The following is a 108,312-nucleotide window of genomic DNA, read 5'->3' on the forward strand; positions in this document are numbered from 1 at the left end:
CTACTTGAAGATATCATCAGACCCCAGAGAGAAGAGCTATGTCCACCCAAGAGTGCTCCCTTTATTGGAGGGAGTTATTGCATCCATTGAACTGGACAGGGTTCAACATCCACTGAACCTGGCTATAATTGAAGGTTCTAAACACTTTTTTCAAGTTCAATTTGTTTGGAAAAGAAAAACTGAGCTGCCTCATAGAATACAGAGAAAAAGCTTTCCTTATTATCCCCTTTATCTCTTATAGGAAAAACTAATAAAGGATGTGAATGAACATGCAAACCAAGAAACAACTAGCCCAATGTGCATGGAGGGGGTGAGGAGCATCCACTTTCATCTGTTCAGCAACCTGAAAATCCCACAAGCCAGAGTTAAGAGGGCTTCATTATGCAAATAGCCAGTTATCCACCGCAGTCCCCAGATCTTCCTCTTTTCTGGAGCACAAGGAATGGAATTAAACTCTCCAAGCATTGCTCATAGGATTATGCCTGGGTTTATTGATGGACTTTATGCATTTCCCTACATGTCTTTGAAATCCGACCATGAAATATAGTGATGCTGAAATAGATAAAAGGCTTCAGCTTTTCTTGATGCCTATGTAAGAACTTGGGATTTCCCTTTGCAAAGTCTGTGTAAAAATTAGCTGCTTCCTCCTCCACCCTCCTCCCTCCTCCTCCTCCTCCCTCCTCCCTCCTCCTCCCTCCTCCTCCTCCCTCCTCCCTCCTCCTCCCTCCTCCTCCTCCTCCTCCCTCCTCCTCCCTCCTCCTCCTCCTCCTCTTCCTCCTCCTCCTCTTCCTCCTCCTCCTCCTCCTCCTCCTCCTCCTCCTCCTCCTCCTCCTTCTTCTTCTTCTTCTTCTTCTTCTTCTTCTTCTTCTTCTTCTTCTTCTTCTTCTTCCTCCTTCTCATCCTCCTTCTCCTCCTCCTCCTTCCTCTTCTTGGTGGTGGTAGTAGTGGTCCTGGGATTTGAACTAGGGCCTTGTACTTGACTGACTTACTTGCTCAAAGGCACTCTTATCACTTGAACTTATTTTTGTTATTTTTTTATTTGCTTACTTATTTTTTATTATCTTTAAGTAGTACAAAGGGGTTTCAATTCAATGTTTCGATTTATAAGTACAGTACATCTTAAACAATGACTGGTTTTGGCTCTGTTCTGTCACAGATCATATTCTATCCAGGTAAAATCCACTTATAGACTGAAGAGCACCTCTGAGATTATACAACTGTAGCCAGAGATGTGCAGTCTCTAAGAAAAAGGAAGATTTATTAAAAAAAAATAAGAAAGATAATGTCTGCTGGGTGCAATGGCTCACACCTATAATCCTAGTTACTCAGGAAGCTCAGATCTGAGGATCATGGTTCAAAGCCAGCACAGACACTAAAGTCTGTCTTATCTCCAATTAATCACTGAAGTGGGGCTGTGGCTGGAGGGGTAGCCTTGAGCTGAAGAGCTCAGGGACAACGCCCAGGCCCAGAGTTCAAGGCTCCCAACCGATAATTTTTTTTTTTTAAAGTCAGTATGTTTGTGAATAAAATAATTTTAAAAGTTCAGCATTACTTGGTACAGTCATTTCTTTCCTCACTACCACAGATGACCAAACCCACTCCTGAGCAGCCAGCCCACTGCTGTGGTACTGCACTCACTGGTGTCTAAGAACCAAGGAATAGAAAGTAGGATGCATAGAAAGCACGACGCATAGACCTTCTGCACCATGGTCCTTGTTTTCACTGCGTAGCAGGTGGTTTCACTCACTGAAAGAATCATGTGAGGCCAGCGTGCTTCACAAGTTTATAGTGGGACAGAGACTAGGCCTATAAAACAAGTAATGATATTAGATCTCTTCCCACAGGTCAGCCTGCTCTAAACCACACTCTACTCCCTTCTAACTTCACAATGCTTTCCTTGTAAGGTTAATCCTTCTCTGTTTTCCTCCTAATAATTGGGGGACACTGGGTTTCAACATCTGGAGAGTGCTAACTACTGGAAGCATAGCTAGGAATGAATCCCTTGGAGCTTGCCTGGTATTACCTTACAGTTCAGACTCAACTGGATTGAGAAGAGTACAAGATTAAGATATGACATCTGGTTTGGAAATTTTTTTACTTTCCTAATCCTATTGGGGTGAAGGTGTTTTTACTTATTGTTTGATTCTCCCTTTGTTTTGTAAGTTTAACTTTTATTGAAAGGGGCAGGGAAATCTCTTGCTCAATGGAATACTCCACCGGAAGTGCAGCATTCACACACAACAAAGCAATCTTTTTCCAAATTATATCATCTGAGAATTCAGTTATCACATATTAATTTGTCTCCCATAGAGCAATCTTTTGAATAACCAAAGGAAGTTTTTATTTAGAAAGCAATATATCTACAATGGAAGGTCTTTAGCACCGATCCCTGTATTTCTCTCATGAAGAGCTTCATTTTAGTTTGTTTTTGCACAATCAAGAGTGGAGCCAGGACAAATTATTTCCTACACTTAGCATTTTACAACTTCCTATAACATGAGAACTACTAATGCGAATATGAAGAAAAGATGATTAAAAAGAATATATGCTTTCAGACTCCCATGCAAGAAGTGACAAATATGAGAATTTTTCAAGAGAATAATCAAGCTTGTTTTAACAATATGATTCTTATGTACACACCAGCTTGGAGGTTATTAGCAGACATCAAACTTGATGTCATACTAGAAATCAATAAGCCCCAAACTGAGTACAGGGAGTCATTTCTATAACCCCAGCTACTCTGGAGGCAAACATCACAAGTACCATGATCCTAGACCAGTGCTGATAGTAAGCCTTCCAGACATGGAACCCAGACGTGGGGGTACATATCTGCAGTTTTAGCTATACTGGAGATGTTAAGGAGGAAGCTCTGGGTTTGAGGCTGGCTCCAGGCAAAAGGTGACAGTCTATCTGCAGACTAAGTAATGCAAAATGGGCTCGGCCTATGATTTATGTAGTAGAATCCATGAGTAGTTAGCATCAGGCCTTGAGTTCAAACTCCAGTGTCACACCTCCCCTATATCCTCCCCAAAATAGAGTTAACAAAGTTCCATTGTGTAAATACATGTTTGGATTCATCTGACTACTTAATAATGATGTGGCTAAGCAGATAAAATAAGCACATAGGAAACGATTATAAAATAAAATGGATAAATATAATTGTGACAGTCTGGTGGTTATTATTTATTTAGAATTTTAGGATGTACTGTAACGTAATGTAATAGAAAAACTTAGCCAGTAGATTGGTGGCATTGTTTAACAAATTTACCTCAACAGAAGCAATTCCTTTGTGAGCATTAGGTTGTAAGAGCTGTGACTTGAACTATATCAGAATATTGGACTGGAATTTTAAACACCTTACTCTTGGCTTCCATTCAACCATGTATAGATGCTGTCATTTGAAAGAATAACTGTTTAGATAACATTGTAGGTAAAACTGATATAACTGTTTCAAAAGTGGAGAGAAGAAATTGTTTGCCAAGTTATGCAGTGCTAAGTTACGTGTGAGCTATCCTTGTGTATTCCATTGCTTTTTGTTATCTAGACATGTATTGAGATGGATTCCCATTACTGACAATGGCGATCATCATGTAGGGTCTCAAAAGAATGCCACCCAAAAACATCAAATTCATCCCCAGTGCTCCTATGCTTAATAGTTTTTTGGAGTATTTTTCAATTGTTTCTTTTCCATGTGTTATACGATACCAGAATTCTGGATTTGTTTGGCCCAAGGAAATACTGCTCTTAATACTGAATGTTTATCCTAATACTACCATTGTTGGCCTAACTTAAATGTACTCATGAAATGAAGACAAAAGCCCCAAATCAGCAAATATTTTCAAGGGATTTTTACAGAAGAAAAAATATAAAATGCTCTATTTGAAGTACAAGGAGACAGGGACTGGTGAAAGGAGTGACCGGATCAAGAGGAACTATAGTCTTATACTGCCATGTTGAATTGAAACTCCTTTTACACTAATAAAAGCTAATTAAAATAATGAATAATACACTACAAGAAACTGTGAGCTGTCAGCTTACCTTTACTGAACATTTCCTTTATCAAAGAAGAAAGCAACTACTTCATGTTGTATCTGATTTTTTTAGGGGGGGGGGCCAGTCCTGGGGCTTGAACTCAGGGCCTGGGCACTGTCCCTGAGTTTCTTTTGTTCAAGGCTAGCAATCTACCACTTGAGCCACAGTGCCACTTCTGGATTTTTTTTGTGTATGTGGTATTGAGGAAGCCAGGGCTTTATGCATGTCAGGCAAGCACTCTAATGTCACTTAGCCACATTCCCAGCCCTATTTGATTTTTGTTTTAAGTTGTACTTTTAAGATTCTTCTGTGGGGGCTGGGAGTTTGGCCTAGAGGTTAAAGTGCTTGCCTAGCATGCATGAAGACCCTGGTTCGATTCCTCGGTACCACATACATAGAAAAAAGCCAGAAGTGGTGCTGAGGCTCAAGTGGTAGAGCTCTAGCCTTGAGAAAGTCCAAGGACAGTGCTCAGGCCCTGAGCTCAAGCCCAGGACTGGCAAAAAAAAAAAAAAAAAGATTCTTCTGTGTTGGACTGGGAGTTTGGCCTAGTGGTAGAGTGCTTGCTTAGCATTCAGGAAAAGCCAAGTTCAATTCCTCAGTACAACATACATAGAAAAAGCCAGAAATGGTGCTGTAGAGCTGTAACCTTGAGAAAGCCCAAGGACAGCACTAGGAAAGAAAGATTCTTCTGTATAAACAGACATGTGGTACTGTGCCTGTAATCTCAGCACACAGGGAGGTAAATCAGGAGAACAAATTTGAGGCCATCCTAAGCTATAGTGTCTCAAATAGGAAATATGTTGATTGAAAAATTTTCCAAAGGAACATTAAGGAAAAATATATGTTGGCAGGCCCAAAAGACAAAGGTTGTATGCTTTTTCTCATATGTAGAAGCTAGAATTAATTTATAAATATATAAGTTAACAAGTTGGGTGGTATGCAAATGTACACATGTGTTAACTGAAATATGGTAGACTAAGGGGAAACTCAAATGATAGTAGTTCTTTAGAAAGGATAACTCATAGTTCAACAAAATAAACACCAAGGAAATAGGTACTTGAAAAGGGTGGGGTGGGACTATGGGTAGGGGAGAATACAGTTGTAAAATTCAATGAATGTCTTATAAAATTAAGAAAAGTGAGGGAAGGGGAGGACTGGAATGGGAGAAAATGTTGGATCAATGACACTGATCAAATGCACTGTGTCCATAAGCTGTCTTGTTGAATGGCAACTCCTCTGTACAACTTAAGGTAATAAAAATGTATTAAACTAAAAAATTTTCAATACTACAGTAGCTCCTTTGCCTATCTTTAACATATATATATTGCAATCAGTGTATAAGTATCAAAACTAGTGAATTAATATTTATAAAACACTATCATCTAATCTATAGACTTTATTCGTTTCATCAGTGATCTTAATATCCATTTTGAAAACTTTTTGGTGGATCTGGGGCTAGTATCGGAGACATTTTATCATGCCTTCTTGGTGTCATGTAATCTTAGTTACCTTTTTATCGGTTTTCATGGCATTGTCACTTTCTAAGAATCTTAGTTCTTTCATAGAATGTGTCTTTCCATTTCAGTTGCATGTTTTATCATGATTTGAAATTCAGATTGTATATGCCAACCAATAAGACAAAGGGAGAATGATGGGGTAAAAGTAACTTCAAGCACTAAACTGTTTCTGCCTGTTTTCTTCATTCTTCGTTGTGGAATTACGGGGGGGGGGGGGGGGGGGGGGGGGAGTTGCTTTTGCCTTTGGAGTACAATACCTGCAAATTATAACTGTGCTTATTTTACCCACCTTCTTACACTACAGACTGAACACCTGCTTCACACTATGGGTACAAATTGTGGGGCATGTCACATCAGAGAAATAGAAACCTATGCTATAAAAGGAGGCTTAACTCGTGGCCCAGTGCTCATTCCCTGGTCTTGGGACTGCACCTGGCTGAGATGGTGCCTGTGGCCCGGTTGGAAGGCGTGACAATGGTTTGTAAGGCCACCTCTGGGATCGAACCCTTCCCCCCTCTCAGACAGCACATGCATCCTACTTCCTCAATGAGAGTACTGCCCCCGCCCTGCCCACCTTTGTGCTGATAGGCTCCTGCATCCTATATTAGCTGAATGGACTTCCTCAATAAATGAGCTCCTGCCTCGATGGGTCTCCCTGACATGTCTGATTGTCCTCCAGCGAGGGAGGGCTGGCGGTCAGTTGGCCCTCTCCTTTCTCCGCTGGTCCTGGTGGGGGTGTATTCCCTCTATCCCTCCTGCGGGTCAGGAGGGACCGAGGACTAAAACCTCCTGAGACAAATAGTTTTGGGGTTTTTTTGTCAGTTGTGGGACTTGGTAGGACTGGGATTTGTCTCTGACCATATAGTTTTTAAGATTTCTGACAAAATTTTATTAAACTACCTTCAGAAATTTACAAATTTACACTCCTTCAAGTACTGTATTTATCATCTTTCCCCAAGTACGTAATTATTATAAACAATAAATTGATCTGATGAAAAAAGAGGATATGTAATTGCTTTTCTTTGCACTTTCTTGTGCATCAGCTTGTGCAGTCTTTTTTGTTCATTTCTTATAGTCAATCATTTTTATATATCATATTGAATGTTTTTCTCTTGTCATCTATATGTTCATGAGGTCTTTATTCACTGTGTATATTATTATAGAGTAACATGAAACATTTTTTAAATTTCTTTGCATTTTAATTTTGATAAATATACATTTTAAATGTATGTACAGTTCCTTTTTTGCTGTTGAAACACCTTTCCCAAAGAGAAAGTACTCAACCAGGATGCTTAGATTACTAACACATTCAGTTTTGCATATGTATTTGTCCTGTCCAGCAGGACGTCAACTAGGGGCAAGAACCTAGAGGGAGGAATGAGAGAGACAGGAGACACAAGGAAGGCAGCAAGACAAGAGTTCTGTTCAAGCTGCGAATTTTATTTTTCACACAAGGATTTATATACCTCTTCAGGAGAGGCAAGAGGGGGTAGGGTAAAGGAACTGTTCCAGGAACTGCTTTGGGTCAGGTGGCAGGATGTTTGCTCAAGATAAAAGTCCATATCAACTCAGGCAGGCGTGTGTTGCTAGTAACCTAATCACAAAATGTTTGGCCCTTAGGGCAAGGAACTATGCAAGCACATTCTTATGCTAAGAATTCAGGGAGAGGGAGAATGTTCCTGACATGTATTTCTTTTTATCTTCCATAATATACTGCTCTAGGTTTCCCAACCAGCAAAATGCATCTTTATTTCAATATGTTCTCCCTAAATTCAGGAATTTATAAAAGTAGAATTTTAACCAGTAGGTTTTTTTTTTAAAGTATGATAAACATCCATTTGTGGGGAGAAAATGGATTCCTAATCATACTAATTATAAAAATAAAACTTCTCATGGCAGATGTACATTAAGGAAAGTACTTTTATAAAGAAATGATGAATCTATAGCATGTGCTCTTTTCTCTGTCATATGTCTCTTCTAATAAACTTTTCTATCTTAAAAACAAAACAAACAAAAACAGCTACAGGGCCAGGAGTTTGGCCTAGTGGAAGAGTGGTTGGCTAGCACCCACCCCGGAGTTCAATTCCTCGGTACTACATGCATAGAAAAAGCCAGAAGTGGTGCTGTGGATCAAGTGGTAGAGCTCTAGCCTTGAGAAAGCCCAAGGGCAGTGCTCAGGCCTCTCAATAAACACAAGGCAGATTATCTATCCCGGCACAACTTGATAGTCTTGGACTAATGAGTGAAGATGATTAGGAAAACTTTCACACTATGGTATTTCAAGGCTAATGCCTTTACCTTGAAATACAGAACACGGCCTACAATGAAAACAAAAAAATCTTCCTACTGTTCATACAGGTTTTTTTTTTCCTTTGATGATCCTTACTAGTACTCAAGTGTACCCCAGGGCAGGATCTTTAGATGGATACAATTAAATAATATAGTATAAAATACAGGTTTGTAAATATGTAAGTAAACGATCGCATGAATGAAGCCTGACAGAATACAGTAAAGAAGACAAGGGTGGTCCTCCCGGAAAGCAGGGCAGCAGCGGATATAGTACCCCCGGAAGGCGGGGCGTCAGCGCACATGGTACCCCCCCCCTGGAAGGCGGGGCATCAGTGCACGTGGTTGCCCCCCTGGAAGGCGGGGCATCAGTGCATGTGGTACCCCCTCCAAGGAGGGGTGTCAGCGGACCTGGTCCCCCCAGAAGGCGGGGCGTCAGCAGACCTGGTCCCCCCAGAAGGCGGGGCGTCAGCGGACCTGGTCCCCCCAGAAGGCGGGGCGTCAGCAGACCTGGTACCCCCCAGAAGGCGGGGCGTCAGCGGACCTCGTTCCCCCAGAAGGTGGGGCGTCAGCGGACCTGGTCCCCCCAGAAGGCGGGGCGTCAGCGGACCTGGTCCCCCCAGAAGGCGGGGCGTCAGCGGACCTGGTCCCCCCCAGAAGGCGGGGCGTCAGCAGAGCTGGTCCCCCCAGAAGGCGGGCGTCAGCGCACGTGGTACTCCCGGAAGCACTTGGCGTGCAGCCCCTTCTGGCACTTCTCGCAGCGGGTGTTGGTCTGCGAGTGGCAGAGGGCGCAGCGGGTCCTCTTATCCTGGTGGACGATCCAGTGCCCGATCATGTCGAAGCGGCTCTCGGTCTCCAGCCTCCGGCTGCGCCGGCCCTGGGAGGTGGTGTCGGCGTTGCTCTCCAGGTACACGCAGGCCACGTAGCGGCGGAAGGCCAGCAGGTCGGCGGGCGCGTCCCGGCAGCAGAGGCGGTGCAGCTGCCAGGCGTTGTTGAGGGCGGCGTCGAGGACATACCCGATGAAGCTCGAGTACCACTTGCGCCCGCGGATCTTCACCTTGTACTTGGCCATGTTCTGGTCCAGGCGGCGCACGCCTCCTGCCTTCTCCTGGTAGAGCTTCACCAGGGACGGCTGGTGCACGGGCGGCCGCGCTTGCGCGGGGCCCGCGGGGCGGCGGGCCGGCCGCACCGGCTCAATGCCCACCGCGTTGGAGCAGATGTTGACCACCCCGCCGTCATGCCAACGGCACACGATGATCTCCTCGCCCTCGTCCACTTTGTAGTCGAAGGAGCCCCTCTTCATCTTCCTCAGTTCTTTGGCCTCTTTGAGGGGCCACTGCTCCGTCCGGTACTCACACACAGTGCCTGTGGCCTTCACACCCTTCTTCCTCAGAATGGACATAAGTTTCACACTCGTCAAAACCTTGTCAAAAAAGATGTGATAGGGCTGAAAGCCGCGCTCCTGCAGGGCGTCGGCAAATTTTATTACCATGCTGCCCCCCAGATCCAGGCCGTTGTCTGGCTTGGTGAACAGGGAGCTCTGGGAGGGCTCGAACCACACCAAGTAGCCTCTGCTGGTGGTACCACACCAGATCTTGTAACCCAGCCTGACCGGCTTGGCTGAGGGCAGTGGCTTGGCCAGACGGTGGCCAAAGTACTCACACATAGACTCACCAAAGCTGTAGAACTCTTCTAAGGGGGCATGCTTCTGGAAGTTGCGGTTCATCTGGATGATGAGAGGCCTGACCTTGGCAAACCTGTCACTTTCATCCAGCTCATTGTTATCTGCAAAATGCAGGTAGGAGAAGATGAGCTCAAATCTGTCCCTTCGGATTGCATCTGCTACAAGGCGGTGATGTGAGTCGGGAGAAGTTTCCCAAAACATCCTTCTCCTGGGATAGGAGATGTACCCACTTAAAATCAAAATGCCCAGCACACACTTCAGTTCCTGCACTGTGAGACCCAGGTTGACATTTTTCTGCCAAGCATAACGATTGGTTTCATCAACGATGAAATTAAGTGTTCCTTCATCAAAAAACAATTCAAAAAGGCCCACAGGACTGAGTTCTTGGTTTTTGAGATCCTCAATATGAGGATCCGAGGCTGTCCAGTCACCAAAGTCTGGTCGAATGTCTCTCTTGGCCCAGAAGCGCTGAGGCTCCCCTGCTGCCTCCAGCCTTTTCTTGACTGGCTGCAGCTCCAAGTCATCCACATCCTCCCCGGTGCCAGAGTCCTCAGACACCACAGAGGCATGCAGCATTCTTCCCGGCAGCTGAGTGCCTTGCTGGCTATTGTCGTCACCCGAGTCTTCATCAGTGAAGTCCCCTGCAGCATTGTCGGGTGGTGCAATGAAAATCTCCTTCCTGCTTTGGCCTGATTCCCCCTCCTCCAGAGCATTCAGAACCTCCAGCAGCTTGGTGGGCTTCACCTTCGAGTGGATGCATCCTCTAGCAGTAATCCCTCTGCAAAAGCATGAAACAAGAGTCAGCAAGAAGCAAGCATCTCTGCAGAGACAAAGCTTCTGCAGGAAAGAGGAAACCATTCTCCCCGTAAAGCACTTGTTTCAACAGCTGCACATGTCTGCAGCCATCAGGCAGGTGAACTTCCCAGAAAAATACATAGTTATGCTTCTAAAGGTAAAAGTATTTTATTGGTAATAGGAATGCTAAATAGGCATTATGTGTTTTGCCTGTAGAATAAGGAATCTCTTCTCACGACAATACAGGTACCTCTGTTCTTAAAGACCTGGTAGCTGCCTGACACTCACTGTTGTCCCCCTCAATTCAGTGGTCCTTTTAACTCTGCTACCATCCTTGTCTTCCTATCTCTTCTCACAAGTTTCCCTTACTTCTACATTCTCAAACTCTCCATACAGAAGCTCTTATTTCCCAAATGTAAGAACTGAGAGTACTCAGGCTTCTTGATGACTCCCTTGCTGGCATCTTAGGCACTCTGACTACAATCCAGAACCCATCTAGGAAACAAGAAATCTCTTGTCCTTTGTGTTCTATGAGCACAGGAACAAAATGGATGGTAAAAATCATTCATAATGGGTATTAGCAATTAGCAGGCACTATCCAAACACTGGCAAAAGAAAACTCCCCTCACAACCTGCATAATCTCAATTCTAAGATAACAGATAACAGGTCAACAAACAAGCAGCCGAAGAGGTGGTGATGAGTGCCACCCTGCACTGGAGGCTGAGAATATCACAAAATGGCAGTATTAGGGTCCTATTTGAGAAAGGATGGTAATGGAAGCTCATGAGCTAGCAGGCTTGAAGTTATGGTGTAAGCAGTGATGGTAGGAGACAGAATGTCCCAGGCAGAGAAAGAACCACAGGCATAGGCTAAAGGTACAGTGAGGACAGGAGAGCCAAATAGAGGCAGTGGGACCCCAGCCCAATAGGGCCCAGAGCTCTGGCAGGACTTCTGATGGTGTTCCACTGTCACAGGAAGCCTTAGGGGAGGTGAGTACAAGCCAGTGATGAGTAAGATTCAGACTGAAATATCATTAACTGTTAGGATGGACTTGTGGAGAAAAGGCATGGGTGACCCTGTTGCTGCCCTATGTAACTTCCCAGGTTTGGTGCTAAGGACAGAGGGAGGATGCAGGATTTACCATGGAGACCTGCCATAGATTCTTGAGCTCTGGGGGTTGTATTAGAGAGTCACGTCCTAGATGCTGCTTCCACTACTCCCATGCTAACCTCCAGAGTGCCATACATCGGCACTCTATGTAGGTCAAAAACCATCACACAGGGCCTGAACCAAGAGGACCTGCACTCTCCTTGCCTTAGCTTTACTCAGTCCATATACCTGTCAGGACAAAGCATCTGCCACATTTACTGCCTGAGTGCTTGCTTGATCCAAGACCTTCAAGCACATCCTAGACATGGCTCATCTAACTCTACCCATGGGAAAGCTGGCATGTACCAAGGCGGCTCCAGACACAACTATCTAGTGGCTTCATTTTGAAAAAAATGTGGAAAGCTGAGTCACGTTTTATACCAAGTGCACACACTGGTGCCACATGCCCAATTTATTATACACCCTTCCTTGTTTGCCTCATCTCTTCTCCCCTCTTTTCCCTCCTCTCCCTCCTTTTATCTTTCTGAACATTTAACTGTTCAATAAGGGACTTAAAAATGTCCTTGAGTCAACCTTTCACAAAAAGAGGAGACTTTCCATAAAGGATTTCATCAAACAGTATTCTTACCTTGAGACTGAGGCCATGATGAACTGAGATCAAGTTGTCTTTACTTTGGATCCAAGAATCTGAAAGAAAAGTTTAATGTTTAAATTAAATAATACTAGAATTTTCTTTACCATTTAAAGAGGCAACGTGTGCTAAAGGCTCACCATGACTGAAAAGGAAGTGCATTGGATAGACACAAGAAGTGGAATCTAGCAATTGGCTACTTAGAGGTGAAAAAAGAACAGCTCCTCATCTTATAACTCATGCCATAATGCATTCTCAGTCAGGATGGTTGCTGTCAGAAGTACTGCCATCTGGAGCTAGGTTGAGTCCTTGCTTGGGATTCTGGGCCAGATCTGTGCATTATTGGATATTTAATATTGTCTTTGGCCAGCAAAACAATCATCCTCTCATCCCCTTAAATTAAAATTCTTTTAATCCAGACATTTCCAAGTGTTTCCTACAAAGTCACCTTGACTGACACTGTTCTAGAGCAGTGCTGCTAACAGAGTTCCGTGCCATGATGGAACCCCCCTAGGGGTTCCATCTCCCTTCTCTGGACCTACTGCTCCTCCTCCTGTTCCTCCGCTTCTACCTCCAAATGGCTCCTTGTCACTTTCCTTCAGATAGAGGGGAAGGTGGGAGAGGATCCAGCCCAGCTTCAGCTTAAAGCACAGTTTTGATCCTGAAAATCTGAAGTCAACTGCAATGTAGCTTGACCCCATATCAACTGGAAAGCCAAAAAAAAAAAAAAAAAAAAAAGGCCTGAGGATGAGAATCTAAATCTTAACAACCTTACAATTTGATCTCCTTCGAAAGAAGGAGGACAGATGAATGTCCTTGGTGGCTTTAGCTAAAGGACCGGAGGGCTGCGTCTCCTTGAGTTGTATATGGCATTTGGATTTTCTTGAATTGTGAAGTGCCCATTCCCTGTAATTAACCTAATTATATTCTTGTATGCTTCCTAAGACAGCCAGTTACCTCTTAACTTCAGTAGACAATTAGTTTCCTTATAACAGGTTTCGTTTCCTCCCTCTGCGATTTTCAGCTTCGGACTTCAGGAATCAAGTTCCTCCAGGTAACTACTGAAAAACTAATTTTTGGTGTATATCAAGAGTGGATTTCTGACACTTGGGAAATTAGTGACATTGACATTACAGTGGCTTTAGAATTGCCATAGAATGACATTTTGGAAAAGACAGAAACCTGTCTGTTTTTTTGACTTTAGCTCCCTCATGAGGACAGCAGCATCATTCTCTACATCCATGGCTCCTAGGACCAAAACTTTTTCCATTCGTACTTACCTCTTTAATGTTCCAAATCCCTCTCCCAATAATGCCGATCTCTTGAACACAAGGGACTTTTGTGGACATTCCTGATATAAACTATGGAATTCTATCTGAAGAATATCCTCCATCACCAAATCTAGCTTTGCTTCCAGTGGGACAGAAACTTCAAAGATTTGGACAGTTTCAAGTTTCAAGATAGGAAGATGATCCTCCTCAGATATTCTCAGTACAGCTTGTGACATTGCATGGGTTGATGCCATTGAAGATGTTGGGAGAGTTTTAGCATGAAATTTATCATGTGTTCACTGATAAATCATATAATTTTCTGCTGAAAAAAAAAGAGTGGACGTCTGGATCCTCTATCCTTTGTTCGGAGGAAAATATGAGGTGCCAGCTTTACACCCAAAGCACAGTCTCCTAAATTTAGCTTTAAAAGGTTAAATTAGGACTGGGAGTGTGGCCTAGTAGAGTGCTCGCCTAGCATGCACCAAGCCCTGGATTCGATTCATTGGTACCACATACACAAGAAGGAAAGCACCACAGGAGTGGTGTTGTGACTCAAAGAGGTAGAGCTCTAGCCTTGGAAAAGCCTAAGGAAAGTGCCCAGGCCTGAGTTCAAGCCCCAAGACTGGCAAAAAATAGTTGAAGTAAATCTTAAGAACTGAGATTCTGGTCCCATTGGCAAGTCCACTGTCCCTACTTAAACCACTTATAAATTTGTCCTTTGAGGTTTTTCATAACTAATACTTAAAGAACAAAAAAAATTAAGAGAGGTCAGTTAGAGATACAAGCTAAAAAGAAACAAAAGATAAAATACTGCTTGTAAATAGGAAATTTCTCTCTAAAGTAAACTTCCTCTAGGAATAACCTGAAAAACTTAGCAGAAAGTTGATTCCAGGAATTCAAAGGGAAATGTCGTGAGTGTGGAGCACCAGGGCAATGAGAAACTAAATGTCCCAGGGACATGAATAACATGGACTGCCCTTACTCCAGAGAGACATCCACCTACAAATGACAGTTCCTGGTGTCCAGAGACTACCAGCCTCAAGCACTCCATTCCCATTAGACCCCAGATACCTATCAACAGGCCTAAATGATTAATCTGAATGGTAGCAGAGCCCCACTTTCTCACTTAACTGACTTCCCTGAATTTGTTTCTAAATGAAGTTATGTGGCAGGTTACTAGCTGGTATTAAAACTTGACAAGAGCTTTGAATACAAAAAAAAAAAGGCGGATAAAGTGACTCATGAAATTCCTTTTCTCCCATGTCAGGAACAGAGCAGACGCTGAAGGTTTATTCCTCCATTTTTTTTTCTCTTGTCCAAGCCAACCAACAGTTCCCAAATCACAAGACACACAGGAAAGACTAATTTGGCCAGGAAATAAAAGAAGTCGGTGTGATCTGAGGTCCTACACAAACTGTGGCCCAAGTAATTTGTATCGGCACTTTTTTCACTACCTTATGCAGGCCTATTTTATAAATAAAACAGGTCTACGTGGCTCAGTTTTGGAGACTCAAGAGCAATACATCTGCCCTGGTCTGGCCCTCGTGAGGGCCCTGTCAACTTTTACTACAACCTGAATTGATACCAGTGGTGGGAGCAAATTAGGAAGCCATCATATGACCAGTCAGGAAGGGAGAGAGACTGACAGACTGGTAAACTGAAAGACAGGAGAGTCATGCCTGTTCTATTTTTTTTTTTTTTTTTTTGCCAGTCCTGGGGCTTGATAGAACACAAGCCCTGAGCACTATCCTTGGATTTTTTTTTTCTTAAGGCTAGAACCCTACCATTTGAGCCATGGCACCACTTGTTTTTTTCTATGTATGTAGTACTGAGGAATTGAACCCGGATCTTCGCAAGCACTCTACCACAAGGCCAAACTTCTGGCCCTCATGCCTGTTCTTTTATAAAAAAAAAAACTTCCTTACAAAAACTAACTCATAATCGTGTGCAAACTGTCTTAATCTGTTCCAATAGCAGGGCCATCCAAGGTCTCTACTTGGCCTCACCTCTGAAAAGTCCTAGTAGTTCAACATTACTAAACTATGACTAAGGTTGTAGAAAATGGACCCTGAGGGGACAAATCACATCTGGACCATGCCATTTCAAGATGAAGTAGTTACCCTGGTATCCTAGCTGACAGTGGTTTCTGTCCAGTCTTCTTCAGAATGCCAGTGGGCAGACTCTCTGCACACTCCAGCCTCTCCCAGACAGAGGCCTGCCAGCCTACTAAGTTCCATGAGTCATCTAACCACCAATCCATGAAAACAAACTATATTCCTCAAGTTCTAATTTCAACTCCCCCTTTGTAGCCAGTTCTAACTCTCTGAACACATCATGGAGTCCTTCTCACTCAAGCACACCTCTAGTGAGCCCCTTACTACAGCATCCTCCAAATAGGACAGTATGTTTTTCATTCCTGATATTATTTCTACATCATGTTCTCCCAAATCACTTCATTTCTTAGCTGACCCTTGTGGTTCTGCTTTGAGTAATTTGATCAGACAGAATCAGTGGGTGGCATGCAGTGAGCCCTGGACTTGGTTATGTAGAAAAAGATGGCAATAGAACAAGTAGTTCCTGTTATCAGTAAGCCCACTGGTCATACCTCCTTGTTCCTACCCCAAAGTGGCTTTTGGGAGTAAAATATAGACCCATTAAATGACATGATGGAATTTAACTTCCAGCAGTATAACAGACCGAATACCTTGAACAATCCTGGACAGAATCTAAATGCTAGATAAAATGTGTCACTGACCTAAAAACAAAATAAAAGTCCTTGCTGGGTCAGGAATAAAAATGAATCGGGGAGCCCTGCAGAGTTTCTATGAATGCTGGTGACAACATCCCACTGTCACCCTACTTACTGATCCAAGTACCCTCATGGAAAAACTTGAACTCAAAGTGGCCTCTGTAAGTAGCACCTCTCTAAGTAACAGTAGAGATAAACCATGCCTCTCCAGAAATATCTCAAGACCTCAACCAAGCCCACTAATAACAATTTCATAGAATATAAATTCAGAGTCTAGAAAAAAATGAAGTCATAAAATAAATTAAGGAACAAGCATCATGCGCATGAGTCAGCCAGGAACAATGGACAGCATAATCTAATCCACAGCACATAGATGCTATGCTTGGAAACAGTGTAAAATGTGTATGTCCATATACTGCAGATGAATATGAACAAAAAAAAAACAGAAGAAAAAAGGGTAATCACCATTTTAGAATTAAATATAATAAGGAAAAATCCTAACAGAAAATGATATAAGCAAAAGGAAAAGGAGAGTCTCACCCTCGTAAGGAATCAAGACAAAGCACCTAGAGTGATCTGAACCAACTTTGTAGGAGCTCTGATACTGAAACAGCCAAAGGTTGCGAACGTAGGGGATGTTTTATTTTTCTGCCAAATTGCCTCCAAAACATCAAATTGTTTATAACATCTTTTGAAAACCACACAGACTCTCTGCAGCCACCCAGAAGCGTAAGGGAAGTATCTGTGTTTGTCATGTGCCAAATGATTTCATGAGCTGTTCACAGTTCTGGAAGGCCTGAAAGTTAGGTGCTCCCCACAGCTGGTTTACAGCAACTAAGGAAATTCTGTCAATAAAAATGCACCTTTAAACCACAGGCGAAGATGGATGAGACAGCCATCCCTGCAGTTTTCATAAGTTTGAAACAAAACCTCAGGAAAGATGTGTGGCGCGGACAGGCACAGGAATGTGTAGTGAACAGGAGACGGCCACTAGGAGAAACCAAGAAGCAATGCACTATAGATTTATAGACAAAACAAAGGATGCCAATACTGGGTGCCAGACAAAATAGGAAGAAAGGGAGGTGAATCTCCCCCGGGGGAGAGCTTTAAGGAAAGAGAAGAAAAAAGCTTCAGGCACACAACATGATGTTGTGTAAAAATGGAAATTCTGATAGGGCTGTACCCACTGAGTGAGCAGATGCCCCAGAGAGGCCCCTGCCCTGTTAAGCTGCCCACCGGCATGACGGTGAGCCGTCTTCAGAGAGGTCTTTCCATCAAACACAGCTGCGTTCTGTGCCTCAGGGCCCCAGAGGGCTCATCAGACAACCCGGAGTCAGTGTGGCCCCTGGAAACTGCTGTGAATGCACACAGGTCTATATGGTGGATGAGCGTGCTGCACCGTGGATGAGCGTGCTGCACCGTGAGGAAGCGAGGGCCTGCGCTCTGAAAACAATGAAAAGATGAGTTGTGCAAGTGGCTGACTGGGATAGAGACGGTGCCAGGGATGCTGGATCATTCCCAGCCAGGCCTCACTTCCCTCTTCTGTGCAGACTGCTTTGGTCCCACTACATTTCCTGCGCCTGGAGAGGTCCTGGGGACTCCCCCCATCCCCAGCAGGCACTGGCAGTGCACCCTGGAGCTGGCAGGAGACCCAGGAGGCTCCCATCGTGCCTCGTATTGGGACCATGCACACACCGGTAGGCATTCTTCCCAGACTACAATATAAACCATCTGGTTTGCAGGGCAATGTGGACAGCTGAGTCAAGAGCTGAGGCAGCTCCAGGACAAGGAGACAGGCCACTGAGGATGGTGGTGCCTCTAGGAAGAAAAGCATATGCCCAACAGAAATGTGTAAGAATCACAAGTCTAGGTTGCTGGGACACCATTGGGAGAGGAAGCTCACTGGGGTTGGTCCTGGCGTTAGGGGCCTGACTGGCCAGCGCACACGAACTTGCCGTTCACCAAAGCCTGGAGCACCAGAAGGGGGCAAGCACTGAGGGAGGGGGGAGGCTGCAGGAGACCCATCTGAGACAGAGATGGGGGTAACCAAGAATACCACTGAGCCGCCTTCCTGTGCTGTGGGTACACACACACACACTGTGAACGAACAGCGGCTGAATTCCGCTCTGGATCTCATACCACAAGTGAAAGCAGGCAAGGCAAGCAAGCGGGGAGGCCTATGCCAGGCCTGCAGACCACACTGGCACAGTGTCCTGTCAACCGTTAACCAATCAAATCTAATAATAATCAAATGCCTGCACGGGGCGAGGGAGGGGGTGAGGTCCAGGAGAACCACACAGGAAAGGTTTCTGTACTAGACTTGCGGTCTTCTTTTGTGAAAACACCTCACGACGTAAACTCGTTGTAAAATTTATTTACATCTGTAGATGTAAGAAGTCTAAAATCTAATCGAGTGCAGAACAGCCCAAGAGGTGAGTGGGATAAGGGAGGGTGGGGGACGGGGGTGGGATTGTGAGACCAGAGCGTTCCCCCACACACACCTCCCTCCCATCTCAGGAACAAAATAAAAGGGGGGGAAGAACACAGAGCCCCACTGGAGAACCCCCGGCCCCGCCCCGCCAGCCCCCCTCCCCCCCACGGCCGCAGCGCCTGCCAGCGTCCGCTGGTGTTCAGTGCTCCGAGGCCTGCGGAGAGGGGGACCAGCCCGCCCGCCCGCCGGCCCCGCACACCAACGCCTTAGCAAAACGCAATATCCGGGCCTGCCTCGCCAGCGCCAAGGCCAGAACCTTGCCTGCATCGCAAACAAGAAGACGCCTACCTAGGCTGGCCAGGCCCGGGCCTCGCAGGCTAGCACCAGGCGCCAGGAACTGCGCCGAGTCCGGTCGGCGATAGGCACAGCCGTCGCGGCCGCGCAACATCCGGCATCGCAGCATTCCTCCACCTCGGCCCGCCTCCCACCCTCAGCCGTGCCCCCTAGGCGGGGACTCGTGTGGCCCGCCTTCCTCCCCCTGGCCGCGCCCCTGGGCGGGGACTCGTGCGGCCTGCCGTCCTCTTCTGGCCACGCCCCTAGGCGGGGACTCGTGCGGCCCGCCTCCCATCCTCAGCCATGCCCCCTGGGCGGGGACTCATGTGGCCCGCCTTCCTCCCTGACCACGCCTCTGGGCGGGGACTCGTGCAGCCTGCCTTCCTCCCTGGCCACGCCCCTAGGCGGGGACTCGTGCGGCCCGCCTCCCATCCTCAGCCATGCCCCCTGGGCGGGGACTAGTGCGGCCGCCTTCCTCCCTCTGACCACGCCCCTAAGCGGGGACACGTACGGCCCGCCTTCACGTCTGGCCACGCCCCTGGGCGGGGACTCGCACGCGGCCCTCCGGAGCATAGAGACGTAGAGACCTTCAGGCGGCCTAGAGGGATCGCAGGACCGCCCAAGCCACAGGTCCAGCCCTCGCCCGGACGCACTCGCCCCGCTTCCTGGCGCTTGGGCGCGGACACTCGGTCCTCCTTGGACCGTGCGTCTCATCGTGGGAAGTCGGCAGATGTGAACATCATTCTCCCACGGGCCTGCGTGATCTGGCTCGCGCCCAGGGCCGTGCCCTCGGTCCTGTGTCCTGGAAACCCGGCATCGTGGAAGAGGGCCGGGGTAGCAGCTCGGTTCGCTGAGCGAGCGCTTCGCGTGCCGTGGCTGGACGTGGACGTGGCTGGCCGTGGCTGCCCGTGGACGTGGATGCCCGTGGCTGTGGGGCTGCCCGTGGCTTGTCAAGCGTGTGCTTGGGTAGGGACAAAGCATAGGTTCTCATGAATAAGAAAGAGAAGGAAACATTGATGGAACGAAGGAAGAAAGGTCTTGTCCTCTTGATGTTACATTTTAGCGAGAGAAACAGATGATAAATCAGTAAAAATAAAATATCAGCATGTCAATGTGGAACATACTGTTAGGTCCTGACCCCCCCCCCCAAAAAAAATCCACATTGCCATCAACAGACCCGCAAGGCCCCTTCTTACAAGAAAGAAGCGCCTGTTATTGTGTGAAGTGGCCTACGCAACTTGCAGGGGCTAGAGGTGGATGGGGGGCAGGGACTCTGGAGTGGACTTGTGGACCAGGGACTTCATGGCGGACTAGAAATCCTGGCTGCTGCCTGTGGCAGATAAGGGCTCTGCAGCTGCCCAGACTGCTGGTCACCTTTGGGGGATCTTTCTTTCCTTACTTTTTTTTATTGTCAGGATGATACATAGAGGGGTTACAGGTATATTACTTCTTGAACATTGTTACTCCTTTCCATGTTTTTCTCACAGTTTTCTTCCCCTCACCCCTCCCAAGTTGTAAAGTTCATTTCTAACATATTGTCTTGTGAACTGGTTTGCCCTTTGTCCTTTGTCTCATCTTCTTGCTTTTCCCTTTCCCTTCCCTAATTCAAATAAAGAAATAAACATACATACAATACACCAGGTATCAAAGTGAGATACAGTAACCACAGGGGATAACCCATAAGGGGGAAAGAGGAAAGAAATAACTTCACATAATACATTAAAGACAACAACCACAAAGATAACTCTCTTTTCATATCCTGGAGTTCATTTCCCTTAGCCTCACCATATATGGCCATATGTACATAGCCTTTTAGCTATTGTGATCCTCTGCCAGGAAAATCCTAGACATATACTAATTATTACAAACGAGGCAAACCATCAAGCCTGTTTCTTTGGGTCCGGCTTACTTCACTTAATATGATTTTTTCCAAGTCTTTCTATTTCCTTACAAATGGGGCAATATCATTCTTTTTGATGGCAGTATAGAATTCCATTGTCTGTAAAGCACCACATCTTGATCCATTTGTCTTCTGAGGGGCATCTGGGTTAGTACCATATCTAAGCTATTTACAGGTATCTTGTTGCCTTATGTGGTTGTAACTGCCCTAGTGGAAAGCAATTATTCACTGCCAGCAGAAGGGTGGGCCTTATGCTCTATTTATGGCCTGCACCAGTGGGGCCTAATGATGAACTCTCCAGGAAAAGTGCCTGCCAGGTCCTGGGAAAGGAGCATAGGCTATGGAATGAAGCCTGTTAGACTAAGACATACCATGAAGAAAAATACAGCAGGTGAAATGTAAAAAGAAGCTGATGGACAAGGGGGCAAAAGAAGATTTTGGAATGATTGGATGAATAAAATAGAAGTATAGTATACATGAATGTAAAAACAGCAAAATGACACCCACTAAAAATGCTTTAAAAGGACATAGTTGAAATTGGAACAAGGAGACGAGAAAAAATTATAACAAAGTATATTTTATGTATATTATGTAAATATCGCAACATGACAACTTTGTACAATAAAGTTATGCTAATGCTTTTAGTTATAAAATACAGAAAGTAAAAGGAGGACTGTTAGAACACTGAAGGAATAAAGGAAAAGAGGAATAAAAAAGAATAATAGAACCAGGTGTCAGTGGCTAACACCTATCATCCTATCAAGAAGACTAAGATCTGAGGATCGCTATGGAAGCCAACCTGGAGAGGAAGGTTCCTGAGATTCTTATCTCCAATTAACTACCAGAAAGCTGGAAGTGGCACTGTGGCTCAAAGTGGTAAAGCACTAGCCTTAAGCAGGAACAGTACCCAGGCCCTGAATTCAAGCCCCATGACTGAAAAAAGAAAGAATCATACAAACAAGAAAGAGTAATACAGGGATGAATAATCAAAGCACATTGTATGCAGCTATAAAAATATAGTGAAACCCAAACCCACTACTTTTTACAATTAATAAAATGAAAAGTTGAAAAAAATCCACAGACAGGAGCATTAAAGAAAAAGAAAAGATTGATTAGAGTCCCTTGCAAAAGAGATACAGTGGGCAGTTTTACATTTGCATTCTATTTCTCCAGCTTGACTCCCTTTTATATTCCATTTGGTCCATTTCACATTGTTTGGTTCACTTCCATAATCCCACCTAGCCCTCCTATTTTTCTATCCATTATGTCTCCTTCATTAAGTTCTTTTTCCACAGAAAATAATGTTATGAATCTAGTTTTAAAAACCTTGTTCAGAGAAGGCTTTAGTAAAAAGTATAAACCAAAAGAGATTTAAAAACAAAACATAAAATTCAAGAGAAAAAATAATTGAAGCAGAGAAAATTGCATTTGCAAAAGATTTAAGATAAGAAATATGCTTGGAACCTTGAGGCTTGGCATGGCTGGAGCCAGGTAAACAGGATTCACAGAAATAAGGCTGGAGAGGAGGTGAGTTAAATAAGGTAATGATACCTGATTGTCAATCTATCTATCTATCATCTATCTATCTATCTATCTATCTATCTATCTATCTATCTATCTATCTATCTGTGGTGTGCTTGATGCCTGCTTCTAAGACACATTAGAGGAATCCACCTCTCCCCAAAAAGGAAGAATTTCTCCTGGTTGGCCAGTATAAATCCTGCAGCTGGCATAAACATGGTATTGCATTTGCATAAGAGTCTGTGCTGTGATCTGTATAAACACCCTTGCCACACCCCCTTCTTGCTCACCAGTAGACTGTTCTGATAACTTTTCAAGGCAGCTGGGAGATGCCCTCTTGTGCTGCTCCCTAGTATTGCAACATGAGGTATACGCGCACGCATGCGCGCGTGCGTGCACACACACACACACACACACACACACACACACACACACACACACACACACACGGCATCTCTCAAGTGATCTTTTTCCTGACTACTTTCTTACTCTTTGTCATTAGTGGAATGGGCTGAGCTGGTGACAGGAACAGGGAATAATAGCACAAGCAACAACAGACTACTTCTGGCAGCAAAGGCAGCTGTGGAGATAGCTGTGCCAGAGGCAGCAATGCCCCCTTATGGTGGCAGAAGGTAGCCTGCAGATGTCTGGACATCAGCCAGGGCATGAAAAGCAGAGGCAGCAGAGGAAACAGAAGATGGCAAAAGTAGGGGGAAATGTGAAAAAAAATTAAAGTGATGGAAATACAAGACTGAAAAAAAAAGAATTCTGTGAAGAACCAGAGAAAACAAGTTGCAAGTCTTGGTGGTAGTTCCGGCAAAACACCAACTCTTAATTGCCAAGGGGCTGGACGCTCAAGAGCTGTAAAACTTTCCTGTAGGACTGAGGCTGTCAGCCCTTGGGGCTTATTTTAGAGCTGTAACACAAGCAGGTGCTGCCTGCTGTCGCTATTCTTGCTATTGCTTGAAGCCTAGGATTATAATTGCTGCAAATGGGTTACTGGTGGCTAACCCAGAATGATAAGCCTCCAGTGTGAGAGTTTATGGCCTTAGGTTTCTGCCTTCTAAATCCTGAAGCAGTAGGGTCTGTCTCTAAGGGTCAAGAGCTTAAGACTCTATCTCCCTAGGGCTTGGACAGCCAAGGGATTGGCCCAAATGGGAAAGAATGATTAGGAGTGACACTGATCAAGATGCATTGTACTTGCATGGTACTCACAATCTGACATGTTAAATTGAAACCCCTTTGTACAACTACTTAAAAGCATATATATATATATTAATTTTTAAAAAGGAAATGAAATTGGTGTACCAAAGAGACACTTGCTTATGTTCGTTGTGGTAGTATTCACAGTAGCAAACAAAACAATAAAGTCCATCCAGCAACTGATGAATGTTTTAAGAAAACATGGTATGTTTTACACAATAAAAATCTCTACAACCTTTGAAAGGATGAAATTCTAAGCTGGATGCCAATGGCTCATGCCTATGTTAGTGGCTACTCAGGAGGCTGAGATCTGGTTGACTGAAATTCAGGGTAGAGAAATTTTTAAGACCCCCCACCTCCAAAATAACTGGAAGAATGCCCAGCTAGAGATGGGGCTCAAGTGGTAGAAAGCCAACTGTGAACAAAGAAAAGGAAAGAGGGAGAGAGGGAGTGAGGAAGAGAGGCGAGAGGGAGAGAAGGAAGGAAGGAGGGAGGGAGGGAGGGAGAAAGGAAAAGAAAATTTTCTGTTATCGTGACATGTGAATATAATGGATATTGTGCTAAAATACAGTATGGCACAGAACATGAAGTATCTCGTGACTTCACTTACATATAGAATCTAAGCAAGTTAAACTCATCGAAACAGAGTAGAATGGTGTTTGCCAGGAATTTGGGAAAGACAGTGGAAAGTGTGTTGATGAGCAGGTGTCAGTAAAGACTAAAAACTACAGAGTTCACATTTCAGTTGAATGTGTTCTGATGACTAGAGTTAATGATAATGTATTGTGTACTTGAAAATTGCTAGAGAATATCTTAGTCCACTTTTTCCTGCCTACAAAAACCACACATGGGGAAAGACATGTTTATTTTGGCTCCCAGTTCCAGTTCTAGTTCAGTGCAATCTGAGGATTGCATTTGAAACCATCCCAGGAATAAAAGTTTTGAGAATCTTATCTCCAATTAGCTACCAAAAACCGGAAGTGGAGCTGTGGCTCAAATAGTAGAGTACTAGCCACAAGCAAACAAGTGCCTCGGCCCTCAGTTCAAGCCCCAGGATCAGCACATGGCATGCCATGATAGTGCACACACACACACACACACACACACACACACACACACACACAATCAAATGGAAGACAAACCAAAAGTCCCAAGTAGAACATCTGAAAGAGATGAATTTTGTTAGCACATTTTTTAACTTTTGGAATATGAGTGTGTGTTAAAGTTACACAGCTTAAGTGTGTTGAGGATGTGTGACTTGTACCTACTGTGTTTCAGGTATATATGTGTGCATGCGTTCATGTGGTACACTCGGTGTGTGATATATGAGGCATGTGACTGCAGTTTTGGGAGTTTGAGTGTTTGTGAGTTTCTCATATGGTGTATATGTGTGATGTGTATTGTGTGTGGTATGTGCGATGTTTGTGGTGTGTGGTATGTGAATTGCGTGTGCATAATGTGTAGTGTGTGTAACGTGGGGGATGTCATGTGTGGAATGTGTATGTGGTGTGTGGAATGTTTGAGTACCATGTGCTCTGTGGTGTGAGTGTGAATGGTGTTTTTATAGTATGGACATAATGTGCAGCATGTGCTGTGTGTATTGTCTGATGCCTTGTGGGGCGCATGTGTGTGAGGTGTGTGTGGCATGTGGGTGTGTGTAGTGTGGATGGTGTGATATGTGGTATTTGTCTCTGAGTGGGAATGCTACAGGTGCTTTCCCAGGATGGCTTTTTTTCTGACCTCTCAGCAGGTGAGAAGACACAGGGTGAACTAGTTCTTGAACATAAATCCAGGTCCTCACGAATTGTGTGATGCCGAATTTGAAAAATAAAACATTTTTTTTGTTTTAGGTTTTTGTTTTGCAAGTACTGTGGTTCAAACTCAGGTTCTTGTGCTCACTCTGTTGATACTACCACTTGACTCGTGCTTCTATTCAGGTCTTTTGCTGGTTATATTGGATAGGGAATCTCATGCCTCGGCTGGTTTCAAGCTACCAACCCCCATCTAGATCTCAACCTCCTCAGTAGCTAGGATAACAGGCATGAGCCACCAGCACCATGCTGTTTGTTTTGTTGAGGGGGGTCTTGCTATCTACCTAGATCAGTAACAAATTCTCCCACCATATGGGGGTAGGGAGGAGGGAAATGGGGACCAAGACATGTGAAAGGGTATCAATGTATTGGAATTAATGCACCATCTATCTGGCAAATATCATGTAACCCTTCTATTAATTACAATAAAAATATATGAAAAAAATTCTCCCACCATAGCCTCTCAAGTGGTAGAATTATAGGAAGGCACCATAATGCCTGGCAGATGAATTTATTAGGTTTTCCTGTTGTTTTGTTTGGTTGTTTATTTATTTGGGGTACCAGTCCTGGAGCTTGAACTCAAAGCCTGGACACTGTCCCTTAGTTTGATCAAGTCTAGCATTCTACCACTTGAGCCCCAGCTCCATTTCTGGCCTTTTTAGGTGACTAATTAAAGATAACAGTCTCGTGGACTTTGTAGCCTAGACTGGCTTTGAACTGCAGTCCTCTGATCTCAGCCTCCTGAGTAGCTAAGGTTATAGGCCAGAGCCAGAAGTGCCTGGCACAGTTCATATTGGATCTCAATTTCTTCATCTACACATTGTGACCATAATAATAGTATTTACCCTATAAGATTGTCATCATAGTTAAATAATACTAATATTAAAATGGGAAGCATTTAGAACAATGCTTAGTTTAGCATCATTTATTATCTCATTCTTGCTCTTCCTGTTGTTACCATAAGTCATGATCAAAAATATTTGAGACAGCTGAGAATGTGGACTAGTGATAGAGTAGTTGCCTAGCATGCATGAAGCCTTGGGTTTGATTCCTCAGCACAACATACGCAGAAAAAGCTGGAAATGGTGCTGTGGCTCAAGTGGCAGAGCACTAGCCTTGAGCAAAAGTGCCAAGGACAGTGCCCAGTTCCCAAGTTTAAGCCCCAGAACTGGCACGCACACACACACACACACACACACACACACACACACACGGCACAGAACTGACAAAGTCAATGCCATTGTCTTCTATCTGGCCAACCACGTTTGTTAAGTTCTTCAGAAAGGCCATAACCCAACCCCTACCAAGAGGAAGTCCGTGATGGATAAGACCCTGGCTAGCATGTGAGTAAACAGACCTACTTTCCAGTGCAGAGGCTAGTCCCTCCCTCAAGCAGGGATATGCTACTAGGTGAGCCATATTTGGCACACACTAACCCTCAAACCAAGATTAATATTATCACTAATTGACCAATATCTAGTAACCTTAATATGATATTCTGAGGAAAACACAATATCGCTGTGTGACACTATTCCCCAGATTGCATGTCCTTTCTCTAATAATAATCTAATAGCCAACAAACTCAAAAAGAGGTCATTCAATAAGTAAAGAAATGAGATAAGTGACTCTTAACAAGAGTCCCAGTCAAATCTTTTTAACATTTAGCAAGACATTTAATATTATATATATATATATATATATCAGAAGTTTTCAATGTGCACAAACATGTACGTACTCACTCACACAGCTCAAATTTATTTTTATGGGCCAGGAGTTTGGCCTAGTGGTAGAGTGCTTGCCTAGCATGCACGAAGACCCGGGTTCAATTCCTCGGTACCACATACATAGAAAAAAGCTGGAAGTGGTGCTGTGGCTCAAATGGTAGCGCTCTAGCCTTGAGAAAAGGACAAGGACAGTGTTCAGACTCTGAGTTCAAGCCCCTTGACTGGCAAAAAAAATTTCCAGTCAAAATTTTTTAAATAAAGGAGAAATCATAAATTTTAAAAGCACCAAAAATAAACCAGGTTCCAATGGTTTATGTGCCATAATCCTAGTTATTCAGGATGCTGAGCTCTCAGGATCATGGCCTGGGCAGAAAAGCCTATAAGACTCTTATCTCCTATTAACCACCAAAAAAGCTAGAAGTGGAGCCAAGCTCAAGTGGTAGAGCAAAAGAAACACCAGGATAGTACCCAGGCCATGAATTCAAGCCCAGGACTGGAACACATACACAATTAAAAATTCAAAGAAAGCAGATAAGGCAGTCAGATGCAATGTGGAATCCCGAGTTCACATTTAATTTTAATGACTTAGTTGTATCAATGTTAATTCACTAGGTTGGAAAACCATAGCTATATAAATGTTAATTTCAGAAAGATGCTGAGTGAAGGGCACAGTTTCTACTATTTTTGTAACTTTGCTGCAAGCCTTCAAATCACATTGCGTCCTATAAAAATTCATTAATTTTAATGAATACAAAATAATATAAGGCCAGATATGATGGCTCATGTCTGTAATTCCAGCTACTTGGGAGACTGAGTTCAGGCAGATCATGCCTAAAAGCAACCTCATATATATATATATATTTACTAACTAGCAGGCATTGCTTTTATAACACCTGCATGTAATATAAAGATAATCCATTAAAACGCACAGTGTCATCTTCCGTAATTATGAAGCCTGACTTAACCACTCTCTTGTCTGGATTCCTATTTGTAGCCTACAGTCTCTACCACCTAATTCAGCACCTACTCATGTACCTTTGTCATGACTGACTCACTAATGACTGTCACTCAAGCCTCACCTATTTTAATTGCAAGCTTCCCAATATTAAAGATTGTCTTTTTGATTCTTTTCCTTTTGGAATCAATGTAATGATCAATTACTATACATGGCGAAGTTAAACAATTCTACATGATCTCCTGGCTCCCTTAAATATGTGTTCAGTGGTTAGTCACGTCCTACCCTTAGCTGAAAGTTTTAAATGGCTCTAGCCATTTATGCTCACTTGTTAATCCTAGAAATGGGTAAACTAATGGCACCCAAAAAAATGTCTATATCCTAATTCCCAGAAACTGTGTCTACGTTTCATAATATGACAAATGATAATTAAAGATGTGCAAGGAATGCTGTTGCTTATCAGCAAACCTTACAAGGGGGAAATTATTCTGAAATAGCTGGGTGGAACACATAATCACAGGGTCCTCTTGTGTAGGAGACTGAAGACCAGCTCTGAGTGATAGAGTAGGGTGATGACTCAGCCTGACAGTGGTGCTTTGAAGATGGAAGAAGTAGGAAAGCATGAGCCAAGGAATGCAGAAGGTTGTAAGAAACTGGAAAAAGCCAAGAGATGTGTTGCTGATGCCTCTAGAAGGAAACTGTATCTTGATTTTAGCTTATCCAGTCCATGTTAGACTCCTGACTTATAAACTTGTAAAATGGAAAGAAAATGATGAGGTTTTTGTTTGCATTGATTGATTGATTGATTGATTGATTGTCAGTCATGGGGCTTGAACTCTGGGTGAGGGCGCCGTCCCTGAGCTCAAGGCTAATGTTCTACCACTTGGGCCACAGTGCCACATTTTATAAGTACAATGCATCTTGATCAATATCTCCCTTTCAGAAAATTGCATTTTTTTAAAAAAAACTGGTAATTCGTGTTAATTAGCAATATCAACAATAGAAAAAGGATGTAGTTCTCAAGAGAGATCAGTTTAACCTCCACATCCAGTCTGCATCCACAAACACTCCACCTTAACCCCTGCTCAAATTATTCCTGGGAACAAGTAATCATTAATAATTAATGAGACACCCTCTTTCCTCTTCTTTCCCTTTAAGGAAGGAGTGCTAAGTAATACTTGGTTAAGTGTTATCATTCCCTGTGGATAACACTTAACCAAGTATTACTTAGCACTCATCCTCCATCACCTTCCATCTCCAGATGGTTCTCTACATATTTGATAAGAGAGCAGCCACAGATCAGCTTACATGCCATTCCCTTCCCAAATTTTGTATCCATATATCTGGTTTTCCCTCAATGTGGCAACTCAGTGCAAACTGAAGCAGAGTTTCATTTTAACCCACTACAAATGTAAAGGCCAATTGCATAAACATAGACAGCCTTTGAACTTGCCCTCAATATCCTATTTGGGGTTAGATAGCTTCCTCATAGAGAGGAAGCTTTCATATAGTGGAAGTGTAGTTCACAATAATCTACCTTAAGAAATGTTGCGCAACAATGGTTGTCAAAGCCTTGCTGAACTTTCATTTCACACCAATTTATTTCCTGTCCAAATTGGGGAAGTTAGAGTGATACAGATCTTACAGTGATTGCCGTGAGCCGGCTTTCTTCAAGAAAGGCTACATATTTTTCCAGCATATAAATATAGAATATCAAGCAGTCAATAATGTACAAGTATGAATTATCACAAGCCCTGTCTTTGAATGTATAACCATGAATAGAACTCCTCTTCCCTTTACCACCTAAATGAGCCCTCACCTAGGTACGAATGCTTCCCCTGGGCTGAGGAAGGAAGTTATTGTTGATTTAGCTCTTTACTTTCATTTCTGCAAGTCTGATGGTTTTTAATTCAAATTACACAGACCAACTGTTGAATGAAAAAGGCAGTCATCATGGGAACAATGCTAAGAAGCACTAGCATTCGGGTGTGTGATAGGGATTCAGATATGCTTTCCATTTCCTGAAATGTGTATTTGTAGGGTTAATGAATCTAGAGTGAATCGTGTTGAATGAGACAAGTCAAGACCAAAAGAGCAAAAGGCACATGGTATCCTTAATATGTGGCTATTAGATCCAAACAGCACAAGAGCAATGACTTAATATTTGTGTAACCAATGCTATGGACATGGTATTGGAAAAATAAACACAACTACATAGACATAAAAATTTATGACTCTAAAGACATAATGTTTTATTACATAGATTAATATGCATCTATAACATACAAACCCTTTGCCTAATTTTAATTATGTTCAAAAATCTAAGTGCCAGTGATTGTATATAGAGATTCCCTTCTTGAATACTTGTTTGTTAAACATGTCATTTGAAATATGATGTAAAAATCAATGTTAATAAATTCTTTAAATAAAAAAGCAATGAAAAAAATGCCCAGCCTTGGGGCTGGGAGTTTGGCCTAGTGGTAGAGTGCTTGCCTAGTATGCATAAAGACCTGGGTTCAATTCCTCAGTATCACATACATAGAAAAGTCAGAGGTAGTGCTGTGGCTCAAGTGGTAGAGCTTTAGTCTTGAGAAAGCCCAAGGACAGTGCTCAGACCCTGAGCACTGTCTAAGACTGGCAAAAAAAAAAAATGCCCAGCCTCCCACGATCTCATTTGGGACTCTTGGCCCTTACTGCATTGTGGACAGATGCCTGGGTGGTCCCAGCCGGGCCTTCCAAAAATGAAGCATGTTGGCAGGGGCAAAATGACATTGGCATTCTTCTTAAAGTTTGTAGGAATCCTTTTTAAAAAAAACACTCAGGTGAATCATGTTGAGTAAGACAAGTCAAGACCAAAGGAACAAAAGGCGCATGGTATCCTTAATATGTGGCTATTAGATCCAAACAGTACAAGAGCAAGGACTCAATATTTGCATACCCAATGCTATGGACATGGTAATAGAAATATAAACATAACTATATAGACATAAAAACCTATGACTCTATAGACATAATGTTTTATTTCATAAATTAATATGTTTCTATGACATACAAACCCTTTGCCTAATTTTGATTAAGTACTAAAAACTAAGTGCCAGTGATTGTATATAGACTCCCTTCTTGAACACTTGCTTGTTAAACTTGTCATTTGAAATATGATGTAAAAATCAATGTTAATAAATTCTTTAATAAAAAAACACTGATGTTTAAGCCTATGATAATGAAGGCAAGGCAAAAGACAATGGGGGAGTCAGTTGTCATCGCTTTCTCTGAAGCAGCCCCCCCTCAACCCCCAAAATAACCAGCATCAACATTTCTGCAATTATCTAGCCAGAATTTTCCTGTATATGATACTTACATCTTAACCAAAATTGTTTCATTTGCTACAAGATGACATATTTTTTTGTATGACGCTTAGTAGTTCATTGAGTTTTCTTTGTTAACAAATTTAGTTCGATCATTGGCAGTGACTAAAAAGTAACCTATTAATTCAATTTGCCATGTATTTTTGTAAAAAAAAGTCCTCAATGAATTATTTTTCTATTTTTTACAGGTAGTTCATATAAAAATAATGCTTTTGGGTTTCCCTCATTTGTCATAATCAGTAGAAACCTTGGGCTCTACTAGCAGAGATCTGCAATAAAGCAAAACCTTGATACATAAGGCCATATTTTATGAAGCTAATTGAAAAGACCTCTAGGATATAGAAATATAACTCATATAATGAATGATTGTTGTTCTTAAGGTACTATGTTATCTCTCATCTCTTTTGATGTCCCTTGGTCATCTCATATTGTTACAGTATCTCACTTTGTTACCTGATATATCGGATATATTTGTATTTGGTTATTTGAAATTGGATAGGGAAGGGGGGAAAAACCAAGACGGGGGGAGGTGGAGGGTAGGGTAATGGGGACCAAGACATGTGAAAGGGTATCAGTATGTGTGAATTAATGCACCTTCTAGCTGGCAAATATCATGTAACCCTTTTATTAATTACAATAAAAAATAAATGCAAAAGCAAAAAAATAAAATAAAATAAAATAGTACAAAATAAAAAAAATAATAGTGCTTTTGTGTGCATGTGTATGTGGTGTGTGCATAGAGTTGTTTTGCTTTGCTTCTCTTTATGGCCAGGAAAATTGAGCATTTCCTCATTCATTTCCTTGTCATTTTTACCTCTTCTTCTAAGAAGTCTCTCCTTATCTCCTTTGCCCATTTCATTATTGGTTGTTTGGCTTTGGGAGAGGTTAATTTCTTGAGCTCCTTGTACATTTTGGATATCGAGCCTTCGTTGGATATATTCTGGTAAAGATCTTCTCCCAGTCTGTTGGCTGTAATCCTGTTTCATCTGTTGGATGAAATCCCATTTCCCAATCCTTGCTCTTTCCCAAGCCATTGGAGTGAGTTGTTGCCTATGTTTATTGTGTGTTCTTTAAATATTTTTACTGTTTCCTTATAGTTGTTTCAAAGTTTCAGGTTTTAGATTAAAATAGTCAACCAATTTGGAACTTACTTTGCTTACAGGTATCCAGGAATAATGGGATCAAGTTTCTGGCTGCTACAAATGGATAGCAAGTCTTCCTGGCACCATTTTGTTGAAGAGGATGTTGTTTTCTCCAACATATATTTTGGGTACATTTGTCGAAAATCAAGAGGTTTAATCTGAGTGGGATTATCTGTGCATCTTCTATTCCATTGTCGCATATGTCTATTTTTATGTCAGTGCTATTCTGTTTTTGTTTCTAAGGCTCTAGAGTATAATCTAATACCTTCAGCAGGTACTATATTTTCACCATTATCTTTTTGTTCAAGATTATTTTAGCCATTCTGGTTCTTTTAAGATTACATTTTCTATTTCTATGAAAAATGGCATTGTAACTGTTTTGTGTGCAAGTTCTAGAACTGGAGCTTGAACTCAAGATCTGGTCGCTGGTCCCCCAGATACTTCACTCAAGGCTAATACTTTACCACTGGGGCCACAGCTGCATTTTGGTGGTTAATTGGAGATAAGAGTCTCACAGACTTTCCTGCCTGGGCTGGCTTTGAACCACAATCCTCAGAACTCAGGCTCCTGAGTAGCTACAGTTACAGGTGTAAGTCACTGCCATTAGTATTTTGGTGGGGATTTCATTCAATCCGTAGGTTGCTTTTGGTAGTGTAGCCATTTTCATACTGTTTCTGCTAATGAGTATCAGAAGTGTTTCCATTTTCTAGTGTATTCTCTCTCTTTTTTTTTACCCTAATTGATACCAGTTTACTGGCCGTGTGATGGCGTGTCTGGTAGAGATGTGCTGGTGGTGTGCGTGGTGGAAATGGTAAGATAGATGTCTATGTGATTCGGGTGTGGGGGGGGAGTTGTGTTTGTGGAGAAAGACAGAGTGAGATAGTGTGGGAGTTTTTATGGTGGGGGAGTGTGTGTGGAGGAGGTGGTGTGTGTGGTGCAGATGTATGGATGATGGAAGAATAGATGAGGAGGGAGTTGTGCATGTGTTATGATGACATATAGTAGTGCTATGCCTGTGATAGACGTATGTATGTGGTGGAGGTGTGTGGGATGGGAGTGTGTGTGTGTAGAGTTTGGGGTGTGTTGGTGGTGTGTAGTTAAGGTATGTGTGGTGTTAGTGGTATTTGGTGTGGTGTGGTATGGGGTGTGTGGTAGATTGTAGTGTGTGTGTATGGTGGAGGGGTGGATGTGTTAGTGATATGTGTGGTCAAGTTTGTGTCTGTGATGGAGGCAGGTTGTTGGTGTCACACTGCTATGTCTCCACTTCCCGTGTTACTGCAGGTATGTCTGTCAGTAGCTGTCACTGATTGGGGCTGTGGCCTCATCTTGATCAATTTTTATCTCAGGTACAGTCCCGAATATGTGTCCACCCTTCAGTGCTTTAGCGAGACCAGTTTGATGAGGTCATAAGTCTTACGACTGCCATATGATTATTTTTAAACATGTCAGTCCCTGGTCTCCATCTCCTAACCTCCCCTCTTCTACTTCCTGTATATCTTTATTCAGTTGGAGAGATGTTGGGGGCCCTATAAATGCCCTTGAAACTCCACCCTGGCTCCACCACTCCTTTTGGTCTTTCATCTTTCCCTGCGCCTGAATCCCCTTACCTCTGCATCAACCGCATTGGCTTCCAGCAGACACTGAACGGTCCTGGCATTCACACATGCTGTCCCTGGCCTGGAATAGAAAAACCCATAGTTCTCGCCTCCAAAAGCTTTGCTCAAGAGCTACCTGCCTGGTCACACCACTAAGCCACACACCTGCTTCATTCTCAGCCTTCTCTTGCTTAATATTTTTCCATAGAGCTTATACCTTTACATAGTCTAACCAGTGGAATGGAGTAAAAGGAAATCAATTTCAAAAGAAGCAATGCTAACAAATTAAAAATGTAAATTTCATGTTAAATTAAAGACTAAAGTCACCCAGCAAACCTAAAAGGAGTAGACAGAAAGCAGTCGTGAACATCAGGACAGAAACTAATGAGATGAAAACTTAAAGAACAATAAAAAAGAATCAAGGAAACAAAGCGTTGGTTCTTAGGAAAGATAAACAAGCTGATATACCCTTAACTAAACATACAAACTCTTTGAACTTGTTTTCACTTAAACGCTAAATCCACCAGAGTAGTGATTCTTATGTACTTAGCCCACGACTTTCCTACTGTCTCAGTAGGTTTGGTTCATGGCATGTTCTGGTTTAACTAATGAATTCATGTAGACAGTATGGTTTGGTTCTTTTTCTGTGATAGACTAGATGAGGACATGAATTTTTATCATATTCTTTTCAGCTGTGTTTGCTCTGCATCCCAGTCTGGGATGTGTGCAGCTTCCATTTCGCCATTTTCTGCATTCCCTCTGCCCTCTTTTCTGCCCTTTAGTCACACCCTACTTCCTGAGGCACTTAAGGTAACAGGCAGGACTTGGCATTGGGTAGACAAGTTGCTCAATCAGTCCTTAATTCTAATGAAGACTTGTTGGAGGGAGAAGGAAAGGCCCAGCAATGGCGGTATAGCTTCTTTCCATCCTGATTCTAGCCCACCAAACATCCCATGTGTTCCCTTTGCTGATGAGTCCTCTGAGCTGACCTGCACAAGGCAGCCAAGGCTGGGTGGACCCACTGAGCCCCAGAGCATGGAAGCTGTCTTTCTCATACTGCGGACAAAGTGAGTCAGCATCTCAGCTTTTCCTTCTCCTGCTTCTCTTCCCAGCACCTGCCTGGGCAGGGAGGTTCCAGCCCTCTGCTCCTACTGATGTTATTTCCAGAAAGGGAGATGGTGCTGAGACTGAGACGCCCTCCATGACCATCTTGAGAAATCCAAGGGAGTAAGGTTGCTGGGACCAGCTGTTCCTCCCAACCATGTCTCTGGATATACTTCTCCTCTACGACCTAGCTCCAAAGGAGACTCTGGTACTCGTCTTCTGCAGCTGCTCCTCTCGTTTGGGAAGGAATGGCAACCTGTCCCCATGCCTCACTCGTGATGAAGTTCCAGGCAGTGCAATCTCATTGCTGAAGAGGCTCAAGGACTGTGAAAGAACAGGAGAGTTGACAAATGCAGTGTGTGCCTAGAAAAAGAACGAAAAGCTGTTCAGGGGCCACAGCTTACAACAGGCAGGCAGTGGATGAGGAAAGCCTCGGGCAGGAATTACCCAGGAATTTCTTGCAGGATACATTCAAGGTCAGTAACGCAAGAATGGGGACAGTGGGTAATGCTTTTCCAGGGCCACAGTCTGTCCCACGTAGTCCCATCACCATCTTCAGAAGCACCTGTCACCCCCTCCCCTCAAGGACATCATTATCCCTGAGTCCTTCCTCCCTCCCATCTCACTTCTGAGATCTAAAATCAATAATTTTGCTAACTTACTAGTCCAGAATGGAATACATGGGTTCACCAACAAAGAGAGAAATAAAATGTGAAATGTGTGTACAACGGAATATGATTCAGCTTTGGAAAGGAAGCAAATTTTGTAATATTCTACAACAAGGATGAATGGTGGGTACAGCAAGCTAAGTGAAATGAAAACCATCACAAAAAGCCAGAAGCATATAGGCATGGTCCAAAATAATAAAAAAAATGTTGGCAAAGAGGTGAACAAAAAGGAACCCTTCTGTCCATGGGACTGTAACTTGATACCGCCATTATGGAATTCAACATGGAAGTCCCTTTGAAATTTAAAAAAAAAGTAGAGCTGCCCTCTGGGCCAGCAACCCCTTCTATAGCCAAAGAAGATGGAAATACCTTATCTCTTAAAGATATTAGCACTTGTGTATTCATTATCTACAATAGCTAAGTAAGAAAACAAGCCTAGAGTCTACTAACAGATGAATGGATAAAGAATATATGTAGCCAGACAATCCTAGCTACTCCTGAGACTGATATCTGAGGATCTAAATTCAAAGCCAGCCAGGGCACTAAAGACTATGAGACTCTTATCTCCAATTCATCACTAAAGAAAAAGGGAGGTGAGACTGTGGCTCAAGGAGTAGGGCAGTAGCCTTGAGCTGAAGAGCTCAGGGACAATGCCCAGGCCCAGAGTTTAAGCCCCATGACCTACACACACAAACAAAGCATATATATGTATTTATATTTGCATATGGACATATATCCATGCATTTTGAAATATTATATCTTGCCATTTACTGTAACATGGTAGGCCTCAAAAACGTGCTAAGTATAATAAGTTGGCCAAAGAAAGGAAAATATTGCAATATCTCCCTGATATGCAGAATATTTTAAAGTTTGAAAAACTCAAATGCATGAAGATAGAACATGAACTAATGGTTATTTAAATGGGGATGGGAAGGGAGAGAAAATGGAGAGATGAATCTAAGCCAAAGGATTCAAAATAGCAGCTAGGTCAAGTGACTAGGTTGAGCAATAAAGTGTATTATGTGAAGATTAAAATTAACAAAATGTATTTAAGATTTTTGTCAAATAAGCAGATTTTAACTTACACACGCGCGCACACACACACACACACACACACACACACACGTGTTAACCTGTTTCACTACAGGACCCACTTTACTTTTTTTTTTTTTTTTTTTTGCCAGTCCTGGGCTTGAGCTCAGGGCCTGAGCACTGTCCTTGGACTTTCTCAAGGCTAGAGCTCTACCACTTGAGCCTCAGCACCACTTCTGGCTTTTTTTTCTATATATGTGGTACCTAGGAATTGAACCCGGGTCTTCGTGCATGCTAGGCAAGCACTCTACCACTAGGCCAAACTCCCGGCCCTGAGCCACTTTACTTTCTATAAGTATCCCATAGCAACATTTTGTACATTTCTTTAAAAACAAACTTAAAACTGGTTGCCAGTGGCTCACAACTATAATCCTAACTATTCAGGAGACTGAGATCTGAGTATCACAGTCTGAAGCCAGTCTGAGTAGGAAAGTCCATGAGACTTGTCTCCAATTAGCCACCAAAAAGCCACAAGTAGAGCTGTGATCCAAATGGTAGAGAACTAGCCTTGAGGCATAGAGTTCAGGGACAGCACCCAGGCCCTGAGTTCAAGCCCCAGGACAGGGACAAAACCAAAAGCCGTTATAATGATCTCTCTGAATTAAGTCTGCCTCCCTCTTTTTAATAAAGGTCATAAAGTAAAACAAAAACAAACCCCCAAATTGTAATAGCCCACCTGAATTAAAGCTTGCCTACCCTCTTAGTATGAATCATTAAAAAAACAAATTACCTTTGACAGGAGCTGCACTCAGCCAACGACAAGAGGCACAGTATTCCCATCTCTGCTGTAACACCTCATCCACCACAGGAGCACAGCACAAACACTGCCTCAGCGGTGGGAGAGATGGGGTTAAAGAGCCAGAGACAGCCCCCTCCACCCCTCCTTACTCAAGGAGCAGCCTGGGTAGAAGAAACCCTGCCTGCAATCACCACTCCCATCAGCATGTTCTCATCCTTCCAGAGAACCACTCAAGACAGATGGTCATGCTAGAACTTTCTCTCCACATTGCAGCTCTTGGAAGGAGCAAGACTAGGTTTAAAGGTAGAGATGAGCCCACATGCATGAGGCCACAGCAGGTCCCTGTGGCCACTATCAGTCCTAGGCTGAGGCACTAGAGCTGGGCCACAGAGGTGGTAGGAGTAGAAACAGAACCAGCCCCCACCCAGCTCTGGGTGACCTGGTCTTGCTGAGCCACTGATTGATACATTCTCTTGCACCACATCACTTACTTGCCTCAGGATAAGAGCATCTTCCTGAATGTCATACAGAGACATTAGCATTTGGTTTGAATTAACTGCCTGATGTAAATCTCACCCTCTTCCCTTCTCCTCCCCAAACTTCTCCAGCTGGGCTGGTCAACCTACCTGGAAATCAGGGCAAAGACCAGGAAGCCAGACTGCCTGGAGAGCAGAGCCATGGGGTTGTAACAGAGGAGCACAGTCGACCATCTTTTTCCGGGATTCGGACCTCCACCCACTCTTCCAGCCACTGACTACTTGGCTCAAGGCCTGGTCTTGTGGACATGGGTGCTACAGACACCAGCCAGGCCCCTAGGTATGTGCTCTTTTGTCTTCTGACGTGGGACAATCTGCTGCTCTGTGCATATCACACTGTGGAGGTGACTCTCAACCTGGCTTGCCAGTGTTAGAGGTATGGTCCATTTCTACCTGGAACAGGACCTTTCTCAGAACACAGCTTCCCTGGGATTGGTTTTCATGAGCAGTCAGACAAAGTACCAGTGAAACGGAATGGTTTTGGGCTTGAGATGTGGTAAGCCCCCAACTAAGAGGGCCCCTTCTGTCTGTCTCCTATCATTTGGTGTTTTCATATGGGTGAGATTGTCCTATAACTGCCTCCCCTGCCCCTGCAAGAAGTGTGGGGTGAGGGTGAGTGGGTTGGTGGTCATTGTAGGTGTTGTATGGAAAAGGGACTGGAACTATACAAAGCAAAGGTGTGTGCTTTGTGTCTAGGCACCTCCCTGCTGAGTTTTATTCACAGCCATCTCCTCTCTTGGTCCCTCTTCTGTCTCCCTTCTCCTTTCCCTGTGCTACCCTCACTCTCATCCCACCTCAGGGTGTTTCTGAGTTTCTGTGCTGCACTAACAGTAGAGAGCAGGAGTCAGAGAGGGAGAGGTGGTGCAGTGTGGCTGGATCATAGAGCTGCCAACTGTGTCTCTCCTTGACACCAAAGCCAAGGCCAGGGCTGAGAAGCCATTCCAAAGGGAGGGAGCCAGGTGAGAATCTATGACTTCTATACATCCTGTAGAGTGGATGTGGAGGAGAGACCAAACAGGAACCAAAAGAAGAAGGTAAACAAGGGTCCAGTGGCAGGCCCTCGAGAATTGCCCAGCAAGGCTTTTACCTGAATCTATCTTGTTTCCATTGGCTTCCCACCTTTTCCCTTCTACCCACAGTCAACAGACACAGCCCTCCAGAAATACTATAGGGACAATGATCAACCAAAGCCCTTCCCTGTGCTCTGTCTTCACCCAAAAGAAAACAAGTAGGGCAGGCTATCCTGAAACAGCACACTCATGATGCCAAGCAGTCAACACCCTCACAAGATAGCTGCCCTAGAATGGATGCCTAGATGTGCTGGGACAGACCTCCTAGGATAGGCCCCAAAGATAGATGTGTCCCTAGAGAAGGCCCCAGGACAAGCACTCAAGAATGGGCTCCCAATCAGCTCCCATTGGTCTTACCAGCCTCCCAATATCCAGTGCAACCTCAGGACCCCACCAACAATATCTCTGAGAAAGGTGGAAGACAGAGGCCTCTCTGGCCCAGCCCTCAGCATGCCTCACCACTTCCAAATCACTGTGAGGACTGGCAGCCCTAGCGTACAGAGACAATTCCCCTTACTTAAAGCACTCATCTCTAGGACACACTTACAGTAGCTCGGTGTCCACTTCCTCTAGGCTGCCCACTTAGCAGGCCTGGAGTCCCTGAGATAGTCTGACTGCCTGTCCTTACAAGCTAGGCCTTAGATGTATACGCCAAGCCTCCTTGGTACGCCTGTGCTATTAATTCATCACTAGAGGTTGAGCCAGATGTTAGGCTTTTATTCTTCCGGTCCTGAGGTCCTGAGGTGTGGCTTGGCACACCTCAAAAGCCAGGAATCGTTTATTCACCCTCAGGTCAATATGTACATGTGATGTGATTTAGGCTATTTTGGCAAATCCTTTGTTCCTGTCAGTCTTAGTTTCCTATGGAGAAACAGCAGTAATAGGAAGAGCTGCCTACAGGCATGTGGGTGGAGACTAAGTAAAATAATTAGGGCTGGGGTGGCAAGAATGAGGCCAAATCCACGCCCATACAAAGACATCTTTTTTTTTTTTTTCTGGTCCTGGCGCTTGAACAGAGGGCCTGGGCACTGTCCTTGGACAGTTTTTGCTCAAGGCTAGAGCTCTACCACTTGAGCCACAGCCCCACTCTGGCTTTTACTATGTATGTGGTACTGAGTAATTGAACCCAGATCTTTGTGCATGCTGAGCAGGCACCCTACCACTAGGCCAAACTCCTGGACCACAAAAGGCATCTTTTTTTATTCCTTAAAATTCAGGCCCTCTTTCTCCCCCACTTCATACCCTTTCACAGTCCCATAGTTACAATGAAATTCTCTATAGATAAAATGTGTGCGTGTGTGTGTGTGTGTGTGTGTGTGTATGTGTGTGTGTGTGTGTGTGTGTGTGTTTAAAGGCTGGATTCCTGCAGTATTCGACTCTTCCAGCTTTGCTTTCTGGCTCAACACAATGATCTCCAGTTCCACTCATTTCCCAGCAAATTATATGATTTAAGACTTTTTTAAGACTGAATAACATCTCATGGTATATATGTGCCATACTTTATCCACTTATCACTAGTTGGGCTTCTGCGATGGTTATGAACAAATTTGCAATGACCACAGATATGCAGTGATGTCTGTCTTGATTTAGACCCGTGTGACTATATGACCAATGGCATCTCTTTAAAAAGTAGAAGAGTTCCCATACAAGCTGTTGTTGGCATTATTAGATTTTTAAAAATATAAACAAAGTAGAATTTTAAAAATTATCTTTGAGGGCTGGTAGTTCGGCCCAGTGATAGAGTGCTTGCCTAGTATGCAGGAATATCCATTTTGATTCCATGTGCAAAGAAAAAGCCAGAAATGGGCCGGGAGTTTGGCCTAGTGGTAGAGTGCTTGCCTAGCATGCATGAAGACCCTGGTTCGATTCCTCGGTACCACATACATAGAAAAAAGCCAGAAATGGTGCTGAGGCTCAAGTGGTAGAGCTCTAACCTTCAGAAAGCCCACGAACAGTGCTCAGGCCCTGAGCTCAAGCCCACGACTGGCAAAAAAAAAAAAAGCCAGAAGTCAGGGACAGCGCCCAGGCCCAGAGTTTAAGCCCCACAACTGACAAAAAAAAGAAAGAAAAGAAAAGAAAAAGCCAGAAGTTGTGCTGTGGCTCAAGTGGTAGAATTCTACCCTTGAGAAAGCCCAAGGACAGTGCTCAGGCCCTGAGTTCAAGCTCCAGGACTGGCAAAAAAAATTACATTTGAGTAGTCGTACAAGGGAATTTCAGTTTTTAAGTATAATGCACCATGATCAATGTCACCCCTTCTATCCACTCCCCCTGTGTCCCCTCAAGTTCCCTAGTACAAATAGAAGGTTAGATTCTCAGATTCTCATCTATTGGAGATTGACAAAATTATTTATTTTTATTTTTGCATATATATGTGTGTGTATGTGTGTGTGTGTGTGTGTGTGTGTGTGTGTGTGTATTCCAAGATGGAATAGAGATCTCAAAGCTACATTAAGCTTTCTAGCTAAGAAAATGGCCTTTCTTGCCTCCCACTCTCAACCCAAGAAGTGAGAGGCAAGGTGGTAAGGCAGGCAGATCTGAAATTCTGGTACATGAAGAAAAATACAGTGAAGAAATTTGAACTGGCCAAACATTTTTATGACATCCACTCAAGGGAAGTTACAAATGATTACCATTGCCTCTTAAAGGATTTCTTGTGGTCGGGAACTGGTGGCTCAGGCATGTAATTCTAGCTACTCAGGAGGCTGAGATCTGGGGATCAGGGTTCAATGCCAGCCTGTGCAAGAAAGTCTGTGAAACTCTTACCTCCAATTAACCAGCAAAAAACCACCACCACCACCAACAACAACCCAGAAGTGGTTGAGTTTTAATATTGAGCAACAAAAGCTCGGGGACAGTATCCAAGCCCTGAGTTCAAGTCTCTGGACTGGCACCAAATAAATAAAAAGAAAAGAAAAGAAAACCATAGGTTAGAAGAACAACATTATCATTTCTTTTGTTCAACTTTATGTGTGGTATTCTTTCAAGACAGGCACAGTGCTCTCAGCTTAAGTGGTAAGGGCTGGCCTTCTCTCAAGTAGCACTGTGTGTCTTCAAAGATCCCTAGAACCTAGACATTGTCAGGTCTGGTCCCCATATATGAGACAGGAAGGAGAGGTGGGTATTTTGAGGGGAAAAAATTGAAAGGCTAAGCAAGCATGCTAGCATTCCTGCTATACAGGTGGCTAGTGCATTGCTGAACTGGCAAACTGACAGAACAGTTGATGGATCCCAGAGGCAAAGGACAGGGTGCAGATGTGTGCTGGCAGCAGGTATTCTAGGTTTTGCTTTCATGGTTTTCCTCAATCACCTCATCTTCTCTCCAGCCCAGGCGTTCTCTCCCAAGCCTTTCTGGTTCCAGGAAAGTGGGGGGGGGGAGGCAAAACAGGAGAGAGTGACTTCCCAAAAAAGCTACCAGGAAGGTGGGCCTGGTGGCTCACACCTCTAATCCTAGCTACTCAGGAGGCTGAGATCTGAGGATCAAGGTTCAAAGCCAGCCTGGACACAAAAGGACCTGAGACTCTTATCTCCAGTTAACCTCTAGAAAATGGGGTAGGGTGGTAGCCTTGAGTTAAAGAGCTCAGGGACAGTCCCAGGCCAGAGTTCAAGCCCTGTGAGAGAGGAAGGGAGGGAGGGAGGGAGAGAGGAAGGGGAGGGGAGGAAGAGAGGACCTGAACATCCTGAAGCAGTGGAGGGAGGATTAGAGAGGGATCCTTTCAGCAGAAGCTAAGACTAAAAGGAGGGAAAGGAGAAAACAAGAAGGCTGCTTGATCTGGGCACCAGTGGCTCATGCCTCTAATCTGAGCTACTCAGGAAGCTGAGATATAAGGATCATGATTCAAACCCACCTATCACCAGTGCCTTGGGGGTGGGAGGAAACGTGTCAGGCTACTTGGGGGTGGGGGGGAAGCACCTAAGTGAAGAAGTGGTCAGTGGTCAGCTCTGAGTGAGAGACCTGGAGGAGACAGAGCTGAGGAGCCCGGAAATCCTGGATGAAGAGCTAGGAGAAGGAGACTTCCACACTCCAGTAGCAGGGGGCAGGGTGAGCAGGTATGAGACAGAGAGTAGCAGATTGTGCCATGACAACAGGACCCTGGCAGGAACCTCTCTGTCTCCAGCATTGGTGTACTGGGGGATGGGGAGCAGGGGCTAGAACTGCAGCTTTGCATTCTCACTCAGCTTTGGTCATGGGGAGAGAGGGGAGCAATCTACTACCTGAACTATATCTCTACTTCCAGCTTTTTGCTGGTTCACTGAAGCTAAGAGTACCTGGGCTCTGACTTGTCTGCGTTGAACCTCTCTCCTCAGATCTCAGCTCCTTGAGTCACTAAATTACAGGTGTGAGCCACCTGAGCCTAATTCAGCAGGGGTATATTTTAAATGATAGGAGCTGGGAACCAGAGAGGCAGGAGAGAGAACTATGTCTCCAGACTGGGCTTCTATCTCTGAAACAAACCTCAAAGCCCTACTCAGGCCTAAAGCCAGATCTCTCCGGGGGATCTAAGAAAGATGCTGAGCTCCTGTGAGAACCCAGGGGCCAGGACTAGGGACACGCCCTCCTCCCCACTCCTGCTTTCTTGCCCCATTTGCCAAGCCCACCAGGATCTTCTTCTGTGACAACTAATGTATTTTGGAGGAGACAAAGGGACAGAACTTACTTTGTTTCTTTTGGATTAACATATAATTATACATATTTGTAGAATATGGTGTGAAAATTCAGTGCATGAATACAATGTATAATAATCATTATTATTCACCTATACATTTGTTATTTTGTGCTATTTGGATCCTTCAAACTCCTTTCTTGTGGTTCTTCATAAAGTATATAATAAATGACTGTTAAGCCTAGTTACTCTACTGAATGGCAGAACTTTTCCTACTATCTAACTGATTTGGCTACCTTTTATTCAGTCTTCTATATTTCCTATATTTTATTCAGTCTTTCTGTAGTTCCCTGCTGCCCCTCCTAGCTTGTGATAAACATTACTCGTGTGTGCATGCTGGTCTTGGAGCTTGAACTCAGGACCTGGGCACTGTCCTTTAGTTTTTTTTACCCAAGGCAGGCACTCTTCCACTTGAGGTACAGCTCCACTTCCCACTTTTTACTACTTAAGTAGAAATAAGAGTCTCATAGTCTTTCCTGATGAGCTGGCTTTGAACCACAATCTTCAAACCTAAGCCTCCTGAGTAGCTTGGACTGCAGGTATGAACCACTAGTGCCTAGCTTTACACTCTTTTTTGAGATCACTTTTTTAGCTTTAACGTTGTGAGTGTCACATATAAGTGAGACTTTCTTGAAGTATGAGATTTAAGATGCATGGTTTATGTACCCTTTCTTCACCCATAGGTAAAGAATGTAGCTACATCATACCAGGCCTGGGGTCTCTTCTGGGAAACCAAGTTCCTGACTCTTACAGCAGGGATCTATGCTGTTTGTGGTCCCTGTATCTCAGAGGAAGGACATGCCAGCTCTTTGAGGGTTTTTTAATTGTATTTTATTGTCGGGATAATGTATAGAGGGGTTACAGTTATATTTGTCAGGTAATGGTATATTACTTCTCGAACCTTGATTCCCCTTTTCATGTTTTAGTCCCCTTTTCCTGATCCCCTCCTGATTATCTTGTTTTCCCCTTTCCTTCCCTGCTTCAAGTAAACAAATATGCATATATACAATATTGGTATTGAAGTCAGATACAATAACTTCTCGAACTTTGATACCCCTTTTCATGTTCTTTTCCCCTTTCTTGTTTTCCCCATTCCCTATTTCAAGTAAACAAATAAACACATGTACAGTATAGCTAACAAAGTCAGATACAGTAAGTAACCACATGGGATTAACCAAAAGTGGGGAGAAAAGAGGAAAGAAATAACTTTACATAGTACCTTAAGAGCAACGGTTTTCAGATGAGTGTCTTATGCTTATTAGGCAAGAATTCTACCACTTGAGATCTTTTTGCTTTAGGTTATTTATCAGGTAGGGTCTTGATTTTTGCTCAGTGCTAGCCTCAAGACCACAATTATCTCACTGACACCTCCTACATAGCTAAAATGCCTGACATATATCACCACACAGGTAACCATGAATCTCGGAGATCTGGACTGGCCCGGAACCTCAGTCCTCTCCATCTCCATCTCCTGAGTAGTCGAATTTATAGATATGAGCCAGTGTCCTCATTTAGGACACCGATGGTGGATCAGCTCAGAAGGGTCCAGAATGGATGGAGGAACAAAGGTGTTGCCACAAGCTTCCTGATCTGATTCTTCTGTGCAAAACCACAGACTACTCAGGGTTATCTGACAAATCTGGAAGCTCAAAGATGCTTTGTTGTACTGTCTTTCTATAGCAAGGGAGGGCGTCTTCAGCCCCATGGCTGACTTTCTGGGACAGAGCAAAAGGTAGGAAAGGGAGGACAGCTCCACATACCTTTTCCACGCTTGGGAAAACAGCTCAGAACTTCTGTGTTTCCCAGAAGACCCAGCCATGCCTCTTTCGGGGGTTATGAGAATGATGGAACTCTCTGACAATTTCAAGCTTAATTTTCTAGCAACTCAAAAGTGGACACTGTATACATGTGTTAAAGTACACTATCAATATGGGCAATGAATACATGCTAGCTTAGGCCCAGGATTGGCAAAAAACAAAACAAAACAAAAAACAAAACAACAAAAAAACCCACAAATAAATAGGGAAATAAATAAACCACATGAGAGAGAACAGAAAACAATTCCACTTTTTTTTTTTTTTTTTTTTTTGCCAGTCCTGGGCTTGAGCTTAGGGCCTAAGCATTGTCCTTGGACTTTCTCAAGGCTAGAGTTCTACCATTTGAGCCACAGCACCATTTCTGTGGGTTTTTTTCCTATGTATGTGGCACTGAGGAATCGAACCCGGGTCTTTGTGCATGCACAAGGCAAGCACTCTACCACTAGGCCAAACTCCCGGCCACAATTCCACTTTCTCAAAAAAAAAAAAAAAAAAGGAGGGGTGGGGAGAGAATAAGTCTCATTTCTTTTCCTTGAAGAAAGAAAGAAGAGGTGGATGAATACAAATTAGAGAAAAGCTGTGTGTGTGTGTGTGTGTGTGTGTGTGTGTGTGTGTGTGTGTGTGTGTGTAATAAAGAGGAATTAGATAATCTGATAGACCAAACATATAGGTTGGTTTACTTGCAAAGAGAACTTAGAGCCTTTTCTGGAAAACAGCCAGAGACAAGATAAACAGAAGTGCTGGGAAGATAAACAGAAGCCCAGGGTAGATTTCCACATCACCTGCACAGATTTACACAAGCTTTATTTCAAAAATCTGTGGTCATAAGTTAGCACTTTCTTCTCTGCCATGAGAGGAACAATGAAGTGGCCAGCTTAATGGGCTCAGGACATTGAACAAAACACCACAGACTAGGTGGTATAAGCAAGACATTTATTTCTCACAGTTGATAGTTTGGTCTTTTTTTTTTAAGGCCTCTCTTTGGCTATATAAAGCTGCCTTCTCATTATATTCTCACGTGGTATTTCCTTGTGTGCACATATCTCTCCTCTCCCCGCCCCCTCTCTTTCTCCATATTTCCTCTTCCAAGAAAGTCAATTCATTTTGACTAGGCTCAACCCTCAGGACTTCAATAGAATGGAATCAACCTTTCAAAAGCCACCATCTCATGCATTTCTTTGTTTATCTGAAATAGGGAATGGAAGGGGGAAAACAAGATGATTAGGAAGGGTAAGGGGAGAGAAATGGGGACAAAAACATGAGAAAGGGTGTCATTGTGCGAGAAGTAATGCACCTACTACCTGGTTAATGCAACTGTAACCCCTTTATACATGATCCCAACAATAAAAATTTTTTTAAGCCATCATCTCTAGCTGGGCATGCCTATAATACTAGCTACTTGGGAGGCTGAGATCTGAAGATCAAGGTTCAAAGCCAGCCTGGGCACAAAAGGACCTGAGACTCTTATCTCCAATTAACCTCTAGAAAATGGGAAGTGGGCTGTGGTTCAAGAGTAGGGCGGTAGCCTTGAGCTGAATGCTCAGGGACAGTGCCCAGGCCCAGACTTCAAGCCCCATGACACACAAAAAAAAAGCAACTATCTCTAAACAGTCACTGTGGATTAAAGCCTTGACATAATTCAGCCCACAACATAGGCAATAGCCTTGAAAGCTAGAACACAACAATCACAAAACACACATCTCTTTTTTCTTTCTTTCCTTCTTTCCTGTTCCTTACTTCCTTCTTTCCCTCCCCCCACTCTTGTCTTTTTGGAAGTACTGGGGTTTGAATCAGGGCCTTGTGCTTGCTCAGCTTACTCATTCAACGGGCATTCTACCACTTGAGCCAGACCTCTAGCCTTGATTTTTTTTGCTAGTTATTTAGGAGAATTTAGGAGTGTGGTGAACTTCTGCCCAGGCTGCCTTTGAACCATGGTCATCTAGGTCTCAACACCTGAGTAACAAGAAATGCCAAGTATTAGCCACTGTCACCTAGCACAGAATGCATACATTAATTTTTACCACTTCCTAGAAGAAATGTATAGCACATTTCTCCCAGAACTGAGCCAGAATGGGAATGGAAGGAAGCCAAGCCCCTCCAAAGCCAGGTGTGGAATTCAGACCCCGTGTCTGGTAAAGTCCTCTACCTTGGCGAGCCTCAGCCATCTCTGATACCTGATCTCACCATGTCTCTGTCAGGCTAGCGATGCTCTGGACCTACCATATGCATCACAGAGACTCCAAGTTTCCTCAGCAGTGTCTTGGGTTCTCCATCCTCATTCTGTGCTTCCACAGATTTGTCTCATAGCTACAAACATTCTATCAACTCCGAGGGGGAAATAGGGAAACACAGTGTGATGGCCTGCTCACTTCACTGCTCTCTGTGGCAGTCTGGCTGCTGGGGTGAGAGCAGGCTCCTTGAGAAGATATGTAATCTGCATCTCTCCCTGAGTGGGGAGCACTGATACCTGAGGAGATAGGTGCTGGCCAGCGGAGCCATGGAGGGCGGGGGCAGCCTGTGACTAAGGCACAGTGTGGTGAAGAAGGAAGGCAATGAGAGAGTCAGAAAGTTTCGTCATCAACACGGTGATATAGTTTTCCCCAGATCAAGAGGAAAGCCACACTTCCTCGGGTCTCCAGACATTTGCCTGACTGCCATCTCCACAGCTATGTCCCCAGGCTGGCTGGTGTTCACTCTCCTGTCTGTGCTGAGTCTGGGCGCCCAGGCCTTCAACAATCAACTTGTCAAATGCTTTGAGGATCCCCAGTATGAAGAGCTGCTGCAGCTGGCTCAACATGGACTGGGGCGGACAGCTGAGAAGAAACGGATAGTGGTGATTGGGGCAGGCATGGCTGGGCTCACTGCTGCCAAGATTCTGCAGGACGCTGGCCACCAGGTACATGAGGCAGGGTGAGGAATCTGAGCTTCAAGCAAGGTGATGAGGGGAAGACTGGATATCCCAATGGAGTAAGGGCCAAAGACTAGGTGTAGGGCTAGACTTGAACCAGCGGATCAACAAGGTGAGTGGTTTGATTCTATAGCAGAGGGAAACCTCAGAAGGAGGGGTGGTAATCCGGAGCCTGCTGGGAGGGAAATAAAGGTCCTGTGTCCAAGAGATTCAACCTTATTGAGTCCAGAAAATGGCTTTGTTTCTTTCTAGGTGACTGTTCTGGAAGCTTCAGGACGTGTGGGAGGCAGAATAGAGACCCACAGAGTACCCGGAGCTCAGTGGTACATAGAGCTGGGAGCCATGAGAATCCCCTTGAACCACAGGTAGGTTTAATTGATGGAGAGGCAGATGAGGAAGGCCAAGAGATGGGGACCAGTGTCAAGGGGAACATCAATGTCTGGAGTCCTTTCCTAGAAGCTCATTTTCCTAATTTTGCAACTCCAAGGTTACCTTTTCCCAGCCTCCATGTTTTAATTTACATCAGGAACAGAACTACACCTTCCCTGACTGCCTAAATGAGCATTCAAAAGGGTCAACGCCTTGGAAAGCCAAATGCAGCCTATACTGGGAACATGAGCACCGTTCTGGGAGAGCGTAGTGTCTCATGGGAGCTCTCGGATGGGGAATTGGAAGGGTTGGCTGGGGCGATTGGGAAATTCAGCCTGGAAAACCTAGGAATGGTGCCCAAAACCTCCAGGGAATATGAACCCAATGCACACTCCCTGTGGAAACTTCATAGGATTGTTAGGGCCTGCAGTGCTCACAAGGGAAGGTGACCTTGCAATCTACAGATTGCAGACAAAGGGAGCAAGTTTGGCCAGCATAGCATACTAGCCTGTGGCTATGACCACAGGATCGAGGTCCTGGCTCCCTCCTTGCTGCCTGGCTGGGAGCATAGTGACAGGAGACCTACCATCCTTTCCATATAAAGAATGACCCTAGAGAATCCAAAGGAGGCAGAGAACAGGTACTGGGAGCAGGGAGGGCTGGGTGGCTCCCCTGTCCAGTTCTGGGTCATCTCTATCTTGCTTTGTAGGCTCTCCCGTGAATTTGTCAGCAAGTTTGGGTTGACTCTCAAGGAGTTCTGCCCCTGTAACAATCAGACCTGGGTACTGATGAACAGAGTGCGTCAGCGTACGGGGGCCGTGCAGGCTGACCCCAGCCTTCTGGGCTACCCAGTCAGAGAGGATGAGCTGGGGAAGACAGCAGAACAGCTCTTTGATGAATCACTGAGGAAGGTAAGCTGAAACAGGAAGCATAGTCACTTTCTGTGAAACCATTCTGTTTGGGCTTCCTTAAGCTATTCTGGTTCTGTAAATGGAGCAGAAGTCCTTCCTTAGACTTCCGGCTGAACTGGACCTTCATCTGCCTTCCTCTCTCTGATGACCACTTCTCTCTCACCTGAGTCACATGCATTGCAATCTTCATCCATTTTTAGACCTCAAATATCTCCACAAGTGCATATTTGAGAAAACCTAGCTTCTACTGGGAACATCACGGTGGGCCCAGGCTTGAAGTGCAGAGCTTGTAAATGTGCCATGCAAGCCAGGAAAAGCTATTTCCCTCTACTGCAGCTCCTATGACACGACCCTGGAGCCTCTCTCCCAGGTTCCTTGTGAGGATGAAGAGAGATGTGCTGTGATAAGAACAGGGCAAGACCCACGGCCAGTGTTCAAATTATAATTGTCTTTATAGCTGTGTGGTCCAAAAGGAAAACAGTGATAGGCCCTGTCTGGAATGCTTGCCCACTCTCTGACCAATGTTTACTCATGGTCAGTGCCTCTCTTTTTTCAGACACATTGCTCTGAGCTCAACTCTGTAGGACAGAGGCCCTCACAGGAGGCCACTGCCAAGTGTCCTGTCTTCTCAGGAGTGATGGTGGTCTGATGCAGTCCAGCTTTTGGACTCTCATCCAGCCTTGCTCGAAAGCTCACACCATCTACAGCGCCCTACAAAAAGCTCACACCATCTACAGCGCCCTACAGAACAATGTCTTCTACATACCCCGAGGAGATAGATTTCCACTCCTGGTAACTCCAAGGCTGAGAGAGGATCTGACGTTCTAACCTTTCCACATCAGTTGTATGTCCAACAGTAGAGATGAAACCCCGCCATCTGGACACATGCACATGGGTAGTCTTGGAATCCAGGATTCATATAAAGCATGCTTCAGACAAACACCCGAGTGGAAGCATGGGTCATGGAAGCTTCCTGGGGCAGGGCTGAGGGTGTGCGGAGTTTTACATTCCTCACTTCCCCCTCCTTCCCTGCCCAGGTGGTGGAGGAGCTGAAGAGCAGCAGCTGCAGCCAGGTGCTGGAGAAATATGACTCCTTCTCCACCAAGGTCAGTCCTGACACTCCTCTGCCTGCCACAGGATCATGGCTCCCTAAAACCCACCCAGTGGAGCTGCGTCCCACTGCTTACCACACTGTCTTCTACCTGTTTTAACGTTCATGAAGTCTGTCTTCCCAACTAGAATGCAAGCTCTGCTAGGAGGGGAAAGAGAGGCAGAGAGGAAGAACGGGAGGGAGATGAATAAAGCTTACCCTCACAAGAGCAGTCAAAGGGAATGCATTCTGAGCTTGTGACACGGGAGGGAGTCACCATCACTTGCATTTGGGCTGAGTTAAACACAGGCAGAAGTGTGGAAACTGTGGTCACCTAGCCGGTGGCTGCTGCTTGTCTAGACGTGAAGGGCGGAGACAAGGGGAGTGCAGAGAAGATCCCTGGGCCCAGGGGTCCCCACTTAGAAGAAGCTCACTCGCCTCTCTGGGTCCTGACTATCTACACAGTAGCTCTTAATGAGCCTGATATATCTTCAAGCACTATTTTTCTTTTCTTTTAAAGGCAAGACAGCATTTAAGGGAAACACAGTAAGTTCATTTGAATAAAGTAGTAATGTTTCCCATCCAGGGAAGGTCCCTAAAAGGACTCCCTCAAGAACAATTTTGTTCAAACACTTAAGTTTTGTCTCATAGATTGAGGTGGAAAAAAATATGTTCTAAATGAAGATATCACATCTACTACACAGGTGTTTTCATGTTTTTTAATATTTAATTAGAGAAAATCTACCTCCTTCTTGATTTGAATGGTAATGCATTTTCTTCAATTTTATTAGCATATATTAATTATTCAGAGTGAGAAGTTTCATTGTACTATTTCCATATAGGCATATAATATACTTTGACCCTTTTTTCCTGCCTTTATTACTCTTCCTTATTCCCTTTCACCCTGGGTCCCCTTATAACTTCCTTGAAAAATTCTAAATAGGTTTCATTATGGCCTTTTCCTATATGCAAATAATACACTATGATACTTTTGTAGTCCCACTCCTCTAGTTGTGCATATCCAGTTTCTTGTTTTTTTGTTATTTTTTTTTTTGTTGCCAGTCCTGGGGCTTGAGCTCAGGACCTGAGCACTGTCCTTGGATTTTCTCAAAGCTAGAGCTCTACCACTTGAACCACAGCACCACTTCTGGATTTTTCTATGCATGTAGTACTTGTGTCTTCACCACTTCTAGATTTTTTTTATGTATGTGGTACTCGTGTCTTCATGTATTCTAGACAAGCACTCTACCACTAGGCCAAACTCCTGGCCCTTGCATATTCAGTTTTACAAGCACAGTTTGTTGAAGAAGTTGTCTATTCTCCAGCATGTGGGGTATTTTTGGTTTGTTTGTTTGTTTGTTTGGTCAGTCATGGGACTTGAACTCTGGGCCTGGGCAATATCCCTGAGTTCTGCAGCTCAAGGCTAGCACCCTACCCCTTGAGCCACAGTTTCACTTCCGGCTTTCTGGTGGTTAATTGGAAATGAGTCTAAAAGACTTTTTTTAGTGCCCGGGCTGGCTTTGACCCATAATCCTCAGATCTCAGCCTCCTGAGTAGCTAGAATTACAGGTGTGAGCCACCACGCCTGGCTCCAGCATGTGTTTTTATGTGCCTTTTCAAGAATCGAATGTGCTGTAGGGAATAGAGCACTATTTGGCCCATTGCTCCATTAGTGCTTTAGTAGCTTCCTGCAGAAGGACATGAAATTTGGGGCTCAGTTTCCTACTCTATAAAATAGGTGTTCTTGGGATTATACATGTTCTGAGGATTGCACAAGTGAAAAGCTAGGAAGAAGGTCTGCAGGTTAAGAGCCACACCAAGGGTTAGCTGTGGTCCTTGTCCTGGAAGCAAGGAACCTGTTTTCAGCACTGCCCCAGAGCCCTGCGTGCATGCCCTACCAGGTCAGGGCCCAGAAGAGTGCCGCCTGCCATTCTCCCCCATCCTGCTGTCCCTGGGTGGGGGCCCGAGGCTCTCCAGTTAGCTCCTGCCCCTCCTGACAGGCTTGTCTCCTCTCTCCGTCATGGTCACTCACAGGAGTTCCTGATCAAGGTGGGGAACCTGAGCCGCGGGGCGGTGCAGATGATTGGCCACCTGCTCAATGCAGACTCCGGCTACTATGAGGCCTTCACAGAAACCCTGCGTGGCATCATCTCCTTCTTCCAGGAGCCTAGGTGGGAACTGAGGATGGGGAGAACCAGTGTGAGTTAGCCAGCTCTGTAAGGAAGACAATGGTGAAAGGAAGCACTTGATGGACCAGTGGGGGGGAGGGGGAATCCCCTAAGAAATGGGAGGGGGAGAGGAAGAGGCAGAAGTTTCCAATCTCAATAGGGCTCAGAATGACTGGAAGGGGAAGTGCTTGTTAAATTAAGTATGGAAGTCTGGCCTCATCCTTTAACATTAGTGGACCTGGCATGGGGTCCGGGAGCTTGTACTTCTCATGTGCTCCTAGAGACAACTCTGCTGCCTGTTTTGAAAGCTCACTTTGAGATCCTCTCGATAAGGAACTATCAAGAATTCTTAAACTGATGTTGGAGACTGAGTTGGCACTGTTGTTAGAACACCAGCCAAGGAACAAAACATCAGGTATTGAGTTCAAGTCCCAGGTTTACAACAACAACAAAGAGTACTTATACCTGTGGTGGGTCTTCCTCTCGCTTCCTGACTCAGGCTGTGGCCTCAACTCTGCTTCAGAGGACACTTACTACTTTTATTTTATATTCTCATTTATTTAGTTAGTGCCTGTACTGTGGCTTGAACTCAGGGCCTGGACAGGGGTCCAGGCTCAAGGCTACTACTCTCCTATTGACTTGGTGGTTCAATGGCATTAAATGTCTCGTGGGCATTCCTTCTTGGACTAGCTTTGAAATGTGCCTCTCATATCTCAGCCTCCCGAGTAGCTAGGATTTACAGATGTGATCAACTGGTGCTTAGTTCACCTGCTATTCTTTAACCCAGGAAGATGTATTGGGGATGCAAACCAGACTCTGGACACCCACGTGATCTGTAGCCATAAAGAGAGAAAGAGCTGAAATGTATTCGTAGAGTCTTAACCTCCACTAACACTAACAAGAGGACAGCTTAGCCTGTGCGTCCCGATAGGTTTCTCTATTTGGACATCCAGTTCTCTTCTGTGCCCAGCTTGCATTCTCCCATCCTTTTTGTTCAGGGTAAGTCCATTTCAATTCAAGCCTAGCAGTGCCATCAGGAGGCGTGGGGAGTGAAGCGTCTCAGTAGAGTGTAGGCTGCATTTTTGGCAGGCTAAAGGTGTTGAGGGAAATGGTTGGCTGTGTCCATCAGAATCCTGCATCTTTGTCCATCTCAAAACCGGGCCCTGTGAATCAGGATGAGCACTGAGGGAGAGGAGGACAATTAACTGAGTGTCAAGAGCTGGATGACCACAGAGAAGATGGCATCTTTTTTTTTTTTAATGGGTCAGTCCAAAACAGTGCCTGCTCTCTAGTTCCCTGGAACTGCCAGACACTGCCAGCTGTCGATCTCCCAAACTGCCTGACCACCCCCTGCCTGCCCTGTCCCATCAACCTGCTTCCCTGTCCCTCCTTTGCCTGTTTGCTGGCAGGTTTGATGAGATCATCGGGGGCTTTGACCAGCTGCCCCAGGCCCTGCACCACTCCCTCCTGCCTGGCACAGTGTGGCTTCATTCACCAGCAGAGGAAGTGGACATGGTGGGCGACCACATTCAGGTCACCTACAGGACTCCAGACCCCCTGCAGCCCCGGGCGCACCTGCCTGCCGACTTCCTGGTCGTGGCCACCACCGCCAAGGCCGTCCGGCTCCTGCGATTCCGGCCCCCCCTGTCCCTCAGCAAGGAGGACGCGCTGCGCTCCGTCCACTACAACAGCGCCACCAAGGTCATCCTGGCCTGCAAGCAGCGCTTCTGGGAGCGGGATGGCATCTTCAGCGGCAAGTCCAGCACCGACCGGCCTTCCCGCTTCATCTACTACCCCGGCCAGGTCTTCCCCAACGGCACGGGCGTCATCCTAGCCTCCTACACCCTGGACGACGACTCCATATTCTTCGCTGCCATGGACCACAGTCGGGTGGTGGATGTGGTCCTCGATGACCTAGCAGCCCTCCATGACTGGCCCAAAGAGCAGCTCCGGGCCCTGTGCCCCTATTCCATGGTCAAGCACTGGGGCCAGGACCCCTACGCCATGGGGGGCTTTGCCTTCTTCACTCCCTATCAGTACGTGGACTACGCCCAGGAGCTCAGCCGTCCCGAAGGGTGCATCTACTTTGCTGGTGAGCACACAGCCCTGCCCCACGGCTGGATTGACACCGCCATCAAATCCGGGCTCAAGGCAGCAAAGAGCATCCAAGAGGCTGTGGATGTGGCTTCGTCAAAAGACTGTGGGGGCAGGAAAGAGCCCTGCTGGAAAACCGAGCTGTAGGCAACCAGATGGCACCCAGGCATTGAGATGATCTGATCACCTTGGCCCACTAGGGAAAGATTCCAAACCCCATCATCTCATTCACCTCCACCTTCGTCTGGAAATGTCAGACCAACAGGTGAACCTACAGCCAGGATATACAAGACCACCATATGACATATTGGCAGAAACAATAAAGCATTTGGTGAATGAATGACTATCGCGGAGTGTGCTGTCTATACTCTGGGCATCATGCAAATTAATTTAGAGTTGAATAACCGAAGGCTAGGGAAATGTCTTTTCCCATCTCCATGCCTCACCTGCCATGACTCTTTTTTTTTTTTTTTTTTGCCAGTCTTAGGCTTGAGCTCAGGGCCTGAATACTGACCTTGGACTTTCTCAAGGCCAGAGCTCTAGCACTCAAGCCTCAGCCTTCCAGCTTTTTTCTATGTATATGATACCAAAGAATCAAACCCCGGTCTTCATGCATGCTGGGCAAGCACTCTGCCACTAGGCCAAACTCTCAGCCCCCATGACTCAATTTTTTAATATTATTAAGAGCTATAAAAGAGGATTTGATTCCATAGGTCAGGTTATCAGTTCAATGCATCTTGATCAATGTCCCATCTTCCTATCATTTTTCCCATCCTTCCCCTCCCATCCCTACCCCTCAGTTTTGTAGTTCAGTTTTCACATAATGTACATTGAACATAATGATTTCATTTTGCTCACCTTTCCTCCCTCCATTCCTGAATCCCCTCTTTACCTTCCCCCCTCTCCCAAAAATCATGTTTCCATTTCCTGGTATTCATTTGTTAAACAATACATTCGTTGTCCAGAGAAGCCACACCTTTCAACCCCTCCTCTAAGTATGCCATTCTTCAGTCAGTCTGTTTGTGTCTAAATGCATAGAACCCGATGTAAGTTACTTTTAGTTGAATTTTAGATACAGCTTCCACATATGAGAGAAAATGTGCCATTTTTCTCTCTGAGCCTGACTTACTTCATTTAACATGATTCATTCTAGGTCCACACATTTTTCCACAAATGACATAATGTTCTTTCTGATGAATGAATAAAGTTCCATTCTATGTAAGTACCACTAACCCACTGTAGGGCATTTGAACTGTTTCTATGACTTGGTTATTGTAAATAGTGCAACAATGAACATACAAATGCAAGTATCTTTATGATGTCCTGGCTTGTGATGTCCTGGGTAGAAACCCAGGAGTGGTATGGCTAGATCAAAGGGTACTTCTATGTTTCATTTTGGTGTTGTTGTTGTTTTTGCCAGTCCTGGGGCTTGAACTGAGGGCCTGACCACTGTCCTTGGGCTTTCATAAGTCTAGAGCTCTATCACTTGAGCCACAACATCACTTTTTCTAGGTATGTACTACCCATGCATGCTAGGCAACTACTTTACCACTAGGCCAAATGTCCGGCCCTGTGTTTAGTTTTTTTAAGGAGTATCTAAGCCACTGTCCAAAGTATCTAGTTTACATGTTTACCAACTGTGCAACAGAGTTCCTTTGCCCAAGTATCACTGCCAATATTTATTATTGTTTAAATCCTTGATGCTGGCCAATCTTACTGGGGTGAGATGGAATCTCAGAGATGTTTTGACACTGAGGTCTTTGATCCATGTTTACTTGAGCCATGACTGAATTTTAAGAGAAGTTGAGAAGGCCACACTGTATTGCCAGCAAGTCACTCCATTTTTTTTTTCAGGTCATTCATTGCAACAATCCCCAAAGGACATATTCTAAGTTTACTCCATATTACACAGGAGGGAAACTGTCAAAGTGCATGATGGAGTTTCCTAAGTTCAGAAATTCTAATCTAGAATGGCTCAAACTTAAACATAACCCCAAATATAATTCCAAATACTCTTGCTTCTTCTAGGATCAACTCTTCTGTCTCACTCTATTTTGTGTGTTCTTAGAACAATTCATGATTCACTTTGGAGGCACTCAGCTATGAATGCTAAGTGTTTGAGTAACATAGGAAGGTTATATTCTGCCTCTCTTACCTTCTCCTATACCCCATGAATCTTCTTTCCTGGCAGACTTGATTAGTTTAGAGGTAGACAGATGAAGTTGATCCTGATGATACCTTTCAAGCAGAAAGATAATAAGATGTCTGGGCACAGAGATGGATAAGCTATAGACAAGCCCATCATTTGGTAGTGACTAGCCTGAATGTTGTCCCTAATTTTGCCCTCTTGGAAGTAGGAGTTAATCACCCATAAAAAGAGTCCAGGAAACTATGAAGTATGGAGACAGTTCAACACTAAGGACAGGAAAGTGTCCTCAGGAAAGTCATCAGGACTAGCTGAGATATCACAATTCCCTTGAAATCCTAAAACTAGATTGGGCATTACAGCACCCAGCAACCACTCTTTAGCAGACTTTTGAATTTCATCCTACAAACAGTTTAACAAATGAGCCTGCGAAGGTTCCTAGATGTTGGCATAAAGCACAAAACCCATGGATCAGAGACAAAGAACTTGTTACCTACAGCCCAAATAGAAGCATGAATATTCCACGCCCTCCAGACCCAAGGGGATACTGTGGAGGGGTGCAGGTGAACTCTCTGCTTGGCATAGCTGAGGAGCACTGAGCCAATGAACAAATCCATTTTATAGGATTTGTCCCATTTTATGGGACTGGGGCTGCTCACCAAAACACAACCCTGAGAAACAGCCTTAGCCAAGAGCATTCAGAGCCTTTTCATTCAGAGCACACCAGAAGGGATGTGTCTGGCCATTCAAATCATATGGCAAATGGTTTCTCCCAGCACAAAACTACCTGCACTCTGTGTTCCCCCAGAGTGCCTCAGCAGACACCTCAAGTCCTAGGTCACCCAGTCTCTCAGCTTCCTGAGAAGGTAGGGTTACAGACATATACCATGGTCTAGCACTAGCTAGCAAAGTCACCCGTCAGGGTCTTCACCCAACTTTTTTATTATTTTTTTTTGCCAGTCCTGGGCTTGAGCTCAGGGCCTGAGCACTGTCCTTGGACTTTCTCAAGGCTAGAGCTCTACCACTTGAGCCTCAGCACCATTTCCGGCTTTTTTCTACATATGTGGTACCAAGGAATTGAACCCAGGTCTTCATGCATGCTAGCTAGTGCTAGACCATGGTATATGTCTGTAACCCTACCTTCTCAGGAAGCTGAGATTGGAGGATGGAAGTTCATAGCCAGCCCAGACAGGAGAATGCATTAGACTAGACTAGACTAGACAACCACCAAAAAGCTGGAAGTGGAGCTATGGCTCAAATGGTAGAGTGCTAGCCTTAGTGGAAAAGTGCCCTGGCTGTGAGTTCAAGGTCCTAATACTTCCCAGTACTGATGTGTGCACATGCACATGTACACACACACACACACACACACACACACACACACACACACACACACATCTTTATGGTTAGACTGCTTAATTCTGTAAGTAGGCATGTTAATCAGAGAATACTTGTCTAAAAGTCCCTGATATCTAACCTATATTATCTTCCAAAGTAACTAGGTATCTGGTGGTGTGTGCGTATGTGTGTGTGTCTGTCCCCACACACAGCACACACACACAGCACACATTCTACCACTTGAGCCACGTCTCCACTTGTGGCTTTTTGATGATTCATTGGAGATAAGAAGCTCATAAGCTTTCCTACCGGGGCTGGCTTCAAATCTTACTCCTCAAATGTCAGCCTTCTGGGGCTGGGAGCATGGCCTAGTAGTAAAGTGCTTGCCTAGCATGCATGAAGCCCTGGTTTGATTCCTTGGTACCATATACACAGAAAAGGCCAGAAATGGTGCAGTGGCTCAAGTGGTAGAGCTCTAGCCTTGAGGAAAGCCCAAGGGCAGTGCTCAGGCCCTGAGTTCAAGCCCCAGGACTGGTAAAATAATAATAATAATAATAATATTATTATTATTATTAATGATCGTCATTATCATCTCAGCCTCCTGAGGAGCTAGGATTATAGGCATATCAACTTTTGTCGTGTTCCAGACTCCCAAAATGGCACCTGAAACTCTAGTCATTGTATTAAATGTGTGGTTGCCTTGGACTCCAACAGTACAAGAGCCTACAGACATAACATCCCTGTAGTAACCTCATCCTTGAAGTGGAAGAAATTATTGCATGGGAACTAGATTTTTCCTCAGACAATAAGAACTTCTTGGGGCCACCTTGCAGAGCTGGAGGTGAGCTAATGGTGAATCTGACCACACGTGGACCAAGACTGCTTAACAAAGCATACCTCTCACCTCCTGCCTTAATTCTTCTATTTAACCAAAAAGTTCTTATCAATAGGCCAAACATGGGCTGAGATGCTGAGTTTCCATCTTTCCAAAATGGCCATTGTGATGAAAATCCTGTTATGGCCATGGCTTTTATTTGCTTTTTCTGTGGGTAGGTGGATTCCTAGGACTTGTGGGAACACTCAAGAGTTTGGTCTTTGGCCCAGGACACAGTTGCATTATTATAGGATAAAAGCAAACCCAGAAGTTTGACCTTAATACAATATTTTAGGGTATAATTCTATGCCATCTTATCACATGCATAGAATATTGTTACCCATACTCCATCAAGGTATAATTCATCAACCCCCAAAACATACTCCCTCTCCCTCCCTCCCTCCCTCCCTCCCTCCCTCCCCCTCCCCCCTCTCTCTCTCTTTCTGACACACATACACATACACACACACCCTGACAAACAACATTCATAACCCCTAACAACCACTAATCTGTTCATCATTAGTATAATTTTGTCATTTTTAGAGTGTCATATAAGTGGAATCATGTAGTATATGATCTTTTCAAATTGGCATTTTTACTCAATATAAATCCCCAAGGTCAAGTTTGGTTTTTTATTTATTACTGAGTAGCATTCTGTGATAGGGAAGCTCATCATTATAACCAAGTGTCAGGATAAACTGGGAAACCTGAGGCCTATATATGTAGTCAAGAAAACAAGATGTTCCACTAACACAACCATGTTCATTGCAGCACTATTTACCATAGCAAAGGCATGGAACCAACCCAGATGCCCCTCAGTTGATGAATGGATCATGAAGGTGTGGTATTTATACACAATGGAATTCTTTGCTACCATCAGAAAGAATGACATCACCCCATTTGTTAGGAAATGGAAAGACTTGGAAAAAATCATATTAAGTGAAGTAAGCCAGACTCAAAGGAACGTAGGCTCAATGGTTTCCCTCATTTATCATAATTAGTATAGCTCAAAACCTAGATACACAAGGCCATATAGGATGATGCTAAATGAAAGGACCTCCAGGATATGGAAACAAGAGCCATATAATGTGTGATTGTTGTTCTTAATGTACTATGTTATTTCTCATCTCTTTTGTTGTCCCTTGGTTATCTCATATTGTTATAGTTTCTTACCTTGTTATCTGGTATATTGTATATATGATTATTTGTTTATTTGAAATAGGATAGGGAAGGGGAAAAAACAAGATGAGGTGAGGGGGTGGGGGGAGGAAATGGGGACAAAAACATGAGAAGGGGTATCAATGTTTATGAAGTAATGCACCTTCTATCTGGTGAATATAATGTAACCCTTCTATTAATTACAATAAAATATATTAAAGAAGAAAAAAGAAACATGGAAAAGAAAAAGAAAAGAATTGTCTTATTGTTTTAGATTGCCAATACTATTTTACCTTCCTACCAGCCAGTATTGGGTGAGTGCCCCTCCAATAGATATTACTTTCAATTTAAGCCATTCTGAAAAGTATGTACTAATGACCTCTTGTGGTTTTAATTTGTACTTCAATAACATTGGACATCGTGTGTGTGTGTGTGTGTGTGTGTGTGTGTGTGTGTGTGTGTGTGAGAGAGGGGGGGGGAGAGGGGGGAGACAGACAGAGACAGAGACATAGAAATACTTTTCATATCTTTGATTCATTTTCTAATGGGATAGTTTGCTTTTACACTGTTCACTTTTCTTTATATATCCTATATAGAAAGAAATCTTTTGTCAAAATGTGATTGCAAATACGTTTTTCTCTTTGAGATTGATTTTCTCATGGTGCTAATACGCTCTCTCTCTCTCTCTCTCTCTCTCTCTCTCTCTCTCTCACACACACACACACACACACACACACACACAAAATGTAAAAGTTTGTTGCACTTCACTTTTAAAGTTTTCTTTGATGGGCTATGCCTTTTGTGACATGTCTAGGAACTTTTCTAAACCTAGATCCTGAAGGTTTTTTGTTACATTTTCTTCTAAAGGTTTATATTTTGTATGTTACACTTAAAGCTATGATTTATTTTGAGTTAATTTTTTTGTAGAAGATAGAGCCAGTCTTTCTGTAACTGGAATAATGAAACTGTGCTTTGTTTCAACATTTTTTTTGCTTTTTTTGTATATTTTTTATTGTAATGAATAGAAGGGTTACATGATATTTGCCAGATAGAAGGTGCATTAATTCCCATACATTGATACCCTTTCATATGTCTTGGTCCCCATTTCCCTCCCCCCACCCCCACCCATCATCTTGTTTCCCCCCCCTTCCCTATCCAATTTCAAATAACCAAATACAAATATATCCGATATATCAGGTAACAAAGATTTTTTTGCTTTTTTTAGGACAAAAAAATGATGGATGCCTAGAATTTACCTTACTCTAATTAAAATCAACTAGTATTTCTCTACATTAAAAAGAAAGAGGGAGCCAGGTTTTCAAATAAAGTATGTTATTTTTGCAATGAAGTTTATCTACTCATAGGAGAAAATTCAGCATATAAATAGATTACAACAAAGAAAGTTTAAACCTTTACAATTCTATCACTCGGGGAAATCACAGTCATATATGGATGTTTGTTTTCACAGCTTTTTCTTTTAACCATTTCTTCTTCCACATTTGTAGATCCCTTGCAATTCCACTAGAAGATGAGAGAAGATTGCTGAGCAGCTTTCATCTAGAAAACCCCTAAGCAGAATTTGAACTCACCTCTCCCCCGTCAGTCACCGGGCAGTCCCCAGAGGCCACACAGCTTAGGAGACTCAGGAAAGGCCACGCATAGCCGCCGCCATCTGTCCTCGGGACAGGTGATTCTGGCTACGGCCGTCAGGAAGAAGTGATTCTTATGAATCTTAACGATGACAAACTGTTAAGCAATATTGACTCCAGGTCAAGAGAACATTAGATTCGTTGTAGTAATATTTATTTATTTTCAAAATAATAGGTTCTGGAATGAGTGAAATTACCTATCTGGCTGATTTCTTAGGTGACAGGTGTCCTATTAACATCCTTGGGAGCTTTGCAAGAGTTAAAAAAATAAATAAAAATAAAAACAAAACAAAACCCCGGGCTTAGGTTTAAGAGCAAGCACTTCCGGAAACCCTAGAGAAATGTTTTAGGTCATTTTAGACTGTCTGAATTGTTCTTTCCTCCTTTAAGATACTATATTAGAGGTACATGCCTGGCACGCAATTAGAATTAACAAGCTGTGAAAAGGTTCAATTCTGACAACTATTTCTCTGTCAAAAGAGAAAACTATTTTATTTGTTGTCACTTTGAATCTCAGTGAGGAAAACAAAACCAAACTATTCTCAAGCAAAACGCTTGCTTCCCTGACCGGGAATCGAACCCGGGCCGCGGCGGTGAGAGCGCCGAATCCTAGCCACTAGACCACCAGGGAAGAGATGTTGGGCTTGCTCGTAATCTGCTAGACTAATGCACATTTTGTGACGCACACCACATTCTGCGATGGGATTGGCGGAGAGATTTTGTGGGCGGCCCTTGACTACTCAGCCGCCACCGCCCCTCTAGGCTTCCTCCAAGGTCGGTCAGCCACTGCCTACCGATCCATGCGAACGGTTTATGTGGCAACAATCCAGCGGGCCGCCTTGCTGTAGAAGAGAAGGCAACTTTCCCGAAGCCATATGGTGGGGTGGGAGCGCGTTTTGACAGGAGGGAAAAAAAAGTTTCGTGTCAGAAGTGGGATTCGAACCCACGCCTCCATTCGGAGACCAGAATGCCCACAGGGAAGGTGAGAACCTTGAGTCTGGCGCCTTAGACCACTCGGCCATCCTGACACCCGGGAGCTGCTGCTCTCGCTCACCTACTTGATCATGAAGTACCGCGCTTCCCGCCCGTCGACGCCCGCGGCTTGCTCCCGCGGCCTTAGCGGACACGCGCCGCCGCCAACGCCGCCGTTAACGCGGCGCCCACCGAGCCGGAGACCGGAAGCCAAGCCGGAGACCGGAGGCCGAGCCGGGACTGGGTGTCAGCCCGCGCAGGCTCCGGCCCCGCCTGCGGGGAGGACGCGGGGCGATGTCCCACCCCCGTCCCGGCCCGCCGAGGGGGCGCTGCGCGCGGGCAGGCGAGGCCGGCGCCCGCCGGGGAAGGTCTCCTTTCTCTCCCTTCCTGCGCGGCGTCGGCCGTGCCGTCCCGGGCGTGCCCAGCCTCGAGTCCCCCCGGACCCCTCTACGGAGGGCCCAGACCTTGCAAGATACAGCGGGGGGCCCCGGGCGCGGGCTCTCCCGGGCTGGGGAGGCGCGGGCCGGGTCGCCCTGCCTGCCCACGGCTGCGTCTCCACCCCTCCGCCCGCCTCTGCGTGTCTCTCTCCGCGTCCCTCCCCTCTTCTTTCTCCCCTTCCTCCTCCCTGCCCTGCAGAAGTGACTGGTCAGAGAAAATACACGGGCGGTAAGGAATTACGCTGTTAAAGCTGAGCTAAGTAGGCTTTTGCTAAAATACTCTCCAGAAACTAAAATGACGTGCAGATATAGAATATTCGATATGTCGAATCTTTTTTGTGTTTTTTGTTGGGTCGTAGGACTTGAACTCCGGGCTTGGGCGCTGTTCCTGGGCTCCTGAACTACCACCCTACCCATTGAGCCACAGCGCCACTTCCGGTCTGCTGGTGATTCATTGGAGGTAAATGTTTCACTGAGTTTTTAGTGCCGGGACTAGTTTTGAACCGCGACCCTCAAATGTCAGCCTCCTGAGTAGTTAGGATTACGAGCCACCACGCCGGGCTCCACGTATCAAATCTTTATCTAATTGATAATGGTAAAGAAAATGATTATTCTGACTCTGGTTGAAAGAGTACAGAAGACATGTTTTCACACTGTTGCTTTGGGGATCCTGCAGTAAGGAAGAGAAACCCGGCTCAACTGTAAATACTACCAAGTGAGTGGGGGGTTTATAGGCAAGGAGCAAGGTGGACAGAAGAATCTAGATACGAGGGATGAGAAACTTGATAGCCAGGTGAGAGGCTTCTCACTTGGGCCGGACATGCCAAAGACAAGATGGTGAGCCAGGTCCAGTCTTATCAGAAAGAGGGCTCAGGGGAGTCTACTGAGGTTTGATTAATAGATAGGCATGATATTGTAACCATACAATGGAATTTTTTTTAAAGAGTTGTTTTAATTATTGAGAAATCCAGTGATGAAACTCTTTTTAGCCACTAACAAACACTTGAACAAATGAATACCAGAAAGCTGAAACATATTGAGGTGGGAACAAAAGGAAGACACATGGACTGAGGGAAGAGGATGAGCAAATGTAGTCACTATTGAATGTACACTATGTCAAGTCTGACCCACATAATGTGAGGGCAGTAACAGGAGAGTGAAATGAAGGATGGAAGCAGTGATATTGGTTAGTTAGGATGCATTGTTTTCATCATCAGACTTCTGGATTTAAGCCCCCTTTTGACAACTACTTAATAAAAATAAATATTAATAGGATGTAAAAATCAACAATAAATTCTTAAAAAATAAATATTAAAAGTTATCATTCAGCCAAACATGCTGTAGAGAGGTTACTAGCAAATGCACAGTAAATTAAAATTCTAAGTGATACTTGAAATTACAGTTACTCCTTTAAAATTATTTTTTTCTGAAAGAGAGAATCTCTATGTGTATACACACACACACATACACACACACACATTTCCTCCACCCCATGTAATGCTGGTCTTAAACTCACCATATCAGGATGACTAAGCCATCAGCCTGACACTCACATTGCATTATTGGACAATTTGCATTTCTACAAATAGGAATCTTGACCTTGCTCAGTCAAAATTCATTTCTATTACAGTTAGTTTTCTACAAGTTAACTCCTACTCTTGTAAGAGGTATTTTTAACTACTATTCTCTACATTGTAAGTAGAACTTAACCTATTTCCTTTTTTTTTTTTTTCAGTCTGGTGCTTGAACTCAGGGCCTGGGCACTGTCCTTGAGCTTTCTCAAGGCTAGAGCTCTACCACTTGAGCCACAGCACTACTTCGGGCCTTTTCTGTATATGTAGTACTGAAGAATAGAATGCTAGGCAAGCCCTCTACCACTAAGCCACACTCCTGGCCCCTAACCTGTTTTTTGCTGAGAAACTTTGTCTCTTTTCTTGGACCCACAAATTAAGTTAGAGCCTTCCCCATTTTGTCCTTTGCTCTGAATCATTTTCTTCCATTTGCAGCCATCTCAGAAGCTAGCTAGCAGTAGATCAGACAAGGGTTAGTTCCCCATGACTCTTCCTGTAACAAGACCTCACCTGACCAGTCCTGGACTGCAGGATCACCTCAGAAGACACCTCTGGTGACAGCTGATCACCTCTGAACACACCTAGGCGTGGGACTGTTTTAACTATGCATACCTTCTCATCTTCTGCCCCCAATTCTCCTTACTTAACCTGAAGTTGATGTCTGTATGGTAAAGATGGCTGAAGATGTATTTAAATGCTGTCTTCTCATAGCATGCTTGTGCCAGATGATAAATCTTATTTAGACCTTCTCATGTCTCTTTATTTGGATTATCAGGACAGAGTGGCCTAATCTAACAAGTGGAATTCTTGGAGTTTTGGTCTATGGTCTGAAACTCTGGTCTTACTCCTGGTCTATAAAATCACTCAGCTAGTAGAATTCAAGGGAAGGCACCCACGTATGTGGAATCAGACAATCTGATAACCAGATCTGTTGGACAACATCAACACTCCACAGAAGGCCATCAGGACCGGTTTTCAACCTAGGTGGACATAAACAGAAGCATAATTTATGAATCATAGGGTAATTCTTACTGCTGTTCAGAGACCAGGACTCAAACTCAGTACCTGATGGTTTGCTCATTGACTGAGCCATGCATTCAGGCCCTTAGCCAGTAATTCTGAGTTTAACTTTTTGAGGAACTGGCAGACTATTTTCACAATGGTGAAGCCGTTTTGTATTCTCTACAGAAATATTTGTTTTTTGGGGGTTTTTTTTGAGATAGGATCTCATTATGCAGTCCAAGTTAACCTGGAACTCTTGATCTTTCTGTGCCTGTAGCTCTTGGGGTGTATACCACTACACCCAGCACAGATCTGAAGGTTCTATTTGTCCACACTTGTTTTCCATTGTTTTGATAGTAGTGTGACACAACCGGACTCATTCCTAGTGAGTTATTAATGATGATGATACCTTCTCTCCAGGAGAAATGTCTAATTCTTTTGTTCATCGTATAGTTTTCTTTTTGCTGTTAAGATATCTAGGCATCTACTATCTACTATCTACATATCTACAATCTAGATCTCTATATAACCATTCAACACTTTAATTTTCTTTTCCCTTCTTCCTCTCCTTCTTCTTCCTCTTTCTCTTCCTCCTCTTCTCCTCCTCCTTCTTCTTTTCCAGTTCTGGAAGTTGGACTCAGGGCCTGAGCACTGTCCTTGGGCTTTCCTCAAGGCTAGCTCTCTACCTCTTGAGCCACAGCACCACCTCCAGCTTTTTCTGTGTATGTGGTACTGAGGAATCAAAACCAGGGCTATATGCCTGCTAGGCAAGCACTGTACCACTAGGCCACACTCCCAGCCCTAGATATCTATATCTATATTCAGCACTCCCCCCCCCTTTTTTTTTGGTGGGTCTTGGGGCTTGAACTCGGTCTGGGCGCTGTTCCTGAGCTCTTCAGCTCAAGACTAATACCCTACCCTTGCGCCAAGTCCCACTTTCCGTTTTCTAGAGATTAATTGGAGATAAGAGTCTCAGGTCCTCTTGTGCCCCAGCTGCCTTTGAACCTTGATCCTCAGTTCTCAGCCTTCTGAGTAGCTAGGATTACAGGTGTGAGCCACCGAGCCCTGCCACTCTTGTTCTTAGAGTAAATGTGAAGTGGGAAACAAGTGATTGTACTCAACCTTACTCATCATCCAGCCCATAATCTGCCTTACTATAAACATGCTAGCCTGGCCCTTTTCTCTCCACACATTTCACTCTCCCTGAATCCCTTCTCCCTACTATAGAGTGATTTGTACATTCCCTTGGTCTCTCCCTCTCCTTTCCCAGACTTTATAGGTAAGTAGGATAGGGAGAGGACCTGAATGAGAACCAGTTTTGCACAGAGCTATGACAGGTTTTCAGGGTTCATAAAGATCAAGTTTGGTCCACTTAACCCTTAAGATCTAGAACACCTCTCATCAGGGTTTGGCAGAGAAGGAAAGGAATAATGTGGTTAGCCTATGTATGATTTCCTGGGAAGCCTCAAGATAGGCTCACGGCTCTCCTGTGGATGAACCATGAAGCCTCCAACTCTAACCTAGTAGACTATAAGCTGTGCTTTGAGCATCAGGTGAGCGGTTTAGCCCAAGCTGTTTCAAGTGTTCCTAGAGTAAGCTTAAGACAATAAGCAAAGATGAGGAGGAGAATCCTCTACTTTTGTGATAGTGCCTATCAAACCTAACCATCTTAGGGTTTACTCTTCGCTTCTGTGACTTCATTTTAGAAGCAAAAAGCACCGCCATCCCTCTGGTTTGACATTTAAAGGTCTATGTATCTGCTGCTCCCTTTATGTTCCTAATGGGTCATGCTGCCATTGTGCAACGCTGTGCTTGGCTTCTGTAACTTCCCGCTTGGCTTGCTCTTGCAGGAGAGAACCACTAGAGACTTTACACTCCTGAGCAAACAAGGAGGTGGTGTCTCTGCTTTAAAATGGGCCTTGAGACCATTCTTGGGACTGCGCTTGGCTGTCCCAAAGGCCCAGTGTAGTCACTGGTTGGCTAACAAAGAGTCCCCACTACACTTTCAGCCACATTTCCCACACTTACTAGCTGAATATCAGTCTGCAAAGAGGAAGATCTACCAGGTCCTGGTAAGTGGTAGCAAGGAGAGATTTTGAGAACAGTCTTGTGAGTGATCAGCATATCAGAAGAGCACACATCCAGGAGAAGCCTTCAGAATAAATTCTGGTGTAGTCGCCTTACACCAGAAGGTTGGAAGAGGAGGAATGACTGGACCCAACTCACCCAAACATAGAACTTTCTCTGTACAGAAAGGCAAGGAAAGGAGACAAATGAGAGTTAGAGGTAAATTTGGCAGGGTGTGGTGGCTCACACCTGTAATCCTAGCCTACTCAGGAGGCTGAGATCTGAGGGTCAAGGTTCAAAGCCAGTCCAGGAACCACAAAACCTGAGACTCATCTCCAATTAACCTCTAGAAAACGGGAAGTGGGTCTTGGCTCAAGGCTAGGGTGGTAGCCTGGAGCTGAAGAGCTCAGGGACAGTGCCCACGCCAAGTTCAAGCCCAGACACCTCCTCCTCCCCCCCCCCACACAAAGAAAAGAACAGAAAAAGAAAAAGAAAACCCTGCGGAGAGATGTGCAGATACGTGGCAGATGAGTCTGAGTCTGGAGCCCAAAGAGGGCTGGGTTGCAGGAATAGATGTGAGCATCCCAGGGCATGTTTTAGTTACAGGAATGATCTAGTTAGATCCACCCCAAAAGAAAGCATATGTAGAAGAGCAAACTTGGTCTACGGTCTGGTTGGACTTTGGGTAATACAGAAGAAAAATCGAACGAGGAATGGAAGAGCCAGTGGTGAACGAGAAAACCAGAAAGAGGTGGAAGTTACAGGCTGACACTCGATTTTAAAAACAGGTGGAGGAATCTGTGTGGAAGATCTCCCTGTGTGCTGTTTGAGGCAGGCAGAACTGACACTGCCTTCAACAACCAGGCTGTCAAAAGCGAGCTGGGGAAGCGCCCTCGCACGGCTTGATGGGGAGCCCTCCACCGGAGCCATCTGTGGGAAGTGAGGGAGAAGCCCAGGGAGAATCTGGTCGTTTCAATGCTAGCTGGCGGGGGAGTGGGGAAGGGGGGCTTTGCGGCTCATCGAGGTGGCTGGTTCTGCAAGGCGCGTTTGCCTGCTACTGGGGCATCCCACATGGAAACCAGCGGCCAGGATCTCCACCTAGGTAGCAGCTGAAGTGATGCATGGACGACGACTGGATCTAGGCTTGGTCATCCACAGCAGGCGCTCCTCGTGGACGCCTCCTGTCCACGGCTCCCGCGGGGCCCGGAGACGCGCGCGCGCTCCGGGGCGCTGCGCAGGAGAAGCAGCTCAGCTCACCCCGCAGGAGCAGCGAGGGTGTCTAGTGCGCAGGCGCGCCCCGGGGCCTGGTTCGCCTCTCCCCAGCCCGGCCCGGTTCTGGGCTGCGGCCTAGGACGCTCGGAGGAACGGCGGCGGCGGCGCGTGCAGGGCGGGGACGCACGGGTCGCACACGGGCTCCCCCGCCGCCCTCGGGCCTGCACGCGCGGCCAGGGGGACGCAGGCGCATGCGCAGTCAGGGCGGGAGCGGACGGGGCGCCGAGGTAAGACCCGGGGGGCGGGGCGGTGACGGTCCGGGGTGGCGGGGGCGCGGGGCTTCCGTGGGGTGTCCAGTGTGCCCCCGCGCGCGGCTCTGGGGACCCTGAGCCGGCCCTGGCTGGGCCGCGCCGAGCGCCTTGGGGGGCCCGCCCGCCCCTGCGCCTGCCGTGCCTCCTGTAGACTGGTGCAGGCCGCCGACAAGCTCGCACCCGGCGCTCGGGCTTTTGTTGTGACTTCCATCCTCCCCTCCCGCTCGCGAGGCCCGCCCTGGAGCCCGGGCTGGCCGGGCCTCCAGCACAGCGACTGCCGTGAGCATCGTTTGTCTCCTGCTTCCAGTTCCCCGACGAGGAGACTGAAGGCCCGAGGGGGCGAGGGGAGCCCGGGGCGGATCCCCGGACCAAGCTGAGTCTCCAGGCGGCCTAGGCTCCCCTCCTGCCCCGCCGAGGCGCTCATGGCTTCCCACGCGGTGCCGGACGCGACCCGCAAGCGGCGGGAGAAGCGGAGAGAGTTGGACGCGCGCCGCAGCAAGTGCCGCATCCGCCTGGGCGGCCACATGGAGCGGTGGTGCCTCCTCAAGGAGCGGCTGGGCTTCTCCATGCACTCTCAGCTCGCCAAGTTCCTGCTGGACCGGTTAGAGGCCGGGGCCGGGGCCCCGGGGGGAGGACCGCGGGCTCGAGTCCCCTAGCCCTCTCTCCCGGACCTGTCCTGCTGCGGCTCCTTTAGACGCTCAGGTTCTGTGCTCGGGTGGCCGGTGTGGCATGTAGCCTCGGGATCCCAGCGAGTAAGAGGGCGTTAGGGCGGACCCCTTAATTGCATGGTGCCCAGAGCCGAGGTGCCTGGGCTCTGACCTGACCCACGGCTTCTCATTCTGGCAGGTACACTTCAGGCTGCATCCTCTGTGCAGGTAGGTAGAGATGGCTGGGGCTAGGGAGCCAGAGGGGAAAGAGCAACAGGGAATGTCTGTCCACAAACCGTCCCGTCCCGTCCCCCTCCCCCCACCCCGCCCCTACCTCATGAGAGTTGGATCTGGAGGAGACGAGAATAAGATTGGGTGAGGGGCTGGAGGGGGAGAACCAATGGGCAGTCTCGGGAGCTGAGATTACCCAGGGATCTGGAAGGAGGACAGCATTGTCTTAAGTGACTTTCTGGATGAGATGAGCTGCTCTCTCAGCTCAGCCTGACTGCTTCCCCCGCCCCTCCAGGTCCAGAGCCTTTACCCCCCAAGGGTCTGCAGTATCTGGTGCTCTTGTCTCATGCCCACAGCCGGGAATGCAGTCTAGTGCCAGGGCTTCGTGGGCCTGGAGGTCAAGACGGAGGTCTTGTATGGGAGTGCTCAGCGGGCCACACCTTCTCCTGGGAACCTTCCTTGAGCCCTTCATCTCCAGAGGCATCCAAGCAGGCTCCCCTCCCATGTACTACCCGGAGAGGCTCATGCCCAGAGGCCGGGAGGAGGCAGAAACCTGCAGGTAGGCTGGGGGTTCAGAGGAAGAGGGGGCGGTTTTCAGTCTTTCATAGCTGAAAACTAAACATCCTTTCAGGCTGACAAGGAAATAGTTCTCATATCCATTGTTAGATGTAAAAAAGCAGAGCTGGGTGTATGGTATGTTATCACTGACAGACAATAAAGATAAGGGTAAAAAATGTAACTGTGTGTACTTGAATAAAACATCTGAGGTACCAGAAATTAAAACGTGTTGTTTTAATTGCACTAGGAATGAAACTTTTTATGGTATACCTTTTGTTTTTTGAAGGGTAGTTGGAAAGATTTTAATTGTATTTAAATGAGATCTATTCTTTAAAATAAAGTTCAACTTTGCAATTTTTTAAAAATTTATTAATGTTGATTTTTACATCATATTTTAAATGACAAGTTTAACAAACAAGTGTTCAAGGAATGTGGTGTACTTTTAATACCTAAAAAAAGAATCATGTGAAGGCTGAGCATGGTGGCTCATGCCTGTAATCCTAGCTACTGAGACCCGGTTCAGAGCCAGCCCAGGCACTAAAGTTCATAAGACTCTCTGATCTCCAATTAACCACCAGAAAACCGGAAGTGGTGCCGTGGCTCAAGGGATAGGGTGGTAGCCTTGAGCTGAAGAGCTCAGGGGCAATGCCCAGGCCCAGAGTTCAAGTCCCACAACTCACTAGAAAAAAAAAAATCATGTGATGAATCAGTTGTGAAGTAAAATACCCCTTCCCATTCTGGTAGCTTTTGTACCCACGCCCTCCTGGTTCTTCTACATTAGTGTATTCCACTACTTCACACCTTAGAACTCCACCTCATTCCATGCCTCCAGTGTTCTTTCCCTTTTGACCCCCTGCCTCCTCCTGTACCAACAGGTTTGGAATCTGAGCAAGAGAGAATGCAAGAAGCTAAACTGCCCAGGTGAGGCTGGGTGGTAGAAGGGATCAGATGGACTTGCACAGTTAGTAAGTGGGGGGAAAGGGGTGGGTAAGGGGTCAGAATCTTACCCTTACCTTCCTTGGCTTAACAGGGAAGCAGGGCCCCCACCAGAGACCTTCCTATCTCCAGGAGAGGAACAAGATGAGGAAGAGGATGATGATGGCGATGGAGAGGAGATACTCAGCGATGCCAGCCCATGGACCTACAGCTCCTCCCCAGATGAGCCAGTTGGGGTTGAGGGAGCGAGAGGGAGGCAGCTTTGGCCTGGTTATCTGGAAATATGCAGGCTCATGGAATGGTCTTGTTTGATAGTCTTGTGCAGGGTAGATTTGAAGGGAAGATGGATGGACTTTGAATTGAGGATGTTAGCAAAGTCATGTTTTTAGGAAGATTGATGGGCTGAAACCAGGAATAAAGGAGAACCTGGGGTGGGCTAAGTTTGTTCCAAGTTGGAGAGCTTTTTGGCTGAGGTTAAGTGAGGAATGGCTGTGTGCCTGGAGAGGTAATGTCAAACTCTTGGTTCTCTTTTTAGCAGTGAACCAGATGTCCCCAGACCACCCAGTTCCCCTGTTATCTGCACACTGAAGGAGGAACAGACACCACCAGCACCTGAAGCCCTCCCCCTTCCTCTTGCTGTTTCCTCTTCTCCAGCATGCTCAGTGGGCTCCAGAGCTCCTCTGACATCAGAAGTTGAGATGCAGTTGGGGCTTAGCAGGACTCCTCTGGCAGCTCAGCAGATAGAGCCTTTGGCCAGGTAACCTGTTGGCCTCGGTAGAGAAGGGAGGGGTCTGGGGATGTGCTTCCTTAAAGGCCCTCTGCTTCATCTTTGCTGCCCATAGCTCTGGGAGTCAGGCCGAGTCTGTTCCAGCCCCATCCTGGGATGAGGATACTGCAGAGATTGGGCCCAAGAGAATTAGGTAGGATTTGGGGAGGTGGGGCACTGGGGAAGGCCAAAAGGAGGAGAGAAGAGAGCAGGCAGGAATCTGTTTGTTCCTCATTTTCCTCCCCCAGGAAAGCTGCCAAAAGAGAGCTGATGCCTTGTGATTTCCCTGGCTGTGGAAGGATCTTCTCCAACCGGCAGTATTTGAATGTGAGGAGTACAGATTGCAGCCTATAGCCACTAGGATTGGGGAAAAGATGAAGGACGCCCACTGGACAAGTTCAGTGTTAGAATGCTTATGTGGCACGTAGAAAGCCCTGGATTTGTCTCCTGGTACCACCAAAAGAACAAAGAAAAAGCATGGGGCAGGGGGAATGACTTGGAGTCTGGAAGGGAATAGCTCAGGTAGACATGCAAAGCTTTCCTGTAGTAATCATTAAATGGGGGCAGATGAGTCAGAGAATCAAGCTTCAGGCACCCAGCACCACTGGCCACTACTGCTCATTGCAAAGACCCCACAGAAATGACAGCCATTTAGGCTTTTGGGGAGTGACAGCAACATTCTAGGCGCTTGATCTATGTAAGTCCTGGTCTTGACAGCAACCATGGAAAAAGGAAGTAGGTGCTGTTATTCCTACTTTGCAAATGAGGAATCTGAAGCACACTGAAAGTTTAGACACTGCCAAGGCTTCTCAGTTACTGTGTGGTAGTACTGGGATTCTGAGTCCGTGCTCAGGCTGCCTCCCCATGTAGTTTGTAAAGGCACTTCCAGAACAGGAAAGACTTGGTCCTGGCTCCAGCGGTACCACACAAGGTTGTGGCCTAGACCTATAGTGGAGCAGGCTCTGCGTGTGAGGGCCCCAGAGCCAAAGGGATTGCAAGGTGTAGGAAAGAATGTTATATACAGAAGATAACAGGTGAGAAAGGGAAAAGTCCCAACATAACCTTGAGACGTTAGGCTAAGAAGGACATTTGGCAGGCACAGATCATATTTGAGCTTTATGAAGGTAACTGAAGACTTCTGGAAGGTAAACCAGGATTATGACAAAGGGGATGGCTCATATAATTTAGTGAGCCAGGACGCAAAATGTTAACAGAGTAAAGCTGAAGTGTGCCCATTATCCAGGATGGGTAGAGGAGAGTTAGAGAACACTTGCCTGGTTTATTCAAGGCCCTAGATTGGATCTTTAGCACTTAAAAAAAAAGGAAATACAAAGCCCTTACCCATTAAAGTTATTTCAGGTTGAGAGTCTGTGTGTGAGTGTGTATATTTTGAGAGATTGTGTATGTCAGCGAGATTAATACTGATATTGATGAATCACATTCACCTAAACTGTTCCTTTTGCTGACAGTGAACCCATGGTTGGGAAAACTGGGAATGTCACGAGAGTGGCGCTCTGTACAGGAACATTGCAAGACATTGCAGGGTTTGGCCAGGGAATGAGTTCATGGAAGTCAAGCACAGAACAGGGCAGTTTCGTGGGCTGACTGAGATAGATATCTTGCTAGGGGTTAGGATGGAGTCAGGAAAATATCCAGGCAGTGATGGCCTGCTGTTGTGGGGAACGGGAGGGTGACTGAGGAACCGACCTGCTCCATCAGCTTATGTCTCCCTGGGAAAGGCAGTCATCCCGAACCTATCCTCCCCTGCTGCCTTCCTTCTAGCACCACAAGAAGTATCAGCACCTCCACCAAAAGTCATTCTGCTGTCCAGAACCAGCCTGCCGGAAGTCCTTCAACTTTAAGAAGCATCTGAAGGAGCATGTGAAATTGCACAGTGGTGAGTGTTGGAACTCCATTTCCCTATCTCTGGGGTCCTTCACCTCCCTCAGAGCAGTGACTCACTCTCTCCCTCCATTCCATGTCCACTGTCTGCTCAAGACTTTTAGTTGCTGCTATAGTTATGAACAGAGGAGGAAACATAAACTCTTATGAGACACCCACTGTAGTGATTTAGGGCTAGAAAGGTGGGAGAGTAGAACATGAAGGACAAATCACTACTGTAGAAAAGTTGGTGGACACTGGTGGTGCACACCTGGAATCTTAGCTACTCAAAAGGCTGAGATCCAGAGGATCAAAGTTTGAAATCAGCCAGGAGGAGAAGTTCCCAAGACTCTAATTAGCCAGCACAAAGCGGTGCTGGAAGTATAACTCGTATGTTAGGGCGCGAACAATCCTATCAAGCCTGGTGAGTGTGAAGCCCTGAGTTAAAGCCGGGGCACCAGCAAGGAAAAGGAAAACTCTTCTGAGTGAAGACTTGAGTGAAGTGAGAGGTAGAGGACATCACACGTGGAAAGCCCCTGCGGTGGCTTCTGTGTGGTGTGTTCAGGAGGAAGATAGGTTAGAAAGGTCAAATAGGTGGTCGAGATCAGAGTCAAGATGGTTTAGCTGTTGCTTTGAGTGAGAAGAGGTCATCAGAGGTACGTTTGGCTTGGACTTTCAAAAGGGTTGCTGTCACTGCCATGTTATCACTGCCGATGGGTGGAACTGGCTGTTCTTGTCAGGTGAGGTCATGAATTCTGTGCACGTGTGAGGCGTGAGCATGGTACCCTGGACCCATTTGTAGCAGCTAGCAGTGACCAGGGGCTCTTAGGTATATAGATGGAGCCAGAGATGCTGTTTGGGGAAGGATGGATTCACAAGTGGGACAGGCAGGGAAGAGTTGAGGTGACTTCAGATTCCAGCATGAGCAGATGTGTGGATGATATGATTTCCTGACAATAGAGAAAGCAATTTGATTTGAGACATGTTGGATATCCCAGAAGATGTGAGTTTGAGGAAGATGTCAGGGGAAAATATGTGTTTCACTGTCAGTGAGGGAGTGAGCAGAGAAAAGGTCTGGGGTGGGACCCCTGTCCAGGAAGGAGGAAGGGAAAAGAAGAGGTATTTGAGGACAGAAGTGCAGAAAGTGCTGCATGGAGGAGGGTGGATTGCCAGCTGCAGGAACACTGAGGTGAGGGTTTGAACAGGCCACCAAATGAAATCTTCCTAGATTAGATAATAAGGCAGAGCTGACAAGCAGAACAGCTGAAGTGTGGAGATGACAGCCAGAACGGAGTGGGCTCCAGCCACTGCAAACAGCAAATCTGGATGATTGGAGTTTTGCCATGAAGATCAGCAGAGAAATGAGGTCTTGGCTAGAAGGCATGGGTTGGGGTGATCCCGAGAGGAAGGGCTTGTGGACTCACGGGATGGTGAACTTTGAGAAGCCCAGTGGGAGGTGGCCACATACTTACCTACAAGTTGGCAAATGGATTTGGTGGGGGGAGGATGCAGATATTCTCTGTTTCTTCATAGTGATTTTCAAAATTAAGAACAATTCTGGGGCCGGGAGCATGGCTGAGTAGTAGAGTGCTTGCCTAGCATGCACAAAGCCCCTTGGTGCCACATACATAGAAAAAGGCACAAGTGGTGCTATGGCTCAAGTGGTAGAGTGCTAGCCTTGAGAAAGCTCAAGGACAGTGCCCAGGCCCTGAGTTCAATCTCCAGGATTGGCAAAAAAAAAAAAAACACAAAAAAAAACCACTGCTGTGTGAGGACAGGGGACTGCCAGTCCCATCAGAGTTGGAGATTAGTAAAGAGAGATGGTATGAAATATCTTCTGACATTGGGAGACCTGGCCAGGGAAGTCAGGCACATGGCAAGCCCCTGGAAGCCGAGGCTACATGTGCAAGGAGAGGTCACCGGGATGACTGTGCTTCACTCAATATCCAGGTCTAAAGCAGGTCAAGGGTTGTTTTCATTGAAGCAGAGTGCGCTGAGGGAAAAGAGATGGGCAGATTGGTAGTGTGAATGGCTGAGAGCAGAGGGGCAGCGGTAGGTCTGGAGCCATGAGACCATCATGGCATGCATGACAAGTACAAGAACCCAATTGGAAGGAGAGTTGGCTTTGCAGTTGGCAAAGTGGCACAGTGCTTTTCTATCCCCTGGGAGTGATGACAGCTGAGGGGTTGGGGAAATGATGTTGGAGATAGAAGGGGTAGTGCTGAATGACAGCAGAAATGGTGGCTGGCAAGTAGAGGGCTTGAAGTCAGTTGTGTGGACAGAAGGAGGAAGCAAGAGAGGAGGCTGCAGATGTGTCTGTGTTGGTTAATGGCTAGGTCTTCAGAGGTAGTGAAAGAGGCCTGAAGTCACTAAGAAGCAAGGACAGGCTTTGTCCAGTAGGCCTTTAGGGTGGGGGATATGGGTGGAAACCATAGCAGCCCAGGAGACCTGTAGGAGATGCAGTAACCATGGGTAGCAGGCAGAGGCTACGGGAACTAACAGGGAGGATAGGTCTAGGGAAAGAAGAGATTAGCTGCCTATCAGGCACTGAAGGAAATTTGGAGCAGCGAGATATGCCAAGCCTGGATGAGAAGATGATTCCACATGCCAAGAAGTGTCCTTGGATTTGGGCTTAAATCATAATTCCTGTCCCTGACCCAATCTTGTGTGAGCCTGCTTTCTAACCATACACAAGGACTCAACTTTCCATTTCTTGATTCTCCTGAGACAAAGACCTAGCTTAGGGACCCAGGAGAAACACCTCCACTTGAAGAGAGCTCAGTGGTGATAATAATGAAGGATTTTAGCCAAGTAGGTTTCCGTATTCCTATGTTGTTCATTTGTACTCTTTGGACCAGCAGTACTGGTGCATTCTGTCAGGAGTCGGGGGTGGGGTGTGCCATAGAGGGACCATAGCCTGACACTGGATGTTGCAGCTTCCCTTGTGTGCCTACAGACACCCGCGACTACATCTGTGAGTTCTGTGCCCGGTCTTTTCGCACTAGCAGCAACCTCATCATCCACAGACGCATCCACACAGGAGAGAAACCCTTGCAGTGAGTGTGAGGGAGGGTGCTCAAGATCATGGGGGAAGAGGGGTGCTCTGGCAGCCAGGCAGTGGGGTACAGGAGGAGTCTCTGAAGGAGTCAAGATAGCCCAAAGCCCCTTCCTCCCTCCCCTGTCCCTGCTGCAGGTGTGAGGTATGTGGCTTCACCTGCCGCCAGAAGGCCTCCCTGAACTGGCATCGTCGTAAGCATGCAGAGACCGTGGCTGCCTTGCGCTTCCCCTGTGACTTCTGTGGCAAGCGCTTTGAGAAGCCAGACAGTGTTGCGGCTCACTGCAGCAAAAGTCACCCATCCCTGCTCCCAGCTGCACAAGAGTCACCCAGCCCACTGGAATCCAGTCCCAGTGTCACTGCTTCTGACCCCCTAGGGTCCATGGAGGGGCTTAGATCCCCTGTCTCCTTAGGTTCCAACCTCACTCCTTTGGCAGTGGCAGTAAGCTCTTCCTCTGAGCTTGGGGAGCAGACCCCAGGGTCTGAAAAGGTTTGAGGACATAGGCTAAATAGCCTAGTTCCTCGGATAATGGGTATGCAATATAGGGGCAAGACTGGGATCTAGCAAAGTCAGACTACTTTAAGTCTTCCTAAAGAAAAAATAATCAGTATTCTAAATAGCATGTGTGGGCAGAGCACATATTTTAACACCTGAGATGCAGACATCTTGGATTCTTTGCAAGCAGACTGTTAGCATGTGCCAGAATGCAGTATAAATGTAGGCCCTCACCTGACTTGAACCTTTCTTCCCCCTCCAGACTGTCACTTTTCAGCCCTTCTGTATTGAATATGATACCTACACACTCTCAAGCCAGGGTCCACTCCAGTGGGACCCACTAGATTGGGACAAGCCCAGGCATCCTGGGTCTGTCTTGTATTTGCCACTGAGGAAGTGGGAAGGCTTGAAGACTGGCCTAGGGCCCAAAGGCACGTTGGTTGAGGGAAATGCTACATCTTGAATCTAAAAATGGCCTGTGAAGTCTCTCATGTGAAAAGGATTTGATTGCCAACTTATAGGATTCTGGGACATGACTGGGCTGGCTGTAATTTCATCTGTAAACATGCATCCATAGCTGAATGGGTCGTGAGGAGGCAGGGCCTGGCCAGAGGAAGTAGGTCCCAGGGTACATGCCTTGGAAGAGGGTGTCTGTCCCCAGGAGACACACATGTACACACATTCTCTCTCTCTCTCTCCCCTCCCCTTATCCCCCAATCTGCTTTTTGCTGTCATGAGAGGAGGTTCTTCTCTCCACTACAGTGCATTTTGTCTAACCTCAGGTCCAAAGCAATGGAGTCAATCAATCCACTATAAGCAGAAACCTCTGAAACCATGAGCCAAAATAAACTTTTTGTTTCTTAAGCTGATTTTCTCAGATATTTTGTCACAGCAGTGAATAAAGATCAACATAGGAAGAGATGAGAGACCTAGAAATGATGAAACTAACTGGTTCTTGGATCACCCTACAGATCTGTGAAGACAAAGTCACATTTGACAAAACTGACTCTTAACATCAAAAAGCCAGTTATGAATAAAAAGTCACTGGCCAATTCCAGGAAACTTCAGCTTGTCCCCTCCTCTGTGGAGCTTGCTTCCCTGTGGTCTGGAAATCACATTCTGACCATCCACTTGGCAATACTGGCTTTGAGGAGCCTCATAGTCTGGGCTGGGTTCTAGTGCTGTTTTAAGAAGTATCTTGATCCACCAGGGGAGAAATGGGTGGGTGGTCACACTGGAGGCCACTGCCATGTGAGTGGCTTACCTCTGCTAAGAAGCAGACAAGATTTTGCATGGAGATGCCAGGCATTGAAATGAGTACACTTATTTTGCCTGCAAATTCCTTACCTCTGTGTCTCTTATCTCAAGCAGAATGAGGAAGCATCAAAGACTAGTAGGTAGAACTAAAAGATAAAAATACCACGGAGTTGGCATAATGGTGACCAAATATGTGATCATTTCCTGAAGAGACAGGATAGCGAAGAAGTGGGGAAGAAACCTAGAACCAACGACTCATGCTTGTAATCCTAGTTACTCCAGAGACTGAGATCTGAGGATTGCAGTCCAAAGCCAGCCTGGACAGGAAAATCTGTGAGACTATTTTGCTCAATTAACCATCAAAAGGCTGGAAGTGGCACTGTGGTTCAAGTGGTAGAGCAAATATGCTCAGGGAAAGGTAACCAGCCCCTAAGTTCAAGCCCATACCACCCCAAAAGAAGTGGAGAATGGGAGGCAGAAGAAATATAAACTGGAATAAAGAGATGGGAGAAGACTAAACAGAAGCAGGAAGTCAGGAAACCACAGAGAAAACTGGCAACAATAGGACAGAAAAGTCAGAGCTGTTGCACAAGGAGCCTTAGGAGCTCTTGACTGTATCCACAAGTCAGCAATGCCTGCCAAGTAAATGGCTACTGATAGATGCAAGGTAGCTGGGTACTGTCTTGGGTGGCTCATGCTTCCAATTCTACTCAGGAAGCTGAGATCTAGGACCACATTTGGAAGCCAGCTGGGATTGGGAAGTCCATTGTGAGATTCACATGGAAATATATTTCAAGTTGTAGAGGAACATCCTTTCTTAAAAGCTAACAAGAGGGGTTGGGAGCATGGCCTAGTGGTAGAGTGCTTGCCTAGCATTCATGAAGCCCTGGGTTTGACTCCTTGGTACCACATACACAGAAAAGGCCAGAAGTGATGCTGTGGCTCAAGTGCCAGCATTAAGAAAGCTCAAGAACAAGCCTCACTGCAGTGGCTCATGCCTGTAATCCTAGCTACTCAGGAGGCTGGATCTGAGGATCAAGGTTCAAAGCCAGCCTGGGCACAAAAGGACCTGGGACTCTTATCTCCAATTGACCTCTAGAAACTGGGAAGTGGGGCTTGGCTCAAGGCTAGGGTGGTACCCTTGAGCTGAAGAGCTCAGGGGGAGTTCAAGCGTAAGGACAGAGCTTAGGCCCTGAATCCAGGCTCCGACAAAAAACAAAACAAACAAACAGATAGTACTCAGGCCCTGAGTTCAAGCCTATAGGCACACAGAAAAAGTGAAAGATAGCATGTAACTTTCCCTTTTTCCCTTGGTGCTTGTCCAGCTGCTTCAGAGGAACTTAGTACCCTGTCCATTTGGGCTGGTGAAAGCTAAGCAGAGCCTGCTGATGGCTGCAGTGGTGTTGGGGGGGGGGGGTGGCTATGCTGCAGGCTGAAGTGTTTGACATACTTAGCGCAATCTGTGGGCTGCTTCACATGAGGCTGTGGTGCCATACAAGCTTGGAGGTAACACCAAAGAGCTTTCTGCACCCAGAGCACTTATGTGGCTATGGCCTACGTGACTGCACACACATGAATAGACTTCTCCCTTGCGTATGCACTCTGGTGTTTGGTGAGGTCTGGTCGGATGCTGAACTGTGACCACACTTGGCATGGGAAGAGCCCTTGGCTGTACTGGAAGCTCTTGCCATACTCAGTACATGTCAGGCCTCTCCACAGTCATTACCCTGGTGCTGTGAAAACGGTTCTAATCAGCCCCTTGGAAAGCATGTCATTTACTCTCTGGAGTCCACCTCCACTGTGGAATTTTTCATTTTCCTGAGGCCTGGAAAGGGAAAGGAGCAGAGGGAGGAGCAGGAGGCTTTGAAACACTGGTCTGTGGATTCTAGAGTGTCTTCTCTCAAGGGTAAGTGTTGTAGCTGATCTGGAACACGCAACAGCCATGCTCACCCTGCATTGTGCAACAGTGGTACCTTGGGAAATGGAACTACAGCTCCATATGCCTGTAACTTAGAAGTTCATCCCCCATATGGAACTCCTTAAAATATGGAGGAAATATCCTTGTACTACCTGGAAAGGCAAGAGGGACAGATCACACCTGTCCTAAAGGACAGGACTGTATAGTTCTACATGGAAGCTTCTGTGCAGGCCAGAATCTGGAACCTTCAATGTTGCTGGAGAGGGGAAAAGAAAGAACACCAGCTTGTTTCCTGGTAGAGATGGGATTCCCACCATCTAAGTGAAAGAACTAGCTGATAAGACCTAGATTACAGCAACTTCCCCTGAGACTCCTTTCCTGAGACACAACAGTGATTCAAAATAGGCCACAAAGGACAAAGAGGGCAAAGTTAAGTTCAGAGGATCAGCAGTAGCCTGGGCAAAAGGCTCAAACCTAAAATAATTAAGGAGCTGAGGCCTAAGAAAGGGAAGGCATTTGAAAACCCTTCAAAGATTTTTCTTGGCTTTGGTCAGTGTTGTTAGCCTGACCCTACATCTCAGGAGACACTCCATCTCTGGCCTTGTAATAAAGTATGGCCCTTTCCTGAAATTAGCTGACATAGGGTCTCTCAAATCGGGCAGCTGCACCCATAAATTTAAGCCCTCACCTGGACCCCAAATCACATGTTATCTTTAGTCTCCAGCTATGACTGCAGAATACCCCTGGCCATCCTTAGATGAATTCTCCATCCCCAGCTTCCTAGCCCTATAATACAGGCGCTGTCCCTACCTGAGAAGGTCAGCCTGTCAGCTTGCTGCCAAGAAATTTGGTTATATAAGACTTGGTGTCTACATGGGTTTCTGGGTGGGAGTTTTCAAGTCCCTGAGACTCTTCTACTCTGCCCTAAAGTAATGAAGACAACTCAAACTCCAGGAGAGGGGTTAAAAGAGAATATGAATATTTCATACCATAATGTTATTCAAAGTGGGTAACAATGGATAGATCTAGAACAAATGTTAAGTGAGGTAAGCCAAGTTCAGAGAGACAAACAGCATGTGTTTTATCCCATATGTAGAAGCTTGATCTAAATACACTGAGACATGATAAATTATACAGGACACTAGACATTCGCACACAGGGAGACTAAAGGAGGGTACTCTTATGGGAAAAACACAAAGGCACAATGCTATGTGCCTCTGGTCAGACAAAAGAATATTTATTGAAGTCATCACTGAGATGATATATCTTAGGGATCACCAACATACATGCTGACCTAACCACTTGTATCCAATTATCCCAGATACTGGGTTTCTAGAAGAGGTGGTGTCTTCCTATCCTTATCCTGCCCTAGTACATATATTGTAAATACTTTACTTCCTTTACTGAGTCACAACTAACCGGTTTAGGGGAACCAGAGAGACAGATTCCGGTTCTTCCATTATTAATTGTGTGACCTAAATTAGTGTTTAAGGTGTCTGATCCTCCTGTCTGGGAAAACTAAATAAAGGGAATTGTTATATAATTTCATGTGAAAAGAGGAAAGGCAAAATATGCACAAGCCCATTGTTGAGGATTACTGTCTTTTACAGAGACACTGAGTAAGGATCTGCCTCTGGACCCATTTGCAAGAATACTCACTAGTCAGTCTGCATTTTCCCAGTACCCCACCACCCCAGGAATCATTTTTACATGGTTGGCACAGCGTGGCTGTCTACAGCCCTGAAGCCCGTGCCAGGGGATCAGCATGCAGAAGGCCAAATGCTGATTACTTCTAGAACTTGGTGTGTGGGCCTCCCTGCGCCCAGTAGCTGGTCCTGCACAGCCCATTAGTGGCCTCAGGAGCAATTGGCCAGCTCCTCCAGCCTGGATCCATCACCATCTGGCCAGCCCACCCAGAGGGTGAGGTGAGGCAAGGCTGCACTGAGAATGTGGAGGGAAGTGTGCGGTGAGCAAAAGAAGCTCAGTGACAGTACACAGGCCCTGAGTTCAAGCCCTGGGACTAGAAAAAAATTAAATTAAAATTAGTAATGTTTGGCCTTACCCTCCTCCCTACTCCAATGCTGGGGGTCAAACTCAGGGCCTTAGGCATGTTAGGCAAGCACTAACTGAGCTATGTTCTCAAACCTTTTTGACTCATTTTAAGGAGCTTTTTCTTGAGGTTACGGGATGGAAGGAGAGGACAAAGAAATACAGAATTTGTGGCACAGAATACCTTCAGTCAAGCCACCAGAAACTGGTGGCTCACACCTATAACTAAATATTCAAGAGGCTGAGATCTGAAGATGGCAGTTCAAAGCTAGTCCAGGCAGGAAAGTCCGTGAGACTCTTACTTACAAATTAGCACCAAAATGCGGCTCAAGTGGCTCAGTGTTAGCTTTAGCACAAAAACTCAGTGACAGTGTTGAGGCCCATAGTTAAAGTTCTGTGACCAACCTAGGTACAAATAAAAACAAACCTTTCTGTTCTAAAAGACAATTAAATTCTAGCATGGCTTTTAGCTAGCTGCAATGGTCATGTCCCTAAAATCACACCAGCCTAAGAAAGCACAGTGCTGTCAAGAGAATTTGCTATTTGTTCTGGACAACACCTAGCAATTGACTTCTGATTTCTCTCTTACAGTATTTACTAAAAAGGCCTGCAATTATCCTTTCACAATGTTTATATATCACAATTTACAGGTATTGTTTTCAACAACCAGGGAGCCATTCCTTTGAAATATAAGCAGCTCCTAGGAAGGACAAGGTCTCTATCTCCCAGTCTTTGAGAAAGTATGACAGAGAGCCTTTGTTTCTTCAGGATACAGGACTACTACCTAAGCTTAATGGTGTCCAGCCTTGTAAAAATCAAGTTTAGCTTGTAGAAGTCCCCTCCCCAGTCCAGTATCTACGTGATATGAGATATGTAACCAGAATCCTCATCTACCTGTGTATCCTCAGCAAAAGTCAGTCTGATCACTCTGGCCAGTCTTCAGCAAGAATTCTTTTAGGCTCACCCAGCCATCCCTCCTTATCCCAGTTGCTCAATAATTTTCCATTTACTGATTTCCTTACTTGTAAACGTCCCCTCTTCCAGGCTGTAAATTAAGCTCTACCTCTTCCCCACCCCATGCACTGATCTTTATATGTTTCAATTTTACTGAATAAAGCCTTCTTCACTGTAGAAAGGACTCATGGAATCTTTTCATTTCACAGAGAGCAGTCCACTAACAGGCCAAATTGCATTTACACAGACTCGTTTGTGTGTGTGTGTGTGTGTGTGTGTGTGTGTGTGTGTGTGTGTCTCGCGCCAGAGCTGGGGCTTGAACTCTGGGCCTCACATTCTCAGTAAGCTTCTTCCCTCACAACTGGCGATTTACCACTTAAGCTAGCCTCCACTTCCGTACACTGACCAACTCTTAAAACACTTCACTCCTTTTAATCTGCTGACACCTTACTTATCCTCCGCATCATGGAGTTCAGGACTTTACCGACGGATCCGCGGCTCCTCGCTTTAACTAACGTCTGGTTGCGTTTTGATCGGACATCCGGACCCAAACGGGAGGGGAAGAATTCGGTCTACGGGCTTCGTCTCATCCCCTGGGCGATTCTCCCAGACACTGGGAAAGTAAAAACAAAGCATCTTACCCCGAAGTCCTTCCCTAGTCAACTCCTTAAGGGTCTGGCAGATCAGTAACAAAAAGGCAACCAGCTAGGGAGGGAGATAATGATAAGGACCCACAGGAAAGGCACGGCAGCCTCCCCTGGAGAGCGTCAGAGCCCGGCCCAAAGCAGTTCTCGGAGAGCGGTCGCGGGCATTCCACGCCCGTCGGGTTTCCGCAGACGGGAATAAAGGCCGCGCCGGAGCCGACCGCGAGGGCAGCGGCCACGGGCCTCAACATTCCTTCACGCCGTGGAGCTGTCCAGAGTTCCGACGGCCGTCACCAGCGCGAAAGCAACGCGTTCTGGAACTCCGCGAGAGTCCCAGGAGGGCAGGGCGCCGCCCCCACGCGGAAGTCCAGGGCTCACTTCCGGCGCCGCGCCAGCCTCGGCAGGAAGTGACTTTCCCCACACGCCGCGCCTGTGTGCCGTAAGGCAAGATGGCGACGCTCCGCCTGACGTCATTTTGTAGCCTTCGTTTTATTTCCAGGACTCTTCTGCTCAGGAGGATTTCGGCTTCCTCAGAGCTAGGCACTCCTGTTTACTTTATTTTTATTCCTGGCGAAAAAATGACGAGGAATGGAAGAAACGTGAGTCCGAATGGAGGCACGGCGCCTCCGTGGTGTACGGCGGCTGAGTGGCGGGGCGGGACCGGGGCTGGGGAGGACCGGGTGGGGCGGGCGTTGTTATGTGATGACGCAGTTCCGTTTCCCCGCGGCCGGGTCGGGTTTTGGTTGGACCTGCTTGTTGTCGGGAGGGAGGGGGAAGATTGTTTGCCGCTCAGAGGCTCCGCATGGAAAGGTAAACTGAGGTAAGGTAACGAAGTCCTCTTTCTGCGCCTGACCATGTTCCCGAGGCTGGGGCACGGTCCTTGGGATCGTAGAAGGGTGTGGGGTGGACTCTGGAGGCTCAGATTGTCCCCGGGGTTTAATACGCGAGAGCAGATGGGGCGAGGCTGGGGGTTACAAGGTGAACTGCTGAGCCGGCCGCGGGTGGAGTGGGGCGGGAAGAGGAGGGGTGGAAGGAGGGGTGTGCGATCTCTGCCTAGGCTCTAGCTGGGGAGGAGCGGGGGTGAGAGGTCTGAGGAAAGTTGAGGTGGGGCTGGTCCCCACAGGGGAGTGCGGGGGGACTGAAGTGGAGTCCCGGGAAAGCGGAGGGATTGATTGGAAGGAGCTGGTGGCCAAGTTTTGATGCTGACATATAACTTGGCTTTTGTTTCCTAACAGCTCCCCGGAGACTCTCATCCCCAAGTTTCTGCTCTGGTCCAGCCTTCTCTCTCCATCTGCCACTCCAGCCTGGAGGCGCCTGCCTCCACTCTCCGAATGGTGCTTCCCTTCGCAGGCCTCGGCCCAGGATCCAGGCCCCCTTTGTCCCCTACTTTTGAGCTGCGACTCCTTGTCTCTTGGTCGACTCCCTGTAGTAGGGAGGAAAGAACTCTTGCACAGACAAGGCTTTAGTTGTAGGAATTCCACTGGCAATTTGAATATTGGTCTCAATAACCAAGTGTGAGGTTCTCTCACCGCCTCCTTTTTCTACATTTTGGGGAAGAGACATTCTTCTGTTTGCTATCCAAAGCCCACGAAACCACAGACTTGGTCCCTGGTCCCAGCATGTCAGTCTTCTCTTGTTCCTAGGGCTCTGCCCTCTCCCATTCATCATGGCTGAGTTCAGACAGGTTGCAGGGGGGCGGGAGACCCCACAGGGGGAACTACGGCCAGAGCTTGTAGAGGATGAAGTCCCTAGGAGCCCAGTTGCAGAGGAGCCTGGAGGAGGTGGAAGCAACAGTAGTGAGTCCAAATTGTCCCCAAGAGAGGAGGAAGAATTGGATCCTAGAATTCAGGTGAGAAGACTGAGTGAGTGGAAGGAGAGGAAGGGAATTGAGAGTCTAGATTTATGAAGCGCTGTGAGATGAACTCAAGCTAAGACTTAATCTCTCCTCAGTGCTTTGGTTTGGGAAAATTTGCCAACAAACTATGTCTACAGCGTTGCAAATGCCAAAAAAAAAAAAAAAAGTGCTGACAGAATGCAGAAAAGGGCCTTTTGTGTCTCCTTGATAGATTGACTGAAGTCACTGAACCCATATTGCCACTGGGTACATTTTAAGTCAGTAGAGGATAGAATGATTATACGCTTCTCTAAGCAGAGGAGCTGCTTGTGTCAGAGGTCAAATGAGGTGATTCCAACATTAGGACAGTTTTGAAGGAATCTTTCCTTTTCCTGTTTCTGTCTTCTAGTGAAGTTCACATCTGTAAGTTCCCAGACCCTTCATGTGGTGTCAGGTTTATGCCTATGAAAAAATTTAGATGTATGAGAATTTCAGTCAGTTATGATCATTTGTTAACTACACATTATTGGCTCAGTAATGGGAGAGACTATTATCAATTTGTTTGGTAGAGACCTTTGTGGGTGAGACTTTGGGGCACTGGGTAGAGTTGATGGCTGCTCAACTGAAGCTGGATTGTGGTATTCCAAGGCATTGATTTAGAAGGACTTCATGGAGAAACTGCCTGGTAAGATAATGACCAGGATGTGCCTGTGTGTTTGAGTCCAAGCGTGCCACTTAGTCATGTTGTATCTCCAAGATGATGGCATTGAGGAAGTGACTTACCCATCTCAGGCTTGAATTCATGGGCTTCTCTGTCAACAAACCTTTATTGGATTATTCCAGTGAATTGTGAAGGAACGAAAGCCATTCTTATGTGGCCATTTTTTTGGCTTCCCATGATATAGGAGGGTTAGGGAAATGTCTTTCAGACTAGGAAAATGCTAATTCTGAAGCATTGGTGTGCTATTTATTTCTGGCAGAAGTCAGTGATTTATGTCTGCTGTGCCTCATGAGTGCTACATTGAAAACATGGACTTTTTTTCTTCTTGTTTGGTTTGTTGTCCACTAAAGAGGTAAGTTGTAGTGTGAAAGTCTTGGGCTGTATTCAGGCAGTCTCCAGTCTTTTGTGACTTTTGTGAATGTTAATATGTCTGATAAAAAGTGGAATTCTGTACTGTGTTGGCAGTGCTGTACTGATAGTGCAGAAGTAGAACATGTCTGTCACTGAAGAGTCCGTCAGAGGAGCTCCATGTAGATTGGTATCCTGAAGCGGTGTAAGGTCCACTTCACCACCACTGAGCTTGCAGTGTCACTTATAGGAGGAAACCAGATCCTTGTTTCACTTGCTAAGTTGTGTAGCATGTTGTGGAACATTTGATTGCTCAGGGAGAAGAGGTTTTGATAACATGAGTGTCTAGGCCATTCCTCTAGCCTCAGCAAAGGTTTAATGTCTTGTGTGAAAGGAAGTCTAGTATAGGGGCCATTCTTCATGGAGGAAAGAGCAACCTTTAACCCTTTTTTTGTGTGGGCTTTCGGACGGGGAGAAGATGAAGATATGTGCTTTTTGAGGTTCATTTAACTGTTGATGGTGTCAGTGAGTGTCCATTTTTCTGAATTTTCCATTTATCTAGTTGGTTTCTACCCATAAGTTCATCAGACCTCACCAAGGAGTCATAAAACATTTACCAGACCATCTGGATAAACTTGGTGTGAGTGGGGTAAGAGGTGATACATACACAGCCAGGGCCGAGTCCATTGAACTAGGGATATCTCAAAATGAGGGGTTCTGGTTTTGTATTTTCCAAGGTTCTCAGAAATGGCTATCTTTCTTAGAAAGGTCTCCATTGGTACTAGGATGGCCTGGTTAATCCCTTGGGCTTTGCTCTGCCTTTTTTTTGTGATGCCACATTGTTTTCTCAACTATGTAGGTACGCTTGCATAATTGCCCCCTCTAGAGTCTTCTGGGTGAGCTGTCATATCTGTGTCCTTGTTGGTTTATCACTCACAGAAAAGTTGTGTGTCCTACTTATTATCTTCCTGAGCCTTTTAATGGACTGTGGGAGAGCACTTGGGTGAGATGGGAGACTCCAGCCTGAGTGCCCCACTCAGTGGCCTGGCATTCTGGGAATGTATCCAGTGTACCCTAGGGAGGTTACCCTCCCTGCTGGCCACTGGCTCATTGATGGATGATGACTCAGATTTAGTCCTCCCTAAATTCCATATTAGCTGAGTGCTAGGAGTCCCTGGTGGAGCAGGCCAAATGGAATGTGTTGTGACTGCTCAAAACAATACCTTAACTACTTAGTGACTTCCCACTCAGTTGCCTTGGATATGTTCCAGGCAACTATGTCTCATGCTCTCCTTGCCTTCCAGGCTCTCTGCTATCCTGGCTTCTCCTGTCAGTGATAAATAGATAGATAGATAGATGAATAGATAGATCCATCCCTTCCTTGATTTATCCTGAGGCTTGAACTCAGGGCCTGAGCACTGTCCTTGACCTTTTTGGTTCAAGACTAGTGCTCTGCCACTTGAGCCACAGTGTCACTTCTGGTTTTCTGGTGGTTAATTGAAGATAAAAGTTGGACTTTCATGCCTGGGCTGGCTTTGAACCATGATCCTCAGAACTCAGCCTCCTGAGTAGCTAGGATTTCAGGTGAGAGTCACCAGCACCCAGCATTATTTTTTAGCTTTTTCTTTTGCTAAATCTGGAGCTTGGTCTCAGGGCCTAGGCACTGTCCTTGGGTGTTGTCAAGGCTAGCGTTGTACCACTTGAGCCACAACACCACTTCTAGCTTTTTTCTGTGTATATGGTACTGAGGAATCGAACCTGGGGCTTCATGTATGCTAGGCAAGCACTCTATCAATAGGCCACACTCCTGGCTCCTGTTTTACTTTTTGAAAATGTGATTGTGGAGTTGGAAGGGTGGCTCATTTGGTAGAGTGCCAGCCAGTGAGTAGTTTTGGGTACTAGTCTCAGACAAAATAAAAAAAAAATGATTGCCAGAAAATTCATATTCTAGTTGGGCAGAGTTACCTACATCTATAAAATTGCTACTAGAGAGGGTGGAAATAGGAGAAACATGGTTTAGAACTGTCGTGGGCAAAATAGTAAGACTAATCTGAAGACTAAAAGCAAAAAGGTTTGGAGGTGTGGCTCAAGTAGAGGCCTTTGGTTCAATTTACAGTTCTACCAAGGAATAGAAAACAAAGGACAAAAAATAGGCAGTTCACATTATATTTCTGTCTATTGCGGTATTCAAGAACATTTAGAGACAGTTCATTACCCTTTACTGTACTGAATGCACCTGACTGATTTCCTATTTTCCAACTAACTTAGAATATTCAGGATCAAAGTGTATATGTGTGTTGATGGGAAGTAAGAGTTACATGGGTAATTAAGGGAGATATTCATGCCATCCCAACCCCCTCAACAGGTTTTTGGATGCTTGAAAGTGAAGTGAGGTAGAGGTAAGTAGGATCCAATGTCATGGGTAGTATATAAATGGGAAGTAGTGGTGTTGCTGTTGAGTGACTACTAGGCTGGGTCCTGCTGTCCAGTTGAAAGGCTGCAAGGCAGACACCTTGTAGCTGAGCAGTACCTCCCTAGAGCCCTTGGTGTTGACCAACACTCTTCAAGAGTATCTTCAGCTCCCTAGGAATTCTGGGAACTTATGTGTTTCCTCAGACAGAGGAGAGAGTTCTTTTAGGCTCTCTGCCTTTCTCCTCTCTTGTCAATTCACAGAAAGCTTTGGAGTCATTTCGTTGCTTCATTGTCCAACTCAGAGGCCAGTGAGGCACTTATACTAATTTCCCCAAGGTTTATTCTTTACTTCCACAAGATGTACTTCATTGAGAAACAGGGTCCCAATTGTCCAAGTAGGCCGCATGCCTCCTAGGAGCTAATATGCTTCCCTGATTTTGATTGGTTCATCCAGCCAATCCCTCTGGTTCTGTGTACTGCTTTTACTTGGAGTTTACCCTTTCATCTTTCATCTTAAATGCTGGTGGAGGTTTTCACGTTGGTCTCCCTGGTCCTTCCAAGCTTTCTCATATTGCTTGAAGTTGCTATCTTCAACCACACTAGGCTCTGAGATGCTCCTTCTGCCATTGGGAGAAGGCCTGAGGGCCCTGGCCCTATTGGTCTTCATGATTGTGAACTTACTTACTTTGGGACCTGCTCTTTGGGTCTCTGCTCTGGGGTGGGGGTGGGGCAAATGCTCCAGGGTATCTTGCCCTGGACTGTTGCCCAGGTAGGTGACATTGTGTTCCAGGGGGATATCAATGCTCACTCAGCTTTATTACTGCCGATGAGGATTACATGATGTTCTTCCTCACTTGTATGATCTACTACCTGTCTGTGTTCTAAATTCTTGAGTTTTGTCCTACTGAGAGGTGGTAAGTATGTAGTAAGCAGTACTGAGTGGACCTCAGCCCAGAACATGCATGCCTTCTGTAGGAGAGTCCTTCATCTCCAAGGAGTCTCTCATTGAGAGAATGTGATGGAGAGACTGAAGGCTTATGGCCACCTTATTACATTATGTGTCAAGACAAGGGGGGTACTGGAATAGTTCATTTCTTTTCCCTTGCCCACAGTAACTTACTTCCCTTCTCTGGTCAAGTGGGGCTTTCTCTGTGCATTGCCCCCACCCTGCACAATTGACTTGCAGTTACTGCCTTCAGCTCTAACTCACTCCTTATCTCTGGCAGGAGGAGCTGGAACATCTGAACCAGGCCAGTGAGGAGATCAATCAGGTGGAACTACAGCTAGATGTGAGTGTGTCTCTTATTCTTGGGCTGGTCTTTAGATGTCTGTCTGTATTTTTCCCAGATTGAGACCATGACAGGGAAGGAACATTCATGAAAAACAAGAATTTAAATTAATATACTTGTTTCTCTTCTGCCCTGTCCCTTTGCCAGGAAGCCAGAACCACCTATCGCAGGATCCTACAAGAGTCAGCGAGGAAGCTGAACACACAGGGCTCCCAATTGGGGAGCTGCATTGAGAAGGCTCGACCTTATTATGAGGCCCGGCGGTTGGCTAAGGAGGTACAGTTGGCTGACCCTCAGTCAGGGAGGGCTTTATTTAACACTGTTGTATCTTTGTATGGCGTATAAAGCAAAACCCTAGCCCTCAGGGAAGAGTGCTCTGTGAGTTAAGTTCCTTTCCTACTATTGGCTAAGATCTAGAAAATGGGCATATAGCTTCAGAAATGATGGGATGCAGGTTTGTGGGTTCTGCTATGGAAGAGCTAAATTAGTCCTGCTGGGATTTTTTTTTTTTAATTTTTTGGTATTTTATTTCTTTTCTTAAATTTTTCTTTCTTTTGGTAATCAAACCCAGTGGTTCACGAATGCTAGGCAAACATTCTACCACTGAGCTATACCCACACTCCCCACTTGCTGATGTTTAATTTAAATATCTTCTGTTTGTAAGGAATCAGGTTTTAGAGCTTATTTGTTATGCTACTCGTAATGTTCTCTTATTTTCATTTCCCCCCATTCTTTCTTTCCTTTGCTTCCTGTGTCTTTCTTTTATCCTTTACTTGATCCTCTCTCTTGCTTCACTTCTAATTTTGTTTTTTACACACATTATTTGTGTTCACCATTAGAAAAATATAGTCGAAACGAAAAGAAATCAGGCAGGCACTGGTGGCTCATACCTTTAATCCTAGCTACCCAAGAGGCTGGGATCTCAGTATCACAGTTAAAAGCTAGCCTGAGCAGAAAAGCTCAAGAGACTCTTATCTTAGGCCAGGAGTGTAGCCTAGTGGTAGAGTACTTGTCTAATACGCAAAAAGCCGTAGGTTCAGTTCCTTGATACCACATACACAGAAAAAATCAAAAGTGCTGCTGTCACAGCAAAAAGTCCCCAGACCCTGAGTTCTAGCAGGACTGGCAAAAAAAAGACATCTCTAGTTTACTACAAAAAGCCCAGAAGTGGAGCTGTAGCTCAAGTGGTAGGGTGCTAACTTTGAGCACAAAAGTTCAGGGATAGTGCTCAAGCCCTGCTTGAGTTTAAGCCCCAGGACCAGCCAACAAAACAAAACAAAAAGAATGAAATCCAAGATTGTCCAAAATCCTACTCAGATTTCCATTATTTTTTTAATCCAGTATGTAAAGGTGTAAAGGTATGGATAACTGCCTTCAAATAAATTATTATTATTATTATTATTATTATTATTATTATTATTATTTTGTGGGTCATAGGGCTTGTAACTTGGCCTGGGCGCTGTCCCTGAGCTCTTCAGCTCAAGGCTACCACCCTACCCTTGGGCCAAGCCCCACTTCCTGTTTTCTAGAGGTTAATTGGAGATAAGAGTCTCAGGTCCTTTTGTGCCTGGGCTGGCTTTGAACCTTGATCCTCAGATCTCAGCCTCCTGAGTAGCTAGGATAACAGGCATGACTCACCTCACCTGGCCAAAGAAATTATTTCTAAAGAAGACTTCAGAAAGGGGCATGCCATGCCAACCCTGTGAAAGTTCAGCTAGGATCCATTAGGTGGCAGTAGTGAAGAAGGCAACCCAGAGCCTTTATTTTGATTTTCCTAGGAAAGAATGAGGTCGAGCAGGCTAGTTTGAGTAATTTTAGGATTGGTTAGTTTGATTAGATATGGTACACTCTAGGCTATAAGAATGGTATTTCTTCTAATTTCTGGCCTTGAGGTGATTTTAGGACCAGCAAAATCTTGAGTTAGAGTTAAAGATAAAGATACAGTTAAAGATAAAGGTAGTTGGAGAATTCAGCTTTTGATTGGTTCCTTTGCTGTGAAATTGAGGCGTTGCTAAGTGTAGAAATACGCTATACCTCAGAGACACAATCTCTTCTTAACTAGTTTGCCTTCAAGAGGTCAAAATATAGAAAATACAAAATGTGATTAATACAGCATGTATGATTTTTGTTTTAAAAATCACTTTGCAGCCAGGCCAGGCCCAGAGTTCAAGCCCCATGACCCAACAAACAAACAAAAAAAATCACCTTGCTACATATTTTGCAAAGCTAAAATTATATAATATGTACTGTTTTCGTTCCATTACCATTATGATGTATGGTATCATGTCAGAATACGCACACATACAGACACACACACACACACACACACACACACACACACACACACACTGCTTTGGGAGGGGGCTGCTGAGGAGTGCTGGGGATCAAACCCAGAGTCTTCTGAATACTAAGCAAGTGTTTTATCACTGAGCTGACCTACAGCTTTAAACGTATGCCGTTTTAAAAGACTGAGTAGCTCTTCACACCAGATACACTGTTTTCTTAATGAATTTCCTATAAGTGAAACAAGTTTGCGTCAAGGTTTTTCCTTGGTTAAATCCCTTATTTGAAGTGCTTAGAACCAGAAGTGTTTCAGGTTTCACATTGTTTCACACATTGGGATATTGGAATATACACAAACATGATATTTATTATATTTCATACCCTATGCACCGAGCCTAAAGATAATTTTTATCCAAGTATCTTTAATCATTTTGCGCATGATTCAATTTTATGGGTATGGAATATTTTGCTTATAGTGTTTTGTTAGCACTCAAGAAGTTTCAGATTCTGGAGTATTTGGGGTTTTAGATGTTTGGTTAAGGCTGGTCAATCTATGGTTATGGCAAGTATCTTTGAACACTTATATAGTTGTTTTCTTCAACTTATCCTCTGAATATGGGTCTCGGAAGCATATTTCCTGTGACATTTTGGCCCATGGCTCTATTTACCTTTCAACTAAAATGGCAAAACATTTTCTAGGGCAAAAGGCTATCAGCCTTTGAGAGTTTAAACCCACCTACCATCCATTGGTAGTATTACTCTTTTCATATTCATATCTAGGGCTGGTACTGGGGCTTGAACTCAGGCCCTGTACCTTTCCTCTACTTTGTCACTTATGGCTGGTTTGTACTACACTTCCACTTCCAGGTTTTTGCTGGTTAATTGGCGATCAGAATCTTGGATTTTTTTTTCTCCCTGGGCTGCCTTCAAACTGCAATTCTCAGATTTCAGCCTCCTGTGAGTAGCAAGGATTAAAGACATGAACCACCTAGCACCGGCTTTAATATTTACTTGTATTCCTCAGCCATATCCTTAGGAAAATATACATTATAGAATGTTGCTTTCATGGCATTTCTTCTTAGTGAAGTTTGGGAAATGGATTGCAAGTGGACCTTTTCTCCATCTACTGTCTTCACTCATATGGTGGGTATCTGTGGATGCTGGCAGCCCCCCCAGGGCTCTCCATCCTGATAATCTCCTCCTCCTCTTAGGCCCAGCAGGAAACACAGAAGGCTGCTCTGCGGTATGAGCGGGCTGTCAGCATGCATAACGCTGCCCGGGAGATGGTATTTGTGGCTGAACAGGGTGTCATGGCTGACAAGAACCGATTAGACCCCACATGGCAAGAGATGCTCAACCATGCTACCTGCAAGGTAAGTGGGTGAGGCTGTTAGCTTCCTTTCACTGATTCTAGTACTTCTTTTGCTGTTTCTTTATTTCTTTTCCCTTTCTCTACTATCTCAGTTTAGATTTTGTTTCAGGCAAAAAGTGCACTCAGTGTGGCTCTGTTCCTAATGTTCCCACTTCCCAGTGCTTCCCATATTCCATATTCCTTGGACTCAGAATGTCATTCTGGCTCTTTTTTCCCTCTCAGTGTGAGATTAACCCGAACAATTCATCCCTGATGGAGCCCTCGATTCAACATTCACATTTTGTTAGGTTTAGTTTTGTGACTGCTTCTATTTTTAGAATGTTCTGCCTTCTCTACTCTTGCTTTGTGCCAGTGAGCCTTGATTTTTGAGGTCTAATTTATGTATATATAACTACCAAGCTCTTGAAAATAGACTGAGGAATGAGAAGATGTTGGCATAGGTTTATTCTGTCACCTACAGCTTGAGCAGGGCCAGTATCAGCTTCTAGGAGGTGGCTGTGTCGTTTGATTCTTCTCATACAGAGGAGCCACTTCTACTGGTGGAGCTCATGCAAATGGGACAAAGAACATTGCACATGGGGCAATTTAAAACGGTCTGAGGTAGGCTAAGGAGGGGGAGGAAGCACCTGTGAGGTGGAATGGGGATCTGGTGTGCTTCAGCCCAGAGTACGACACAACTGAAGTGCTGTTTTGGTTGTTCCTTGAACATGTGTGCCAACTGCACAGGTGGTGTGGGGAAACCCGGAGACCCCAGTGCATAGGGCCTCTTCTTATCCCTGACCCCTAACCGGGAACCCCCAGAACTGTGGCTGCTGCAGATGTGCAGTGTGCTCATGAGCTATCCAGATGGCCTCCGCCACTCTTTGTCCACTCTGCAGCAAGGCCAAGTGGCAGGTGGTAGGGTTGAGGATGGATGAGAAGATGGGAAGGGGCGGCTGCAGAAACATGTTTGATCTCATCCTTCGGGACTAGCAGATCCGGTAGCAAGTCCAAAACAGGTGACTACTAAGGCCTCTTGAGGCTCACGAACCCACTATCCTCTACTCCCACATGTGTCAGACTCTGCAGTCAGTGTGGGGTCACAGATACTCCTGTTCAGGTTCTTCTAGGGCATCCTGGGGCAGATACCAGGTAAAGCCCCTGTTCCAGATCAGTGATATATCCTTCTCACCCAATCTGGGCCAGGTGAACGAGGCAGAGGAGGAGCGGCTTCGAGGAGAACGGGAGCATCAGCGAGTGACCCGGCTGTGCCAGCAGGCTGAGGCTCGAGTCCAGTCCCTACAGAAGACTCTCCGGCGAGCCATTGGCAAGAGCCGCCCCTACTTCGAGCTCAAGGCCCAGTTCAGCCAAATCCTAGAGGTAGCTGAGTAGGACAAGGAAAGGAAGGGACCTCTTGGGTGTAGAGAGGGAAGGCAGATGGGGGAGTGCTGATGTGCTTCTTGGTCCATCCTGGTGGGGTGGGTATTCCAGGGCAAAGACTCTCTTTGACCACCAGTGGTGAGACTGAGGGTGGTGTATGCACTCAGAATAACCCTACACCAGTGGGAGGCCAGGTGAAGGGTTGTGCTGATGATAACAAAGTTGAAGAAGAGGAGGTAAATGAGGAAAGGAAAGATTGGTGGACCATGGGGCTGGGGAAAAAGGAACCAAGCCTGGTAATGAAGAACAATGGAGAGCGAGAGGAGTAGCTGGTGGGGTTGAAGAGCTGGGAAGAAGGCTGTGGAAGGTAGAGCTCACACCAAATCAGACAACCAGAGGAAGTGATTGGACTGAGATGCACGGTAGGACCTGAGGACAGCTCTGGGATTAGAGTCCTGAGGGCCTCAGTGCACAGTGTTAGGCAGGATAGGGAGACCCTGTGGATTACCCTGCCATAATGTGGGTTACCTGCCTCACCCTTTGCAGGAGCACAAGGCCAAGGTGACAGAGCTGGAGCAGCAGGTGGCACAGGCCAAGACTCGCTACTCAGTTGCCCTGCGCAACCTGGAGCAGATCAGTGAGCAGATCCACGCCCGGCGCCGGGGCCTGCCTCCCCATCCTCCAGGCCCACGGAGGTCCTCCCCCGTGGGAGCTGAAGCTGGACCTGAGGGTGTGGAGGATGGGGACAGTGGGATTGAAGGGGCTGAGGGTGGGGGGTTAGAGGAGGGCAGCAGCCTGGGGCCTGGCCCCACCCCCGACATGGACACATTGAGCCTATTGAGTTTGCGCACTGTGGCCTCTGACTTGCAGAAGTGTGACTCTGTGGAGCACTTGAGAGGCCTCTCGGACCATGCTAGTCTAGATGGCCAAGAGCTAGGACCACAGAGCCGGGGACGCAGGGGCAGCGATGGAGGAGTGCGAGGGGGCCGTCACCAGCGTAGTGTCAGCCTGTAGCCAGCTCCATGGCCACAACTAGTGATGTTACTTTACCATAACATGGGCAGATAGGACCCCGAAGGCTTGTGATTCCCTCACCTCCAGGGTCCTGTCCTCCCCCATGGTTCTGTCTACAGTGCTTCTTGGGAGAGGTCAGCTGCTTCTCAGCACTCTGTGTTGGCCTTGTCTTCTTCAGGCTCTCCCTCTCATGCTTCCACTGGGAGGCAGCTCTCTCTTTGCCTTACTCGTTCAGAAGGCTTGCTCTCTGGCCTGTTCGTCTCCCTTTATCTGTGCTGCTTCTTCTATGGATAACTCTTTGCTTTCCGCTTTCTGTTTGAGTTCCATCTGTCTGGCTTTTCCCCTCAGGGAACTTGATATAAAAGACATGGGAAGCTCATCTGAGAAAATGAGTAATCTGACTGGATGGACAGGCTTCTCACCTGTTGATCCCTTACCCTGGCCACACCCTAAGGCAGCTCCCCAGGGTACCCTAGGTATGCTGCTGAGTCCTGGTGGCCCTGTGCCCTTGTCCTTCTCCCCTAGCCTAGCCTGTAGGTAACCTGCAGGAGGGACTGTATGTGTCTGGAAGATACCACCTTTCTTATCCATGCTCCCTTTATGACCTGAGCCTTTGTGGTATCGGGGCTCTCAAGCAGAACTCATGGCATGCCAGATGGGTAGAGTGTGGGGAGCACTGTCAAGCCTCAACTGGCTCCTGTGTGTTTCCCCAGCGGGGCCGAGCCCTCCCCATTGCCAAGGTGCTAGTGAGTCCTTCACAGGCCCATGTGAGGGGTTAGAGATGTGACAAGATCCTATAGACTGAGACCTTGCCATTCCAGTCCTTGTATTTTTTTCTTTTTTCTTTTTTTTCTGGGAAGAAACTGCAGAACTATCTGTCAGCACCCTCTTACAGTGTGGCTTTAGGGAATTTGGTGCTCAAATGCTCTTTTTTGCTTTTTTCCCAAACAACACCTGCTGTAAGATCACTTGGGGAATGCTCAAATGTAGCCACCAAGGTTCTTGTGTCTTCTTCCTACTGAACAGAACAGGATTTGTCCTGGGTGAAGTCTCAGCTCTTAGAGCACGGCTCCATGTACCTGGTGGTGCTTACAGATTGGGAGGAAGCCCTGCCATCCTTCTGTCACCCAGAAGTCCAGCCCTTGCCTGGAGCTGTGTGTTAACTGCCAACATCTGGTCTGGATGAGGAGTGGGCCTGGCATCTAGCATAAGTGTCTGCCCTTTCAGGTTGAAGTAAGATGGTCACAATGAGAACCTCTGGGGTTTGATGTGGCTGTGGATGAAGAGGAGAAAGGAAGATTTTGTGTGTGTATGTGTGTGTGTGTGCATGTGTGTGTGCAAGCATGTAAGGTTCAGTCCTGATTTTATTTAAATACAAATAAAATAGTTTATGTAACAGTAATGTTTCCTGTCCCTGTTAGAGAAAGAGGAAAGGGCAAAGATGAGGTTGGGGGAAAAAATGAGATAAGGAACTCTGATACTGTGATCAGGGAGAGGTGGACGGAGGGTGCAAGCTGCATACTATGAAGAAATGAGGGATGAAGTACTTTCTCTGGTGTGCCAGTCACACACAGGGCAGGTGTAGACAGACCTAAGGGGTGAGTGCCCTAAGGTTGTGTTGTAGAAGTGCTGGGTGTCCTGAGGGGGCTTGGTGCAGACTGGACTGCAGGGGCTCATGAGCACTGTGCAAGCCAAGAGATGATTGCCAGCCAGTGAGATCATGAATGTTTCTGGACCTGGCATGAGGGAAGGGGAGGGGTAAAAGTGGGAGCTCTGGATTTATAAAATAAAGAGTGTACCCATTTAAACTCACATTTCAAATAGACAGTGGCTTTTGTCTCATGTGGTAATTAGGGCACACTTTAAATATTGTTATCCTTTGTATATCTGATGTTAAAGTTGCAGTGTGACTGGTTATATTGTGGGAAGAGTTTGAGTGTATTTGAATCCATGGGTGATAGATGGCTGTGAAATCTGGTGGAATCAGATTGGGAAGGGATGTGAACGTGGGAGCCTCAAAGGTGAAAACCCTAAGGACTTTGGTTGAATCAGAGCACACCTGGGGTATGAGTGCCTTTACCTGGATTGAAGTGGGATCAACCAAGGAAAGGAGAATGTACTGCCAAGGAGGCAGGTAGTTTTGAGGCCAGTAAGGAGCAGAATGAAGACCAAAAGTTAAGAGGGACGTATGCAGAGCCATGGTCCGGTGATACTACATATTACAAGAGCCAGAATGAACCAAACATCCACTGTGTGCTATTCAGCAGATCCTGTCCAGATCTTTGAGACCACCTTTCCTGACATGGTGATAGGTGCCAAAACATTTCCTGTACTTAACTAGAGAAGCTGCTGTGAGGGCTGGGTGCATGGCCCTGAGTTTAGACCCCAGTAACACACTAAAAGAAGAAGAGTGCATGGTTTATATCTGGGTGAATAGACTTTAAACAAACAAATAAACAAAAACACTAGCCATACAAGATCTGGAGTTGTAGAATGCTGACCTAGCAGGTATCAAACCCTGAGTTCAAAACCCACTCCCTCTTCGCCAAAAGAATAGTATTTAAAGGGGGCAATATGACATTTTGCTAAACATTATAAAATCATTAACTATAATGAACATTTGCATATTCATCTTTGAAATATGCTACTTTTCTTTTTGAGTTAAGAACACCTACAATCTCTCTTAGCAAACTTGGAGCATGTAATTGTAGTGCTCATGGATGGACCACCGGTCCCTGCAGGCGGGACATGTCAGGCTCTTGGTGCAGAGGAACCCCAGAAAAGGAAGTTTCTTGCAAAATCATCTCCTAGATGTGGCATACATGTAGAAAGACCAGAATGTTGGAATAGATTCTGAATCCTCTTAAGTAGAAGATAATAATGCAGCAAAAATGCCTTTTTCACATTAGCAGATTTGTACTCACCTGATAAATCTCAGAGCAAGAACACAGACTTTTTTTTTTTTTTTTTTTTTTGATGGGTGGTGGGGCTTGAACTCTGGGCTTGAGTGTTCCCCCTGAGCTCTTCAGCTTAAGGCTAGTGAGTGCTCTACCACTTGAGCCACAGACCACTTCCAATACAAGACTTCTTTGTGTGTATTCATGTTCCCATTTCATTTCCCAGGTGGCCTTGGGTGGCTATGAGTTTTTCTGTGCAATGGCCTCATTGAGAAGCTAGGGTGAGGCCTCAGTCAGTGCTTTTTGTTCCTTCCCCAACTCAGCCTACAATACTGTATTTTACTGGCTCAAGGTTTAGGAGATGAAGATGTACAGTCCCTGATCACATCTTTATGTCTCCAGAGAACGTTTCAAATGTCTCCACATTTCCATTTTATCACCTAAAAATTAGATAGGATCATATAGTTATGTATAGCATGATATTACATCAATGGATGTAAGCCACGTGATTCTTGTTACCAGCTACTACATTGGAATGCTTGACCCGACGTCTCACCCTATCTTGTAGACAAGGAAGCTAGAAATTTTGCATTTCCTTCCTTATCTTGATGTGATTTTTGGCCAGCCTCCTATCCTGGACCCACTTTGCTCTTTGCACTGAAGGTTGTCTTCTCAGGTTGTTACACTCATGTGTCGTCAGCAGGGGGCAGCAGCCTTCTGAATGAGTGGGCTTGTGAGCTGAGTTCTTGAGCGGTGTTGAACAGAATTTGTCTTCTAGTCCTCATCTACAGTGCAGGTCAGATCAGAACCTGGTCTTGGAGGGCACACACACCAGAATAGAACCCCCCGTCCTCTTGTTTCTTCTGCCCTTCTGGAATTGTATTATCTGTGTGTGAGAACTCTGTCACATTAGGTAGCTGTCCCCTGTTTTCAGAGCTCACCTCCTTCCTCGTCCTTAGTGTCCTGCCTTCTTTTCATAGACTTCATGTTCCCCTGTCCACTGTTCCTAAACCCCAGGCTGCACTACCTTGCTTATGCCCTAGGAGGAGGAAATCAGAACTACTTCACTGCCTGGAAAATGACACATGTAGCTATTAAATATTTACCAAGGTATTTCAACCTACAAAACACTGATGGTGATTGATAAGAATACCCCAAACCATGATAATGTTCTAGGTGAGCAGTGTAGGTGTGCACAGAAAATGAGTTATACTGGCCATAAAACGTGACTAAAGAGAGCTTCAGTCATTGCAGGCTTTGCAAGGTTAGGAGAGAGAACAGGGCATTTAGGAAGGGATTGCTGCCAAGCTCTAAACCAATTCCAGACTGTAGAGGTGGTGGCAGGAATCGCCTCTTCCACTGTCTCAGGACTCCTGGCTCCCTTTCATCATTCTTATAAAACTCGTTCTGTTCTGTGGCCAGGGACTTGATCTTGATGATCTTAGAACAGCACTTTTCACCAAACATATCTACTAACTTCTGTTTGTGCTACCAGGATACAAGTTTTCAACCTGTTAAGCTTTTGCCTATGTTTTGAAGCTCAGCTTTTGTTGGTTTTTGAAACAGAGTCTTTCTGCGTAGCCCAGGTTGGCCTAAATGTAGAATCTTACATCCTCCTCCTGAGTGCTAGACATGTATCACTATGATTGCTTTACTGGGACTTGTGACCAGAGGCCTTCTTGGCTTTCTAGACCTCAGTCTGAGTGAATTCCCATCATCCCCAGTCCCCCCTGGCTCTCTGAATTACAGGAACACTAGCTTGATGTAGACATCTCTCTTGTATGTGGCTCCTAGCTGGTGGAAATGAGGACAGTTGAGTTTAAAGAGGGCAGGTCTAACCCACGATTTACCTGGATAATCTAGGACATGTGGTCCCTCATTCTTGGTAGTCATATGTTGATTCACGAGCTCAGGTGTTGCAAACACTTCCCATGCTGTCCAGAAAGGATTCTTGTCAAGTCTTGGATGGTTTGTTTACTGTGCAGGGGTGGGGAAACCTTTTGGCTGCCAAGGGCCATTTAGATATTTAAACATGCTTTTGCAAGCTGGACAAAATGATCAAGGCAGGCAGATTTCAGGGAAGCCAGGGAGAAGCTTCTGTTTTAAGTACCAAATGATTTTTGTGGCCTTATACAGCCAGCAGGGCAGGTGTTCCCCACACGTGGAAGGACTGTCTGCTTCTTAGATCATTTTCAGACCTTGTACTGACCATTTTGGACACCAGGATTTGAAGGTTGCACAGCATTAATGAAAAAATAAAGGCAGTTAATAAATCTACAAGTCAAGGATGTGTTCCTGTGTCTTCTGTTACGTCTTCGTATTTCTGCTGATGTACTGTTGGTTGATAGAACATCACGTGGTGTCACTGTTCATACCAGTGTTGCTGAAACAGGACTGCTTGTAAAATTAGCAAACTTTCTTATGGGGGGGAGAGAATGTTGAGCTATTTTAAAAGCTTGAATATCTTCAATATTCATGTTGTAGCAAAATAGGACTCCTGTAAGGAATTTTAGCAAAATAAAAGTAAAGTTATTACTTCCCTTTCAGGAAATATGTGGCACAAATAATATAAAACTAAAAGATTTTCCCTAAGGTGCCATTTACTCTTCTTATCTAGGATCATCTCTAGAAAACAGAGTGGTCCTGCAGTATCTGAGAGGAGTCCAGTCCTGCTGCCTGGCCCTGGCGGCTTCCCAAGGCTGACAGAAAGATAGTGGAACTAGCCTAGTGGCTCATGCCTGTCATCTGAGCTACGCAGAAGGCTGAGTTCCAAGGATCGTGGTTCACAGCTTATCTCTAATTCGCTGCCCCAAATTGGATAAGGAGCTGTGGCTCAAATTGGTAGAACCCTAGCCTTGAGCAAAAAAGCTCAGGGACAGTGCCCAGGCCTTCAGGCCCTAGGATTTGCACACGTGCGCTCACACACACACATACAAAAGAAATGAAGTCTTTACATGGGCCCTGTCTGCTATTGCAAGATTTCTGTGATTCAGATAATCTCCCATTGCAGAAGGAATGTGGGGCTCTGGTTAGTACCAACTGCACCACTGAGGCACACTAGTCCTGAAGCAGAGCTCCAGGGATGGGTGGGGAAGTGGAGGCTGGTGGAGGTTCTTGGGGTGTCCATGGCCTAGCAGATCATGGCCTAACATTGCCTCCACCCTACCCTCAGTGCCACTGCTGTGATTTCACCTGTGATCCTGTCACAGGCAGCCTGGAGCCTATTCCTTGGGCACATCAGTCTGGGATTGTGACAGCCCCTGTACTCCTCACACCTGACCCTCCCTTCTGATTTCCTCTTCCACTGGCCTGGATTCCATGCCTTGGATCACAGACCTCTCCGTCTGTCTTGGGAAGTTGCATCTAGATTACCATGGCTAGTGAGTTTAAAGAGATAGGTCATAGCACTTTACAATGCAGAGAAACAAACTCTCGATTAAAAAAGGTATTTTGGTCACCTAACATCTTCCATTCATTTTTTGTTTCCCTGCATTGGTTTTGTAAAGAATCTTTTTTTGAGAGAGAATGTGACGAAGGAAAAAAAGGCAGAATCAGAAAGGCAGGCAAATTGATCTGGACATCCTGTCAGTAGAAACCAAAAGAATCTGAAAATGTTAAAGAAATGGCAGAGAGAAGAAGGGAATCCCCAAGATTCATTGATTGCACTGGAAAAAGGAACCTCAGAGATAAGAAGAGGAAAACACCTACAAGTGACCTCTAAGAAGAGGAAAACACCGACAAGTGACCTTGTTGCTAGCACAATTGGTGTTCAGAGATGCCTGAATTATAGTGAGCCTAAACTAGATTTATTGCCCTCCCTTATCCTGACCTGTCTTAAAGCTGTCTGAATTCTTTAGCTGTATGCTAACCATAGGTTTATGATTCTGATGCCAGGAAAATCACCTGAGAAATGTTTCCTCAAACTCCACCCGTGGTTGGCTCCAGTACTGTTTGATTCCAATTTTGTAACCAGATGCTATGAGTGAAAGTAAGACACGGGCAGGACCCAAAGGCAAGACATAGGGGGATAGGGGCTTCTGTCCTAGGATATCTTTGAAGTCTTGCTTGGATGTAGTCTTCCTAGGTATTCTTAATTCCATGGAGATTTTGTTACATGGAAATCAGCTGAACCTAAATGAGCCATTCTCTAATCAAAAGAATTGTTTTCTTGAAGACTAGTGGTGTGCTCTTTCAGTTGTGCACAACAAACTCCTACTATGAAATGAAGTCAGAGTGGATGTTTATTTCTTACCTATGCTTTATCTTAAACAAGATCCAGAAACTCTGGCCAAGAGAAAGAGCTTTCATAACTGTGATTTCTAAAATGATAGCTCTCTTGATCAACAATACAACATTACTTGGAATTTATTAGAAACACATATTCTCAGTCCTCCCCTCCAGACATTTCAGAAATTTTGGGAATGGACTCCAGCATAGTTTCAATTCATGGTGATTCTGGTACCTGCTGGAGTTTGATAAACATGGCTCGCAGGCAGAGAGAAGATACATGGCAAATAACCTACAGAGTCCTAAGACTTGTTACCAGCCAAGGCTGGAAACTTCAGTGAGTAGGAAGTACAAAGATACCATGTGCCCTGATGGAAGAAGTCCAGAATATTTTTGGCTATAGATAGGGCCAAACTCCCAGCCCCTTCTCCTTTTCTTCATTTGTTTCTTTTTCTTTTTCGCTGTCATTTGTTTGTTGCTGGCAACCTAACACATGAGTCATACCTCCAGTTCCAGCTTTTTTTGTTGGTTAATTAGAGAAGTGTTTCATGGATTTGCCTGCCTAGACTGGTTTTAAACCAGTCTTCACATCTCAGCCTCCTGAGTAGCTAGGTTTATAGGCATGAGCCACTGGTGCCCTGCTGAGACTGCTGATTTCAAATGAGACGTGTAGAAAGCTTGGCACATTGTCAACCTTGACTCATACCAAGACAGAGCTAAATTTCTCTTAGATCCATCAAAGACTGAGTTTCAGGGCAATGTTCTATTGCAAAATTTATAAAATGGCAAATTTCAGAAGAGATTTGTTTATCTAGAAAGCACTGGAGCCATAAACTCGAAAGAATCTTTAAGGGGCATTTTTGACAGTCCTTGAGTCTGAGTGTAGCCTAAGGTCGGGAGTAAATCCTGGGCTACAGTCTTAGGGAATTTCACATTTGTTGGTGAAGGACTTGAAGAACCTTACCAGGATTACAGTAAGGGTTTTAGAAAGATCTCATGGCTCTGGTAACACAACATAAGGAGAAAAATTTTTAAATCAAAGTAGAGCCCAGCTTTGGTTTGGGGCATTTAAAAAATGGTATTAAGAGGCCATTGTTAGTCCAGTCTCAGACACATTGGGGATAAACCTTTGGACCACACTGTAGGTTTCTGGAACATCATCTGTTAACTTCTGTATAGCAGACTCTTCCCTCAAAGAGCCTCAGCTCTTCCTCACAGGACAGCTTAACATTTGCCACCATCAGTCATGCTTCCCAACTAGTGAGTAATGTCATATGTAAATACAGCTTTCTTCCATTTTGTGAAACATCAGCATCTGCTTAAGATTGCTAAAACCTGTTTTCCTAGACTCCAATCCTATTAGCCCCTTGTTTCTTTATTTCTTTGTTTTAATCTCCATCAACAGGAGAAGAAGAACCATTGTAAAATAAGTCCAGAGCATTTTCTATCCAGGGAAAACGATGTTAGCAGAACTCACCCTATCTGAGAGAAGGAAACATTTCTCTTAGTCCAGCATTCCTCTGGCCTTCCATCTCACCTAAGGGACTCGGGAGTGACACTATGAATGCAGAATCTGTAGAGAGCGTAGGACCACTAAATGACTAACATTTAATTGGAAGATTATAAAGGCTCTTCATTTCTGACTACAATACCACCAGGACTTTACTCCAGCAAATAAAAGAGCAGTAAGACACACACTGTCTCTGTGGGGAGTATTGGGAAATTAAAAACAAAAAACAAAAGTTGAAATAAGAAAACTAGTGGAATTTGAAAAGTTTTGTGTTTGCAAGGATAGAACACATTAAACTAAGCTGGAACCCTAGAGACTCAGAAGGTCGAGATGGGAGGATTCTTGCCAGCCCAGGCAGAAAAGTACCCAAGAGACTCTTATCTCCAATAAACTAGTTTAAAAAGCTGAAAGTGATGCTGTGGCTCAAGTTGTAGAGCATTAGCCTTGATCACAAAGAGCCTTATGAACAGTGCCCAGACCTTGAGTTCAAGGCCCAGGAGCAGCAGGAACAAAAGAAGAAAAAGGAAAAAAAGATACAAGGTGACCACTACCAGAACCAGCTTCATATGTTGTAATAGTTTTTGTTTTTGCCAGTCCTGGGTTTGAACTCGGGGTCTGAGGACTGACCTTGAGCTTTCTCAGAGCTAGCGCTTTACCACTTGAGCCACTAGACTACTTCCAGCCTTTTCTGCATATGTAGTACTGAGGAATCCAATTCAGGGCTTCGTGCATGCTAGGCAAGCACTCTACTCCTAGGCCATGATCCAGCCCCACACTTGTTAGTTTTGTTTAGGCTAAATGGCAAACTGATTTTCATTTTATTTCATAAATGGTGGAGAATGAGCCAAAATTTGCTTTCCCTCAGGTAGGCATAGCTATTTTTTTCCCAAAGATTTCTTTAATGAGATTAAGTAGCTACATATATTTCATAGCACTGTGGCATAGTTATACTTAGCTAAAGTCAAAAACACATGTTAACATTCACAATGATAAGCATCACTCTAATCTATAAAACTTACGAACAATGAAAAATACAGAAACAAAATTTTACATAAGAGAAAAAATTAACTCTGAACATTAACAATAGAACTATTTCTTTCAGATTGGGTGATACGTGCATTTCTTTCCTTTTGCTTTGTATCAGCTGTTCCCTCTTTCTCTCTCATCCCCTCCCTCCCATCACCACCCTGAGTTGTTTACCCTTGCACTTTTTCACCCACTTCCCACTGATTCTGTGCCCTGCTCCCACGTTCCCTCAGATGTGCTCATGTATACACCGCATAGGAGGTAAAGAATACAGAGTCATCCAACAATAATGAGACAAATTAAAAAGGGGTCTTTTGTCACCTTATCTTTAGGGTTCTTTTCACTCTATATTTTATGTTCGCTTGAAGAGGTGCTTGGGTATTACAATTTGGTTCTTTTCTCCTGAGTCTACCCTCTTTTGTTCTTACTATACATGGGTATCTTGAGTCCTGTTTACTTTGTCTTGTCTCATTGCACTTCAAATCTAACACACGCACATATCAGGGAGACCATGTGCTGTTTGTCTCTCTGATCTTGGCTTATCTTGCTCAACATGATTTGTTCTAGTTCCATCCAGTCCCCTGTGAATGCCATTATTTTATCTTGTC

General features: G+C 45.4%; 4 protein-coding genes and 1 non-coding gene across 7 annotated transcripts; 3 read left to right on the forward strand and 2 right to left on the reverse strand.

Annotated features, from left to right (window-relative positions):
* Nucleotides 1–8,489: 8,489 nt before the first annotated feature.
* Nucleotides 8,490–18,977, reverse strand: Pgbd2 (piggyBac transposable element derived 2). The gene is made up of 3 exons (XM_090339694.1): nucleotides 18,856–18,977; nucleotides 12,054–12,112; nucleotides 8,490–10,297 (listed from the first exon to the last, which is right to left on the reverse strand). The coding sequence occupies exons 2-3, from the start codon at nucleotides 12,068–12,070 to the stop codon at nucleotides 8,536–8,538; spliced, it is 1,779 nt and encodes a 592-aa protein (XP_090195820.1). The 5' UTR covers nucleotides 12,071–12,112; nucleotides 18,856–18,977; the 3' UTR covers nucleotides 8,490–8,535.
* Nucleotides 18,978–48,390: 29,413 nt separating this feature from the next.
* Nucleotides 48,391–55,599, forward strand: LOC150057369 (L-amino-acid oxidase-like). The gene is made up of 6 exons (XM_090339695.1): nucleotides 48,391–48,639; nucleotides 48,904–49,016; nucleotides 49,730–49,931; nucleotides 50,969–51,037; nucleotides 53,056–53,192; nucleotides 54,599–55,599. The coding sequence occupies exons 1-6, from the start codon at nucleotides 48,412–48,414 to the stop codon at nucleotides 55,428–55,430; spliced, it is 1,581 nt and encodes a 526-aa protein (XP_090195821.1). The 5' UTR covers nucleotides 48,391–48,411; the 3' UTR covers nucleotides 55,431–55,599.
* Nucleotides 55,600–63,370: 7,771 nt separating this feature from the next.
* Trnal-caa (transfer RNA leucine (anticodon CAA)) lies at nucleotides 63,371–63,476 on the reverse strand. Its single transcript has 2 exons — nucleotides 63,439–63,476; nucleotides 63,371–63,416 (listed from the first exon to the last, which is right to left on the reverse strand). It is a non-coding gene; the product is annotated as a tRNA-Leu (tRNA).
* A 6,394-nt stretch (nucleotides 63,477–69,870) lies between these two features.
* Nucleotides 69,871–79,159, forward strand: Znf692 (zinc finger protein 692). The gene is made up of 11 exons (XM_090340126.1): nucleotides 69,871–70,621; nucleotides 70,867–70,895; nucleotides 71,194–71,457; nucleotides 72,332–72,377; nucleotides 72,487–72,618; nucleotides 72,928–73,149; nucleotides 73,235–73,312; nucleotides 73,407–73,485; nucleotides 74,941–75,055; nucleotides 77,996–78,095; nucleotides 78,233–79,159. The coding sequence occupies exons 1-11, from the start codon at nucleotides 70,443–70,445 to the stop codon at nucleotides 78,588–78,590; spliced, it is 1,602 nt and encodes a 533-aa protein (XP_090196252.1). The 5' UTR covers nucleotides 69,871–70,442; the 3' UTR covers nucleotides 78,591–79,159.
* A 6,958-nt stretch (nucleotides 79,160–86,117) lies between these two features.
* Nucleotides 86,118–99,471, forward strand: Sh3bp5l (SH3 binding domain protein 5 like). Of its 3 annotated transcripts, XM_090340127.1 has the most exons (7): nucleotides 86,134–86,232; nucleotides 86,648–87,261; nucleotides 91,954–92,016; nucleotides 92,164–92,292; nucleotides 95,511–95,672; nucleotides 96,857–97,030; nucleotides 97,577–99,471. In XM_090340127.1, the coding sequence occupies exons 2-7, from the start codon at nucleotides 87,079–87,081 to the stop codon at nucleotides 98,042–98,044; spliced, it is 1,179 nt and encodes a 392-aa protein (XP_090196253.1). In that variant the 5' UTR covers nucleotides 86,134–86,232; nucleotides 86,648–87,078; the 3' UTR covers nucleotides 98,045–99,471. The 3 variants fall into 3 exon arrangements, with proteins under 3 accessions (XP_090196254.1, XP_090196253.1, XP_090196256.1); XM_090340128.1 differs by lacking the exon at nucleotides 86,648–87,261 and having other exon boundaries at nucleotides 86,118–86,222; XM_090340130.1 differs by lacking the exons at nucleotides 86,134–86,232; nucleotides 86,648–87,261; nucleotides 91,954–92,016; nucleotides 92,164–92,292 and adding an exon at nucleotides 94,904–95,256.
* Nucleotides 99,472–108,312: the final 8,841 nt, after the last annotated feature.

The sequence above is a fragment of the Megascapheus bottae genome, chromosome 10, assembly GCF_031878675.1.
Source record: "Megascapheus bottae isolate mThoBot1 chromosome 10, mThoBot2.hap1, whole genome shotgun sequence".
NCBI lineage: Eukaryota > Metazoa > Chordata > Mammalia > Rodentia > Geomyidae > Megascapheus > Megascapheus bottae.

What these genes read in the sequence shown, in the direction of transcription:
- LOC150057369 (XM_090339695.1), top strand. Translation starts at nt 48,412, where the DNA reads ATGTCCCCAGGCTGGCTGGTGTTCACTCTCCTGTCTGTGCTGAGTCTG. An exon ending in TGCAGGACGCTGGCCACCAG is followed by an intron (nt 48,640 to 48,903) that starts GTACATGAGGCA and finishes GTTTCTTTCTAG; the next exon opens with GTGACTGTTCTGGAAGCTTC. An exon ending in ATGACTCCTTCTCCACCAAG is followed by an intron (nt 51,038 to 53,055) that starts GTCAGTCCTGAC and finishes GGTCACTCACAG; the next exon opens with GAGTTCCTGATCAAGGTGGG.
- Znf692 (XM_090340126.1), top strand. Translation starts at nt 70,443, where the DNA reads ATGGCTTCCCACGCGGTGCCGGACGCGACCCGCAAGCGGCGGGAGAAG. An exon ending in TACAGCTCCTCCCCAGATGA is followed by an intron (nt 72,619 to 72,927) that starts GCCAGTTGGGGT and finishes TTCTCTTTTTAG; the next exon opens with CAGTGAACCAGATGTCCCCA. An exon ending in ACAGGAGAGAAACCCTTGCA is followed by an intron (nt 78,096 to 78,232) that starts GTGAGTGTGAGG and finishes TCCCTGCTGCAG; the next exon opens with GTGTGAGGTATGTGGCTTCA.
- Sh3bp5l (XM_090340127.1), top strand. Translation starts at nt 87,079, where the DNA reads ATGGCTGAGTTCAGACAGGTTGCAGGGGGGCGGGAGACCCCACAGGGG. An exon ending in AATTGGATCCTAGAATTCAG is followed by an intron (nt 87,262 to 91,953) that starts GTGAGAAGACTG and finishes TATCTCTGGCAG; the next exon opens with GAGGAGCTGGAACATCTGAA. An exon ending in CCCGGCGGTTGGCTAAGGAG is followed by an intron (nt 92,293 to 95,510) that starts GTACAGTTGGCT and finishes TCCTCCTCTTAG; the next exon opens with GCCCAGCAGGAAACACAGAA.